At 44.0% G+C, this 102910-nt stretch overlaps 1 pseudogene; it reads right to left on the reverse strand.

Annotated features, from left to right (window-relative positions):
* Positions 1-27746: 27746 nt before the first annotated feature.
* LOC139223584 (gamma-aminobutyric acid receptor subunit gamma-3-like) lies at positions 27747-99535 on the reverse strand (annotated as a pseudogene).
* Between the last annotated feature and the right edge of the window lie 3375 nt (positions 99536-102910).

Consider the following 102910-nt stretch of genomic DNA (forward strand, 5'->3'; position numbering starts at 1 on the left):
CTATGAACAACCACTTTTGCATACACATAGTGGTTGGATCCATTGTTGATCCATTGTTGATATAAAAAAAAAAAAAAGCAAACAGTTTGAACTAATTACAAATTCCACCTTTCACCTGTTGAGGACATACGCCACACGTAAGATACACATAAACCTAAGAGCGTATAAACCCTGCTCGCTCACCAGGTTTTGAAGAGTTTGGTATAAAAGCATATAAGCCCTAACAAAGCCTTTCCCTGGATAAATGGAAAGCTGAAATGAATGTATACGTTGCTCTCTTTAAGAGAAGGATGCTGTTTGGGGCGTGAGCTCTCCAAGGTGCTGCTTTGTGACACCAATAAGGCAGACTGTTCCTCCGTAATGAGCTGAGAAACTGCATCCCACTCTTTGGTTCTCTGGTGGCCGGAGTGTAACAGGCCCCGTGCTATTTTTGACAAGGACTGAAAATACTTGTCTGTTCTGCTCAGGCAGGAAGGGAAGTGTAGTAGCAGCCGGAGGACGTGCTCTGGCACTGGGTCAGCTAACAAGCTCATAGCTTGGGTTCATGTTTTCTCAGTGAGCATTATATTTACTTCTTTCTTTACTTACGCACGTTTCACACATGACAAACACAGCCTGCAGTTTACTGTCTTGTCTTTTCAATAATGTATTACTGTCTAGAGGGTTCAGCAGCACCAGTCAATTATCTTCAAGTGGACTTGACAGTGTGCCTTTATATTTATAGCATATACTTCAATATTACCCATGAAGGGGGGGGTGTTTAATTGTTCGAACACTTTTCCACTTTTGTGGAGTGTGGCATTTATTTTCTACGCTGGTCACGTTCTGTGTGGAACCTGGCATCTATACAAAATTAATTGTTTCCTGAGTGTCAACCAGGATGTTTTTTCTCCTTTTTCTTATTTGAAAAGTGAGTGGGTACTCACTTTTTGGACATTTTGCCATTTGTTGTGTATGGTTTGGCTTGCTTTCAGGGTTAAACGGGGGTTTCGGTTTCAGCGCTGCGTGCACAACGGCAAGTGTTTGGGAGACTCATTCCTGCTGAAGTGAGGCTCTGTGTGCGAGTCATAACTGCAATCTGTCTTTTCAGTCTCGTTCGCTGGCTACAGATCAGCAGCTCGTGGCGGCTGGTGGAATCCTGTGGGCGAATGAAACGCAACAGCTGATGTTTTCATGATGCAATCCCAGCATAAAGTGGGTAAGCACATCATCAGCTGCTCAACAGTCTCTTTTATTTAGTTGTTATTTACTCAGCAGTTCAGCCTGTGGGCGCTTGTGTATGACTCCACAGCATGGACGGGGAATGTTGTACAAATGTGATGTGCACAGGCGTTGTTGACAGCTATGACCTGTCATCTCCAGTAGAGGAAAAGTTTTCAAACGGCTTAAAAAAGTCTTTTTTTTTCTTTTAGAAATTCTCGCCGATATGAATGGAAACCTAAAGACAGATGGTGAATTTTCTCGTCTGTTTGCTTTCATTCACTGGTGGCAGTTGCTGTTCAAACAAATTTAAAACACATAACTTGCTGCAACCTACCGAGGAAAAACTGTCCAGAATTTCAAACACTCACTGCAAAAGCTTTAATGACCTGGATCCATATCATTATTGTTTCATACAGAAGGCACAAAAGAAAGAGGCTAAATGAAAAGGTTTGCTGCATTTATCAATATTTTACATAAAAAATAGATCAAATGACTACAAATCATGTGAAAGTGGTTGGTTGTAGTGATGAACCCTCAGTAAGTGACTACATGATGCTGCAGTTCCTCTCATCTTTATCCAGCATTTTAGAGCCTTTTGGCCATTTGTTGTGGTTTTAAATCCTGCAGCTTTGCTCTTCTCACAGCTCTCATTAGCGTTTCTCCACCAGCAGCAACAGGAAGCTGTTTTTTAGTGAAAATCCTCTGTTAACTGCACTGTACCCCACCTTCCCTGCAAACAGACGGGCAAAGTTACTGACTAGCTCCAGCTATAGTGCCAGATGTTTCACCAAGGAGATGGTGAAAAAGCAGGTGGTGTAAATGAACACCAGCGTTGCTCTGTATCTGCTGGCTGCATCAATAAGCAACAATTTGCTTAGTGAAAAAACATCTTTTTAAAGTAACTATATTCTAGTATTTAGAACTTGACATGACTATTATCTCAATGTTTTTACCTCAGAATATATAAATACTTGATTTGAGTGTAACACCGTCAAATCCAAAGTGGTGGTGTTCTTTTTAAACATTCTAGGTCAGTGCTGCAAACATACAAAAACAAGCTTTAGTAAAGCAAGCAGACTGACACTGCAAACTAAATTAATTGGCATTTACGTTTCCCCAAGCACCAAAGCAGCATATGACAGAAACATGGAGTGCACCCAGTCATTGCACCGTATTCCAAAGGTTTCCAAATGGCATTCTGATTTGCATGTTTCCTCCTGCCAACAAGAATGAGCAATTAAGGCATGTTGCACTCAAAGAAGACAGGCGGCGCTTGGCAAAAAATCACTCACTGTAGCTCAACCCTCAGAAAATAAGCAATTAACACCTGCTCTCCTACCCTCGCTCACCTCGCCTGGCTCCAAATAATTAATTTCCAAGCTCTCTGTTTAAGCCAAAAATATAAGCGTGTGTATGTGCATTATGTGTTTCTCTGGCGGACTAATTTTTAGCACGTAAACACACGAGCAGAATCACACACACTGAAAAAAAACAAAAAATTCTGCTCATGTTCTGTCACAGTATAACAAGCCACCAACACAGAACATGTTCAAGCTATATGTTCTGTCCTGAGTATTTATTTATACTGCAGAATCATCTAGCTCTGCTCCACACACACACACACACAAACGCAGTGTAGGAAGGCCTCTTAGCTATTCCTGCTCCTGCTCCTTCCATTACAGAGCAGCAACACAGTGCATTTGCTGATGCACTACACTTAGTGGCAGAAAGGTATACGCTCACTCTGTCTGAGGAAGAAGTTTGGCGAAGGCGAAGGCGTAGACTCAGAGTTCACAGAATGGACCATATGGAGAGTCTGGACTGTGACTCATGTCTGATGTTGCTGTCTTATGATGGAAATGCATTAGAATCTGAAATTTCACAGGACCAAGGTAACCCATCAGCTCAGACTATAATGTACTCTACAGCACTAATGCTGTCTAAATATAGCCCTCTCTTTTTTAGTAGGAATGTATGTATTCGTGCCGTAGAATTTAAACCTCTACAATAAATGCAAAACCTCAGCAGACTTTGGACTGATGGGAGTAAATGAAAGCTTTAAGCATACGTTGTTTTTTTTAAAGAAATAGGCATTTTGGAACATATGCTTATTTGCTTTGTAGAACAGAATTAGAAGATCAATATTGTTTTTATATCTAGCTACAGCTGCCTAGAATGGAAGCATCATCTAAACGAAAGCAGGTAAGGAATAGTTCTCAAACTATTCCTTTAACATTTTTCATTTTGCAAAACTTCCTTTTCTGACAACCTCCAGTTTTACTTACTTGCAGCGTCGGCTGAGCCCCACAAATCAAACAAGTCTTTTGTGGATTCCCGGCCTGAAAGCTGGTGTTATGCAGTTGGTTTAACAACATCCTTTTACACAGCAGACTTAAGTGTCCGGTATGAAACTTTCATAAGGAACATGAAAACTGTCCTCCAGTCGGCCTCAGCTATTAACTTTGAGTTAGCTGTGTTCGTTTTGTTTCTGCGATGCTTTGGGCAGCTTGTTTGCTGGTGCTCTATTGAATAATTCCTTTTTTTGTCCTCCACTGGGAGAGAGAGACACCAATAAGGCAGTCAGAAAAGTTAGGAGGGAAGGGAGGACTGTCCCACACTTTTGTCTCTGCTGGTAGGCACTGACACATGGATACAGAGAGGAGAGGAGACAGACAGACACAGACAGGCAGACAGACAGACAGACCTTTCTGTCTCTGCCCAGCTGAAGCTTGGGTAACAGCGTCAAGCCTTTCAGACAAGACATGATTTATTTAAACCAGTTTACATGAGGGAGCAACATCACGCAGTTTGCCACTCTTCTAATTCCTCCCCCTCTTTTTAAAACCAGGGATACCTCCTCCCGAAACCTCTCAAAATAAAGACGTACAAGCCCTACTTTTTATAACTGCTCTGTGCTGCTTCTGCTGCTGGAGCATCACTTTGCTCCACAGAAAGTTAGTTCTCTTGTCATGCATGATTGCATGAAACCAGCCTACCACGGGGAGAATCAAAACAAAAAGAAAAACATGCAGAACGAATTGGAAAACGACAAAAACATAGCAGGTGAACAGCAAGAAACACAAGAAGAAATGTAACAAGAAGGTGTCAAATGGTTAACCAAGCAAATTCCAGACAAACACAGGTGTTTGCGTGGCTCTCAAAGTATAGTTTCCTGTTATCTCATCATCCATTGTAGATTTTTTTTCTTCCAAATTACAAAACTAACATGTTGAATAGCAGATGCCAGCCTCAGACTTGGCAAGTATACATCCATTTGCTTATGAAGTTTGCTTCTCCACATCAAAATTGCACTCCAGATTAAAACAGCACCCTGATTATTTTACACATAGAGGTCAGTTCACGGGTGTTACCGCTGAGCCTGTGAAAACAGCTGGATTGAGTCTTTTGTGCTCCTGAAGGGAGCTTTCTGAAAAATATGTCTTTAAAGTCTGAAAAAAAGGTTCAGAAAATGACCCGACGATGCAATCAGCGCTATCTTGAGTTATCCTTGAGAGCTCATTTGACAAAAAACCTTTACAACAAACTGGGAGCATGGAGTTTGAAAGATGAGGGCATTTATCAGGCAGGGAAGGTCTAATGAAAGATTCTATTCAGTTGCATTATTGGATTTGTAGCATGGCTCATAATAGAGACTAAGACAGTTTCTCTTGTCTGATTTTGACCATTCTTTTCAAATCCCACTCGTACGGAAGTGCAATTCTACATCGTTGGAGTAGCTCTTCAATGAATTAAGTAAAACTATTGGCTGTTGGTGATTTCGCTTGTTCTCCAAGTCTATTTTACGCTCATGTGGTGTAAGTTATTTCCGACACAGCTGAAAACATCTGCAGTAAAAGCGTCAGGTTTGGGTGTCAGTCCCCGGACCAGGCGGGCCAACCAATTTATCTACTGTCAGCTTCAATTGACCAGAACGCACCGCACTGAACTGCACAGCCACAAGAAGACTGGTGGTTTCCATACGGGCACTTTTTCCGTGCCAAAAGCTCCCTCCTCTTGACATAACCTTCTCTCCATACCCATGTAAAAGTCACTAATTATATCTATATAAGGGAGCAGTTAGTTGGTGTAAAAAGCAGTTTGATGCGAAGTAGGCAGGATGTCAACACTTTACACAAATTCTTCCTGGAATCCAGCAAATATGGCGATATGCGATACGCTGCGTTGTCACACTGACACACTGTCCTCCGCTCTAACACGCCCACAAACAGCAGACTGACACAAGCGTAAACACTCTGAACAGGCTTTCCCACTAATTATCCTCTTTTTGTATCAACCACTTAGGAGCTAAGCCTGATTGCACTTCTACATGATAAACGCTCCTGTCTAAACTGCTCCTCTCTTAACTGCTCCTGCCGCCTTATCTGTGTTCCTCGATGAAGTAGCTTAAACAAAAACTGGTTGTGCAACATTAGTGGCTTAGTATTAAAGCTGCTATAATTGCTAAGCTTATATTAAGAATGGACCCAATGACTATGTGTAACGTAAAGGGGTCGCTCAAAGTGATGAACACAGAGAATTGCCACCCGACTCTGCAGATGCCCTCAGTTCTATGCAGTGTAGTAGTAGTAGTCTTGTCTTGTCTTCTGGTCTGCAATTTACTGTTTAGCTTCAGTTTCAGCGAAAAGAAACCCACTGTACACTTCCTGTCCAGCACCAAACAGCAGGCAGACAAAGTCAGTGGCTAGCTGGTGAGCATAACAGAGCATTTAGCAGCAAAATAGTTAAACTGCTAAAAACAGAATGAATATAAATGAATGCAAATGTTCTTCAACATCAGCAGAGGTGACTGTATGCTAACAAGTATGCCACAGCAATAACCAACTGATCGGGCTTTTGCAGATTTAAAATCTCCTGCGAAGAGCAGACTTGGTTCCGATTCATGTTAAAATTTCAAGAACGTTTAACTAAAGTACCAGAGAGCCGTCGGCTCCACCAATCAGCCTTTTGCCACGAAACAGTAAAACGTCTCAGTAGCGGTTTACCTTTGCATGTCCCACAGGCAATGAGTCAAAGTGAATTCAAAAAGCAATTATAACACATCTGGGGGAAAAGCACCGCTTTTGCTGCTGAGTGATCCGGCTGTCTTGTGTCTTTTTTAGCTAACTTTTCCATCTCAGCCAAGCGTGAAACATTTATTTTCATCAGCGAGCAAGTTATTAGGACTTTCTGAATTCTGACTGTTTGGTTTTATTCTCAATGTCAAACTTGTCAGGCAAGTTGTTTTCATATTTCAATTTCAATTTAGGCAACTTTGTGTGCAAATTCACAATAAGCTTAAAAAAGGGGCAGATGGAAATGTTTTGGGTGTCACGACTTAACAAATGGGCCCCTGCTGGGTTAAAGGGCTAGTCAAGCTGCCTCAAACACATAAGTCTGTCAGATGAACAGCGGGGAGGGGATAACATCTTTTATCTTTTAGTGGCTAGATTTGAAATCACATGGGGAAAAGAGTCCATCTCCGAAAGGCTTTTATTTGTTGCTAAAAAAGCAATGTAAAGCTATCTGTTTTGAGAAGAGAAAGTCGGCGCAGCCACTTTTTTTTTTGGACCTTTCTCGCTATGGTTACCGCTGCAGGATAGATGAGTTTTTTTCCCCAAGCAGGGGTGTTGCTGTGTTTAGGCGTGCTGTCCCCAAGATATCCACATCAGCCAGCTGCCCCTGTTAACTGCCAGCCCTTATCTCTCTTTTTCTGTCCCTCCTTCCCTCTCCATCTCTTCCCCCCACTCCTTCGCCTCTCTCCCTCCCTTATCTCCCGCCAAGACTTTTCCCTCTCCGCCATCCGCACTATATCAGTTTCCTTGCTTACACCCCCCCCCCCCCCACACACACACACACACACACACACACACACACACAATGTATCTTCATTGTGTCATCTGTCAGTCTGTTTGATACAACTAGCTATTCACTCCAAAACATTCAGACACCCAACTTTCAATGATAGGGTAGGAATGATTCTTGATAAATATAACTAAAAAAATCTTAATTTTTCATGCAAACTACTGTAAGTAATTAATTACTGAAGCATCATGCTGTGTCCGTCAATCAAAGGGAAAAATGGCTTTCATTGTATATTTGAAGTTTTTAATAGACTATCAGGCCTTGAGCTCTCTGTTTGGTGCTTTGTAGATTTAAGACTTATTTACGGCATCAAAATAAAGAATTTATCAAACAGTGTAAACAATAGCTTCAGTAGGCTATCAGTCCAAAACAGTTTGTAAAAGTATGGTCCTAGAAGCTGTAAAAAAAAATCTCTACACTTACAGAAATCTGCTTGTTTGCATTCTTGCCAAGAAAAAAATGCTACCACTACTGTATGCTAAATATGAAGCAACAGCCAACAGCAGCTTAGCTTAGCATAAAGACTGGAAACAGGTTGAAACACCTAGCCCTGCTCTTTCTAAAGCTAACGGAATCTGCCTCTTAAACACATAATTAACGTGTGAGGTATGCTCAAAAATAATGATGCCCTGTGACCAAGTTGGAAGGCAGAAGTGATTATCGCTGCTCTAAACAGCTACAGGGTGAAAGGTAATGCAAAGGGCTGGATGTGATAATTGTTTCAATGCCAGAATAGCTGCACACTGTCAGACAGTCTTTCCTGGGAGACACTCACAGTGTAGCACATGAAAGGTGACAGAGTTTACTTTTTTGGCTGCACCCCTCTGCGTGTGTGTGTGTGGCTGTCGAATTGTTGGTGTCAGAAAGTTACAGCAATTGCGTGATGCAGCCCCCCAACAGCGTTTCAAATTCTTTGTGACCACTTGACAATCCCCTGTGATGCTTTCATCGTTAGGACAGGACAGAAAAGTGCTACTCATTCATCTTCCCTTCTCTGTTTTCCAGGGGATCTGAAAAGTGGCCTTCCAGGCACTGTAACCTCTGGGCTACTCCTGCCCCATTTTACCCTGCCTGCACAGGAAATGAATAAATGAAAAGTTAACACTTTTGGATATTCTGTATTGAGCTGGTGTAGACCAGACCAGCCAGTAACACCTCGCAGATGAACACTGCTTCACATTCTTGAGTACAAGAAACACTGCAGGTTTCATGGTCTCCACCTCTGCCTGTTCCACTATAGCTTGAATCCACAGCTTACAGCCTAGTCAAAGACAGACCATGCAGCCACAGTTTGTGTCACATTTTGAATGTGATGCCGCTTTTTCCCAGGTCTCCTCTGAGAGGTTGTTGTTTGGGCGTTCTGGGAAAAACATCAGAAATTGATCATGAGTAACTAGATTTTTAGAGGCTCATGTCCTCTATACTGGCTACGTTTTGCGGACAACCTTGAGTAAAAAGGCTTTATCCCCTTGAGGTTTCCATCTAACCACAAAGAAATCTTAACTAAAAGGCATCTCTTGCCACAGCCCCATTCATGGGCAGGAGTCAATTCTACTATCGACCAAGAAAAATGAGATGAGAGCGAAGAGGAGGAGTACCACTGAAGATTAAACTGCAAGTCCTGTGAGGGTAATCAGCCTCCAGAAGGGCTCAATCTGCACAGCTCTCTTGTTGCAAAGTAAAGCTGCCGAGGCCTTGACGCTAAAGAAAATGGGGCCATAGAAGATATGGAATGATGTTACATGACGTTCAGCCTTGCAGTGGGTCTGAGGCTGTGCCGGTAAACACCGAACGACCCCTCTGACACCATTCTAAGCTTGTTTACGTGTCCACTAAACGTCCCCATATTGAATTCATCAATATGTTTGTTGCAGAGACAAATCAACACAGAAGTCGTCTAACGCCCTATTCAAAGTTAAATGTTAAAACACATCTTTCCCAGGGTAACTAGGCCACCATGCATCCTTTATGCTGTTATATTCATAATTGAAAGGATGGAAATATCATTCAGGGTCTCCTGTTGGTGAAATGTACCGTGTACGAGGAAGGTTTGAGGTTTCTGTCGGACCCCAAACCTGCGCAACACACAGTATACAGGCGCTTTGTAACGTCAGGTGTGTAACAGCACTGGGCTCCAGAATTGTCAAAGCAGGCAGGCAGTGACTGGAATTATACAGTAGATCATATGAATTATGGATTGAGGAGCCTGATGGGAACAAGGAAGCATGTTTTTCTGTGTTTGTTTGTCAAAGGTTCAGCGAGTTGTTGCAGAGGTGGTAGGAGTCCTACAGAGCTTGAATTGGTTTTACATTAAGTTTTGTGTCTTTCACGTTGAAATCACAGGAAAACAGACCAGTCTCTGCGCCATACATTACGAATAATATTTGCCTGCAATGTGATAGATTCGCTGTAGAAAATAATCAACCTTTAAATCCAAGCATCTCAGATTCAAAGGACACTAACTATTGCTCATACCACTGATTTGACATTGCAATTATGACAATTGCTGGAGTCACCCATTTGTAAGACAAAGAACGAGTTGTTTCTTCTCTCAAAAGTCACATAGCAACACTTATTTAAAGTATTTAAAATGACCTCCACTGGGAAACGAGAAAGGAGTAGCCATTATATCGCTCGATTTAATGTCATTTTACACGGTAGTTGCTGGTCTACCAATGTCTCGAACAGTTGGTTTGTTTGTGTTATTGTGTTAGTTTAGTGTTTTAAAGGGGTTAGTTTGAAGGCGCAGGTTTAAAAGTACTGGAGTTATCCTTGAAGTTATTAAAGTAAAAAGATGAATCAGTTTGGTTAAAAAGAACATCAAACACTAAAGCTGTAACATATAATGACTAAACACATTAAGTAAGTAACTGAAAAATATCAGTCAGGAACAATTTCACCATGAGGCAAAGATATTCTGCAAACAGTTCTTCTTTAGCAGCTCTGTAGTGAAAAGTTTAGCGCTGATAATTGACTGCAAACATTTTTTCTTGTCCCTGACCTTTCCCATATCTCATCTGTTTCATCTCCCATCTTGTCTCTTAAAACCCATTTTGAATATCAAGTAGGTAGAAAGGGACTCCTTGAAGTTGTTTTTAATTTTAATTTTTCATAATTTATTGTTCACACTCGCTGCTGCACATTTTCATAGACTGTTGTTTGTCAAGTACAGTACAACCAATTTCAGCCGGTGCTCCGTTTTCCTGCACGTCCTCCTCTCAATATTCCTGTCTCATTCACTTTTAATTACAGCTCCATGCTAGACTCTGTACCTCAGAGCAGCCATAACCACCTTGTTTACGACCACGTTTTTAGATGTTGCGCTGAAGACTGGATCAAAATTATGACGAAGTAGCAAAGAGCAATCTGTCATGTAATTGGAACAATTTACCGGCCAGAAATGTGAACTCTCTCTCTCACACAGAACAAGGCGAGATAGGTAATCACGTGGATATCACACACCTCCCAACTCTTAGATGCATGTGCACGCCGTCCCATTCTCCATGCGGTGTTCTGGTACATTCCTCACAGGGGTGTCCACGCTAAGTGAAACTCGAAAATCAGCATGTGATTGATGCGTGATGTGGCTGTGCAGGAAGTGCTTGATTGATGCTGCATGCCAAAGAGGAAATAGCAGGGTGTTGATGAGGTGTGTCTACAACATCGAATTCTGTTGCCTTAAAACAGAGAGCTGATTCTGATCAGTTGTTTCTTTTGTAGTTCAGGACCTCAACTTTGTAAAAAAAAAAGTGGGAGAAAACAGCTTAAATTTGAATCTGTTTAGGGTATTTTTTCATCCCCGTAGGCTTTGACAGCTGTATGACAGAGCCAATAGCCAGCGCCGATGACAGTGGTCAACCTTTATGTTAAACCCACTTTCCTCCCCCTCTCTTGCACACACATTGGCTTTTTCCTGATATTGATATCATCTGGCGATGCAGCAGATTCGAGGAGAGGCAAGCTATTTGCCCTCCCCCCCTCCACCACCACCACTCTCCCTACCAGCCCCACGATTTGTAATTCATGGATGATCACAGATCGGAGCAGAACAACTCTTCAGTGAAGAGAGATGTTTTTTTGTGTTGCAGGTGCACACTTGGCCAGCAGCAGGCCCTCGTGACCCTAAAGCTCATTTACACGGCCAAGTCATGAGATGTACATGACAGGAAGTCATCGTTTTGGTTTGAGTGTAAGAGCGCTCTCCTCCTCCTCCTCTCCTCAGTCCTTCTCCCCCCTGAGTGATCACAGACAAATTGTCAAAAAAAATTGTCTTGTTTCTTACAATTCAAAGTGTTCCTTAAATGAAAGAATAAGAATGAAATAATCTAGCTAACAAATGTCACAGATCAGACTCCAAAATATAAACCAAAATTGTCAATTAATGATGTTTTACTGGCAGGGCACTGCTTTTATCCACCAGCCTGAGGCATTGGACACAGTTGTCCTCCATTACCGTTAAACCGTGGAGAAACCTGTAGTGTACAGGCTGTGTGTTGTGTTATTTTTCTTTATAGTTTCTGCAATTTACTGTTAATAATAGGTTATTGAAAATTTGATGTAGCTTTCATGCAGCTCTGTAATATATTTGGACGCTCGAAATACCCTTGAATCACTCATGTGTCTTTTCACTTACAATACTTTCCTTTCCTTCTCTCTCTAACTCTGTCATTCCAGTTACTGTTAGTTCCATCAATTTAAATCAAAACCCCAATAAACTGTATATACATATATCCTTGGAACACATGTGAGGCATGACTGTGTCAGCAGCCAATTTCCGTGAACACAAATGCGATCCAAGAACGTAAGAACATGCCCGGTCGTCGCCGTGTGTTTATTTCCACTACTAAAATCAGCAGCAGCGTAGGGATATAACTTGTCAGTTCTGGCGAGATTTCACCAAAGGTGTGATGGTAACATCACTGATTCCGCACACACACTCACACCTGCTTGTTCCAGTCACCTAGCACTGACAAAATAAATAGCACCAAGGCAGCACAGCTCCCTGGGTAATGACATGCAGCTAACAAGACGTCACCTCAAAGTCTGCCATCTGGAGTTCCACATCTCGACTTGACAAGTGTGATTATTGGCTGAAAGAGCCGCCGAGAGGCACGTGCACGCATGTACACGCATAGCTTGTTTGCCCTCCACGCGCGCATGTTTGTGTGTTTGCAGTTAACCAAGTGAGTTAGTTTTGGGGTATGCAGTGATGACTTTTGATTCAACTTTTTTTTTTTTAGGATTACCACCTGCTGACACATGCACATACAGGATATGCACACACACACACACAGACTAGGCTAATGTGGATCTCACGTTGATATGATGATTTAGTGGCTTTAACTTTCTCACAGAAGCAAGGGCAGAAACAGTGGAAAGAGGAGAAAAGGCTGAATATGTGTCTGATTGGGTTATAAGTACTCTCAATGGGGTCTCTGCCTCATAAAGATTATCTGTAGCACACAGAGCACAGCAAACAGTGTATGTCTCTGGCATTGGAAGGGGGGGCGGGGGGGTTGAGAGTGTGTGTGTGTGTGTGTATGTATGTGAGACGGAGATATAGAGAGAAAGAGAAAGGCAGAGTGTGCATTCAGAAAAATTCCATCCGGAGTGTCTTCAGCTTGCAGGGATGAAGCCTGAATATTTTATTTGACTCGAGCGAGCTCAAAAGAAGACACGCAAAAAAAAAAAAAGCACCAGCTTCTAAACGAGTCGGTGCGTTTAAAGGTTCTCTACTTGACATGATTGCATCCCTCACACGTCTTATATAGGGGTTTTGTGGTGTCAGTCCAATTATGCAATTATGTGTCTGTAATGGGGGCTTTAAAAGAGCACTCCAATCAATGCAGTGGGCATCTTAGGCCAAACCTTCCTGCAGGAGAAGTGTGAGTCAAAGATCATTCACAAGACTTTGGTGTAACAATCAACGTACCAACGAGTGCATATGACAAATGTTGTCATGGAGATGTTGGTGTTTTTTCCAGTGAGTAGAAGGGTAGGATCTGTGTCTACTGGTTCACATATAGGAGCATTGTATTTCTGTGTGGAGTTCACTTTTTACACCTGACCCCCTACCTATCTAAGCCCCTAAGACATTTATGCCTGAATTTGAGTGTCCATGAAATGCGATTGTCCTGTCAGCTGTAAGTATACCTGCTTTTAGCTACAACAGTAAGCCATCCGTCAACTCTTCTGTTCAACAGTTCTGTCTGTGTCCTCTCTGTCTGCTGTTGCCCTGTCCGAGCAGCATGGATTTATCACAAGAACTGGATTTTATGATGCGTCCAAGAGGCAAATACGGCGTCTGTTCTCTCCAATGAGAATCCCCAAAAAAGTGTGTAGCTTCTGGATAAGGTTCCAGAGTATGCAGCTCACTGAACATGTGTAGCAGTGTTAATCCCATCATGCTTCTGGCCCAGATGGGCCGGTGAGTGGGGACCACAGTGGGGATGTCATTCAGGTAGTGTAATATAAGCTGCAGATAGCTGTCTTGATCCATATACACCCCCATTTTCTACTGTATCAGCTCCTCCCAGTGAATGCTGGAGCTCCCAGGACCCCGACACCATAAAAATGAGTCAGTCAAATGAAAACCTGCAATCACACTCCAAAGACTGAAAACTACTGTCCTGAAAACTTGACTGCAATTAGATGAAACAATGCAAGAATTTAAAAAGTATCTTTGTATTAAATCAAAAGGGGAGAATCCAGGTGCATTTTACAAACTGCCACCCTCTGGCCCAGTCGCTGCTCCTCTAGTCTGAGGCCTCTCCTCTGGCATCTGGCCTCGTCCTTTCCTGAATCCGGAGAGAGCACTCTTCAAGGTAGCAGCTGCCAGAAGATGGATTCTGCCTCAGGTTTACTTTTTGCAGTTTGCTGTTTCAAATGCAAATAAAAACCTCAGCAGGGCGAGAAACATCACAGCGTGGATCTGCCTTCCACCTGACTAGGTATGCTAAACTTTAAAAGGCATTTCTGGGAAAGCACGGCAGAGACGGGCAATGGCATGCAACAGAGGTCAGGCGAAGAGACTGAAAACATTTAGTTTTTTGCCTCACATTGCCAATCCATTAAGACACCCACTGGACTAACTTGTGTGGTGTTTCTTCAAGGTCTGCTGTAGGATTCAGATGAAAGACAAACAACACGTACACTTAAAATCCTTTCATTCCAGTGCCATAAAAAAAGAAACGGATAGCAGTTCAATCCAAAGTAGAACCATGACCATAGTTTGTTCTTTGGCAGGGCTGATTTTGAATCCGCCTTTGAAGCCAATTCGTCTTGTTTTGAATCCTGACTTTGTAGAAGCCAATAGGATCGCGTTGTTATTATTCTACAACATGGTTGCAGTTCAGTCAATTTGGGTTTAAACTGTGAGCCAAAGGCATCAGTGCTTTAAAATGAATATCACAAAATCAAATATGAAAGCATCCTAATACGAGGCTAGCATCCGAAGTGTTTGTATGAACTTGAGGTACAGAAACTAATAGCAGAAATATCCCAGTAGCCAACCTCAGGAGTGTGTGTGCCCGGTGGTGACAGCTGGTAGACATGATGACTTTGACTCAGGTTCCCCCTCACAGGATCCAAAAAAGCTAACAGAGCTGTCACAGATGTTTGGACGACGGCTGCTCATTTCTCTTAATCACTCCCCTGTAATGACTGTGATGGTCAAAGGATTTCCCCTGAGCTGCAGTTTTGTGTGCACAATGAAACAGGAGATCTGACTGAGGAGCTGCCAATACGATATGATATGAAATATCTGGACACTTGCGGATATTTTCCCATGCAGTAAGCCTGCTGTTGTTTGAACAAAGTATTTTTATATGTATGTTTCATGTATGTCTGAGAGATCAGACCTACACAGCAGGAAAAATGGGAAAACTAAAAAGTAAAAGGCACCAAAAAAATACTTAAAATAGATACAACTACCATTAAAACACTGGTATTTGTGTTCAGTTTGTCTACACATTACTTAAAGATGCCCTGTGGAATTTCTGTTTACATTCAGTGTTTGTCATCAAAACACACTTGGCCTCACAAGAATGTGAAATGAATGTACGTCCTCATAGAAACATTTGGAAAGCTGATAAAGAAAAGAAAAGCACTGTATTTTCTCGCTAGATTTCTTCTCTGTGCCACGTTGACTTCTTGTGTGTCTCGGTGCTCATACTGACGTGGGAAGTGGAATAGTATGAAATAGTGGGAAATGTATACGCTTGCGTAATGGGAACAGTTAGAGGGGACTGCTGACGGCCCATTATTCTGAAACACCAGCGGTCTGAAAAATGTCTCGTTATCCCGAAAACAAACGGCCATTGTTCTGAAAATACCCACTCTCCCTGCAGTTGTTAGTTCAGCGACTGCAGCCCTGTCCATGGTGCTGAGTCAGCACCATAACAGGCGATGTTTCTGGTCCGAAACGAAACATTTCAAGCAATTTTACTGTAAGGCTACATTGCTGTTTTGTTGTTGTTAATGGTTAGGGTTAGGTTAAGCTGTTGGACAAATGGCCTTTCCATCCAACGGGACAAGTTTTGGACTATTGGGGCTCCAGAATAATGTGCTGTGAGTACAAGGTTCCCCTAATACACATTCCTCCCACTAGAGAACAAACTCGTGAAAACGTTGCTCCACAGTGCTACTAGTGGTCAAAAACACCATTTGGTACCTTAAAGCTTTGTACTTAAATGAAATTGATCCTTGTCATTCAGAAAGTTCACGAACAATCCCCACATTAAGTCTTTCATTGCAGAATTACAGCAGGTGGAATCTTCCAAAGAAACCCCCCCACACTTTATTGCCAGCTTGTCACATCTGTCGTCGTAATAACAGCAGTGGGTTTGCAGATGATCCCGTCGCATTTCTGTTTTGAAAGATTGAACATACATCTCCATGAAAGCGACACATGAAGCTATTTTGGTCAGATTTCCCCAGGGCTGCTATTTGTTACGTTCGGCACCCAGACAGAAACAGGATGCATCTTTAATGAAGTAGTCAGTTGTGGGCATAGTGAAGATGAGGCCCCCCCCCCGCCTCTACTCTACTGCTGAGTTGTAAACATTTCTGCATATGGCTGAAAGTCAGCCGAACCTAGCCAACAGGCAGATTTCCCTCGAGTTTCCATTAATGAAAACCCTCAGATGAGGCCCAAATGTTTGGCGGGTTTTCGGGGTGTCGGAGATACGTTTGCGCACGCGGTCCAATTTGCAGCTGTAATGAAACTGGCATACTCAGAGTCCTTGGAATATCAGATAGCTTTATTTAGACAGGCAGTGTTTGTTGATCCCTAATCACAAACACAAGAAACGCTCAACATGATGATAGTATTTCACTGAAGCCAAGCAGTTAGGGGTTAACAGCCCTGACCTACTCTCATTAACGGTACCTTCTTAAAGTGGCGTCTTTTACTTTGACTTTCACATTTACCCTCTATTAACAATTAAATCTTTCTCTGCCCACTTCAGTCGAGTCTTTGAAGCAACAATTTTCTGTCTGTAGCCCTCAGGCTGTTACCACTCAACCATCCAACTTTGATTGTTTTGTTTTTTTCAGGACTTTTACAGAGACAGAGACAGTGTCGACGATTCACAATCAGCATCTGTGCCCATACAAAGAATACAGTGGGTTTGATAACTGACAATATTCCTGATGCCGTCATCTAAATCCTTTTAACAATGTTAACCCTGGCCGACCATGTCGTGCCTCAAGTCATTCAAAACACTGACATTCATCCTTGAAAAGCTATTTCACGAACGTCAGGCCTCATATTGTTACGAAATTGCTGCGAAGCGTCCATTAACGCCGGCAGGCCTAAAAGAGTGCGACAACAACCATCCATGCGGCAAAATACGCAGACACACAGTAATTTACGACATCAATTATGGATATAGATGAGTATATTGAAGAGCAGATGGTTTTCAGGAACATGAAATCCTGAAATGATTGTTTTATTATGTGTTGGAAATGCACTCTTTTACTCTTCTTTTGGCATTGAGTGCTGCAGCGACTTCATATCTGTACAGTACTGTACATTATCACTCACTCAGCATATTGAAATGGCACAAATGAACAAAGCAATTTGTTACTAATAAATGATCAAAGCTAGAGATAGATGCACTGGTTAAAGAAATAACTGTAGAGTGATTTATTTTGCTATGCAATCGTGGCATAGGATATGTTCTGTATAGGAGGACAGTAGCCTGGCCTATATTTGGCAATGTATGGACTCTTCATCATCACTTATGACCCACTAGAAGTGCGTGCAGGGCTGTGTGTCTGCAGGACTCTGCTCTCTGCCTGTATTCTGTTATCTTGCTGCTTTTCTGGGTGTCAACATTGGAGCAGTGGGTGCGTAGCCACCCCCTCCTGCTCCGCCTCTTTTCCCCGGGGCTCTGTTCTGCCCCGCTGACACTGTAATCGGCGTTGTATCAGTCGGGAATTCTCTTGTCTGTGGGGGTGGGGGGGGCGTGTGTTTCTAATTTTCTTGAGATGGGGAGGAGGGAACAACTTTGTGTTTACAAACCGCAACCATCAGATCCTACTAATTCTGCTTTTAACTATTCAGTTACATTTTATGGAAATGTTACTGCCCACAACCTGGTTTCAAAGCCCTCTTTGGTAAACAAGCATTCATTTATTTATTCGTCTAAACGTGTCAAATGTAGATATAGTCTATCAGTATGGATTGCTTTGAATCAGTGTCCTTGTTTTGTTAGTTGTAGAATGTAACTTCCCTCAGGTTGCTGAAACCCCCAAATTGTCACCAAAAACACAGGATCCACGAGCTCTGTGTCAGTATTAGCTACGGCTCTGTATGAATGAATATATTTCTTGCTACAAAAGGAACATTTTTTGTTTAAGTGATTTGCTGTCTTGCTGAAAGTTAGACGAGAGGATCGATACCACACTCGTGACTCGACACTAAATTTGAAGCCAGAGCCAGCGGGCCATGAGCTTGGACTTTGTTATCTTTGGACTGAGCCTGGCAGGCTGTTTCCAGTCTATCTACGGACACCTATGAAGCTCATTTTATATATTTTGTGTTTGATCTGCACAAAAACCAAAGTGTAAAACTGTATGACCGTTGTATGGAGGGAGGTCATCTGCTGGACTGCTTCTTGTTCTTCACTGACTTCCTGTAGGCTGGATATATTTGTCTGACAACTTATTTACATTTCAGATGACAGTTTTTCATATGCTTCCTTTCCAGTGAAACTCTCTTATCTCCAAATGTGGTTACTGTGAATGTTTGAAGGATTGAGTGCTCTTTTACGGGCTGAGAAAATGCTCCTCTTTCTAAAGCTAAGCAAACTAGTTAACACCCTGCTTTTCTGAGCTCATGGAAATGGACTTTTTGGAGATGTGTGATGTGATGTGGTGATTTTACAGACTATGATGCTCCAGATTAAATTTGCCAACTGTATATAAAGTAGTTTAAATTAGCACAACTACAATCTACAACAGCTAATTGCAACATGCACATGAATGCAGCAGTAATGGGAAAACAGTGACTGTGGAAGGGAGTATTTTCACTGTGTAGTATTAGGACTTTTCCTTAAGTAAAAGATCTGAATCGTCTTCCACCACTGATGTTAGAGGTGTTGTAAGCGGATTTTCCTTGTTCCAAGCTCAAGGTCCTTACCTTGCTTCTTTACTGTTCCCATCTTAAGTGAATAAGCACACATCTCCAAAATGTCAAACTATTCCTCTAAGACATGTGAGTACAGGAAGTTACAATGACAACTTTCCAAAAATCAGATATTACAACTTGTACAATTTTGAAGCCCTTCAAATACAGATTGTTCTTTTGATCTACGGTACGACTAAAGTCTTATTTCTGTTCTGCTGAGCAGATCTCATCACAGTCTTTTACTTGCTGTAGCTGATGAACAAATGTCTTTCTGAATTCACTCGATACTGTCACCGATCAAGACTCAATCACAATTCAGCGTAGCATGACTGTAGTGATTTAATCCCTCTTGGTTCTGACAAAGGGGGTTACTAACACAGATATGTTTTTCACTGCCTGTTCTTCATAAATCATCTGGATATTGAGACACATTAATTTAGACTATTTATCATTTAGGAATTGAGCAGCAGTAGCCAATTACTGGCGGCATGATTTTCACATATTGCTCCCTAAAAACAGCGAATGTATTAACAATCCAAAATACTTTTTTTTGGTTCTATTTTTTGGTCTTTTTGCGTTATCCTGCTGTTCCTGCTGTTGGGGACATGAAATCAGATGGTTAAGAGAGATTTAAAACCAATAATGACCCCTGCCCAACTCTTTCCATTATCATGCGGAGGGATCATATCACCACATCAGGAGTCTGGGCAGCCAGCAGACATTTGGTAGTGACAAGCGTGAGTCCTATCTCACCCAATTTTCCAGTTTTTGAACTTCCTTTTTAGAAAATAATGATAAGAAACTAGTGTGTCTTTGTAGTTACCACTAAGAACACAAACAGTATTTAGATTTTGAGTATGCACTATTAAAAAGGGGACATGATATAAGATTACATACTGTACAGTTGCCATTTACTTTCCAGAGAAGATTAGGATTAGAAAAAATATACATCAATTTGACCTGGGAGGGAAAATCTGCAGAACTTTGCAGCCATCAGTTTATGTTGTAATGGAAAAATATGATGACTCGTGCCTGGCTTTGTAAATGTAGTTGAACTTTCCGAAAAGTGGAGTCAGTGAAAGTAAAGAATAAAAAATGAGGGTAAGAAAGTCAACAACAGGCTGCTCGCAGACACAGATAAATAGTTTAGTTGTCTTAAATCCAACCAAGATCTCTCAGCTGGTACTTCATCAAAGTTAGATGTGAGGTCTTTTGTACTGAGCGTATTGTATATACATCAAACACTGGCTGCCATATTAGCCAAGGTCTTCTGTTTTAGAAGACGATACAAGCGCAGCAGTTTAATTTTGATAAAAGGCAAAGCAAATTGATCTTTTCCAAGTTTGACTACTGCGTTGACAGTAATCCATCATCCAAATTAGTTTATGTGAACAAAGACTACTGTCTGCCAATGTATACTTGGTCAGCAACTAGTTAGCAACTAAACCTAGTGGAGAATTTAGCAGTTAAAGAGCCAGACGTTTCCCTCTGGAGTTGGTAGAGCCCGAAACAGAGCTAAAAGAGAGTGAATATAGGAGTTACATTCATCCAGAAAGAGGACTTGAAATGATTGTTCATTTTGCTTCTTCTTTAAATTCAATCCATCATAGAAGTATTGTTGGTTTGTCTGAGGAAGCATGACTACACCTGCAATCATCAAAGTTTCTCAGCTCAAACAGGGACTGAAATGCCACTAAACACAAATGGCCAAAAGTGAGTATGTTTTCACAGATGGTTGTACTAGGCTTAGTCTGCCATCTATATTGATAGAAATTGACATTTGAAGTTCCATCCTGCTTTAACATGCAATATGGATTAATGTGTGTGAAGGCAACACGCACACACACGCAACCCTGTAATATTTATTGTTATGCATATATCTGTCAGACCTGCTCACATCTAAAGGTCATTAATAGTTCATAGTCCAATGTACATTGCAAAAGCACAAATAGACACAAAAGTGTTTACAGCTGTGGTAAAATTGACGTGGAGCTCGCATCATGTGCTCTCACTTTTCACAGTCTTTTGTTTGTTGGCCACTCACTTCTAAATAGACCTTTACCTGTCAAGCCTTTACCTGTAGGGTTAAACACTGCTGTAATATGTTACAACAGGAGTCAGAGCCGAAAAAATAGCGCAAGCTATACGACTACATAAATCAGATAATTCTGCTGTTGTTTTATGATGCTCATACAGCAAAACATAAATTCTGCAGACGTACATGTATTGCAGTTTTCCCACAGCAGTTTGAAATGTTATGTGGAGGTTACAGTCGAAATATAGGAAAAACCAGTGATTCTTAAGCGAAAGGACAGTGAGGCCCGCTCAGGTTCAGACCCCTCTCAAGATGGTACATAGGCCTAATACCTTGCTTATTGCGAGAGATGTTAATATTTTATGAATGACATAGATAAAGATCAGGCAGGCTTTATTAAGATAACACAAGCGGAGGTGAACACGTTAAACAGTACAGCCTCAATAACCCTGGTGCCGACGAGGCATTTATCAGGTACTTGTGAAAATGAGAAAAAAAAAATGACTTGAGTAAATGACAAGACCATCCAATGTATTAAAACGCTAGCAAAACCCAACGGCAAGGATGAATAAGAGGCTGAGGTATAATATTAATATATGAATATAAAGAATGGATTACCAGGCAGGGATATTGTATTTGTCAACCTTAATTCACATTTTATACGGAGCCTCTGGCACAAGCAATTAGGCAGAATAAAGGAAGACCACATCATTTGGCTTTTTGTCGATGATGTGAGAGGTTAGATGTTTACTCTGGATGTAAATTAAACTTAGCTTAACGCACACTTGTTGAAGTCAGTGTACTGCCAGTCCAAAATGATATGACAAAAATATAACTTGAATTTGGAATTGATAAACTATACAAAGCCTGCTGTATCAGAGAGGATGAAGACATTAGGAATGCTACTGAGAGGTGGGCTGTCCCACCCCACTTCACGCGTATAGTATGAAAATGAATAATACTTCCACGAATCCTGCACTTATTCCAGTCTGTACCAATTGAGATGCCTGAGAATCAATTCAGAGCCGGGGATGAATTTATTTGAAGGTTAATGCGGAATGGTCAAAGGCCAGGAGTCATATTTGAAAGTGATTGGAAAACATAAAGGGGTACGATGTTGCCAAACGTCAGGTAACACGGCCACGCAGCAGAAATTAGATCAGTAATTTATGGCTGTGCTAAGGGCCATGAGGCAAAATGGAAAAATCTAGAGCGATATGTGCAAGGAAGGGAAAGTCAAAGCCTCATTAGAGACAGAGATATAGCAAAGGATTGACTTGAACTTTACTCTACTGTCACGGTTACTGATCACGATCGATTTATTTTAGAATCGTGTTTTAATTTACGAAGAAAACACAGAGACAGAGCTCAGACTATAAGAGACATTTTATCCAGAAAACCCTCGACCACAATGGATTCCAAGTGGTCTAACTAAATAAAGGCCAATTTAAATGTAGCTACAATTGAATAGTTGGCACTATAATTGGAGTTTACAAGTCAAAGAATATCTACTAAGCATGGAGAGGAGAGGAAACAAAACATTATATGTAAAGCTGAAATGGGGAAAAAGAACAATGTGAGAACATTACAGAGGATGAACGATTGTATATTTGGAGCAAACAACAGTCAACAACATCCTCACGTCGTTGGAGAGAACGCCATGACAGGAAATGTGGGCCAATAAATGAGAAACCATTCTGTGTATTCTGGCAGAGAATTGCTGAAAGTATTGTTGGCAGCTTGTAAAAAGGCCATTATGAAGAGATGGTACAAGACAAAAGCACCAACATAAGACAGATGGCTGAAAATTGTGAATGAGATCTATGATATGGAATAAAAGAGAATGAACCGCTGAATATGTCACAGGAATAAATAGGGTTTTTTGGTTGTTTTGCGAATCTGTCTATAATGGAAAAGCAATAGAAACAAAGTACTAAAAAGAAAACATAAAGGAAATATCATTTCGACCCGTATACACACTGGTATATTTATACACTCAGACTTGCGTGACCCTCGCGTTGCTGCAGAAAAACCCTCGTTCTGTAGGAAGAGCGGATTCCAAAACACTCGCACACACACACCTTTAAACACCAAACACCACCACACACACAGCAACCTGTACACACTGCTAACAGGAGTGCATCCACGCACCCACACTTACACAAAATGACTGTCACTGAGCCAAACATGCCGTCATGCATGAACACTTACTGTATGAATGTATGCGCGCACACACGCACACACATTGATTTCTTACAGAAGAGGCGTCCTTGTCCAGGTGTCACTCTACAGGCACGATCAGGTTCATGAGTTGAAATACAAACACACACACACAGACAGCTCAGTTTTCTACTGCATAAGCGCTTCTCTCCCCACATCCACTGTGTTTGCGTTCCATCCTGCTTTTGCCTCGCGTAGGTGGCAGGAGCTTCTTCCACTTTCGGCGGCGGTGCAGCTCCACGCTGTAACATCCACCCTTTGACTCCACTTATTTGTCTGTCTCTCGCTTGTACTCTGTTCGTGCCGCCTGCTTCAAACTAGGTCAACAAACTCGGGGTAAAGCAATGACGTGCTCGTGCATCTGTCACCGGATATTAGTGGTATCATTGATATTAGGCAGGCAGACTGCCTAAGGACAATTGTAACTCATTCTATTGTACATTCAATTGTAAATTTGTCAACTTGCTCATCAGAACGTTGAATTAGGGCTCTTGTTTTTGGACTGGCAAAGTCTTAACAGGCGATATCACCTGGGGCTGAAACGACAGAAGATGACTCTGATCATTTAAGGTCCCTTCCTAGAGTAATAAATGCTCAGTCTGTGCACTTAGTCTGCGAGGCGTTCCTTTCAGTCAATAGCAGCAGCCTGCATGTCACGTTTGCAACATTAATTTATTGCTTTTGACTGACCTCCACGGTGCAATGTTAGCTTTGTGTGTATTTTGCAGTCAGTACTTGCTAGACTAGAATTAATGACTGTTTTTATGTGGATTTCCAAGTGAGATGACACTGCCGTCATTGTAGCTTCTGCATACAACCTGGATCAGTTTCTAAGTAACAAATGTAATCTAGGTGGTAATGTTTCCTGCAAATGTGCTCCTACCGCTCAGGCAACAAAGCTGTTAACGTCGGTTCATTAGGTGACGTCTTTGCTAATAATCCAGCAACTGACACACCAGCACGTCCAATCCAAGCAGATGTAGCTAGCTCCTCCTTTTTTTCTCGCATTGTCGTCTTAATCGTATCGCAATCACGTCGTCAAAGCGGCTTTGAGAGAGAGAGACGCTCGTAGGGTCTCTGTGTCAAAGCATGTGTGATTCACGAGGATCAGAGCTAAGCGGGCCTTGGCGTCGAAGTCAAAGAAGGATATCATTATGAAGGATATCAAGCGGATACACTTGTGGACACAAGTGGAAAACCCCAATTTCTTTTGGAGTAATAGTGTTGCTTTTCCTCCACACGTGCCAGATGCTTTGACATCTATCAGCTCTCTGCACTCGTAAACAACACAGGGAGTAACACTCTCGGAGGTGTTCATTCTCGCAGAAAAAGACTTCACAGTAGCACTTGACCAAAACGTTATTTATTAATATAAGCAATGTACCACGCACTAGAAAAAAGATACCTATTTTCACTTTAGATCCTGTTTTCATAAAATATCCCCCCCTAGGAGTGCTGATCCAAGATCAGAGTGGCTTTTTTTCTTGCGTACAGCCCCGCCCTCCAGAGACCTCAGCGACAATCCAAACCAAATTGGGTAAAGCAGAAGTAATAGATGATTTGGTGACACGTCGGTGCGACCGACGCGTCTGTTTTCAGGGGAAGCTGGGAAAGTTTAAAGCGAACGACGAGGTCTCCGGAAGAGGCTCTCGAGCGAGTTCACGACGCTCGCCGGCGCTGATCCTGGGTTAGTACTCCGATTCCATAGAGGCTTTATAAATACAGGTCCCAGTCAGTTGAAACACACAGGTGATTTTCATTAAAGACGTAGAAAATAGTGATTTTGCTTTATTGAAGTATCTCAACGGACTAAGACACTTATAAAGTGTAGTAGAAATATCAGAGGTGAGGAGAGTTTACTGCGGTGCGGGCCAAGCTTTGTTCAATTCAGTCAGTTCATAGATAGTTAGACAGACAGATAGGATAGATAGCTCTAATGTGGAATACTAATGCAGTTTCACGGTCTCCTATTAGCTAACGTATTAAATCAGCAGACTAAGTAACGGCCCACAGGGTGACAGCTATTCTGCTGTTTCTCTAGCATCACTTGAGGCAATTTGATTTGTAATTACAAACCTCTGGACAGGACACAAATGTGTCTGGAGGCCTCATGAATATGTAGGACCCCTAAGCTCATTTAGGCCACTTGAACTGACTGAACTGGAACCAGATTGACTCCGGCCTCGCTATTGGCCTAACTTACATTCCATATATAACTGTATGAAAATAGAAACATTAATTAGATACATCTTACATAAAAGCTTTTCTCTGAACATACAAATACTGGGGGAAAAAGTGTATGTGCGTGTGTGTGTGTGTGTTGGGGGAAGAGGAGGAGGAGGGAAAAGGGGGTCGATTGTTCTACAAAGCCAAACAACTGCAAAAAACACCATCGAACAGTAAACAAAACCAAAATGTTTCAAATGCCGTCCGTACCGTCCATCCCTCGCGGGTTTGTTTTTTTAAACTCGTCAGTCCATACGCCTCCATATATGGCATCAATTTTACATGTTTGAGGAAAGGATGCGAGACTCCATCACGAGTGCGGATCATCCATTTTTCAACACCCCTGTGTGGTATGCGAGTGAATGGAGTGTCACAATATATGGAACTTGTACAGCACCTGGAATCATTACCAGCCGGGCACTAGAGGATGTGCCTTTAGGCCCCGCATATGGCAGGATATCAGAAAAATGGATGCTTTCATCAAGACTCCAATTTTATGTAGTCAAGCTCTACTTGTAAAACTGGATGGAATGACTGTAATGCAAACTAAACAGGCCATCGACAGTATATGTGTGTGTGTGTGTGTGTGTGTGTGCTTTAGGATGTGAGTGACTTGTGGCCAAAACTAATATTTCTGCAGCTCATGTTGTGCCGGTTATATACAGTCTAAATACTGAACAGTTTTTATGCCAAAGCAATTGTTTTGTGTTTATTCAGAATTACATCATGCACAGCTGAAACCATGCTGATGAAATGTCTTTAGGGTTGTAAACTCCTTGGAATAGTTGAGCACTCTGAGAAATATGCTTAGTTGCTTTCTTGCAGAGTCGGATGAAAAGATTGACATCACCCTCAGGTCTGTAGGCTGAATATGAATCTACAGCAAGCGGGCAGATAACTTAGCTTAGCACAGAGCGAAATAAAGGGAAACAGCTAGCCTGGCCGCGTTCATAGATACGAAGCGTGTGTAACAGCGCCCCTAAAGCTCCCTCATTAACACATTCTATCTTGTTTTTTTTAATCCGTACAAAAACTCATCCCGGCAAAGACCAGTTGCCAGGCAACCGGCAGAAGTTCGAGGCCCTCAGCAAATAAGCCCCCTCCCCATAAGATGGTGAAACAGGTGCTGGTACTGTAGGGTGGATTGTTGTTACCTTTGGACAGAACCAGTCTAGTCTTGTCCTCATTCCCAGTCTTTGTGCCAAGCTAAGTTAGCATACAGACGTGCGAGTGGCATCTTCTCAACTGCCAACAATAAAGTGAAGACCGTCTAAACGGATGTTATGGTGAAAATTGCTACCGATGGAGTTAGCGCTTTGGAAATGAACACGGAGGAAGCGTTGAGTTCTGGAAAAGCCTGTTTCTAATCTAAGTGCGTCCCCAATGAAACAAAAAGGCTTCAGCTATTTGAACACTTGTGAAGTATATTTCCCGAAATGTCAAGTTTTTCCTTTACACCAAGATAATCCACTATGAACGATGACAAAATCTATCTAAATAATAACGTGCGAAACTGTCTCCATCCAGCTGTTGTCGAGAAAAGAACCAGCAGCGCTTTGACCCTAATCTGTTCATTCACGCACTGGAACATACCTATTATGCCAGCAGATGGGATTAGCACGTTTAGCATTAGATTGGTATGTATTTATGCAGTTTGTCTAGATTTTGCGTGTAAGAACGTAAGTCGGCATTCATTCTAAAAAAACCAACCCAAATGGTCTCGGCATCTACCGTAAACCGCACGGCTCGGTCATAAAGCATCATGAACAAAAGCTCACTGACTTAATCAACAAGATTTTACCAGACAATCACTGCCCCCGACACTAACTCCTACTCAACAATTAACATCTGACGTGCGAGCTAGTCGACTTGCGGTGAAAATACAACTAATTCTAATAATAATATTAAGAAGAATAAGAAAACTTTACTACTGTTTGAAAGTAGCGAGTACTAACTCTAGGGTCCAAGTCAAACTAACGCGCTCCAAAATGAATGGCGAATGTTAGTTTGAAACATCTCCAGCGGCGGCGTTCCGGGTGGGTTTCATCAAAGAATAAACAGCTCAGCATGCAGCGGAGTGGCGGATGAGGTAATAAAGATAACGGAGGGACCTTTGAAGCCGTGTCTTTCTGTGCCGCACCCTTTCTAAAGAAGGCACTATGGGTGCTTTGCCATCTCGACAACCAAGATTCAGCAACGCAACCCCGTCCCCGAACGTCTCCGAAGTCAAAGCTGTGGGTCGTTTGGTGTCCGAGAGAGTCACAAATGGGACGTATCCATTCAAGGTAACGCCGGCGGCTCGCCGTCGTGCCGCCGAGCATTTTCTTCCGCTTAGAGCGCCGCCGCTCAAAGCGTCACGGCCTTTACAGTACGCCGCGCACCACGGCACACGTGCAGTTTGTACTCGTACCGCTCCGGAAGCGGCACACCTTTGACAATTCCCATCGAGCCGATCCACGTCATTTGTTCCTCCACGCCTAGTTTTGACCTTAAATGGCAAGGCGCCGCGCCACGCGGCGGGGACCGCGGCCGTTTGAGCGGGGCCCACGGATCGGAGCCCGAGACCGACTAGAGGTAGAGGTAGCTGACCCAGTAGACTATGTTGAAGAGCAAGAAGGAGGTGGGGAAGAAAACCCGGGAGTAGGCGTCCAACTCGCGGATGTTGACGTGGATCCGTCCTTTCTTCCAGCCGCCTTCTTTACACTCCTCGTAGCAGCAGAAGAAACTCTTGCAGTCTTTGCCGTCCAGGCACTCGTACAGGCAGTTGTCGTCGTAGTCGTGCCAGAAGAGGGAGTTGCCCATCGGCATCACGGGCCGAGGGGCGCGACCCACGTTGAAAGACGAGTAGGCCTGTACGGGACGACAGAGAGTTACTGCGCAGGAACTGAATGCAAAGGAAGCGTACAGTAACTTGGCACGGCAGCTGCGTCGAGCTTTGATTTTGTCAACGCGTTGAAGCGGCGCGCACGGGGCTGTCTTAAGAGCACACGAGCACAAACGCGCAGATAACCCGCCACCGTTAGCGCGTCAGATGAAGCCGAATAACACGTAACGCAGAAAGAGTTACTTCCAAGGCCAAGGAGCACATCATTAGCATTAGTTTGTCTCTCTAATAGTCTGATGTTGTTTTTCGTAATCACGATAATTGAAACAACTCCACTTTTCTACTGTTCCTACGCCAACTTGCGCACTGCAGTACATGAGCTAGTGCCTGGGACGTGTAGCTTTGGCCTCAGTCTTTTCTAATGATATCAAGTATGCGTGTGCATATTTAAGGCCCCAGTACATGATTTTTTTTTCAACAAGGGTTTTAAAATGAATTCAAACCCATGGGGCTAATTAGCTAGCCACAGCTGATCAAATCAGCCAGTGACAGTTGCCGCCTGGAAATGAGAAGCCTGCTTTTGTCTACCTCTGTCTGTAATCAGGGCCCAGTTGTTTGTACTAAGAATTTAGAGTGGTAAATGTGCAGATGTGCAGCGTGAGCATGGAAAGCTTGCGTAGCAACACTCAGAAAAGGTGAGGATAGGTTAGTGGCGGTGTGTTATGGATGTCATGCAGAAGTTAAGTACCATTCCTTTCGAAAAATGTACCTAAAAAGAAGTAAAAGGCTAGTTTGTAAAGATTAGGGCGTTCATTGTGAAAATGCAAAATGCCTTTTTGCTGTATTGCATTGCGGTCCATCGGTGCTGCAGTGGAGAAATTGTGCCATTTCCAGTGGCTTCCACTCAGTGCGATTGATCACGAGTGCAAAATGGCAAGTCTCTAAAGACACAAAGCCCTGACATATATGCATCGATGCGTTAGATAGCTGAAAAACTCCATCAAACTCCACTATCGATGCGCCGAATCAAAGCGACGAACCATTCCGTCCGTTTGTCAGTCGTATCAGCCGGAATCCAAAATACACCGGCAAGCCCTGCAATCGATATGCTTTGGTAACAGCATAGTGGGGTCTAAACTTTACATTCAGCGTTTGAAATAGATTTCTGACTAAAAGTCCAAAACTTCAATACTCACGTTTAAACATATTCAATTGAAGGTAAAGGTACTGACAAGAATTGTTGGTATTCATTATTTGTCTCCTTTTTATAGTCACACAACGCAGCTCCAGTCTGACTTTTTAAGACTAGAATGCTGAATAAGTGCCTCCTGGGAAAATGCGTTACGTGACTTGCGTGACCTCCCTGATGTTTAGAGAAGCGTGTGGGACAACCTAATTGGGGTAAAATGTCCACACATTTCTCCAGTCCTCTACGCCGCCGTTAGAGGAAGAGCGGGAGGCGAGGGAGAGGAAGCGAAAGGCGTCTCGCGGAGTAAGAGAATCGACCGAGTAGGCGGCTCAAAGGGGCCACGCGGATCGGGGGGGCGAGGGAAATACGAGGCTTCCCCACAGACAGACTGGGCCAAAATCCAGCAGAAATGCAGAGGAGGGGACCAAACGTAACCCAGCTTAATTGTTCAGGCTGAGCCGACGGCGTTTTTAGCCTCGAGACAGATGGAGCAGAGCTCTACACTGGGAGGCAATAATAAAGAGGGAGGGGACGCGGAGAGAGGGAAACGACAGCAGCGACGGCTGACTCAGTCTTAGCGTATATGCGCTGCTGCCATTAAAGCATTTGCAGCAGGTGCAGCCCCGAGAACGCCCACACAGTGCATTAGGCTCTCGCACGGGAGAGAATGGTAGAAAAGAAATGTTTTCAGCCGCACACGTCGTTCCCGCGTCTTTTCACCTTCACCGAGCGGGCCGAAAAAGCCGAAGCGACACTCGGTCGTAGAACACAAAGACTTAAAGTGGAACCAGGCCTGGACACAAAGGAGCAGATTCCCACGTCCATCACACACTCAGTTTTCAGTCATTTTCAATGGGCTCACGGGGCGGCACGAGAGCGACTTGACCCAGATGTTCCAGAATGTGTTCATTTTGTTTTTGCTTTGTTTTTCTTTGTCTAGACAGCTACATCATCACGTGGGTGCCCGGGGGTATAGAGGTCCCCCAGTGTTGCTATGGCACCCGGGAACCTAGCGTCCTTAAACTAATGAGATATTTGTCCGGCAGGTTTTTATTTTGGTTTGCTCAGGGGAAAAGCATGCCAGGTTTCGATTATCATTAGCAATACACTCGCGATACGCACGGATGGAGTATGAGGTAACGGGCCTGGACACCTGTTTTGTCTAGGTGCAAGACATCCACTCCAGTAGATGTAGTATGTGTGTTTGCTTCTGTTTGTACTAGTTTAGTGTCTCTGCAGTCTTTTTCTGCCTTTTTGTAATCGCTTGTCTCTGTTTGATTAACTTTCCACAAGCACTTTTAACAATCACTTCAAACAGAGGTCCGTTTCTTTCACGCCGATACATTACCGAGAGCGTCCAAAAGACAGCGATGAAAGACGCATGCCTGACAGACCGTCGTACGCGGCTGTGCTCAAAGAAGCTCGATGCCGTAGCGGAGGCGAATGTTAACATGACTAAATGTTAATAAATGATCTTGAGTTCATGTGAAATCCCACACATTCAGGCTTACCATTCGCTGCGTCTTGGGCGGGGGCCTGCGTACACTGTAGGAGTAGTAGTTGAGCATGGCATACTCAATCATGGCGGCGAAGACGAACAGGAAGCAGACGGTGACAAACAGGTCCATGGCCGTCACGTAGGACACTCTAGGCAGCGAGTTCCTGGCCACGGTGCTCAGGGTGGTCATGGTCAGCACGGTGGTGATACCTGGGAAGGCACGAGGGGTAATATTCACTGCGAGCGCATGACAAATAGCTGGTCAGCCGTGGGGCGACCCATACAGAAGTTGGTGTATTATCTAACATGCGGGCAGAGCTTTACGAGTCAGCATTAATAATGCATACGGGGTATTCTGGGTAGACGTCCCCATTTTTGCATCAATCCGGTCGTCTGTTAAACAGCTGCAGCGGTACTTTGTTTTGAGTGTGGTTAAGTAGCAATCAGATTATGTTTTTTCCTATTCCCCGCCATTTAAATGGGTCAGGAATGGATAGTTATACACCGGAGCCACACGAGAATGACGAACGACATCCCGACACCTCGTCACGACTGAAACATGACTCGTCTGTGAAGTATCTGTGACGGTAATGACTTCAGTGACGTTTTACTATCTCAGCCACGGCGGAAACTTTCCAGACATGGCTAGAAAGTAATTGTTTGAAATTGCATTGTAAACTGCAAGAGGCTAAAGCCCCTCAAAAGTGGTAGCTGCTGATTGATTTTCTAATGTTATTATTGAAAACCTTTTTTTCTGGTCATCTCAAACCGCCATCAGCGCAGAGCGAAAGAGCAGCCATCGCTCTTAACCTTAGTGTTATTGTCCTCTTCAGCTGAAAGTCCCCCAGAAAACCGACCATTTCATACTATTTGACAACGTAAAGAAAAGTGGCATCACTGTCCAAATGTAAGTTTAACTGGACTTTTCACAACCTGAGTGACTTTAATTGTTTTAGATCTTGTGCACAGATAAAGTTTCCATCCAAACTGACAGCAATCTTACTGAAATAGTTGGCGGAGATAACGTCACATGCTGAGCTGTAGGCTCGTCTTATGTTATGCGTCCATAAGAGAATGACAGCACTCGGTCGATGACTTATTGCATTGCGCAGAGGCTGAGTCTGTGTGTGTGTTTTTCACAAACAGAGGATTCGGTCAAAGCGACCACTGCAGTCGATGCAACTATTCCTCAGTAGCATTGTTGTTTTCTCAGAACGAGACGCTCCACAGAGTAGCTGCTCCAACGCCGCATCTACAATGAGTTGCGAAGTTGTCGTGAAACTTTCCGGTGTCTTCATTTAAATAGAAGCCTTTAATTCATTCTTTGATGAGGAAGAAAAACTCTTTGTGCAGAGAACAACCCAACAGCGTGAAGTGTTTGAATGCTTCAGTGTCGATGTGCTGCAAAACACACAAAGCAGAGTTGGTAAAGATGTAGACTAGTACAGTTGATGTAGACTCCATTTTCACAGCAATAGTCTTAAATTGTACTCTGTTTAATCACGTTTAAGCAGCGTTAATACAGCAGCACTGCTGTTCATATCAGAAATTGGTCTCTATACTTAAATGACGGACAGACGAGACACAGATTTCTTTCGGACTTGTCAGATGACGCCGACAGCTCCGTCCTGAGTGACGCACAGACTGCGGTCATTAAGCAGCCTGTGGAGAGGCGAAGCGCTCATCAGCCCACTTGTCTTTTAACAATGGCGGTGAGTGATGGAAATGAGGCTGTAACACTTGCATTAGCTTGACCACGACAGCGTAAATGTGTCAACGCTAGGTCGGGACGGTCCTGCCAATCACCTGTGACACGTGATCAATGCAACTAGCGAGTGGGCCACTTTGGGAGGTAACTAGCCTTGACTCGAATCGTTGGTCAGTTGTAAAAGCAGCTGTTGTCAGCATCAGTAATGACCCGTCACACTGGTAAATAAGTCCTCCAGTTGGAGGTGACTTTTAATTGTGTGTCATTGTGTCATCAGTGGCATTGTGTGAGAAATTACTCCCCATGGTGTCTTAAAGTGGAATATTGTCTTTGCTTGGTGAAATGAAATCAATTCTTTCAAAGAGAGATGAACCCAGTGACACGAATGCCCACCGGGGGCATCGATACGTACCGCTGGGACACACACACGGTTCTCGTCAGATCGCCATCTCTCCCTCTCCTCTTTCTCTTGACGCCGCGCCTCCCCCCTCCTCTGCCTCTCCGTCCCTCCCTCCCTCCCTCTCTCTCCCGCTCTCTTCTCTGTCTCTTTCATCCTCATCTCCCACATGTCTTTCACAGCAGAGCGTGCCACTGTTTTTGCCTGTGGTTTCCATAGAGACGAGTTGCTCCCATCTATTTCAAGCTACCTCCTCTGGTCTAGGGCTCGTCTAGACTTTCTCTTTTCCTCTGCTCATTAGATTTGGGCGGCAAACGAGCGGAATGAAGTCCCTGCTTGTAATCCCCTCCACCTTACCACGCGTTGAAATGTCAGTGTACTGTAAACGGCGCGATCTCAGGCAAAGTGCAAAAAGGGATGCCATTGATTTGTGTCTTTGACGGTTCAACACGAGCTACCCAGCGGCTGCTCCCAGTTTGGGCTGCTATTTTCAATCAAGGTCACAGGTTTTCTTTGTACAGTTTAATTCATTCTGTGGGAACGGGTGCTCCACAATGCCATGGCAACCGGGCGATTCCCGTCTGCGCAGGCGATCCGAACGACACAGAAACAGGGGCTGTCACACGGAAGCGAGAAAAGCTCAAGCGCACACGCCACGTGCACAGCAAACGTGGTGCAGACGAGAACAGATTTCCAGTTTATGTTTCTGTCTTTCTCTTTTTTTTTTTTTACACGCAAGTCAATTTCCAAACCCAGATTTTCCAGACGCGGTAGTTGGCACGAAACAGTGGCGACGGGGCGTTGCCACAATCTGTTAACAAATCTGAGACGTTGACCTTTGTTCTGCGTCCAGGGGTAAAGCAGGTGGAACAGAGCCCAGCTTGCGTCCACGGAGCTTCTATAAATAGCTGTGAGAAGCAGCAGTCAAGGATCAGCGGCCAGGTCACAAGACTGCACGGGTTTCATCGTGACTCCAGAGTTAATACGAGAGCAGAGTTTTTGTCCATTCTAAGTGAAAAGCTGCAACGGTGTGTCACGTGTCACTTTTCAACAAGCATTTAGTGCTGCGTTTGTGTCATTGTAGTCAGTTTGAGTTGTGTGAATTTCCAAATATCATGTGTGGTTTGTTGAGCCATTCGCACAGATGTGCTGAGCGTTTGCTCCACTTGGACAAGCAGGAAAGTCCTGTTATTTTTTTCTGTAATCACTCGGATTAGGAATGGGGGGGTTATTGCGCAGCGAAGTCATCTCCAAACGTGTTTGTAATCGCTCAATTCATTTTTAAGTCAAACTGCCCAACACGTACTGGCTCCAGCTCCTAAAATGAGTGCATTTGCTGGTCTTCTATCCTATCTTTGGATGAGGGGTAAGGTTCTATTTGATGAGCAATGTATGGATGTGAAAATAATCAGCGGATTGCGGGTCACGAAAATAACGGTTCATCGGTAGCTGAAAAATGGGACGAGTGCGGACGAGATGAATGTCAAAGTTGATTTTGAGACAGCCACGTCTTGGAAAAAGCTTAGCGGGAGCACTGCTTAGTCAGTAACACGCAGCCATCATTCTTATTCGTTTCACCATCCAAACATCGAGAAAATAGTTTAGCGTTTGATCAAAAAAGAATTTTAATCCTGCATTCTCCACGAAGCCATTTGCTTCCTGTCCTAAAATGTATCACCACTGTTTGTCACTCTGTTTGTTTTGTAGAGCAAGATGAACCCCAACTAATGGTGAATCTACACGTTGTGACAAAGTAGGCTACCGTGAAGTTGAAACGATGCCGTGAGAATAGTTGAAGTGGACTAAAAATGTGTATTATTTGCAGGAGTGAAGGCGTTCTCCAGTTTGAAGCGCTAAGCACTCCAGCTGAATTTCCACCACGAGCACCAGGCAAAATGCAGCGTCCACGGGAGCCGACAGCGTCGTCTGTGAGAGCTCGTTTGTTGACGGTAATTGTGCTGATGTTTTCAAATTAACGTGCTAGCGATTGAGGTTAAAACGCTCCACGTGGCAATTTGAATCCAATGCGATTCAAGGTGTTTCACGCACATCGTAGCGGCGTTGAGTCGAAGCCACATCCTCCCCGCACGTAATCAGTCCGACGGCCTCCCATCAGTCCCGTCTCACCGAGCAGACACTTTGAACTAAACAGCCTGCGGTGAGCCTACTGTCCTCTCTAATGTATTGAGTCAGCCACGTATTCTCTGACAGACAGCTCGGTATAGATCACGACGTATATATACGGGGGCAGAAGTTCCTTGAAGTGATGCTTTAATTGCAGTATAGGAACACAATTGCGACCTCGCGGCGTCCTTCATTTTATTTAGCCATAAGTAACGACAACTCCCACGAGATGGTACGAGGTGCGAAGCGCTCGGGGAGGAAAAGATAGCGGATCATCTAGCCACTTTGTCCCTGTGGCGAACGGAGCATCCGATTTCCATTCCAGTGTTGACGGCACAGCGCGAGGGACCGATGCGTCTCTACCACCTGTGTTTAAGTCACCGCCTTGTTGCCAGGGCTCCCACGAGGAACATCGTCAGCTCTTACACCCAATGCAAGAGTTTGTGTGAATGACAGCTCTGACAGAGGAAAGACTTGGTTTCGAAACGGTATCTCAGTCCCCCCTGCACCTGGGAGATGGATCAATGCAACCAAGGAGGGTCGTGGATGGTTGCGTTTGTTTAAAAATAGTTCCAGTGGCAACTGTGGAAAAGTAGCATAGTCCTTCCAAGACCAACTGAATCAGTTGTTTGAAAAACTGCATCCAAGGACACATATTAGATGTCTGTTAAGGATCAAGCGATGCAATGTTGTACAGGCAAAAAGGAGAAGGTGAGGGTGGCCAGCAAGGCTGAAAATGTAGTGTTTTGAGCGAACACTATGCAAAGCGACCGTGGGTAACTGCTGTACGGCGTAACGATAGATGTTACCGCCCAGTCTAATTAAGTTCCACGTCACACTTGTCCGTTACCCTCTCGAGCTCTACATCCTCAACTTGTGGCTTCCGATAGGTTTATTTCTCCATCAACCACCCTCTGCATCACTGTCAAGACCCATTTGAGGTGCAGAGATGGAGGTCTAATGGGAATCATCGCGTGCTCCTTTCTCTTCCTTCCACCCCACCGCTGTTGTGTCGCTGAAGGAGTAGCAGACGAGCGACAGCTCTTAGGAAATACCACCTGAAAGACGTTAGCAGCTTGTCAAGATGCACCGGCTTGAGGTGGGGGCAGCGGCATCACCTGCCTTTTTGTTGGACTTGCAACTAACCCCCCCATATTTGTGACATTTCTCCCCGCCGCTCCACGCCAGAGGCCTTCACTTTGCTTTCCAGTGCGGTTTTGTCCCTCTGTTGCACCCAGCTTTTCTTCCTCTTATCTCTCCTGTCCCCTTTGAGCCTCGGGATTCAATCCCAGGCCGACCTGAAAAGGGGTGCGAGGTCCTAGAGAAGAAAGGCTAAACGACTTTGAGTCGTCGAGCCGAACGCGGATGTTTATCGGGAGCGAGACAGCCCGCTCGTCTGCGCTCCCCGTTGTCCGAGGGAGATCCCAGGCTTTTCATCGACCGTGGTTGTTTTTTGCGGGTCGACCTCCACATGAAATAAGAGCCGCAGTCGTTGCGAGCGTGTGTAACGTCCCTCCATTTTTCTGACAGTGGTGTAAAAGTGTGTAGTCAAGGCTCTTGTATGTATGTTAAAAGGGACATAACACGGACAAGCACTTTTGAATGCAATCTTCTTCATCAGCTTTTAGTAAAGAGCAAGAGAGCCGTTGTATTTCAGCACAGTCTGAAAATAACGTGTGCCGTCGTCTCTCTCGATGTCATCTGCTTCACACCGTTTTGATGTTCAACTCTCATCAGCCGAAGAGCATAAAGCGGGAGGAGGTCAACACAATGCGTTGCGATCAGCTTTCACGAGTGAGACGAGAGGAAAGGCTCCATTTGGCCCAGTAACGCTAGCTTGTTATTGAATTTGATGTAAGACGAGCCAACTGTATTGTTCAAGTAAGAGCAAAGTTTTGTCTTTGGGTTTGATAAGGAATAAGGACGGACAGAAGTCCACTGAAAAACGTGTTTATTACCACAGAGACGGCCCAGTAGACCTGGCGCGATACGAGGCGGGCGGCAGGCAGGAATTCAAGTCCTTCAGAGTTGCGGCTCGATGCAGCGACACGGATCGAGGTCGAGTTGTCGGGTCAAGCGAGGAGATTTGGGCGGTGGAGGCGAACGAGCCGGAGCGTCACCTCCTTCCCCCAAAAGCCAGCGAGCAAGGCACCGAGTCCCAAGCGCTGCGGCGGGTGCGACTGTGGAATTGGCGGGCTCCCTGGGTTAAATGTGCGTGTGGTTTGCGAAACCTGTAGTTAGCTGTTGCGATGTGTCATTTGGCCAGTTCAATCCCTAGTCCTATATCGATCCGATGCACGCGAGAGAGCGGGATGCTGCCGAACACACCCATTTGACGCAGGCGAGCATAGAATCGTTCCATGTCGACGAGGCTCGACCGTGTCAAATGTGCACGTCATCACGAGCTGCCAATGTTAACCACTTGACTGTCTGAAATGAATGAAGAAGATTCAATTAAGTTAAAGCAGCTGTGGAACAATGAGCTCGTCAATGTAATTAGGATTATCTAGCGAACGATCCAATGTGTCGGCGAGGACCGGGTGTCACGTATTGTTGTGGAGACGATTGGAAAGACACTGCGGTTGTGTGGAGCTGGGTCCAGGGATACTTTAGCAGGCACGTGTGAAAAGTGTCTACCTTTAAGATTTGGCTAAAAACCTTCCTTTTTGCTAAAGCTTCTAGTTTAGGGCTGGCTCCTTGACTGCCGGGGAACTCCCTCGTGTCTCAGGTTCCTGCGGCTCTTAGTCCCGGTTGTCCGACTTGACGGCCGCCGCCCCTTTTTCCCGATAGTAGTTGCGCTCTTATGACGGTGTTTGTCATCTGTCCAAAGACCTTTGTTCTTCCCTTCAGGTTTTGAGGTGCCTGCCGATGTCCAACGATGTTGTTTTTGCCAAATCCCTTGAGATGCAGCGTGACTTTCCTTTGGGATTGTCGTCCGAAGATCTCGTCCATATGCGTAACAGGAGTCGGGGTACGTATGAGGCCACCTTCATGAGTGGATGTGACACGATTGCGATCTTCTGTCCTCAGTCTTGCGGTGCCGTCATCACGACCAAGTTTGGACAGACACCGTGCCTGGCTTGTGTGTCGACGAGTCAGCTGAAGACTTTAGTACGTGTAGTATGTTTTTTACTCAGGTAAGTAAACTTCCTTCCCGTTACGGTAAGCGCCATTTCCGGCTATCTGAGTTTCCGCGTACTGCGCTATCAACAGCGTCTGTCATTCCTTTTTCTCCACTGGATCTATTTTCACGCTTTACTGTCTTAACCACCAGCTGTCCATTTAAATGTACAAACCCGCACACATATTTCTCACTTCTTGTGGCGATAATGTCGTTATTTCTGTAGTCTTTACCTAAATCACTAGCTAGCTTCTAAAAAACTAAAACCACTGAAATGGCTTCTCTCTCTCCCTCTCAGTCTCCCGCTGTCTCCTGCTCAGTGTGCCATATGTTTAGTGACTCCTTGGCCTCCTTTAGCGAAAGCGGTACCTGTAATAAATGTAGTTTATTTGCTGTACTGGAGGCGAGGCTTAGTGAGTTGGAGACACGGTTCCGCACCATGGAGCACAAGTCAGCTGTAGCTAGCCAGCCCCCAGTAGCCGGTGCGGGCCGACCTAGCTTAGCTCGTACTCCCCCGGCGGTTCCCGCGCAGCCGGGAAACCAGGGCGGCTGGGTGACTGTCTGGAGGAAACATAGTCCCAAGGAGAAGCCCACGGTGCACCACCACCTTCAGGTTTCCAACCGATTTTCCCCACTCAGTGACACACCCGCTGAGAAACAGACTCTGGTCATCGGAAGCTCCATAGTCAGGAACGTGAAGCTAGCGGCACCAGCGAACATAGTTAAGTGCATCCCGGGGGCCAGAGCGGGCGACATTGAGTCAAACTTAAAACTGCTGGCGAAGGCTAAATGTAGATTTGGTCAAATTGTAATTCACATCGGCGTTAATGACACCCGATGACGCCAATCGGAGGTCACTAAAATTAATGTGGAGTCGGTGTGCAACTTTGCCAAAACAATGTCGGACTCCGTAGTTTTCTCTAGTCCCCTGCCCAACCTGATCAGCGATGACACGTACAGCCCATGTCATCATTTAACCGCTGGCTGTTGAGGTAACAGCTAACAATGTGGGCTTCATAGACAATTGGCAGTCTTTCTGGGGCAAACCTGGTCTCATTAGAAGAGACGGCATCCATCCCACTTTGGACGGAGCTGCGCTCTTATCTGGAAATATGGCGAAGTTTATTAGTCCTAAAACCTGACAATCCAGAGTCAAGACCAGGAGGCAGAGCTGCAGTCTTCCACACTTCTCTGCTCCTCCATTCGAACAGTCACCCACCCAACATCCCACAGAGACTGTGTCTGTCCCCCGACCACTCAGATCATTTAGATCTATTAAGTCCAACAGGAGAGGAGTTCAACATCAACATTGAATCAGAGTTAATACCACCATTGATACTATGAAACAGGACAGGAGAGTGAAATGTGGACTTTTAAACATCAGATCTGTGCCATCCAAAGCTGTTTTAGTAAACGATCTGATATCTGACCATCCTATTGATTTATTGTGTCTGACAGAAACCTGGCTACGTCCCGAGGAGTACGTTAGCCTTAATGAGGCCACTCCTCCCAGTCATACTAATACTCCTATTCCCAGAGATTGTGGACGTGGAGGTGGAGTTGCAGCAATCTTCAACTCTAGTTTAATAGTCCAACCTAGACCCAAACTCAATTCTAACTCCTTTGAAAGTCTTACTCTTAGTTTTTCACAGCCAACCTGGAAAACTGTAAAACCAGTGTCGGTCGTCACAGCGTACCGCTCTCCTGGTCCGTACTCTGAATTCTTAACTGAGTTTTCAGAGTTTTTATCTTGACTCACTGACTTAGTCCTCAGTGTGGACAAAGTGATTCTAGTAGGTGACTTTAATCTTCATGTGGATAATGATAATGATAGTGTTAGCACTGCCTTTGTCTCACTACTGGACTCAATTGGCTTCTCCCAGAGTGTCAATGAACCCACTCACTGTTTTAACCACACTCTTGACCTTGTTTTGGCTTCTGGTGTTGAAATGGAACAGTTAACAGTCTTTCCACATAACTCTATTCTATCAGACCATTACCTGTTAACATTTGATTTCTCGCTACAGGACTATGGTCTATATGACAGAGAGGTCCTCACTAGATCCTTATCTGATAGCGCTGTTGCCAAATTTAAGGAGGCGATTCCTTCAGTATTTCAGCCAGCGTGTCCCCGTGCTGCGGACGACCCCCATGCTAATGTCAGCCCCTCCCAAATGGATTATCTGGTCGACAGTGCTGCAGGTTCACTGCGAATGGCACTAGACTCTATGGCCCCTCTAAAAAAGAAGTGAATTAAAGAAAAGAGACAAGCTCCCCGGTATAACTCCCAGACACGTGAGCTTAAGCAACACTCACGAAGGCTAGAAAGGACACGGCGGGCCACCAAAGCGGAAGAATCCCGTTTAATCTGGCAAGATAGTCTTAAAACCTATAGAAAGGCCCTCTGTAACACCAGAGCCGCCTACTAGTCCTCATTAATCGAAGAAAATCAAAGCAACCCTAGATTCCTTTTTAGCACAATAGCCAGGCTGACAAGGAGCCAGAACTCCATTGATCCTCGTGTTCCTTTAGAGCTCAGCAGTAACGACTTGATGAGCTTCTTTAATGATCAAATCCTAACTATTAGGGACAAAATTCAGCACCTCCTGCCCTCAACAGGGTCTGGTCCAACCTCAAACCTAGGAATCATAGAAACAGCTGTTAGACCTGATGTGTACTTGGACTGTTTTTCTCCAATTGATCTGGCCGAATTGACCTCAATAATGTCCTCATCTAGATCGTCAACACGTCTTCTAGACCCCATTCCTACTGGACTCCTTAAAGAGGTCCTGCCCCTAATGAACACGTCCTTACTGGATATGACAAATCAGTCTGTACTAACAGGCTATGTACCGCAGTCCTTTAAAGTAGCAGTAATTAAACCTGTCCTGAAAAAGCCTACTCTTGATTCAGGTGTGTTAGCTAACTGTAGACCTCTATCCAACCTTCCCTTTCTCTCCAAGATCGTGGAGAAAGCTGTAGCTCATGAGCTGTGTCATTTTCTAAACTCTAATCGTCTATTTGAGGATTTTCAGTCAGGTTTTACAGCGAACCACAGCACAGAGACAGCACTGGCGAAGGTTCCAAATGACCTCCTCGTGGCATCAGACAGAGGACTTCTCTCCGTCCTGGTCTCGTTCGACCCGAGCGCCGCTTTCGACACCATCGACCATCACATCCTGTTACAGAGACTGGAACAGTTCATCGGTATAAAAGGAACCGCATTAAGCTGGTTTAAGTTGTATTTATTAGATCGATTTCATTTTGTACATATTAATAAGGAATCCTCTGTCCACACTAAGGTTAGACATGGAGTTCCACAAGGCTCAGTGCTTGGACCAATAGTCTTTATCTTATATATGCTTCCTCTGGGTAATATTATGAGGAAGCACTCCATTCATTTCCACTGTTATGCAGATGATACACAATTGTATTTATCAATAAAGCCAGATGAACCCAATCAGTTGGTTAAACTTCAAATGTGCCTTAAGGACATAAAGTCCTGGATGAGCAGCAACTTTGTGCTGCTAAATTCAGATCAAAGTGAAGTTCTTTTGCTGGGCCCCAGACACCTCAGAGACAGCTTTTCCACTACCTTAACTGCTCTGGACGGCATTACTCTGGCCTCCAGCTCCACTGTGAGGAATGTGGGAGTCTTATTTGATCAGGATTTGTCCTTTAACTCCCACATTAAACAGATTTCTAGAACTGCGTAATATTGCTAAAATCAGGCCCATCATATCCACTGATGATGCAGAAAAATTAGTCTGTGCATTAGTCACTTCTAGGTTGGACTATTGTAAGTCCTTACTATCAGGCCGCCCCAATAAGTGGTTAAAGACTCTCCAGTTGGTCCAGAATGCCGCTGCTCGTGTTGTGACGAGAACTAAAAGAAGAGACCACATTTGTCCTGTACTGGCTTCTCTTCACTGGCTTCCAGTCAAATCTAGAATAGAGTTTCAAATCCTTCTCCTCACCTACAAGGCTCTTGAGGGTCGGGCCCCATCATATCTTAAAGATCTTATAGTACCGTACTACCCCACTAGAGCACTGCGCTCCCAGAATGCAGGTCTACTGGTGGTTCCCAAAGTCTCCAAAAGTAGTTGAGGAGGCAGAGCTTTCAGCTATCAGGCTCCTCTCCTGTGGAATCTCCTTCCAGTTTGGGTTCGGGCGGCAGACACCCTCTGTACATTTAAGAGTCGACTAAAAACCTTCCTTTTTGACAAAGCATATATTTAAGGGCTGGCTCAGGCCTCAGACCAGCCCCTAGTTCCGCTGCTATAGGCTCAGACTGCTGGGGGACTCCTACGGTGCACTGAGCTCCTCTATTCTCTCTCCTCCTCTTCCTCTCCATCATTATGTCTCATGTCAGCCTAATGTCTGCCTCTAACTTGCTACCTTCCCCGGAGCGTTTCTGTGCTTTCTCATCTCCCAGGTTCCTGTGGATCCTGGTCCTGGCCCTGGCCCTGCTGATGTGGTTCTGTGGTTCCTGTGGGTCCTGGTCCCGGTCCCGCTGATGTGGTTCCCTGGTTCCTATGGATCCTGGTCCTGGCCCTGCTGATGTGGTTCTCCAGCAGCCAATGGATGTGCGTCTGTCCAAGGCTCCAGCCTGTCCGTCCCTTCACTGTGGTGCTCCCACTGGGTTTTTGGAGTTTTTCCTTCCCGAAGAAGGAGGATCATAAAGGGCAGGTGACGCCTGGGACTGATCCACTGGCCTCATCGACTGCTGGAGTCTTTATTAGCTTCCACTTGTTTATTTCAGTGAACTTTGTAAAGCACTATAAATAAATAAAGTTGAATAGTCAAAGTGTCACGTGTGAGAGTGAGTGTGAGTATGAGTATGCTCTTGGTCTTAGTCGTGGGCGCGGGTGCGGGTGCGGGTGCGGGTGCGGTCGACCGTCACAGTACAAAAAAAAAGATTCTTACCCCTTGAAACTTCTGGATCACTTTATTCACACTAAATGACATTTACATTCAACCTCAAGCACACTATCAAACTAAGCATTGATTACAAAACACCATCTCTTACCTTCACTGCCATCTCAAACATCCACACGACAGCAAATTCACTCGTGGGAAGCATGCACTGGGACAGGAAAACAATTCACAAGTCATGCAAACAAAACTAACGCCGCAACAAAGAAAAACAAGGACCGCTAACGGGACACGACAGTATGACACGCTCGCTAACAATGATCAGTAGTAGGAACATTTGGAGCCACATTATCAGAGGACCAAGTGTGCGTGTCGCTGTGTGTACCTAGAGCGGTCCTCGCTGGTGTGGCGTCGCTTTTGATCCAGAACGACACCCACGAGAGGACCACGGTCAGGATGCACGGGATGTACGTCTGGATGGTGAAGTAGCCCATCCGTCTGCTCAGGTCAAAGTACACCGTCATCACCACATAGTCGCCTGTTGACACAACCGCAACATTACAGCTATTAGACGGTCTGGCATTTTCAAAATTGCACACAAACCACACACTGGGCGGCTGCGCCGCTTTGCTTGGTCACAACAAGCCACATTTCACTCAAACACACTTACATTCTCCTCAACACTTGGAAAGGGCCTTGGAAGCTGCTCCACTCACAAAACTCTTCTTTTTACCTTACCTCCATACAATGTCAACACGTGGACTGGACGGGCCTTGACTCCAATTAAACCAATACTCAACCGCTTCAACTCGGAGTACAAGTGCAAACACAAAGGAAAACAACATGTCTCAAATAGAACGCCATTTTTATTGAAGCGCCATCCTTTGGGTTAGCCTGGATTTGGAAGGGGAAAACAAAATATTGCTCACATGCTAGGCTCATCTTCTCCATACAGACAACCTTCAACTGACACCGCTCCAGGTTGCCAACGACTTTGGCACCACACTCAAAAGCACATTTCACATTTAACGCCTTCAGGTTCTTCTCTGATACTTTGGAATGACCAGGCAGCCAGGCACACAGGTAACAAAGGAGCTGGCTGGAAACAAGCAACACCGATACAATCTGCACAAGACAAACACCATCGTGGAGCCCGACGCACTTCTCCGGTGACGCTGGCTGTGTGAGGGGAAGGAAAACAAGGAGAGCGACGCTAAGTGGGACGCTTCTTATTGCAACACTTCATTTACAGCACCAGCTACGTATGGACCGCAAAAACACATTGTTCAGTAACCCCTGACAAACTTCCACACGTCACATCACTTTAAATACGACTGAAAAATACTGCTGGACCGTCCGCTGCCACTCAGGCATTTGGCTTGAAAAACAGGTCAGATTGAAGAAAACATCTGGAGAGGAACACCTTTTGTCCTCCGCTCGCAGCTCTATCTCGCCTCACGCTCTGCGCACATTTCAAATCACCATTTTGAATCACCAGGTGCACACCAGTGTTTACCACTAACACGGTGGCTCATGTGGACCGCAGCACAACACGGACCCGTGAGCTGCTTTGCACTTTGCATTCGCACACCCTTTCTACATTGTCCGCCGCGCTGTTTGGAGTGGAACATCGGATGACGTCTATTGTGCAACGCTCATTCTGAGAGGAGTCTCCAGGTACAAAAGCATTGCCAAACGGCTCGCTGGAGATCACAAACACAACTGCAAATGACCCACTTCGTTTACCTTCCTCCCCTAAGCAATGCAACCGCAAAGGCTATCTTAATCGCACGAGGCTAAACGCCCACAAAAAATACACACTGACAACTTCGTCGACAAACATCATTTTAGCCACCCCGTTAGGTCCGACATGGAGTGGAAGCGGTCCAAAAGCTTCATTTTGGACACCAACGGGGGGACGTCAAACAACGCTTCATTGGAGCTTCTGTTACTTTCGCCACACGCTGCCACGGCTCACGTCCGCGCTCTTCTGCTCGCGCAATGGTTCGCTTGACGCTTTCGTGCACGGAAGGTCGGCCTCATTCTTGCGCATACCGTTTACCTTGCATTCGCGACTGCGTGGAGGCTGCAAACATTCACATTCCCACGTCCACTGTCTACAGTGCTGGGGACACGTCTGTGCATTGGAGCAAACGAGCCCTGTCTTTACATTCTGTTACCGCAGTCAAAACCCCTCTGTTTACACACTCCTAAGGAATACTTAAGAGCCCCGCTCGCCTGCTTGTCGACGCGCTGGCGTGCTGTGCGCTCGGGTCCACTCGCTGTTTGGAGGGGGCAGGGAAAATCTTAGTCATACACATGGATGACACAACATTATTGTTGCGGTCATCGCTCCACTTTTCTTCCTTTAACTCATCGCCACAGGACCAGATTCAACACATGGACTTAGCATTTACTTCAATGCTGGAAATCTCCTCACGATCCACATCTCCGGTGCACACGCTGCCTCCTACGTCGCTGGCTGCCCAAACATCGGTAACAGAGACGTCGTCTGCTTGCCGCTCGCCGCGGCCCCGAACGCCCCTACGACCCATTTTTCACTCCGCAGCCGTGGCGCGCTACTCCTGTTGTGCCCCTTCCTGGGAAAAACCTCACACGTGGGACACATTTTACTTGGAACAACATCACGCTATACAGTCAAAAGCCTGTGCCAATCGCTCGCTATTCTTTACTGTCAAATCACTTTTCCCAAATCTTCACCGACACCAATGGCTCGCGGCTTGCTTGGCGCTCCGCCGCTGGAGCTTGGCTGCACAGGAAAACGACAACAAAACCACCTTGCTGGCTCCTCGCACCTGCTGACACCTCATTTAGGGCCAAACAAGCTCAAACCACCTCCGACGCTGTTGCTTTACCGTCGATGATCTTGTGATATCGCATACAATAATACAACGGGGACCAAAGCACCGCTTTCACTGTCACACTTTTCAAGGACGTCACAATGACAACTGTGGCGCATAGCCATCTGGTTTCCAGTGTCCCCACCCCATATTGGTCACAGTGCTCGACTGCTTACCGACCCCACGCATTAGCGCTCAGTGGGAATGTCTGTGGAGAGAACTAGCTCTCAAACAGAGCCAGTGGTCGCTCGCCTAAAGGAACGAGCTGCTCGGGAGAGCTCACCTAAACGCAAACGCACGTGTCAGCCAGCTGTAGATGACCCCAATTGGCTCCTGCCAACGGCATTGCTGGAGGTATGGCCCACAGGAAATAAGCAGCAACATTCTTTTAAAGCGCTTTTTCAGGAGGACGATGTCCCCTTCAGGAATGGCTCTTCAATCATTCAATCAATCCATCTTTATTTAGAAACCACCAATTCAGAACAGTCAGCATCACATATTACATGAGGCAACAGTGGCAGGAAGACACCTCAAACACAACCGGGCTCAGAGGTGGCCGTCTTTCTGTTGGGTGGAGGTTGGACAGACACACACACACACACACACACACACACACACACACACACACACAGAGAGAGAGAAAACAAACAGCAACTACAGCACTGACAAGAGGAATGGGACTAATACATTAGCGATAGGGTAGCATTTCAAAAACATCACCACACATTTCGACATTTAGCATCCCCCCTCAACAGTAACATACAACATTCATGACAGTCAAGTGGAAAAAGGACCATTTCAGTCAAAACACTTAGCAGCTCTCAATTCCACCTCGTCTCAACAACGCATTATGCATTAAAGATACTTCTTGCCGGTCCAACTCGCATTCTGCTACTCCGCACTTGCGCTCCACAGAGGAACGCAGTTTGGCCTCTCTTGTACTTTGGCTCGGGAGACAGCTACGAGCCCTTCGCGCCCCCCTGTTCTCTCGACAAGTCGACGCGTCCAAAGCTGTGGCTTTCGTGTCATCTGCTGCAGCTGCAGCTTAGCGAGTGCGCTTCGAGGATGGATCGAGGATCTCGTACGGCGCGTACAGGGGGAACGTCAAATAGAACGTCGCTATTGGGATCCGTGATGCAATCAGAGGACGTGGCGTGGGATTGTCAGCTATTTCGCTGCACGTGTTTTACAAAAACCCGCTTCAAACATTGCCGGGGTGGACGCGACGTCCGCGTTTCTTCAATGGACCCGCCGACAAAAAAGCGTCGTGGGAGCTTGGGGGGAATTTCTGCCAGGAGAGATACAACAAAGTGTTTGGGATTCCACATTGGGGCCTTTTCAACGGGACGCCGCTCAATTGACAAGAACGGTGGATTGGCGCCAGAGGTCCCCGGTGGCGCTGTGGCCGGGGATCTGGCCGCTCTGCCCTCGTGAAAACAGCCCCGTACCTCCTGTGTTTATGCGACATGAGGGATGAGGCGCGCGCAGGGAAATAAGGGACAAAGAGGAACACAGACGCAGCGCTTTCCAACTTTGTCAATTCATGACAGGTATTTTGAGCCGGGGATCTCATCGTCACACGTGTGGAGATGGAGCTCCTGCAAGTCAAACCCGGAACAACAAACCAGGTAAGAAACCAGGTGATAAATGACAAAACGCCTCATTTTCGGGAGCGGCGTGAGGTACGTGTGTAGGTTTGCTGTTGCTTTTCAGCATCTCGGCACTAAATTACTTCGGCTGGGTTTTCGTCACACGGCGGGAGTCCGGGAAAACAGACAATTTACATGGCCGTCGCTGTGTCTGCGGATGAAGGCGCTCGTCGCTCGCCAACAAACGTACCTTCGTGGCCGTTTACGTACAAAGACCGTGCTTCCTCAGTCTTCTCGGTGGCTCGCGCAGTTCAACGACATCATTTCACTCAAAAACAAACATTTCATTGAGCTGTCGCCTTTCGCTGTCCGAGCAAACGCTACCGTGCTCTGCGCAATTAAGCTCCACTCGTTGCCGCTGACCTCCTTCGTCGTTCGCTGCCGCTCCCCGTTAGCCCTCTCCTCATCGTGCCGACTGCTCCTCTTCCTGCAATATTCACGAGCGCAGGTTGAGCTTTTACAAAGCCAAATGAGGTCACGTTGGGCGCACCTCGAGCGCGTCTCTCCAAACACAAAAGACTGCACGGTGCCGGGACGCAACTCGTAAACAAGGTTAACGGGGGTCCACGCTCCCGGCGTCGTCTCCCTCGTACGTAATGCTGCCCTTATTAAGCCCTTACAATCTCTCTTTATCTTGGAGGGTCGCGTGAAGGCGTTACAAATGGATTAGGAACCGGTTGGGGGTACGATGACTGGCACCTGTTGTTGGACCGGCGCCGTTTCTCCACCTACCGCTGCATCCAAAACAACAAGCCTAAATCTAATCGCACAACGCCAGGCCTAATGACAGCGCCGACGGCGTGGGAAGACAGACGGAAAAGGACTGAATCATTAAACTTCCTTTTTAATCTTTCAGCTTCATCGTTAATGTCACTGGAAAAACCTATTTGCCCTTACGCCCGAGGGGAATACTTAGGACCTTTCAGCTTGGAGTTACACAATTACATTTATGGCTATGGACAATTTTGACATGATTGGAGGTCGGAACGGCGCCAAATACAACCGTTTGCCTTGCTTTTTTGGGACCGGGGCCACAGTTCTTCACCTTTTTCTTCGCCTTTCGTCGCCCGCTCTCTTACCTGCCGTCGTCGTCAGCACGTCCGTGGTGTTCCTGAGCCCCATGAAATCAAACTGGTAAAGCCTCCAGTATTTCTGGTCCGAAGTCTCCACCGAGTTTCGACTCCACTTGTACACGATCTCGTCTCGGGGGTAGCCATCTGGAAAGCGCACACGGGCCACAGTTAGTCGTGTGGGACGACCACAGAATGCAGTTTCCATTCCAGGCATCGTTTACATACATTTACAGGTTTCCGTCGCCACTTCGGTGGACCGCAGACCAAATCGGTGACAACGCTTCGCTTGTGGGCTTGGAATCTGCTCTAGTGCGCCTATGGTGAACAAATATTAACTCTCGTCATGCCGTGCATTCTTTAGTCTTCAAATCTCTATTTCTGGAGAATTATTTCACCTACAACTCAACGATGCTCTTGAATCTCTGCTTTATTACAATACACTGATCTTTGGCGGGAAAATGAAAGGCCACTTTAAACGCAAAACAAATGTAACAGATACAATAGCTTAGGCATCCACAAAGAAGAGGAAGCGGGGAGGCTCGTCGGGAAGTAAAACATTGTTCTTTAGAGGACTCAATGGGATTCATTGCCATAGGGTGCTTACGGGAGCTGCTACAGGTGAATACAGTCAAAACTTTGGCTGCAACATATCGCGATGACACTTCCCCAGAGGATTACCTCACTATTTTGGATTGCAACTTGGACATTTTAGGTTTCAATATTCAAATCATGCATTGCGTGATCAAATACACACACGCTCATTTACATACTTTTCCACAAGACAAATCTCAACATTGGATCAACCACGTTCGAAATTCTTGGTTCATTTCGTTGACATATTGGACCTTTAACAGAGGACAATCGCAAAACACTGTTTTCTGCATGTTTTTACAAAGCTAATATGAGATCCATCGTGTAAGGGACTGTGATCTGTTGTACGTGCTGCTGAATTGGACATTTCAGCCTCACAGTGTGACAAAAACTCTTTGGTTATTTGCATCGGGCGATGAAGGACTTTTCTCCCAAAGTGCGGGAAAATAAACACCCAAATGTGCATTTCCAACATTGTCTGACTCGTGTGAAAAAACACCTGACCGGTGCGTGAAAACCACTACGTTTTGGCCTGGAATGTCTCGCCTACATCGACTTAGGACTCATTCTATGCGCACGGTAAACGGGCCAGAGGTTTCATTCTTAGTCTACAACAATGGTTGACAGGTTCTTGACAAATACTCAATACAATGGCCACATCACTACAACAAACCATCAGTCATTCCCCTGAACAACAATTGCATTTTTTAAACCACCTTAACAAAAGCATCACATTCAACCGCACTCAAAATTAGGGTGCTTTTGGAGATTCCCAGGGGAGTGGTAATAGGAACGTCATTAAGTCTCAAATCTTGAGCTGCGCATTGGAACGCTTCTGCTGCCACGCCAAATATGTGTATGCCAGCAGTGGGCGAGGCTGCGGTGGTATATGTACAACAGTACTTCGCGTGGAAGCGCCGACGACCGCAATCGCTGCAGTTGTGCTGCACTGACTGCAATTTACCACGTCGGGATCGTTTGCAGACGTTTCTCTTTTTCTAAACCTCGGAAGCTTGCTAAGCTTGTCTTAAATGTGGCGCCCGTGCTTTTTAACCTCCTGTATGAGTGCATGTGGCTGTGAGAGGACTTTTTCAAATGACACTTTGGTCTGAAATACAGAACACTGTGCTTGCTGAACATCGCTTATCGGAAAGTGAGGGGAAAGAAAACGGCAGACTCTAAGCACATTTTTCGCCACCTATTGCAAAACGCACACTCTTTTCAACAGCTATACCTCGACAGAAGGTCAGTAACGGTTTCTTTCCAGCGTCAGCTGCTTGGGGAGTACGTTTCGACTGAAACCATTCGCCGTTATTTCTCTCGGTCTACACGCCCAAAAGTAGACCATTTTTAGATGACTTTGTCAAAGTGAAAACAAAAGAGCTGGAAAGTGCACAAAATCACAGTGGCAACTTGTGAACGCTGATCCTTCCAGAACCCCTGCGGTCGGGTTTCAAAAAACGAAACGAGCTCTGTGGCGGTCGTGATGGAGGTCCTTAGCTTTTGCTTTTTTCGGCCTGGAGTGACTGAGAACTACTGATTACATCTTTAAATGGATGACTCAGATGCTTCCACGCCACTGGGATGTACTTTATTCTGCGCTTCGCTTGACACAAAATGGCTCAGTTACAACAATTATAGAGGGAGCAAATCATTGCATCAGGTTTGCTATGATGATCATCTTTTCAACACAGCTCATTGCTTTTAGCCCGTATGCCACGCACAATAAGGCTTGAATACATATGCGTTACTTTAACAAGCTGCCAGCATGGCTTTAGGAATAAAAACAGTCCGTCGGTCCACCGCTTGCGTCCAAAATCTTGACGACGACTGAAAGGACGGGCTGAGTAGCAGCTTTGTGTCACCTTTGCTTGGTGTGAAATATCTAAACTAACTGTGGATGGACAGTCGTCACATTTCATTGCAGACGTTCGCGTTCTCGGGTTCAATTGTAAATACTTCCCCCCTTTTCATCTAGTGGCTGGTTTGGTGCCGGAAAGGACTTAAAGCCTGCTCCAAAAGTCACTCTGTGCCAATGTTAACGTGCAGATCTGCGATGTCCAGGCAAGTCTGCCGAAACTTCACCGATTCGCCGTTTTTAATACCGCCGTCGTCGACTAAATCTACCTCTCATTTCAAAAACCTTCTATCAAGTCAGATTTACAGTCTGTGGAAAGGAAGGCTCGTGACTATACAGAGGATCCGCACGCAGAAATAAACTCACTCCTGAAATACAAGCATAGGAACACAAATCAAACCTTCTCTCCGTCTATCAAACCGTAGACATATGCATATGTAATGGTATGTAAATGATATGTGTGGCGGAAACGCACCAATTTAACACCGCGGGGGGGGGGGGGGTTCTTTAGGAAGTGCTTGCCTGTGATGTGGATAACTGCACTGGTCCAAAGTGCTTGTGATCAGACTTGAGGCTTTTCGTGGCTTTTACACAGAGCTCAATTCTACACTGAATAAAACTGAACAAGAAAGATACAGCTGCTTGAAAGCGTCTCTGTGATAAAAACCAAGCCATTCGTGCTAAATACAACATGAAAAAATGCTTGTCAGGGTGCCAGATTGCTTGCGTAACATCTGTCAGGAATACATGTGCCATCAAAACATTTTCACGATTCAGAACAAAGATTAATGAGGTCGTCCGGGCCTTTGGAATGTTTTAGCTCACTCAATGAATGGAGAGGCTCCTCATTTACTTCAGACCGCTTTAAATGCCCGCTACGGCGTTAGACGCGAGCGGCCGCGCTCCCGGAGTGCCAAGAGTGGTTGATAGCGGGGCGTGTTACGGCATAGGAGGGACGGTGCGTTTGGACGCCGGAGGGAAGCGGGAGAGGAGCCCAGTGTGGCTTCCTTATCGGATGTCATCGCCGTGACCTGAGCCAACCTCAGAGTAGACGCTGCTCGCGTTCTCCGTTACGTGGAGATGGATGCATGGATGGATACTGTCGTTGATCAGATTCGTAGGAAAAACTGGAGAGCAGCTTTGCATTTTCCCAGACAGCTGTCTGGGCTGCTGTCTAAACAAATGCGCAACAAGAAAAAAAAGCTCTCCACATTTTAAAGCACACGCAGACCCTATGTTACCAAAGTTTTACTTTTATCCAGAGGCCTCCGTTAGGCTCCGAGAGGTCATTAAGCCTCTTAAACGCGGCCATTTTGAACCTCCCCGTGTCATTTCCGTTGGTCCTCAATTATCGAGGGCTCTTGGATCACAAAAACCTCAATAAAGCACAGTTATGCTGGTTTGGAATGGAGGGGATTAGTATTTACCCTTTCAAATTCATTGAAAAGATGGAAGTTTGCCGCTTCCTCAACTTGCATTTGGATTTAGCGCTACTGAATAAAGTCGCTTGTGCCGAGAGGCCGACTTATGTTTTACGTAGACCTTGAAATTATGCAGCCGTTTTTTTATCAATACACGGTGGAAAAATTAGCGAGTTGCCGTCATGACGGTATTCTGCTTCGGCAAATACAAACCCAGCCTTCTAGGTTGACATTTGCTGGAGCTCAATACTGCTGGAGCGTCATGGGACACGTTAGCTGCTCAACCGTTGCGGCCGCACACTCTTCTAATTCACGCGGTCGGGAACTGGGACCGGAAAAAAGGGTTAGCGCTGTGCTCTCCGTGAAAGGATTTGCAGACGTAATGGAAACCCATTTGTGGTGAATTGCGCTTTAACTATGTACAGTACTGTCGCATCCGGTCTCGTCGCGACGTCAACAAACTGTATGTATCCAAACTCCATGTTTGGAGGAGGGTTTAAAAATGAGCTGGAACAAATACTGCCGTCTGTAGTGGCATCGGGTCATGATTATTTCCGAAATTAAATCACATCTGGTCGTGGAGGATGTCTGGTCCGACGCAATGACCTGTCCTGTCAAGTCAGATGTGATTTCCCTGCTTTTTTGCGGGTGGGTCACTTAATAAGGCACTGCTTAATGGAACAATAAACCAATGTCTGTCTGAATGTGTCAGTGTTTAAATGGGATAGAAAATCTTAATATGACCATGCAGATGACTCAAAAACTCTCCAATAAAACCTACACAAATCTCAAGACTCACTTCAAGGTCTGATGTTTTCACTGTCAGCAGACATTTACTGAGGATTTACTGCGTTTGTCTAGATTCACTGCAGCAAAGTTTCGCTTTCTCTTCAGTGGCGCAAAATACGGAAGGAGGGAAAGGAAGTTTAAAGCTCCCATATTATGCTAAATGCTATTTTAATTCTCTCACATCAATCTGTGTCTCCGATGTGTCTAGAGACCTTCCGTCTATGAGAAAACTCCATCCTGTTTACACTCCTGCTCCATCTTTCCGTTCATGTGTGTGAAAACACACCATTTACATTTGGCTCCCCTTATGATGTCATAAGGGAACGCGTTGCTCGTGTCACCTCCAGCCAAGCCGCCCCGCTGTCTGCCGTTATTTTTTCTCACCGACACCTGCTCCCGCTAACGTTAAGATGGCGAAGGCGAGAGAAAAGCAGCACATTGCTCTGTTCCTCGAAAACGGAGCGTTCAGACAGAGGCTGAAAACAGCTGCAGCGGCCGCTTCTGGTATAACAACAACAACAACAACACCACATTTTTCAGCATTAAACCATGTCAACCTGTTCAAGTAGGGCCTCCAAATACAAGTATGAATATGGGACCTTTCAACTAAATTACTGCAGAGGGAACTGGATCTGAAACATGTCAGCGCAGCAGCCTGTCATTTTTCACTTCCTGCCCGTTTTCCCGGATTTTTTTGTATTATTGGCTCATTGCAGCTCCCGTCTGGTGTAATGCGATAGAAGAAGCCAGCGATAGCTGTTAAGTTATATCTGGAAAATCTCCCATTGATTTTTCTGAACTCACTCCGATCTTTTTGTTGAACAACTTCAGGCTATTTAACTCGTGTTTTCTCACATACAGCCTTCCTCTTGTGAGATGAATACACGCTTGCCGTTCCAAAGACGCCTCCTCCTCTCCGCATTTAAAGCGCCGGCATCGGGTCTCGTAGAGCGGCGGCTGGAATGATTTATCTATGGAGCCTTAGTGAAAGCCTCGCTAAAAAATAAATAAATGCATCATTTGCGTCAGCCTGGTAAATATCCTCCTCTACGCATTCCAGATGCCCTGATCGATGATTCCTACTAAAACTGTAACACCTTCATTAAGGAGGCCCTAAAAGCCTTTTCAATGTCAGGATCTCTCAGTAAATAAAAGGCATTTCGGGACTGAGGACCTTTTGCGGTATTGGCGAGTAAGCAGCCGGGGTCGTGTCAACATTTACGTGGCGGGACTCGCATTTGGCACTCCCCTGGCAGAAATGGCTCTCTTATTGCAAAGGAAAAGGGTGGTTTTTTGGTGTCTATCTGCCGTTAAGCACGTCCCTCCTGCCATTTCCTGCAGCTTTAAATGTCGCCTTTAAAACTTTCAGCCTTTTCCTCATTGTTGGCTTCGTGAAGCCCTACCTCCGCTTGGAAACTTCTTTTTGCAGGAGTTACACTTTCAGTATGTACTGCGTACACAGGCATCAGTACGCATGACTATGGACATATTTGTTTGTGTGCGTCATTGCCAATACTCACAGCTGGAGAAGACGAGAGGACAGGAGTGTTCGTCCATTGGGAAATTATGGAGTTGCAGCTGGCATTCGGCGTTGATGGTCATCCTGGAGGGGAATGAAACGCAGAAAAATAAATACTCACGCAAACACATTCAAGCCACCAAAAAGGCTTCAGATCCTTCATTTCCCAGTCTGCAAAGCGCATGGTGTGAACGTGCCGTACTCGTCGTTGCTTACGTCCCATAATGCCCTTTTTTTGCACTAGAGTATAGGAAGCACTGGCTTCAAAGCAGATGGTGCGGGATCACACTCTGTTGCCTGCTTCATGTGTGAAATCCCTCAGAATGACAGAACTGTTTCATCGTCGACGTCAATTGTGGTTTGCGCAAAAGACGCCATTAACTTATAGGTCAGCCGCATCGCTATCTGACACATAAAACAAATGCTAAAGTCTCTTTTGGCACGTTATCCATTGGATCCGAGCTCCCCTGACGCAGCGGGATCTGTGCGTCTGGACCTCCGCGGGGCTGAAAACAAACACTCGCAGGGGGGTTTGCTATTTGACCAAGGTCTACTTTCAAATCCCGGATCCTCGGGTGAAATTGGATCCCCGAGACAGAAAAAGCTCATGGCAGAGCTCGAGGGTTCGTAAACCCAGGTGCCACTCCACTCTAAAAGAACCTGTCAAGTGAAATCCTGAATGTTTTTTTTGGTACTGTAGACAGACGCAGTGAGGGTTATTTTGTCATAAGGCCACACACACGCACACGCTCCCCCGTGTGTCATTACTCTACCACTGAGAAGCTGTCAGAAAGAACAGAACAAAATGAGCAGAAAAACATGACATGTTGTGAAAGAAGTTTCTAAGTTTCTGTCCTTTGCTGCTCCAGGTAAAGAAACGCTTTGTAGCGAAAACACAGATATTCAGATGTCAGTTTTGAAAACGTGCGGGGGGAACTGTCTAATGAATTTATGGGAGTACAAGTGATAATAAGCCACGCCGGCAGAACGGGAGTCGTAACAATTCTCTTAAAGGGTACGCTGTGTGTGCAGGACCCATTCTGGCCTCTCTGTTAAATACTGATTTCACAGTAACAGTGACAAGGACGTTCAAGGCTGGCCACTCAGTGAGCCTGCATAGAGGGACTGCTTGGCATTTTTCTCTCGTAGCATGATTGCAAATGTTGGAACAGTTCAACTTATTTGACACGACAATGTTTCTTGTTCTTCGCCGTCACTGACATATGTACAGAAACGCTCCATTGGCCACCTTAATGTTGCCGCCATTTTGCCAAGCCCGGTGTGTTCGCTGTAAAGGGGGGAGCTGCAGTTTTTCTGGATAAAAAGCCCTGTAACATTTCCATCTCAGCAGATTTCAATGACTCACTTTTCTTTTTTCCCCCATTTTCTGTCCAAGGGTTTATGATCTATGTGGAGTAGAAAACAACCGGCAGAGAAATGTTAATGTTATAGTGCTTCTTTATCCACATAAATCACAGCCATATTTGGATTTTTAGACATTTGACGATGCAATTGTGGACAGGAAGCGTGACAAGTTTCCTGTATTTTCTGATTTCCCTGAGATCTTCACACGTGTTTGCGGTACACTGGGCTCATTTAGAAAAGAGCGATGTCACATATTCTTTGCACCAATCGGGATTTGAATCGAGCGGTCGTTAATAACGGGGCTGTTTGCTTGTGTTCCCGGTCCGCTTTCAATCAAATCTGATCAAACCACGCGCTCCGTCCTGATGAAGCTAATTAGCTGAGCATTAAACTCTTGATGAATCATCATTAAGGATGTTTTTTTCCCCCCCTAACTTTGATTGTTGCTCATTTACTGATTAATATGACGTGTTACGGAGAAATACTTCAAGGGTAACTACGCCCTCAAACTCTGCCGGAACCTTCTCTTCCAGTGTGTTTGAAAAGCACACCAGAGGAGTGAGGAGGCACAAACTGGGGCTACAATTAACTAATGTTCTGCTTTTTGTTCCTGGAGCGGCTGCAGATATCACAGTCAGGGGGGTCAACAAACAGAACAGACCTGGGAGTCTTGCCCATCTCATCTTAGTTAGGAAGGGCTGAGAAAATTCGGTTGAACTGAAATTTCAAGTCAAAGCAAAGATCCGTGCCGACAACAACCTATGTGACGTGTAAAAACTGCACGCAAAGCTTTCAGGGACAGCAGGTGGGTGCTCTGACGTGCACAAACCGACTCGTGCGCCTAACTGATGTCATTAATCTGCATTTTACTGTTCATTCCGGCTGCAGTTTGTTTAAACTGAGTGTGGAGGTCGTACGTTGCTGCTTGCAACTTTCCTCCTTTTGCCCAAATTTGAATTATGAATACAGGACAACAACAAGCTTTAAAGTGAAATTGACGCTTAAGGTTGTTGAAAATGTGAGGGAACACAATTAGAGCCCTCTGTTCAATCCTCTCTCAACACTTACTTTTACTGTGTGGCCCTTTCTCACTCATTTTATCATCTTGTATCTTATCTTACATTATGTGTTACTTTTACCTGTTATCTTTACGTAAATGGTAAACGGTCTGTAGTTGTACACAATCGCTTTTACAATACATCCTCATTCAGGAGGAATCTAACTTGGGGGACGACACTACTTTCACACACTGAAGCGGCTTTGATGGATGGACGACCCACTCCGCCGCCATTATCTGTTCTTTCGCTCTGCTGACTCGGACTCGGTATCGCCATCGTTTTCCTGCTTCCTTTTGTTTGTCCTTATTTCTGAAGCGCTTGGTAACAATTTCATTAAAAGTTGTTAAACAAAGTTATCATCATCATTATCGTCATCTTCGTTATTATCAATCTCATCATCATCATCATCCTTATCACCGTTACACTGATTACAGTGAACGTGGGTGTAGTCGCCATCAGTGTTGGCGCTCCGGGTCACTTATTATAATTGGCTGAGGTGCAGTGAGAGCTACCTGTCAGGGATTTGCTGTGTGCGCTTCTTTGTTGGATCCCCCCCACACAAACACCCCTGTTGCTTTGGTCATACCACACTCTGTTTTCATGCGTTATGAAGGCTGTTACCTCAGTGTGTAAAGTATTTTTCCATTGTTCCTGATCCGGAGCAGCTGATTGGGCGTCGTTATCCAGTGAGAGTCGGCGTTCTTGGAATTCCTAAAGATGGTGTCGGGCAGCCAGATTAAGCCGACCATATTGCTGGTGGAACGAGAGGCACACAAAGAGGCAGAGGGGCGGAAGGTAAGAGACGAGCGCTGCTGAAATCCTTCAGACTTCTCTGAAATGCATGAAGCGGCTCCGCTCCCCGATAAGAGGATCATAAAATACCCGGGAAAACAAAGCACATCAATCAATTTGTTCCATTAATTACAGGGCTCTTCCCGAGAGACAGAGGACAATATTGTTCTCAAATGAGATATTCACAGTGAAACAATAGTTGCTACAGTGAAAGGAAAGAAAGGCTCACAGCATCAACACTTCATTAAAAAAAAACAGTTCAATAAAAATTGCTGGAATTATCCATACAGGTATCGATGTTTAGCTGAAATATTCACTCATTTATGTATTTGCATCCAGTCTACCTGTTGAGGGTGAGAAGCGGCATGCTGCTGCTGTTGTACCGCAGCCGGGTGTCCACCCAGGTCTGGGCAAAGATAATATCGATCTGGTACTCCTGGGGAGAGAAAACTACAGTCAATACACTGATCCCGCAACCCTCTTCAAAGCGGGACGGACCGACAGACGTCCGGTCCTCCTGGAGGAGCGCGTCGTGTGTTTGTTTGAGCGCAAATGTGTCCACATCAAAGAAAATACTAAAGCAGCGTGGCGCTCACTGGAAACGCTCAAATACACATTATGCTTTTGATATGGAAATTCAATCACAGCATCTGCACAAATTGTTTACTTCAGCACATTTTTTCACCTCAGCAATGACCCCCTCTTCTGATTGTGGGAAGTTGGAATCACATTTTTCTTACATAGCAGATAAAATAAGTCAAACTTTTCGTCTAGTTGGCATTGTTCGATGAACCTCTGTGTCTCTAGTGGTGGAAAAATGTCTTCTCTTCTCTTTTCATTGCACAGTATATGAAAGCCTTGAAAAGGTGGATTCTAATACACCTTATTTCCCCACAGTGTTAAAAGTGGAATAGACTCTTTTAATCCAGCAACCTTGGTGGATGGGTGAAAATAAAGCGATAAGATGGGCCTGGAAATAAATCATTTTTAATTGTGGAGATGAAGCTGTGCTCGCTTGGAGGTGGATCTGGTTCTTCTGCAGCTGACTGGCAAGGTATTAATGCAACCGCCCGATTCAGAGACCTTGAAGTTTAGGCACAAACGTCGGATCGACCGCGACTGGAGCCGGCGCGTTCCCCTAGAGAACCTGCATCCAAATAATGGCTAAATATAACCTGGCAAAATATAGCTGACAAAGACTGTCGTTCACTGATCTTTGCTTGATCTGGAATTATTAGCATTTCTCTTACATTTGGATAGAAGTGGGTTCTGCTGACAGCCGGCTACTCAGCTGTCCTCGCTCGCTCAGATCTCAGCAAACGCTCCGAATAGCACGCTGCTGCTCAAATGTTAGCGGCGTTACAGTTTGTGCTTAATGTGCAAGCAATATGGCTGCAGTTGCATCTCAAATTTCAACTTTGGCCAGTATATGTAAATGCTACTAGAAACATGAAAACCAGGTTACTGTACTGTTACAAACAGGGGCGGGGTGGAACTCACTATGACTTGAGGTGAAGGTGGTGATACAGCCGATGGAACGGCACAGCTCTAAAGGTGAATGCAGCCAAAAGCGCTGAATAAAAGTCTTATCAAAAGACAGAACAGGGTGCAGTCGTAGCCTGCAGTGATTTCACAACACAATCATCATCAAGTTCCTCTTCATGCTCAGTGAACACAAACTGAAACTTGCCACCGTGTTCGGTACAATCTAATCAAATGAGCGAATGTACAGTCCACCTGCAGGCTCAGACTCTACGCTCCAGTGTGTGTGTGTGTGTGTGTGGGGGGGTCCTCATCTTGTGTGGATTCTCTCCCACAGTCCAAATATATACAGGTTACGTTAATGGGTGACTCAGATAAGTGGTATGGATGAATGGATGTTATACCATTTATTATGTAAGATAACTGACTGAAGTGTTGTATGGTGAATCCTGGTCTGGACCATAAACGCCCCAGAGATCAAACATTTTTAAGACCTTTCGTCAGACAGTCAGGGAGCGCAACGGGCTATTCGCAGCTTCGGGTTGCCCGGGAGCCGAGGACCTCCGATATGGCCGGCAGAAGGTCAGCGCGCTGGCTGGAGGTCCTGTATAGAATGTAAACACGGCGGTCGGTAAGGTCAGGAGGTAAGAACGCTTTGGAGATCATTCGCAATCCTTCGCTCGTATGAAAAAAGAACAAAAGAATACTGGAATTCCAGAGTCTATTATGTGAGACAGACAGAGTGATCCTGTTTGGGAAAAAGCTGATCCAGGTTTAAGGGGAAAATGTGCAATTATGGCAGGATTTTCTCCACAGGCTTTCATTTGTAAACTTTGTCACATCTGTCTTTGGCAAAACTTTGTAAGGTGACTCAACAAAAGATACAGCGCAGGGTTTTAATATCCTGTGTCTTTCATTCACAGCACATACATGTCAGCGCAAACAGCTCTTCGTTTCACACAGTGTCACTGCCTCTCTGACCTTTTCCAAAAACAGACGGGTGAGACGTGACCTTCCTCTTGCATCTGTCACCGGCGCCCCCATTGTTACTGTGGGCCTGCGTGACCTTTGGAGGATAATGATAGGGAGACGCAGACGCTGGCAGTGAGCGCGTGGCTCGGTGTTACGTGTCACGCCTGGCACAGGTGAACTCTCACGGTGATCTCAAAATGGGATTTCCTGCTTCCACCGGGCGCTTTTGGGGACTACGCCTACAAGACGAGACGCCGAAGCGGGGCCGTTGTTCACGGACATTATGCAAAACGTGGAAGCTGAGTCTTGTGAGATATCGGACTCAAATTAAGCAAAGAGGCTTGCGTTATTCCCGTGGGGATCCGTTTCAGAGGCAGAAAACGAAGGTGCCGAGAGAGACCGTTACTCACAGCTACTGACAAAAACAATGAATCAAAGGCCTGTAGGTGAGATAATCAGGGGTGACTTGTGTTGTGTATTGTCTGCTGGGAAAATCCAACAGAAAAAGCCACAGACTGGGAGCTGCGAGTTCATTATTTAGGGTATAAATATTTGATTTTACGTCTTTAAATATTTACAATGTGATAAACTATTTCCATCCTGTCCACAGCAGGTGATAGGTACAGGAAGTGCTAGGAAACGCTCCCATGATCAAACGGTCATCTCTCACACGTGCTGTGAAGCCGATTCACCGTTGTGGAAGAAGGTGAGGACGCAGGCGACCGTCCTGCATTAACATGCTGGAAGACTTTCACATAATGTGAGCAACGCACCCTCAAAGATGTCATTTTCCTTCAGTACACGCTGGATATGAACACATTTACTCGCCGCTCCAAAAGGTGGGTAAAAATCAACACATTTGGCCTCGCCGTCTTTGGGAATGCAAATACTCTGAATCTGATAATACGAAATCCATTATTAAAGCCAAAGCACGTCTGACTGAAATTAATTAGCTTGACTTGAAGAGTCAGTACAAATAGCTTCCTCCTTATCCGGCCTCATCTTTGCGCGCAGGCCGATCGCTCCTTGCCAATTACAGACGTCGCTCAGCCACGCTCCTCATCCGTGTACCAAAACATGCCCCCCCCCCAAGAGGGCAGACGCGCTGTCTTTATAAGTTGGCGTTTGGTGGGAGCTCCATTGAAATCTTTCCACTCGCTGAGGCAGAAATGTTGTTCTTGCCTGAAAGTTTGAGACTTCATTAATAATGTGCCTCAATGGATGAAAGGCTTTTCTGGTATCAACATTTTAAAATCAGTAATCAGAATGAGTCACCCGTTGTTTACGGCCGATTCCTCCGGTCATGACGTGATGTGGGGTCTGCTCATGAAAATTAGAGCGGAAAACTAAAAAGGGAGAGAAAAAAAAAGCCTGAATGAGATGTTTGACACACAGTAACTTTCAGTTGAGGAAACAGAGTGTGAATGTAGGAGCTCCAGTACATTCACTCAAGGACTGCACCAGTTTTGTGGTGCTTTCAGGGTGCCTGTGGTTCGAGGCATTTCTACAAAGTCATGGGATTGAGAAAAGTCTGTTAGACACTTTTCATTCAGTAATTATTTCCATTTCACATTAAGATTCTTTTTTTTTTTTTTTTTTTATAAACATACTCTTGGCATTTTCTCTCCCTCTTCTCTTAATGAAATGACCAAAAAAAGTCAGTTCAGCCTGCCATAAATCTTTACCATTACCGCTCACTCATAATGGACACTCCTCTGCTTCATTGCTGATCAAGTAGGTTCCAATGAGCTCTAAAAGTGCAGTTTATTAGATTCTGCTTTGCAGTGAAGGGAATCTCACACTTAAGCAGAGATCACTGACTAATGTATTTCTTCAGGCAAAACCGATGCCGCATAGTTCGTATAAATATTTATAAGTGAAATATTTATATCTCCCAGACTGAGCAAATTTGGTGGCTGGACTACATTTCCAATCCCTCAAGAAGAAAAAAGATAAACATGGGTTCAATATCTGCAAGTCGTATGTCACAAGTCGTAGGTTTATTCTCAGCCCTCGCTTCCACGCTGCCGCCACCCCCCCCCCATCGTCTCCAAATAAACACATTCACCCAGAATGCATTGCTGTTGCTTTGTCCCACGGGCAGCCTCAGGGGGATGCTCCTTGTGTGCGACGGGCAGAAATAACGGTAAACACGACCATTCAACCGCCGCTTAGGGGTGACGATGAACTTCTGTCACATGTGTAATAAACAAAACTGCAGTACCTGCGGATATGAGTGGCATTTTAGAGATCGCTTTGGTGTGTGTGTGTGTTGGTCAAGTTAATTTCATAAACATGCTTTTGTCTTGTTCATCCCTGAGAATCAAACAAAGACCTTTGAAAGGAACAAAAGGGAATGATTTGCATACCTGCCTGTTCACCTGAAGTCCGTTTGTGTCGGCTGTGCTTCGCTGAGCAACTGGCTCGAGGTACAATCGACACCTGCGCTCTTTGTCTAATTCGAAGACAAATCATCTACTTTTGTTGGTACTGGAGGTAAAAGGCAGCAGTATTAGACGCAGCACAGTCTGCATCTGCTACTAGAGCTAGTACTGATAGTAGGAGCAGCAGAGACACGTTCACTTATGGACAAACTGTTCTGACAGAGTGTCACACCTTGCAAAGTCAAACCTTATACCTACACTAGAGTGGAAGCGTTATTGACATTGGGGCAAACTCGGTCACTGTCCACCATTGTCTGCTATGTTGCTGTTGTCACTACTGTATTGCATTGTGGGATATTTACGCTGGCGTAGTATGCAGTGTTTACAAACTACAATATTTCCACTTTGCGTATATTGGTTTCATACATACTAAAAGAATCATACATACCGTTTTAGGCCATTAAACAACAAGCTAGTCTGGAATTTCAAACACAGAATTTAATCTAAAACCAGATGCCACCGTTGATCCAAAGGATCTACGGTGATCTGAGGCAATTTGTCATCTTTAAAAACTTATACTGCAGCAGAAGATTGAGCATTACAGGTTAATTATTTACCAAGCTGAATTCTTAAGGAGGCAGACAACTAAATAAGCAAAATGAAATGGCAAAAGAAATGCCCCCCCCCCCAAAAAAAACAAAAAACTGCACCAATAAAATTGCCAAGAGGTGATATATTAATCCAAGTCGCCACGCCCTCACTTGATGATTTAACAACCCTCAGAGCACTGCTGTGTTTACTGCATCCTTTTCCTCTCTTGAACCAAGCAGCCAAAATCAGACAGAGACACCTTCAGGTGAGGCTATGGCTTACAGCAGAGCTACATAAATATAGAATCCTACTAGTTTTCTTGGAATATTCATTTTGAGAACCTATCAAAGTTTCAATGTCATTTCACTCTCAGATTTACAGTGCATTATATTAAAACTGAATCCTTGAACGAAAGTAAAACTAAAGCAGTGATTCCTCCCATCAGCACTGGCAGGATTTTCAAGTTCTGTGCCTTAATGCATAAAGTCTTCCTTTTCTCATTTGTCTCACACTATTTTTAAGGGCATGTTGCTTGTTTGATACCTGCAGCCCCCCCCCCCCAGTGTCTTTGAACAGGTGATCTTTTTTAGGATGAGTCCATCAAACACATACTGCTCATAATTAATTTATATGCCGAGTTTCACTTCAAACACTAAATTTCTGTATACGTTGAGTCTGAGGGGAAAAGAAGCGGAGGAGGAGAAGGCGAAAGCGGAGGAACCGACTCAGAGAGGAAACAGTCGAAGGTAATGGAATCTAATAAGGAAAAGGGAGGTGATGAGGGCCAATAATGAGAACTGAAAGACTGAAGAAAGTACAAACGGAGTTTTGTCATCTCGCTGTTACCGCTATATCGGCTAATCGATACGGGCCGACTCTCAAAATAATTTTTAAACAAGTCAGTGCCGGGCTTCCGTAGGGTTAACGCTGCAGCTGCTGGTTGTGCTTTGTTCCACCTGCCACAGGATGTAGACTGATGATGGATATCCACCTCCACCACCCAGCTCCACCTGCTCTACTTCCTTATTTCCAGTCTCACAAATGGCATCTCTTGCCTTGTTGCGTTGTCAGTTGTTGTTCTGTGCTGTATTGCCCCGGAGGGTTTTTATCACTTTCACAGCTCTCTCCAGCTTGGATTCGCTGGGGAGCTTCCTACCTACTCCATAAGTGCAGACAAGTAAGTCAATATTGGACGATACTGCAAAAACCTGGATTATGTTCAATGACTTTCCTTTACAGAGAGCAGAAAGCCTCCTTTTTCCAGCAGCCTGGCTGTCATCGTTTAGTCCGCAAACAATTCGATGGACAGTGTTCACAACATCTCTAAAGAGCAACTACATAAAGACCCGACAATATACACGCACATCCACAGGGTTGGGTTACTTTGAAATGTAATCAGTTACTGAAAGCAAATAACACGGCAATCTTAGTCATTATAGTAATGTAATTACTAGTAATGTCATTACTGTAACTGGGTTACAAAACATGCAACAGCCACAAAATCCACAAATATTCTTTTTCCTCTCCAAACATGTTCAATGCAAGTCAAATGCATTTTGCATGTTCAGTATTTACAGATGGTCAAATCAGAACAAATCTATACGGCCACAAACTGCAGGTTTAGTGTGTTGATTCTATGTGTGATGCCATTGCTGCTGTAACTAACCAACTAAGGAAGTTCTGTGTAAGTGATGGTGATACTGCCAGGAAGTGAAGGCAGTTGTGGAGGGCCGCTGCTGCGAGAACCCTCCGCCTTCTTTTCAACAATTAACATTAGTGGGATGCTTGTTTAACAAACTATGTCAGAAAAACTTTCATGAGCGTTAGCATTGGCTATCATGAAAAAAGCTAAGTCATAAAAAATGTGATCAGGTGATCTTTGATAATGTAACTATGAATGCACATCTGGGCTGATTAGTTATTTTTGGTAATCTGATTACATAATCCTGACATGTCCATTACTACCAAACCTGTTTCTCATGCACTTCTGTTGTGTGAATGGCTGAATGGAAATATAGTATTAAAGACCAGGAAGGCTCTACACAAGTACACTCCAACTACCTTTTACCTGCTCATTACATAAGTGGAAGACAACCTTCTGCCCTGCTCCTGATCGTAAATAGTGAAGTGAAGACTTCTACAGGACAGAGGGCAGCTCTTCCACTAACATGTTGCTGTCATGTCTGGATAAGCACCCTGGTCACAAAGTCAATCTTACGAGGACGGACCTGTAGCGCTTCGTTTCACTTTCAACTGAACACCATCAGATTAACGTAAAGGCTGCAGCAGGTTATTATAGAAAAAACACAAGTAGATTAGATTTTAGATCTGAAGTTCCCACTATTAGACACTGGTTTTGCAAAAACAACTTTAGATATTTGATTTCAGTAGGTTTGCAAGCACAACACTACGTAACAAGAGGGGCCGTATTGGTGGAGGTGAGCAACGTCTGAGTGCCGTCTACGTTCAACAGGTGTCGCCGTTTTCCAAAAAGGTCACATATGACAGTTATGTAAGGAAAAATCATTTTTAATCTTATTACTTGTGTTGCCAGGCGACAGAGGTTTCTCATCCACCTCAGACTATGTGATTAAGCACATTGAATGCCATTTCGTTTTCCCGAATTAACTTAAGAGGCCGTTTTAATGCTGTCTTGGAGCAAGAGGTAAGGAACAGCGACCTTCTGCACTGCAATCAGATAACCTTTTCTTGTGCGTTTTTTCAGTCTCACTCTCCCAGCACCTAAATGAGTCACATCATTGAAGGTCAAGCCTGGAAAAGCTAGAAAAAACACAAATGCTGCACACACACCAAGACCGCATTAAAATGCACTTTAAAGTGACGTCTGACATCTGGAACAAGCACGTCCTCTCAGCTGGAGCCGTTATTTTTTTAGTGAATTCCATCAAAAGGCACGCTTTGGACTGTTGTGGCCCTTTTCGTTGTTAAACCCCATCAAAGCCGAGGTGACGCGGCACAGCAACTGTCGTCTTTGCTGTCGTGTAAAACCAATTCTCGTAGTGGAAGATTGTAAATTCATGTCCTCTAAACGAGTCCTTTATTTTCCTCAGAGAGACACAGTAAGATCCTAAAGAGCAGAAGAATTGAAGGACCCTCGCTAGCACTGTATTCAAAGAATAAGTGAGCTCCAAGTGCATCACATAGTTCTTCAGCGTGTGGAGTATCATCAAACAAACACACCGATATCACACACACACACACCTTCACACTGGATGCGTTTCATGTCCTGAATTGATTAGTGCTCTCAGTGGCACCAAGATGATCTTCAGACGGACTAAGAAGTGTTTTGTTTAGCTTGGCCTTGCTTGTTTTACACATTTCTCACCTTTAATTGAATTAGAGTACTCAGGTAAAATCTCACCCAAGTATACTCAACATATTAGGAATCTGCTACAAGTGTGCCATTTGTGATGTGCTAACAATGTGTGTAGCACATAATGGTATGTCATTAGTGCTACTAAACAAACTAAAATATAATAAAGTGCACTTGGCTGCAACATTTTGAGACACCATTAACTCAAGCGCAACTTTACTAACGCTGTACTTTTGGAATTCCACTTTATTCCAAATGCGTTCCAACGGGAAGCACGTTTTGAATTATACTTTAATTACTCTTGAACACAAGAAGAATTCAAATAAATTATACATTTTGCTTAACATTTAAAAAGTACTGTGTTAGTAAAAGATGGTGTGCTTACGTATATTCAAGTGCATCGTAATTGTGTTTCAAAATAGAAAACCCAAGTACATCTTATTTTATTAAAGCATGTGTTTAGTAGCGCTCATCACATCATTAGCACATTAAGTGCATTCTAAATAGCACACTTATCATGCATAAATATATGCAAAGATGAAATACCAAGTAATTAATGTCAACCTGAATCAACCCCCTTCTTGAGCAGCACACACTGCATGAACATAAGCAGAACATACTGTATCTGTGTTTACATTTAGTTTACTGTCTAGTCTGACCGGAGCATCCTAAAGTTCTTAAAATTATCTGAAATGTTTGTACAAGGTTTGCTGAAATTAGTGGTGGTGGTTCCAGAAGTGGTACCTGGTTCTGATTGTAATTGCAAAGATTTCATAGCCCACTGTATCTAAACTCTCAGCAGCATTTACTCTTGAATTTCTTCAGATGAAGAAAAGTCCAATATTCACTCTTTTAGCTCCATTTTTGTTCTCCAACTCCTGAGGGAAATGCCTCCCTTTAGCTGTGAAATGCTCCACTGTTTTGACCGACGAGCTGCCAAATGTGTCTGAGTTGGTACTGGACAGTTAGTGTACAGTACATTTATCAGAGTTTTTTTTCTTTGTTGTAAACAGTTCCCTGCTGTGGCCGAAAAGGATGCTAATGAGAGCCATGAGAGTCAATCGAAAAAGAAAAGTTGACTATAAACTATATAGTCGGCTATAAAACTGGTTCAAATAGCTGAAACACAAACGTCTCAAAGAGCTGATGGAAACTCCAGTCCAGTGATAACTGCGTCTGTCTTTCACGCACACTGTATTAATACCCACATATTGTAAATATAAAATTGATTATCGAGGCTTTAAACAAAAACGTGACATCTACCAAGCTACTGCGACAACTTAGACACTATCAAATTGTCAGGTGAGGTATTTTCTGAATCCAGGTAAGTGTGCCACATTATCCAAGTATCTGTATGCGTTATTACTGCATTATTGGAACTGTTTGTCATTATTAACCTTATCCATCAACTCAGATATGTGACACTTCCTTTGCCATTCAGGGGAAAAATGAAGGTTCTGCCCATTGCACAGTTTTGCATCCAGACTAAATTGTGCAATATTTATCTGAAACATCCATTGTAGGCACAGCGACAAAAAAAAGTCGACTTGGATACTGGAAAATATCTGTCCCCTAGAATCAAACTGGTTCTTAAACATTAAGCACGCTAGCCAAGTAAGCCATGACAGATTTACAAACATTATCAGTAGTGCATAAAGCCAAAATGGGCTGAGAATATTGAACAGAAATGAAAGGAGACGCAGAGGGAGGGAAACACAATGTTCCTTTTAAGTCCAAGAGCCTCTTCTGAGGAGGGTCGAAGCCTTTGATGTATGTTTCCCATGTGTGTGTGCATGCGTGTGTCTTTATCTCTCCATCCATCTCTATCATGTGTAAAGATAGAGAGAGAGATAGATAGATAGATAGAGAGCGCTCGTCTTAGTCTGTGTTGTTGTTTGTATACTTTGTAAGTATGTGTTCCTGCCACAAAAATAGCTTCATCTGTCTTTTCAGAGTGGAGGTTCAGGGTGTCCTTCAATCTCAGAGGACTCAATTATTCAGTGAGTTCGACTCCCTGTTGCATCGAAAGGTGCGCGCTTTCTTTCGTTCGGACAAGGTTTAAGTGCCTGTGCAGGTTGAGTCTGCTTTTTGGGACAGCAAAATCACAGGGGATGAATGAAACGAGAATAAACATGAGAATCCCTGAGTCAAGACTCCAGCGTGTACTTTTCCCTTCCCGTTCGCCCCATTCATATTTACAACCACGGCTTAAAGGGGTAGCGGTGTGATTTATGCATACGTTTAAAGTCTATGAAGTCTGCCGTAAAGTACTCTTTTATGCAAAAGCACACCTGCTTTATCAACCTTCATCGCATAAGTGGAGCTGCAGGATACACGGCGTCCCACCACCGCTGATTGAAATGCCAGGAATTCAACCTGTCTGCGGAAATTAGATTCAAGCAACATCTCCATTCAGAGGAAGTGAAGACTTGAAACTTAAAAGTGAGACATGATAAAATAAATTCATTAACAGCTGCTTTGTTCTCAGGCCAAGAACAGTAGGAGAAAGCATTTCTAGAATCATAGTACTTTACACTGATACATTTTTGCTTTCATTGGGAGATAGCACCTTTTTTATCAAGCCGGTGAAGTGACCAGATGTGCTCGGGGTCCTGCGTTTACAGATGACATTACAAGTTATGATATTATGACTGAATGTACATTGAAAAGAAAGCCATGTGTCCGCACCACATGCTTTGTTGAGCAGCCACCTGAAAATAGTCTTTCCCCCAAAGCCCCCTCCCCAGCACACAAAAACACTGCCCAACTAGCGTTGAAATGGTCGTCGTAAACATTATGTAAGCCCAGTGGGTGTGTTTCTTTTTAGTGCTTTCTAATGTAGAGCCAATGGTAATGCCCCAACGTGTAACATCAAGTAGAGCAGGTGCCTACAGCAGGAGTTAAATTTCACTTTCCATCAAAACCCAAAACAGAAACAACCTAGGCAAGTTCAAACCTATGCATACATATTAGGATATATCCTCTGGGGACCGTGAATTCCAATCCATCCAATAGCAGTAGAAATGTCTCCAAACTGGAGGACCAGTCAACAGACTGACATTGCCATCCCTCAACTATTCTGCAGTCTGACTGAAGAAAAACCGTATTTTCTAATTATCGAGATGGAAAAAAAGGTTACATTTTGCAGCAATACAGAATCCAACCGGCTCCCGTGCTGCTGTTGATCCTCCACAATAGCCACAAAAAGAGTCAAAATAATTACAGTGCTGATTGCGCGCTCACTGTTTGGAGACGGCTGTAAACAAAATGAAAATGCACCTTGAACTGACAGCGCTCAATCGCAGCAGAATAAAAGCCTGGCTGTGCTGTCCCGCCGTGGCCTGCTTTGTGTTTTGGGTCAGTAATAACATCTTAATCTGCATGCTGACTAATAGATGGAGAATCTTTGTGTCAAAAAGACTGAGGGCTGTGCTAGATTGATGCCTCTTCAATGAGAATCATCATTTGTCCTCTCCGTCTCTGACTCTCTTTAAATTATGGAATGATAAATGTGTTCATCGTCGAGTGTCGGCTAATTTCGTTAGCTCGCCTTTGCGAAGAGTGCCCTTGATCTTAAACCTGAATGAGAAAGGATTCGCGAGAACCATAAATGAAAATGAGTTTCTATTCATCAGCCGAGCCTCCGCCAACAGTGCAAATTAAAAGTAGAACAAAAAATAAATAAATTAAGGATCTCATGAGGAGAGGTGATCAAAGACGATGAGAAAAAAAAAAAGCGTTTGGAATCGTTCACACACACAACTTGTACTTCAGTGGATTCATCAATCCAAACAGTAGAAAGCAAAGGAAAGCTGTTCACACAGACAGAGCGAGCATGTACAGACTGCTGCTTTGTCTCGGACTTCATGTACAGAAAGACAAAAAGGATAAAACCACACAACCCACACACACACACACACGTACGTAGCTGCTTTGAATTATTGCATCTGTCAAACGGGGACGTTTTCTCTTGGCTCGGTTTGACATCTCTTCAAAGATTATTCGTGTAAACACATTTGACTGGACTACTGTAGATGGCTGTCTGTACTGGATGTATCAATCCCTCTCCACTCACTCAGAGAGAAACTCAGACTATGAAAAATATGAGTAATATGGCACAAACAATATCATGAATTTGGGAATAATAGAATCTTAAACTGGTTCGTAATTAGCAAAACAACATGGCTCATCAAATTTGTATAGAGGGATGACTGTTGACATCACTACTCAATTATAAAAGAAAATAGATGTAAAAGAAGCAGTTGCACCCGTTTGACAGTGAAAGCAGAAATTCAGTCGTGACTAGCAGAGGACTACAGCTCGACGTGGCACTACATTCTGCATAATTAGTTTGGTTGTCTCCTTGCATTCACATGAGCTTTTTGACATGTGTGTCCGCAAACGCTGTCTGCTATTTTTCAACTAGAAAACATCGATATGGGATCTCCATAGCAAGATCGAGCCTTGAGCGATTTCCAGAAAACATGTATATTTATAAAATGATATAGTACGTTTTCACTGCGAATGTGATAAAAAGCTACGCTGTGGCACAACTGTCACACGGCCACAAATAGCAGCCTGACACTTCCACATAGGTGGAAATTATCTGCTTTGACACCTCAGTCCCTCACTGATGCTTAAAAGAAGTGTTTCCTCTCTGGCTCAAGGCAACAAGTGATGTCTAGTGGCTGCAGTGCAGATAATGCTGTAGATGTGTTCATTTCTATTTTGTGTAACTTGCTCCTGTTAATTGCCTGCTGAAGACAGTAGATCATTAAAAATCAATCGTGAAAATTTTGTTTCACTTCTTTGAAAAAAAATAGAATACAAATAATTTCCAGAAATAGTTGGTCACTGTAGTCTCTAGTAAACATCGCTCAAACAGCCGTAAGTAGTGTGTTTGATGGGGACTATTTTTATCTGCAGATTGATCCACATTTGTCTGTCTAGTGGGCAACTAGGAAACCTGACAACTTAACAGAGTTCATGTGCTCAGTATTGTTTCTGGGGATGAGTGGATTTTAAGACTTGAGGAGTTGCACACAAATGACTAGAGCCAAAACGATTAGCAGGTTAAATAGTCAATCGTTAAAAAAAATAAATAAATCGATGTCAATTCTGGTAATGTGAAGATTTGCTGCTTTTCACCGTTTTGATATATAGTTAGATCAAGCCTTGAAGCAAGGAAATGCATCTCAAACAAAGGTGGTTTTATCTCCATGGATGAACATATTGAAGGTGTTGCTTCCATTTGATTTCTCAGGCGGTATCAGGATTGGGGATATCAATGGGTAGTCACGGCCTCAGCTTGACTTCACGTAATCGGTCTACTTCATGGACAGAGCAGGTGGCTCTAATCATTTTACATTCTATTCATTACACAGTAGAGCGGCAAATTCCAGACTCCGCCCACTCACCAGCTAAGACGACAGCGTCGACGACAAGGACGTAGTGCCGATGTCTAAGCGCATCCGTCTTTGTCAGTTTACCGGCTGTGTTATCCGACTCGCCCAGCAGCAGCTATAAAAGCCCAGCACTTTCCCTTGACTTTAATGCCGCTAATGCCGTTTAATCACTCAACCATTCATCACAGTACGTCTGAAATTACTATCAGCTTCATTTGGCATTGCTTCATCCCTGCTCGTGCCCATTACCGTTGGAGCAAATGAGGAAAGATAATGTGTTTTGTTCAAAGGCAGATGAGAAGCTTCCTGGAGTTCGGTCACTGACTGCGCTGTAACGCTGGAGACCCTCGCTGAGCGTATCATCAGTATGGATCATGATTCTAATAAACCTTGGAGACTTGACCTGGTTTTTCACGTGGAAGTTAAGCACACAAACACTGGGATCTACAGCCGTGAAGTCCAGAGGGAGCAAACGCGCTGAATGGAGGTTTCAGGCCAAATGAGGGATTGGACTCAAGCGAGAGGAAGAGTGTAGCACAGTGGGAGTGTGAAAGAAAAGAAAAAAAAAAAAAAAAAAGCCAAGGCCAAGCCATGCTGACGGAATCCGTTGTTTACTCTGACATTAAAACATCTCCACAGAGAGAGGAGGACGGATATAAGGGGAAGACACACTGAGGCGGACGGAGAGAACGAGATAAGAGTTGTGACTTTGCACTAATTCCAGTCCAGTCGACCCCTAGGGCGGCTGGGGATTCACGTTCCACTGCCCAGCGTCCATCGGCCCTGACAGGGTGAAGCCAATCAGCGCTTACGCAGGAGGAAAATCACTGGAATGACACAGTGGGATCCTGTTCCCCTCTGAAACAAAGTTTGGGCTCCCACAGCGATGCCCAGCCCAGCCATGCCTCGCCTCACTGACCCACTGCAGGCTGCAGGACTTTTAAATTCACAACAACTTCATTACTCCCAGTGGTCTGTGTGTGTGCCTGTGTATTTGTCCTACATTGTAGAAGAGATGCACCGTCTTCAAAATAACAAAGTTAATATAGACAGAGTCTACATGCTTTGTAAAAATGGACCTTTGCAGTACAAAAAGTACAATATAAAATGATTAGTTTGAAAATAAATGCTAGAATCAACATTGTTTGCATAGTTATAAATAAAGACAATGAGATCCTGAAACAGCTCAACTCTGAAAAACAGTTTACAAAAGGTGTCAATTTAGAAATTAACACTTCAATCGCTTATAGTCAGAGGATGATTGAGAAAATGTGTTCAGCTCCTTTAAACCACTGAAGGAAACAATTAATCCAACCCTGCCCCTCTAAACTAAGCAGGACCCCATGGCTTAGTGCTCTGACCCGTTTTTTCACTATACATACTTCCCTTGGCTCCCATTATCAGGTGTCATGAACTCAGCGATCATTTCTTCTGCAGTGATACGTGACTGTACCTTCACATCCAACCCGTCACCCACAGGAGAGAAGTTTGCCTGTCCCTTTAGTGTCATGAAGACATATTACAGTTGGCAATAATTCACTGAATTGTTTGGCTACACTGGAAACAGATCCACCACTTCTTCATCAATTATATTTCTCATTAAGTAGCTGCTCAAGAAATGTTTGCTGCCTCAACAATACTTTCATATTAAGGATTACAACTTTTAGTGTCAAATACCACAGTTGGTATTCAATTCAGTCAAGTCAGTTTTATTTATATATCACATTACAATCTGCAGGATATGATACCCTCGATCATTAGACCCCCAATTTGAAAACTCCCAGAAAAACCCTTGACAGGAAATAAAAAAAGGAAGAAACCTCAGGAAGAGCAACAGAATGGGGATCCTTCTAGCAGGGTGTAGGTCACAATTTGGTAATTTTGCTGCCTCTCTGTGAATGAATTAATGATAGCTTAGGAAAAAATACAACCAATTACAGTGACTACAAAGTTCACAGTATTTTTCAAAGTAACTGCATTTCCTGGTGGCTCCTCAGAGTCCAGAGTGCAAAAAACAACTGCATTCCAAATTAAATTTAGCCAGTTGCACTGAAGGAGGAATCCTAAAAGTCCTCTGCTAAATGACTGCATAGTAATGCTCTGGCACAAAATTAATAGGGTTAATTTGGGGCAACTATGTTCAGTTACACTCATTTAAAATGTATTCCACTATGCCAAGCCTTTATTTGAATTACACGATAAACAGCCGTGCTTTCCCACTTGCATTAGTTTTTAAACAGATTAGATTAATTAATTTCTGCCGTAATCTCAAATGGCAACGAACTGCAGGAAAATGTACAGGTATGCAGCACATTGTTCCATACAAGACTTGCTTTTTTGTAATTAAACTCTGAATGTGCAGATGTAGTATTAATATGATTTAAGGTTTTAAAATACTACAAGTTGCACGCTACTGCAGACCGTAAGAGAGGCTAAACTGCTTTTATATCTAGACATTTATTGTTGCCAGGCAACAGTCACGACTCAACATCTGGTTATCTGTTATGTGTTCAGAGATAAAGCTTTCATTATCACATCTAGCTCATTTAATATTTGAAAAGCAATACATTTATGATGTTTTGAGAGAGAATTTTCAAGCAGAAACATTTATTTTATATTTGACTGTATTGAGAGACATTGCACGGAAGCGTTGCATGATACATAATGAAAGGCTGCATTTATTTAGTCTACTGCTCTCAATTCAAGGCCAACAGACTGCTAATACTTTCAATTTTCTGAAAAATGGCTATTTTCTTATTATCAAGCTTTCACTTTCAGCATTTCATAGGTTTTATGGCATCTGATCAAGCCTTCCATAATGAAATATGCATTGATGTCTTGGTCTTTTTCCAAAAACACTTTTCCCTTCTAGTCAAACGTTCTGGGAATTTCCATTCTGGTGCAAAAGCTCCAGTTACTAAAAAAGAAAAAGCTAAAAAGCATAATAACTAGAAGAATAAGACTTTGTTATACCCGAGCCTGAGAGGAGGTCTTCTCCCCTCCACAGAGACACTAACTGCTGTCTAACTCGATAGGGTTGAGCTTTCATAGCATCATTTCTTTGCCTCTTCTGGGTTTTTAAACTCTCTCGTTTGCTTAATCCGAGCTGATCCAAAGGACGTGAACAAAGCACCCGCACCTTCTCCCCTGGCTTTCTTCTACACAGAAACAGACGTGGTGGCCAGCACGACCTCCAAATACAGCGTGAGAAACGGCAGCGTTCATGTATGATGATGCTAATGTCAGACAAATGTGTGTGTGTGACTGGGGGAGAGAGAATAGCTTTAACTCACCATATCGATGGATGACACCGGCCCGATGCTGTTGACATATATGCCCACGTCGATGACTGTTGGTTTCACTGCAAGAGCCAGAAGGGAGCAGAGTGAGTGATGGTAGCACATATTGTAGGTGGGACACATGTGATTTATACATGCAATCGTTCCATTTTATTTGTCATTTGTTAGTGTTGTCATCCTGCAGTAAGGTGCGACTGTGTCCACGGCCTAAAAATCAATCCATAATCACATTTAAAGCAACATCTATCAACATTCAGTGTCACCTTGATAAAAAAAGGAGATGAAGGCAGAGACATGCATCCATCCAGAGAAAAAAAGATTTACTTCTGAAATCAGAAAAGCGCCACTGTGCTTCCTGGAGCAGTTGCTGTGTTACCATGGCAATTAATAGCATTTCCAGTAAGTATCTAGGATCCTGGCTAATTTTGCAGGGGAACAACAACATTTATGTTGGTTCGAGGAAGCAAAAATTGGAGCATCAGAAATGTGGAATGGTACCAGCGGTAAAGCATTTTAGCAATCTTTGTTTCATTTCTGTAAAGCAGAGAAAAAGAGGCCTTTCCCAGTGCCTCCTCGAAACCTCCAAGAAACGCACCCACACGCAGACACAAACACATCCACTCAAACCGATTAGGTGGTGGTTAGCGTGACGCGAGACCTCTAGGACCACATTACTTGTGATCATTTCTATGCCACTTTGGTCCATACTGAGCCAGCTCACTAACTATTCAATGGATTGCGAGTACATTTTGTACAGATATTTAGACTGTATAAATCATGGACATGATGTCACCCAAAGTGGGCAGCTCCCAACATCGCCATCTTGTTCATCCAACTACCTGTTGGGAACGAGCAACGAATGAACTACAATATATTTCATTAACATTATACTTCTTGCCTTTTCCCTGATGGTCCGGATCTGAATAAGTCACTATGTGAAAACTAGTGGCCAGCAGAAACACTAGCCACCCCACGTCACTCAAAGCAGCCACCTCCCAAATTTTGCATAACTTGAAACGCAGCACATACACTGCACACACATGCACAGTTTTGTCCCTTTGGAGTGCTACAGAATACAACAATTGCAGAGCCGCTTTCAGACAAGAGCGTAAATGCAGGTTGAGCCGCTTGGTTACAACACATTACAAGGTTAAGCACAGTGCATGTGTGAGAGCTCTTGTACTTCTACCCTTGTGAGTGTAATATTTGGTTTGTATTATTTTGCAGGATTGTACCCAGCAGATCAGACGTGCCTGGAATCTGTGGCCTGGCTGGGTTAGCCGTTCTGCCAAGTGGTGTGTTGTCTCAAGTCTCTGTGGGACATGGAGTCTTTTTGACAAATGCCAAAAATACATTAAAGGGATGGTTTGGATTTTTTGAAGTGGGGTTGTTCGAGGCACTCGTGAGGATCCGTAGTCAGTGGTGGCTAAAATACCTTTTGCCGCTGCCTCTGACCGCAGCGGCTAAGCAGTCCTTAGCGTCTGTGACGGTAATCCTGCCTGCTTGTCCAACAGGGTTGTGAAAACCACCATTTACTGTAGGTATCACAGTGACGATGAATAAGCATCTAATACAATCCTCCTTCAAAAAACCCAAACAATGCCTTTAACTCAAAGATGTTGAGTTGTATGCACACAAGGAATTTTAATCACAGCACTTTTGTGAAATTCTAAAAGACTGGGGAAATCTTCGTTTGACTTTCTTTGGCTCAGTTTTATCTGCATTGTACAGTTAAATTCCTTTTTCCATAGTTACACTGAGGCGTTGTAGCTGTCAGCCAACATCACCACCTCATTGTAGCACAACATTGGGAAATAAAAGCATTATGTTCAACTTTGTTTGTACTCCTTCATCCACAAAGAAAAAGGTGCCTTAGAGCAGTGCGCTTAACCGCTGACCTTGCTCAGTCAAGCTTCTCACCACCCTGCAAGAAGAGTCTGGTGTGTCACAGAGCAGCTTCCAGGTGTGAACGTCTGCACCGCAGTGAGTATGGTGCAGACCGATGCTGAGAAAGTGCAAATATTCTCAAGTAGCCAGCTCAGATACAGGCTGATAAGATGGTGACAAGATGGAAAAAAGAACACTGCAGTCGCTAAATGAATGAAGATACTAGTGTTACTATTTGGATATCTTCAGACAGCAGCCTAACAGCACTAAACAGATGGCACTGCTCGCATCATGTTGGTTGTCACATGTTGGGGAAAGGGCTACTTAGTGAATCCATGACCCGTGTTACATTCAATTCAATTGTTCTTTATGGTTCACTGACATTCAAGACTTTCTATATTGTTAAATTGCCTTCTCAGTCATGTAATTTGAATGCTCTGTGACGCTGATATCGCTGAAAATGAAGTGCACGCGGGTGTGCACATCTGCGCGTTATGTCCCCGCGGACCTGCTGTGCTGGGCCACTGATGCAAATGGTTTTGGTTAGTGAAGGCCTGCTGGGAGGCGTTGATTCAATTCCAACATTATGTTCTGCTCTACCAACTGGACAATGAGGGACAACAATACTGTCACACTTCTGATTATCTTTTTGCACACAATTCAGCTTGTACCATGCCTATAAACAATAAAGACGTGTTCTGTGATCTTTAGGTTAAAAGCTGCCATCATTCAAAAAATATAGCAGCCAGTATATGGCATTTTTGGACTAGACTGAAATATCTCAATCAATCCTAATAACGTGATTACTTTTCCTCCAACACCATCAGCAAGTTGAGATTTTTACTCATTTAGTAACATATCACAATATTTACTAGATGAATTGGCACAAATTTCAATTTGGTTTATGGCAAAATACCATCCAAAACTAATGACATTAGACAAAGTTAACATGCTGACGTGAAACTAAGATAAAGAACACGGTAAACGTTATAGCTGCTAATCATCAGCGTGTAAATATTGCCAGGTTGCGAGGCTGTAGAGCTTGTAGACCTGATCCCTCACTGGCTTCCCATCTGTAAACACTGCCAGCTATATGAGCACACTACTCAGAATTGAACCCCCTTACACCCAGAAGAGGAATATTCGTGTCAATTTTTGCTTAAAATTATTTTCAACTTACGTTTCCTCTTAGCATCATTGTGGTCACTGCCTAGCATCTCCAACCCTCTTTGTCTGGTGCCATTACTGGGCATCAAGCCCATGTTCGGGCTCCGAATCAAATCTTTATCGTCCATTTGGGGAAAATCTGGCAGTGAAGGCATGCGGGACAATACATAGTCACAAAATAGAGAAATACATAAGACACATTCATTGTTCATTGAGGGACTGGAGCGAATTCTAGCATGCACAGGGAAACCCCAGGACTGACTGCCAGTGTGTTACAAATCAGACAAAGACAGACAAAGGTTCACAATATTCACACCGTTAGGCAATGTAGACCAGTCCAGCTCATCTGCATGTCTGCAGATTATGGGGCAGAAACACCTGGTGGAAACCTAGGTGACAGAGAGTGCGAGTGATTACAGTGGAAATGGAGAGAACTGAAAGACGAGAGAAGTGAAAGCATGCGGCGAAATGCTGATCTGTTACAGCTTAACAGGTCTGCAGCATCTGGAAACTGGGACAACCTGAAGGGAATTGTCCTTAATTTACACCACACTGGATAATCTACATAGAAGATGACACCCTGAATCTCCATAAGATAGGTCTTAGACAGACTTCAGTCAGCTTGGTCTACTGAGCTACAGTAATCACCATTTCTTTTTTCAGTTAGATTTATTTCCAAGTGCAAACCAGAGGGAAACTACAGTCCAGTGTTCTCAGCCTCCATTTTTCTCCCCTCTGGAAATGAGGGTGAATCTATGAGAAAACCATCACAAAAGCTGAGCAGACCTGACACATGTCCAAATAACACATGGCAGATTCATGTGGGATGGTGCACAGGTAATGATGACGATGCTGCAAAAGGGAATTTTCAGGACACATTTTCCCTTCTGTTTCGTTTTCTATTTTTTGCTCCGTCTTATCTCTCCGAGAGAAAAATAGAGATGGAAAACAAAAAAAACCACTTGCAATCAATATGGGAAGAAAACATAACATCCATCTACCCATCTATGTATCGGCCCAATTTTCTACGTCTAATGGAGAAGCTGATCTACAGAGGCCAGATCAATCCTTCTTCCTCCTCCTCGTGTTGCTCATCTTCCTCCTCCTCGTACTCATCTTGCTTTTCAGAAAAGCATGACAGGCCCCATCTGTATTACTGAATTACCCTGTGGGCCTCAATTAAGAACAAAGGGCTTTTATGCCTGCTTGGCCTGGCTGGCATGACAAATGCGTTACGAATCGTCTGCCCCAGCAAACAGGCACGCACACGCACGTGCAGATGCACATATCCCAGCTGACCGTTCAACTCCCATATGTTCAATGTCTAAGGAGCAACTGTACTGGGAGTTCTGCAGGCCTCAGTGGGCTGTCAGACTCTGCCCCTGGGGTTAGCCTCACATCTTCAGTCTCACTTTCAAAATAAATGTGCTGTAAAATAATTTCACATCCTGTTAAGTAAAAGTTGCCTACAGTACTTTAGTGGTTTGGCCCCCACACATCAGCCCTCAGTACAAGTGTCTGTAGAGGGAAGAGGCTCAGTGGTGGCTGACCTCCAGTAGCTACTTTGAAGAGGTCAACAAAAACAAAAAGGTGTCAGACATTTTCTGTCTTCTAGTGAAGCTGGCAGGAGTTTCAGCAGGAGGTGGGGCAGCCTGCGGGTTGTGCACTGATCGCACTCATATCGACGTCTAGAAATGTCACCGAATCCCAAATTGTCTGACCAGTGCATCAGAGTGCGAGTGTGCACATGAATGAGTGGCAAAACCCTCGTAAGGCTACAGTGACTACATCAGAAAAACATGTGCCAAAGACAGCCTAATATTCTCTGAACTACTCTGTCCTGCAAGCCAGAATGCACTTAGACCTAAAACTGATTTTGGCATTTACCGCAGAATTTCTGTAAGCACAGCGTGGTACATTTACAGTAAAACTGAGCCAAAATCCAAACTGCAGTAACTGCAAACAGGCCAGAGTTACAATGTTATCTAAACATATCTTCAATGCACCATTGAAATATGGGACTCAATTTAACAAGGTTTACATCATCACCACCAGTTTTATTAAGCTCCAAGTTTCTCAGTTCACCAGAAACTTTTTTTTGCATGTCTGTCATACACCTCTAAATATTACAATATGCATGAGCCGTGGCTGCTGTTGCTATGGAGAAGAAGATTAGTCAAAAGCTTGGCCCTGCTAAGCTAACAAACTGATTTACCAAGGTGTTGATTACAGTAGAATAAGCTACAAGAGAATGTGACTTTATTGCCCAGCCAAGGCCACAAAAGCACATTTGGTCTCAGCAGATTCAGTAAAAACGTCACCTTTGAATACAGCAAATCTCATCACAACAGTTGCACAACAATTAAGGTGGCATACAGTGTGCGCAGAACATATTCAAGGTAAAGGCGTGCAGATTAGTGCAGTCTGTTCATGGATGGACTGTATTGCATAAGTAACAAAAGATGCCAGGGGTAGAGCTGCCCTGAGGGGAGAGACTCAAACTCAGTATGAGGGGGTGTTTAGCATCTCCACAGCTTTCTTTGTACAGCTGTACTGTATAGGTCATCCAATGACTTTGGTTGGCTGCCTACTATCAGCTCATGCTCCGTCAGGCTAACATACATTTTTCCCCCATAGTGATCTGACCGTCTCCAGACCCCTTCAGTTTCCTACCTAAAATAGTCTGACAGGCTCTCACATATAGAATCAGCACTGACCGTGAAACTCAATTTGTCATCCATGTTTGTTCCTTGATACTTAAAGCAAATGACACCTTCCACAGATTGCTCACAAAGCAAAAGTGATGGGGAGTTCAGTGAAAGAGTTGTTGAAGAGTCCAGATGTCATTGCATGTATCTGCTTCATATTAAAAGCTGAGCTAAAATCAGTACATGGAATCTGTATATATGCCTTGAAAGCAAACTAATGGGTCGAATTGTTCTTTGGGTACTGGCACAGGACGGCTGTGCAGTAAAAACCGGAATAGCTGAGTAAAACGACCCTTTGACAACACATCCATGCAGGCTGTCAAGACCGGGTGCTTTGAGGCTCTTAATCCAGGAGGCAGTTGCCTACGTCCTCCTCTGACAACTGAATTGTAGGGTTTCTGGGTACGTAGGCACAAATGCCGTTGCTCTTGTCTTTGAAATCTGTGGTGTCAAATCTTCCTAAAAACTGGTTATGGTCATTCACAAAGGCGGGGCTGTCCAGGAAACTGTCATCTTGTCTTTTGGACATCCTACACATCATTGTGTTAAGTAAAAAAAAAAAAAGGATTCTCTGCCTTATTCTTAAAAGGCAGGCAAAATAATAAAACCACTAAAAACATGGACTCTAGCACTATTTTGTGTGGTTAAGTTACATTTTGGACTGTAAATAATCGTAATAAAGTTTAATTTCTTAAAATAAACTAGCTTAAATCGAGAAGGCTGAAAGAGCACATTTTGTTCATACATAGTGTATTTGGCTCACATTCCCTGGAGATGGTTGAAAAGCAGAGTGCAGTGCATACATTTTTTCAGGTGTTATGTGATTATGAAGGCATAGAAATCAAGGCATTATGCAGTTAGCTGGTCAACCTGAAAAGACTTCACCACCTTCACTGCTCCGCTCTCTCCAATTTGTAGGGCAGTACTATAGAGAAACACATTATTCATATGAAACATGGGACTACACGCTCGTTCAGTTTTTGGTGTAAACCCCCAAAAGGAGAATTTTAGTCTCTACAGTATAGCATGTACACCACCTCCTGTCTTTGCTTGGAATAAGTATCCCTGCACATGTTGATTTATTTAGTTAAGGTAACCAAGTTCTCTATGAAGGTCTTTCTTTTTTTAGTTCAAACCTTGTGGGATCATTTTGTGGGACAAATACAGTTCCCCCGTAACTACATCCTGTCAGCTATCCTTTTAAGTCACCATTAATGGGTCACATAGTTCAAGTCACTTATGGATCAACAAGAGAGTAGTCTGCACACTGTAAACCATCACTCCATACTCTGCTGCACTGGTACAGTCCATGTCATCCACTGTAATCACACATCATGCCATGCATGACCTCTCTGCTCTCTTGTTAGTGTGCGTAAAAGCCCTGCAGCCCACATTGCCTTTGGTTAGGGTTTGCATGGAAAAGCTGTTACTGCTGCTGCTGCTACACTCCACCGTGGATGAGCAGTGGTATCTCCCTCTCATTTAGCTCCTTGCAAGAGAAAAAGTAAAGAAATTCCAAAAATGTTGAACTACTCCTTGGTGGTCCGTGGTACAATAATGGGAAAAAGTCATTGTTGGGCTGAGAGGAAACAGTGTCACACCTACTGTTAGGACTGTTAATGCTTTAACATGGACCTGATCCCTCACTAGCTTCCCACAAATTAGAAATGTTAGTTGTATTTGGCTGATGGATGCAGCCAAGAACTGGTGGGCCATTTGAGTGTGTCAATGAGTAACTGGACCTTTCGCTCAGACTAAAGGTACAAAACTGTAGCCTCACGGCAGATCAAACGGTACACGTATAGAGGGCTGAAAGCAAACGCACTGCTGCCGCTTCTTGTTTGATTGTGTAACAGCTCCAGGGGTCTGTTACTGTTGTAATTTATAGCCACATCATAAGAGAACTCATGTAAATATGAGCTGACAACAGGAATATTTGTGTCAGCCCTCTGGTGTCGGCCCCCTAGTGGTAATCACAAGTAGGCCACGCAACCCTTTTTTGTAAGCTCCCAAATCTCCCCTTTGGCATTGCAGATTGATTGAAGCGTGTCAACACAAGTGCAGACTTGACAGTGAGTAGAGTGATGCAAGTTTCTTTTTCTCCTCAAAGTCTTTAGAAGGTGGGAAACATTTCTAGCTGATTACAAAATACAACACAAAGAGAAACCCCCAATTACTGACCTTAAAACTGCTATGTTTGGTGCAAATATAAGTATATAATATAATGTATATATAATTTACAAATGACCAGAAATGATCTATAAATAATGTCTTCGAAATGTGAAGAAATAAATAATGAATAGACAGCAGGTGAGCAGAGTTATCATAAATGTCATGTCATAGGTATCCATGTGATGAGGGGGTTTGCAGTGTGACACCTGATCTTTATGCATGTGCTTGCACCAGCTCCACTTTGGAAGAAACCTCTCTGCAGTCTTTCCCAGCAGCTCTCAGCCCGCATGACGCTGCATCACACTGGCAAAACAACACATTTCCAAGACATGCACAAATAGTTGATTACTGAAAAATGTCAAAACTGTTGATGAGCACCAGAATACACAGATAGCTAAAAGGGACTTGACTGATTTGCATAAGACCTCTAAACAAAAGCTTAAATACAATCGATCCTATGAATTTGCTAGATAAGAGATTTATTTACTCTACATTTGAGCAAAATGTCAGGACACACCTCAGCTCACTCCAGGGTTTCTCACATTGGCTGGAAACTACTTGATTAAGTGGAGATGCAGATGATTTATAGTCTTCATAAATGTGTGCACAAAGAGCTGCCTGTGAAATATACAAATGTTTTACCAACGTACGTAAAACTAATTGATGAAAACTGATTAACTGATGAAAAGTTCCTGAGGATGAACCTTCCTGATTCACTTATCAAATCCTTCAGTCGACTACAATCAAATCCTGTTCACACGGTACAGACAGGCAATCACCTGAATCGCTCTGATACTAAAGCAAAAAGTGATGATCACCAGCCAAGATCTTGTAAGGAGCACCTTTTTGATGATTTCTGAACCGATTAATGGACATTTATCTTGGATTGTGCCGCCACTGGAAACTTTCCACAGATTGCAGCAGGGTGCGTATGATACATGTGTGCTTAGGCTTCACTGAAGTACGACACATGGTGCAACATATGTGGCAAATCAGGAGACTGGGAAAGAGACAGCCTGATACAAAACTGTAGAAATGAAGATACTATTCAAATGTGTTCAGCCTGTAAGGATGGAAATGAATACAAATACATTATTTGGATATGAACAGATAATGTACTCTGATGAGCCCTATAACTCAGAGGATCCATATCATTTGTTCAAGAACGCAAAACTATTATTACCATTAGAACGCGCATGACACAGAATAATGAATGCAAATATAAATAGCAGTGACTTTCTCCTCTATCATTTTCGGTCTAATGGCACTGCCAGAAAAATGCAGTTCTTTCGTTCCTCCTGCTGGGATTTAACTCGACCAATGGAAGTATTTCTGCCTCCAAGAAATGTTTAAATAACTAAAACTCCATACTACATGTGGGGGACACAAGCCATCTGGTTCTCCCAAGCTGGAAGAAGCAAAGGCTGAAAATTATTTGAAAATGCTGTTTGACCCACATCTGTGCATTTCAGCAGCCACACACTCCAAGGACAAGCTGCAGTCGGCCATCTGCACCGCTGAGAGGGACATCAGCTGTTCTCACCGACTGCTGGGGAAACTGAGTCCTTCATGCGCAGGTGATGTTTACTGCTGAACTCCTCCGCCCAAGAAAGCTGTATCATTCGACAGCGTTTCCTCTGGCAAATTCTACAGGTCAGGTCGAGCAGAATCAGAGCAGCTAATTATAATTCTTATAAAGTTGGCTGAGATGATGTATATTTCTGAGAACACAAGGGAGGTGAGCGCTGCCTAATTTGATTAATGCCGTGCTACACAGCAAAGAGAAACCAGGAGAAGTCTTTGTAGAGGGGATCAGAGGGTCTGTGCCTAAACCTGTACAGCAAGTTACTGATTTAAGTCTCATTTTATAAATTACAATCATTTTTAGAAATCAGATGCACACACAGCTTGACAAATCATTACAAAATCCTACATCTACAAACCCTCAGTGCTTTAAATGTCCCCATGCCAAACTTTTGTTGAAAAAAAAAAAAAAAAGTTGGAAAATGGTTTGCATTTTTAGTTGCTAAACTTTCCACTACATTATCCAGCTAGCTGCCAACTGGGTCCGACACCATGACAGCAGAGAGACTCGACCAAAACAGTATAAAAGTTGTGGGCGCGACAGCTAAACAAAGAGCAGAGAGACTACAGCCACATTAAGGAGACGCAAAGCAGCTTGCTCAGCAAATCATCCCTGTATAAACAAATGTTATTTAAACTGATGAGTGCAGCTTCACCAGGTGACCCTGCAGAGTGCGTTTTATTAGACCAAGCTAGCAAACATGTTATAGAAGCATTAGTCTAGCTCATTTCAGTGGACAGAGATAAAAGATGACATCAGGAGCGTCAGATTTGGTAAAAACTCATATTCTCTTCATGAACGCATTAAAAAAAAAAAGTCATGCAAGTCTTAATGAAAAGACTTTCCCATCAGACAGATATTGACCGTCTGTGTAGGTGTGTATACACCGCTCGTGTATTTGTGGTTTGTGCATGTAGGTGTGTGTGGGACTGAGTGGGCACATATTGTACTGTACCAGATTGTATTCAGCTCTCTGAATCCAATATAATAGATCTGGGAAGGGAAGGTATTTTTCTCTTCCCTCTGAGGTTTAATGAGAACGAGGCGAAGGGAAAGGTCTCACTGCTTATGAATCGCCACCAGGCAATCACACAGCTAACACCGAGCAATAACTCAGCAACATGGGGGAGGCTTGTTACACACCAACACACACATTTATGTACGCAATGAGGAGGGCGTTATATGAATTAGCTCTCAGTTCAATTTCCAATACTATAATACTTAAAGAAAAATGAAATAATCACAACGACCTCTCACACCTCCTATGAGTAGCACATCATACATTTATTGTATTCATTAAATCTGTCAATTGACTGAATTGAAACTGAATGAGAGTCACAAGCTGCTCTGTGATGGCATTAAATTCAACTTTAAGACTTTGTTCACACACTGTTGAAGATTATGGTGCAAATGTAAAGCTTTTTGGGCCAGCTTATGCTAATCCCAAGATACTGTGTTAAGAATCAAGTCGGAATATATTTACAATAACGCTAATAGGCGCTGGACGTCTGCCATGACAGAGGTTAATGCGATAATCTCTCTGATGGGGGAAGAGACAGAATATTAGGTGCCTTACACGCACACACACACACCCAACCATATTGTTAGACAGATGCTGGATGGGTGACGTGAAATCTCTACAGATATGGCACAGATTCTCCAGAGTGGCAAAAACATTACACTTACTGTCCCTGACGACAGCCATGACAGGCGGCAAACAGAGAAAACTAGCTCCAAGCTTTTCAGCTTACAGTCACATTCATGTAGTACTACAGGTGTCCAGTTAACCCTTGTATGGGGTTTGGGTTTGTGGACCTGATTTCATGATCTTTATCAAAAGAACAACTATACGATTAATCATTTTTTCAAACTCAGACTCATCAATATGAGCCAAGGCCAATGAGTCTGAAAAAATAATTAATCTTATCATTTTGCTCTTGATAAAAAAAATGAAAATGCCATACAAGCGTTAAACTTCCTGGTTACTAGAAATGACTCTACACCATCCATTCAGTCAGAATCTGGAATTTTCAGAAACACCTCTTCACGTTTGTTTCTGTTGTGATTTGATTTTAATGTGGCAAAGGAAATTTGTCACAATGCAAGCTAATAATTTCCCAAAACTGTAATCTTACAAATGCATTTTACTGTTTCTCAAGTTTGTTTTTATTTAGGCATCTTAAATCTTCCATAAAATCGACTGCAATTAGAAAAAAATCTTATCGCCAGAGAAGCATGAGACACACACAGAAAACAAACAGCTCTATCAAAATGGTACCTCCGATTTGTTCTCTGCAGCAGCTCCACTATGTGTATCAACGCCCAACCCCCAGAATCCATGGCTAACCACTGATGCTTTGGCTGGAGTGGAGTGGACATGGGAGACACAGATGGAAATCGATTAAATGGTTAGAGCTCACAGGGATGGGAAAAGTGTCAGCCATGATCCAGACCCAGCTTGGTCTTATTACCACCTAATGCACTTCACTTTGGTATCAGCGCCCCGCTTTAAAGCTCTACACAACTGCTCGGCCATTCCTTTGTGGTTTCTCATTAACTTGGGGAAGCTGAAGGAATGAAGGCTCTGCAGCCTCTCTTTGGAGATGAATTAAACACTTAAAGAGAAGCTAAATCTCTGGTCAAGGCCTGCCATTTGCCTACTCAGACAGTGTGTGTGTTTATTAAAGAAAAGAATTGCAGAAGAAACTGCATTCATTTGCAAATATTTCTGTCAGCATTCTTGAGTGCGAATGGCAGGTAACTCCATATTTTAAGAAGGCATTAAATAGGTATAGAAGTTAGAGAAAAATCCTCATGCATTTGTTAATTCATGCAGTAAGGGTTTACAGAATATAATGAGATCATCTCATCCGTCAGTAAGTAAGTGCTATTATGATCGCTGTGGCTGTCAGCACGCAGGCAGATGTCACCACAGCGACCTGGTGTAATGTCCCACATGCCATGTACCACGCTGGCTGATGACAATACATTGACATGATACGGATATCAACGTGAAAAGCCCATCCACCCTTTAACTTGTAGCTTGTTTTAAAAAAAAAAAAAAGCCCAGTCATTGGCTGAGGAGGCGAGTGTTGTGGCATCTGATTGGCCGAAAAGTGGATTTGGTAAAGTTGTCGTCATCTATACGAGCACTAGTTACTGAGAAATGCATTTAAACTTTTACTGTACTTAAACTTCTCCTGTAACCCCCGACCGTACTGTCATTGCATTGTGGGTAAAGTAAGCACCCGATTATGGCAAGGATCAAAATGTGGAATAAAAAAAACATGGCATCTCTGGTTCTGCTGCATTAATTTTGCATCGTTTCTATTCAAAGCTGAGAGTTGGTCAATGTTAAAGGAGTGAAATGCCAAATATCAGGGGACTATCTTTAAAGGTAAATGTAAACAAGCTATGAATAAATGATAAAGCTATGTTTATCCCGAGACATTAAGCCTCTCCATCACATCCTTCCCAAACAAAGCGGAAGAGACATTTGCATCATAGAGCTCATAAAAGGTTACTGCATCCGCCAGATTGTGTGTGTGCGCCTCCAAGTGTGTATCCGTCAATGTCTGCTGCACCCGTGTGACGAGCTCCTGCTCCTCCTTCCCGCAGGTGATTGTCAGCTCGGCTAACCTGGCTACCTAAGATGTGAGGAGAAGCATTTGCCAGGATCTAAACTCCTCTTCATCTAATGAAATGTCAGTGGACTTGAAATATTGAGGAGGCTCGTCAGAGAATTGTCCTTTCAGCTGGTGAGGTGTCACCGCTGTGCCAAATGTCAGCTCTGCGAGGATCAAGGAGAAGAGGCCTGCCAGGACTGAGCCAGCCTCAAAGCCACCAAGATCTGAGCCAGGGGTGGGAAGAGCAGCCATTTTCCTCAAGTGGAAACACTCTACTTTTGCATGAAGATAAAATGTTGCCCAAGTGAAGGTCTGGCAGTGGGGTTCAACTCCACTCTCCAAGCAGGAAGTCATGAATCAAAATCTAAAAGTGGCACACAAACTGTCACCGTCATGTGGAGAAGGCTGAATTCAGCAACATTTAAGGTCTATACATACTCCGCAAGAACAGAGAAATTTCAACAAAGAACAAGAACAAAGTTCGTTCTGGCCAGGACAGGTCATTCTTCACGAGAAACTCAAGTGCAAAACTCCTGGGAAGTCCTCAGAAGGCCCACTGCAGCACATGTCAAGCGGGAATTAACCACTTCAAATTTCTGACCAATCACACAATAGTTGTTGACACCACATGAGAAAAAAAATTCTGCCCAGATGATGTGACGAGAACAAGCTGCAAGAACTCCCAAACCAGGGCTGCGAGAAAATAATTATTTTTTATATTTTTATATTAGAATCATTTTTTGCATCAAATTTCTCTGTTCTTGCGGAGTATGTACAGATCTATAAACCAACTATTCTTTTCAGGTCAGTCCAGTTCAAATTCAGCCGTTTAATTCAAACGCAAAACGAAAGCAAGGCGAATAAACAAGTAAGGATCTTTCTCACGGAGTTTTCCGAAGTCCAGTCTGTGTCTGTGTCGCACAGCAAGAAACCTCCGGCCCGCCGAACCTCCCTCATCCCTAACACTGCGCTTTCAGCAGCAGAAGCGCCTGAAAACGTGTCAAACACAAATTTTGTTTTCGAAAATGTGTCTGATTTGAAAACAGCTGATCAAGGTGATTGCTTTATTAACAGGTGTGTCTGTGACGTCGCTCTATGTAACGAGTGGGCGTGGCCACGGACCGCCGTTTCGGCTTCACGTACGTCGCCTGCTTGTTTCTCCGGAGCCAGAAGTGAAGTTGTTTCCAAAGACCACCGCTAATTTTTCTAAAGCAAGGTCGCCCCACCTTATCCTGGCAAGCATACCCTGCTTTATTGCCTCGTTTACCATAAATTGGACCATACATTTCTAAATGAACACCATCCTGTATTAAAGAAGAATTGAAACCACCGACTGAGACCATACATCCATTAGTAAAGTGTTTATTGAGGTAATAAAAGTGAGAAGTTGGCTCATTTCTCATAGACTTCCACACATCAGATTTCTTTGAAGGGCTGGTGCAGTCCTCCCCTGGTTAGAAAGTATACAGGTTAAAGGCATTTCCGCTTTGCAGACCTGGAAGCTGCAATCACCTCTTAAATATATAATGTGTGAGATATAATAACCCGTGGTAGACATAGCAGATGACTACAGTATGTAGTCTAGTTCTATCTAGTTGTTTTATTTTGTAAATTGGTTAAAAATGGCTAATTTACAAAATAAAATGTATCCTTTTGTGGGAACTGTTCAGCAGGTTTGTCTGCAAAGAGTCCTTTTTAAGCTGCAATGATTGCTGCATAATGGTCACTTTAACTTCACTGGGGGCAGCTGAGTTGGGTGCATCACTAATTCATTTCCCACACTTAAATGTAAACATGTACGCTGGCATTCCTCTGGTCGGAAGACACCTACGTTTCATTAAAATGATTAAATATTGTATTTTTTAAGCACAGAAATACCATCACATAACTGACTATAATTTAGATCCAGCTGGGTATTTACAATGATGACAATTATGTCCTGTTAAAAAAATGTTAAAGCAATTAATTAACTGTATCTAATGATCTGAATGTCACGCAGTTTAGAATAAATTCAATTCAATCGCAAAACTGACAGTTAACGACAAGGCTCGCACATGGTTTTTCAGAACGAGCCCACATGTAAGTTGTGGTTATTTAAATACGTCTTTTCAGCGTCTTTGATCGTGCCTCTGTTTCAAAAACCCAAATGCAAACCAGACAACTAAATAAAAGCACAGTGAGTTTGAAATGAGGGGGCTAGCGCACCCTCATTCCAATTATATTGTGATCGTTTGAAGAAGCCTCTGTTCATTACTGTAGGACAGTTGGTTTGATTTAAAACATCCACCTTAGTTTGTGAAAGTACGATAAACGTCACAGTCTAAAACAATCCATTGAGCCAAGACTCACGGGATGTCAGCCTGACCCAAAGATCACCTTGGTGATCCTTAACATTACTGGGATACAGAATATTCTATCCAGTTATTATCCAGCTGTTGTTGAGATATTTCAGTCTCATCTGACAGATGTTCGTATGCCCAACTCCTCCTCACATTTACTTCTCTTTTCACTCGAGCACCTCAACACCTTCCATTGATTTCAAGCTAAAGCTCCACACCAAGTCCTGGAATCACAGCATTTTACTCCAAGACAAACTCTTCTTGTCTATTTGACTATTACCGGCACTGGGATGCAGAATAGAGTTCTTAAACTCAGTTTGAACCTTCTCGGTAAACAATGTTAAGATTCCTCAAACTGGTTTTACGCTTTAATAAAACAAAGGATGCGTCTAAATCTTTCATTAAACAAGGGGAAAGTAAGATTGCTGACGTATAGTGTAGAAGGAGCTGAGTAGAATTCACTGAGACCAAATGTTGCGGTGCCTACATCTCATCCTCGGCTCTCGTGCTTCGCCCTAGAGTGATTGAATCTGACGTGACTTCCGAATCAGATCCATGAGGTTTTAATAAAGGATGCAAAGTGGGTCAAACTTTTCCTTGGGATTCCAAAAAGCCTCAAATCAGGACCGCAGATACTGGCATGAATTATGTAGCAACATGCAGTAATTGAGAGTAAGTAGGGGGAGGGTTAAAGGGGAAATGAAGGGAGGATCACCAAGGAGGGGAGGGAGTGAGAGAGGGAGAGAAACAGATGGAAAGAGGGGGAGAGAGAGACAGGAAACAGCTGCAAAACCAATGATGTCTGAGCTGCTTTGGTTTCTATTTCTGACACACACCTGGCTTTTATCTGAATCAAAGACCTTCTCTTCAGACACGCACACACACACCCACAGACACACACACATTTAAATCATGCACATATGATTTGGAGAAGGAAAACCAAACCGGTGACCACAAATCTTCTAAATGTAAAAAAGCACATGAATAAATATAGATAGATAAAAGTATAGCACAACTACACACACACACACACACACACTATCACCTGCAGCCTTAATTGTAAGCAGTAGAGGCAGTAATGGCGGATATGATTGCAGCGACCTGGTCAGTCAGTGTGGATCAATGGCGTGTTAGCTATGGACAATTGCAGCCTTCAGTCACCGCCGCTGGCTGCGATCACACACAAGCTGCCACTGGATTAGCTATGTGGATATATTGAAAAGCTGTCAGGTTGACTGTATTTGCATGCAGGCTGACAATGAACCGTGCCACACAATCAGAGAGAAAAAGAGCGGCTGAGCAGCTTAACTTTTTGAAAGAAAAAGCAGGATTTCAGTCGACTTTCAGTCTGATAAGGTCCAGTTACTTTATTCTGGTGTGTTTCAGTTGTTTCTGAAAAAGTCAAGGGATTTAAAATAAGGACATTTTCTTAAAGTGGTAACAGCTTAATCAGATGATTTGTCGCCATAGTCTGTGCTAAGCAGTTATTTCTCCCAGATCAGCACTGTGACTCAGGGTTGTTGTTGCATCTCTGTCAATGCAGCTAATTTCCTTTGCAGCCACAGCGTCTATTCCTGCTTATATCGAACTGCACGTTCTTCTTTTGTTCATGGCAAAACAAACAGCTGTTGCTCTCGTAGCTTTTTTTCCTGGAAAGAACTAGAAGTGTGCAGAGAGAAAGATGAGGCAGTGATACAGCATGAGGTGAAAAGGACAGATGCACGTTGATGATCTAGAGGCTACAGGAAGTCTTGGTCTTGGGTTAGTGTTGAATACTTACAGACATACAGGGATGATCCACGTGGTTTTAGACTCAGTGGGACCTTCTGACAGCAGTATCTCAGAACTTTAAGTTTTCTGCAGGATCAAGTTAATCCAGTGATAGTTGTCTGTACATACAGTACATAGGCACACAGCAAACAGGAGCAGCTAATTGCTAATTAGTCATACAGTCACACATTAGTGTGTCAATAATTTAGAACACAGCTCGGCGCAGTTCCTCAAACAGGAGTAAATATGGCATTTGTTGGGGATTAACCTTGGTGCTGTAGTGAGTATTTACAGTAGCATTATGGTGTATGTGGGATTGAATGAAAATAAGCTGTATGTGTGTTCATGGTAACGTAGGAACATGTCACCCTGTGTGAGAGTGTGACTCATGGAAGTGTTTTTAATAGTCCTGGTCAACAGTGGAGTGGATACACACACAGTATTAATCAATAGTTGATCAGTCCACATGTATGGAAGGTTTAAGGCTCAGTTCTCAAGGGCACAAAGGCTTGAACCTTTCGGAAATGAAAACGTTAAATTAGTGGGAGAGCTGGTGTAACTTTAGGCCTGACTTTAATCGAACTCCCTGAATCATCCCTGGATCCCAGCCTCTAAATTTACATGCCTGCAGAGCCACAGCATACAAAGTCCTCTACACCAACCCGCTCTGTCCCCGATTCCCCAGTGAGGGACGCTGACACACTCGCAAATGCTTCAGCACACACACACACACACACACACGTGCACGTCTTCGCACAGTACACGAGGATCACGCAGATCGCACACACTGATCACACTCTGCATCCGAAAGGAATGTGACACAATAGGGACACAAAAGCATCTCATCTTCATCTGAGGCGAACTGCTTCTTATCGGTTGAGGTGAGGCTCAACACTTGTTCTGCTCGGGGGAAATGTGGGTTCCTTTTTCTTTTTTTTTTTCCAAGTGGACCAGTCACCCACTTTATATGAAGATTAGGCTCACTGCTGACTGCACAAGACTGGAAGAGACAGGAGGAAAGCAAACAAGGGAACTAAGATAATAACCCTGTTATGTTTTTTCTGTGATTTCTACTGTTTTTTTCTTTAGTTTCACTTCACTGCTGTGGACTGAAATGTCCCTTGGACAATTTTAAAGATTCCTCACTAACATGGCTGAGGGATCTTCTTGCCGGAACAAATGGACAAACAACTGGTCACACAAAATGTAAAGATTATAGTGGATTGAGGAATGGTTGTAACAACGATAGCAGTGAACTGACGATAAAACATGTGATCAGTCAACACCTGAAAAAAGCTAAACTTAATTAAAGCAGTTTTCTTTTTGTTTTTTTGGGGGGGGTTGTGCTTTTTTCCTTAATTTTGACATACCGAAATATAGTCAGACAGAATTACATGTTATCTATTTAACACCCACACACACACAATTCATATTCAGAACTGACATCAGCAAAGTGCACTAATTTGGGAGGAAATTACTCATTTATACATAATCCTACATTTATTTGTGGCTAATTCTGCTCTTTAAAGGAACAGGTCTACACGGTGGGAAGTACACTTTTGTGTTCTTGATAAGACGATCAATCTGACATGTTAATATGAAGCTAGAGCCAGATAATGAGCTTAGCTTAGCATACAGGCTGGAAGCAGGCCATAGGTAACAAAACTCTGCCTACCACCAGCTCTAAAGCTCACTCACCAACACATGGTCTTTTATTTGTTTAATCACCCGGAAAAACTAAATATAAATGGCAAAATTATTGAGAGTTATTAAGGGACTATTTCTTGGCCAGGTGCAGTGATGCTTTCGTAACCAGGCAACCTCCAGGGGGGGGGGGGGCTGGCTCCAGCTTCAGATTTAGCGTACAGCAGCATCGATCCTCCGCATTTCTCCAAAAATCTTACTCAACTAATTGTGTTTGATTTCAATTCAAATGGCATGATTTGGATCCAGTGGCGTCCCCTGAGCGCAAGACATCACCCTCTGCCGCTTACTAGTGCTTAAAGATTCAGAGAAGTCTAAGACAAACTATGTAATAGAAATGTAGAACCAGTGGTACAGCTATCCCCAGCTGTCCCCTATTTTAGCTTCAAGAGGTTGTTTTCAGTAAAGAAGTAAAGAAGTGAGGCACAAACACACGTCTGAGCTTTAAATTAATGGCCAATTAATACAGAGATCTCAACTACAGCAGTACTGTATGTACTCTGGCTCCTCAGCCAGCAGCTTACAAACATGCAGGATTACAGGGGAGAAGTTGCTCGCATTCAAAAAAGAGGCAGACAGAAAAGCATTGTTTGATACTGTGTGTGTGTGTGTGTGTGTATAAAGACGATGACTTTGATTTAGACAAAATCCAGGTATATCTCAGAAATGAGTCACACTGTTCTGACTTCAGTAGCTAGCTGTTTATGCAAGTGTACTTGTTGTGTGTGTGTGTGTGTGTGTGTGTGTGTGAGAGAGAGAGAGAGAGAGAGAATCATTGCAGCAGTTCTCAGCTGAACCCACTCTTTTTTACAATGACTTAAATGTCCCAGATCTGTCTTTGACTCAGTGTCATTGTCGAGTGTGTTCTGTTGATTGTGTGTGTGTGTGTGTGTGTGTGTGTGTGTCCCATACGCACATGCCCATGTGTTTCTGCAGCCTCACATTATCCTGCACAGACATTAACATTTCATGGACAACACAGAGGTTTGTCAACTGGATCTCATCAAAATTTCATCATTAATTATAGAAGCAGGGCTGGGGGAGATTCCCCCTCCGCGGGGCGAGGCACCAGACTGAACCGAGCCCGGCAAAAAAAAAAAAAAATAATTCCCACCAGGTTATTGACTGTGAAAGCTGGGTACTTGGTCATTTTAAAAAGCGTAAGAACACAAATAAACACCCTTAATTATGTGGAGATAAGTGTTCCCACCAGAGTCTTTCCACAAAGTCTTTTGAAACTTCATCTGGAGCGTAACGCTACTAAAACTCCCAACTGAAACCATCACAAATGAGAGTCTCTCAGGCTTGGCGGAGGCAACTTCAAGGTACAGAGTGTCGTCTTAATAAACCTTAAAATGACTTCACACCCAGGAGTCCTGCAGCTGACAGACACGCACCCCCACCAAACATGCTGTTTAAAAAGCACACTTTTGACTGTTTTTATTACAAGAAAGCCACGTCTCGTCGGGGCCCCTTGTCACGTTTCAGATGAGCTGTAAGCAGCGCCCCCCCCCCCGAAACTTCTCACATGGTTTCATTTAGATAACTGCATGAGAGGTAAAATGATGCAGTGTTTCACAGAAAACAAAGCTAACATTTGAAAAATGTCCAAAAAATGAATACAGATTGGTGCAGCAGAACTTTTTCTCTCAGCCACTTAACTATTACCTCAGTATTAACAACATTCTTGTGAAGAACACCCAAAATAGCTTTTATTGATTTATGTTGTCAACACAACTGTAGGGGAAATATCTTATGGAAGCTTTTCTCTCTAGGTACAATAAATGATAGTTAGTCTTAATCAGGACAAAGTGTCCATGCTGCTGCGATGACTGATGACTAGGATGATAATTGACCTTTAGAGGCTTGCTATTGGCTGATTCAGTGCTGGAGGGAGGGCATTTTGGGTAGACATGTGTGTTGTCATCACTTAGGAGTCAGCAGCCAGCGCACTGGAAACACATCCTCTCCTGTAACTCCACTAATTTCCAAAGAATTCTTGGACTCATAAGTCAAAGTTAAGACCATTTCTTCTAAGTCTGGCCACAGGTCTTCTTCAGTGTGGCTTTATGGACGTGTGTAGCAGCATCTGTGCATGGACTGAGGTAAGAAGAGGGCGAGAAAATGTCACAAAATAGCAACTACAGCATCTAAAAAGCCAGGAAACAACATAGTGTTTATTCTAAAATATTTTCCACACGTCAGATCAGCTGTTCCTCTGATTGCTGATTGTAGATGCAAAATCCCAATCCAGGGGAAAGAAACAGAGGATGTATGTAACAAACCCAGACTGGCTTGATTTCTCCAAATGACTCTCGTGCAGCAGCAGTGACAATAAATAGAACTTTGGTAACGACTGCGCACTTAACTCAGGCAACTTTTCCAGTCAGCGGCCCACCGGTGGGAACACTCCGGGGATCAAACCAGTAAGCATTTGATTAGCAGCCAGCCTCCCCGTCTCTCTGAGGATGAATATTCCTCTCCAAGAAGCTTGGAGTTGTGATTGCAGCATACACTAAGTATAGCAGGAATAAAGTATATCACTACTCACTAATAGTACTTCACTTCACTGATATTTTCAACACAGAGCTTGGACTAATCATGGAACATTTTTTACTTTGTCCACCACTGAAAGGATTTAAAATAGCCTATTTAAATGACAGACTTTTAAAATAATGTTATTATACTGACTGTGAATGAGAAATCAGTGTCAAAACACGTGCTCCCATTATGTAAATGGGCCTGCTCCAGATTGGGGGCCTAACAACTATATTGAGTTTTCTACCACCACATTACTCTTACAACTGTAACGCTAACAGCAGTTAGTCCATCGGCAGAGAAAGACTCAGCAGCTAATCGTTTCAGACACTTTTCAGGCTGATTTTTCTCTGATCATTACTATGCTGATGATGTCCTGCTCTACATATTCATGCAACCTGGTGAACTTTCAGATTTGAGATTGTCCAGTCTCTGGGTGTCTCGTTGTTTTTTCTCATTTAAATCACAGCAAAAGTGAGGCTCTGGTCTTTTTTTTTTTCATATCAGACCTCTGTCATTTTCGGTAGCACTCCCTGGGTCTTTTTTCATTGTCAGGTCACACATCTTATGTCACTCATACAGCCTTGTTGTTTTAATCTAAAATCTGCCAATCTGTGTCCCCTCTTAACTGTCCAACAGCTTGAATAAATCAACGCCTATTTGGTCTCTTTGCGCATCGAGTTCAAAACTCTGCTGAAAGATGTCAAGACGTTCCCGTGTCACACTGGCTTTCTGTTAAATTCAGATTTAAGTGTACAACTCCTCTCATCACTTCTTTTTATATCAGTGTTCTATATCAAATTCATGGCTTGTAGTGACTGAGCTCCTAGACTATGGACAGGTCTTCTGTCAGTAAAACCTACTTATTCCCAACGGATTGTTATAGGTGTTTATTTGCCCCCCACAGTTCTCTCTTATTATTTTATTTATTAATTCATATGTTTGAACCTGGAGTCTTTCTGTGTGGAGTTTGCATGTTCTCCTGGTTACTCTGGCTTCTCCACAGACCAAAGACATGCAGTTTAGGTTAACTGGTGAATCTAAATTGCTCGTAGGTGTGACTGTGAATGGTTGTCTGTCTCTATGTGTCAGCACTGTGATTGGTTGGCAACTGAAGTCAGCTGGGCCTGATAAGTGGTACAGAGGATGGATGGATGGATGGATGGATGGATGGATGGATGGAAATGCTTTTAAGGCCTGTTTGTGACTGTGGTTTTGAAAACATACCATGCCTTTAAAAACGCCAAACACTCTCAGCTGCCAGGTTGCTAAATGTGAGGATTTTCTCTTTGTCAAGCACGCTAGTGGAGTGAAGATCTTTGGGTTTATTTCTGAATACCTGGCACAATTTCAAAGAGCAGTTTTCTCCATTTCCTGACATTTTATAGAAAAAACAATCTCTTGATCGAGAGAGCTTTCCGCAGATGAACCGATGATGAAGACGACTGTCAGTTGTGGATAGTGAAGCCACATTCAAACAGCTTCCTCAGAAAAGACGCAATGTTGTTAACAAGCTGCAGCCTGAGATCACTATTACAGACTCACGCTGTGCAGCCAAACATTGTCTGACTGGAGCTGCACAGCTAGTGGACATCCCAAAGACGTTTTATGGAAATGCTTGTATAACGACAGACAACAGATGCAGAATATTTCCTTTAGATGTAGCCATTAAAAAAACACATGAATATTCCCCTCTGTGTAAACACCACAAAGCTTCAATGGAAATCTGGTATATAAAATGACATATTGATTAATAGCAAATGCTGCAAATACACAAGAGGCTTCCAGCAGCCTCAGAGGTGCTCAGGGAGAATCATCCAGCATCCAATATTGCAGCGTCACTGGTTTCAGCACCACGGACAGCTCCACTCCAACCCAATATCAATCAGCACCTTGGACAGCGCCAGTAATACAGAACTCCACTAAGTTTTTAGGCAATTTAAGCTTTAAACAAATCAGCATGATCCAGCCTTACTTCCAATGTCCGGCCGCAGCGTCTTGTCGTATTCCTTGAGCAAATTGTTGAGTATGAGCGTGGCGTCCTCCTGGTGCGACCTGGGAACCAGCATTTGATTGACAGTGGCATCGCGGTGATCCTCATATTCGTCGCCATATTCCAGTAGATCAGAACTGGGGAGGGAGGGAGGAGGGGGGGGGTCATGAAAACATTAATCATGTTGCTACCTGCGCTCCCTTTCAATCTAAAATCAGGAAAAACTTTGTCGCAGCAGGAAAACATGAGCAGCAGTGATGTATGTGCTTACATTGGAGGCTGCCAGAGCTGCGTGCATGTTGCCTGTGTGTGTGTGTGTGTGTGTGTGTGTGTGTGTGTGTGTGCGGGGAAAGCCCTTATACACAAAAAAAATTAAAAAATAAATGCATCACCAGCCAGACTCATTCACATAAAACACGCAGTTGCAATCGCACCCCACAATAGTCACACCTGAACTTTTGAAGCTTCAGACCGACACCTCTCAGCTGTTGATCGAGCCAATTACAGGTACTCACCGAGCACCTTGAACGAGCAGAAGTATGAAGAGGATGAGCACAAACTTGATTGTCATTTTCCCATCCGCGGATCAGCCCTGATCACAGAAATCGGTGGACGGAGGATCCCGGTGGCGTCGCGCTGCTGCTGCCCGCTGCTGCGCTAAAGTGCCAGTACAGTAGGTGTGTGACCATCAATCCGCGCTCTGAACTTCCTCATCCGCCCACACACACTTTCCCCTGCGTGTCATCCGCGACCACACAGCGGGCTTTCCCCCCCCCAAAAAAACAAGACCCCTTAAACCTCCGTGCTTCCTCGCGGGGGGGCTTCCTCCGGCGATCAATCAGCTTGATCAGTCCGGCGGAGGGGAGTCGAATGCGCTTGATCCAGCGGCGCCCTCCTCCCTCTCTCCAGCGCCTGTGTGGGCAGCAGAGTGGCTGGGTGACGCTGTCTGCTGCTGCTGCTGCTGCTGGTGCTGCTGGTGAACCTTTGGCGATGAGCTTCTTGCGTGACTCATCCACGGTGCACGGGCTCCACGCAGCACCTGCACAACAATTGCATTATCCAGATGAAAAACACCTTTAAAAAAAATGGGGTGCAGGCTACGTCATGCAACACCTTTATTTATTTCATTACACATTGGAGCATGTTTCTGGAATTATTCCAGTGAATCAGAGCATTAGATGAGGGTTAATAGTGCTGGAGCAAAAGGTGGATTTGGGTTTTACAGACCTAGAAACTCAATCCTGTGTTCTGATTTCCTCAAGATTTCAATTTCACAGTCTGCTGCGCTGCGCAGATTATAGAGGAGTGTCAAATATGAGCATAAAGTCATAAAAATAAAACAGTGGGGCTGCCGTTTGCTGAATGTGCACTTGATTTTTGTTTATATTGATGTTTGCTGTTTGCCTGATGATGGTCGCCGCTGGAAGTCACATTCAGGCATTACGCGCCCGTTTTACGCACCGCGGAGTCACAGCCAGCTCTACAGATAAGTCATTTGTGAACAAGCGCGCAATTCGGCCCCAGTGTTCAGGATGCTAACTCTGGAGGCTTTTCCATCCACGCACACACTCGCTCACACACACTCACACACACTCGCACACACAGCAGCAGCAGCAGCACTGAGGCCGCCTGAGAGGCTTCGCTGCCCCCTGGTGGCTGAACATGGCAGAGACAAGCAGGCAGCGGTGTCACATTTGGACTGCAGAGCTGCGGATTAACCTCTTGACCAGCACTGACCTCCATAAATAACCAACTATTTCTGGTTATTAATGCCGAGCTTTGCTGAAAACTCCCATGCAGCCTTGACTTGTCACACTGCTGGTTATATTACACTGGTGATTCTTTACTTTTTTCTTGTTAAATAGCAATAAAACAGGCTGAAACATAAATCTGAGCAGCGCTGAGATGATGTTTATGGTAAAATGAGGGAAATGTTTGCCAGAGTTTTGGCCTTTTCTCTCATTTTTCAAATTTTTGTTTGGTTTGCAAACCAATGAGAATGTGTTTGTGGAAGTGGTGGAGTAGAAATATAAAGTGCATAAAATGGGAATACAAATACATCAGAATTGTACATTAGTGCAGTACTTGAGCAAGTGTTGCATTCCACGTCTGCCCACATCAGCTCCCTGTTTGGCCATAAAACTGATGAGTGTATTCATGGTTTCCCTCTCTCATGAATGACACCATGTCTAATGTTCTCATTATCTGTTTGCTCAATAAAATCTGAGGAGCGAATCATCTGGGAAAAGCTGATAAAAAGCTGCTCAGAGCTGACAGTAATCATGGCTTCAGATGATGCCTCTAAGGGACATGAGAAACAGGGATTGGGGCTGTAATAATAACTTCTGAATGACGTCTTTGTTCGTCCTTTTTATTTGATCATTTGAAGTATAATACATAAAACAAATACAGTACAGAAAACAGAGGAATGAGTAACACAAATACTTTAAGCTCAGCTACAGCTAAAATGGTTTTCTCTGCAAAATTTAAGCAAAAGTCTCAGTTAAGTTTTTCCTCCAAAAAAATAATTTAAAGTTCTTTATTGAGGCTGAGAAAGAAGAGGAACTTCATGCATGTGTGGTGGCTGTCTGTAGCCTTCCTGGGACAGACAACTGTTGCAGTCGCAGCCTCTGCTTAAGTCTCCTTAAGCTGAGCGTGCGCGCTCCGTTCCCCAGCTGAGAGACCCGAGTTCAGGCCTGCAGTCTGCCTCGCTGCCCACGGGCTAGCTTTGGATAAAGTACATATAATCAATCCTAAATTTGTCCCTAACACGCGCCAGCCACAGCTGTCCAGACACGGCGGAGAGAAAAACAAGCATTTGTCATCGGCTGGGCCAGTCGGGGCTTAAATTGGAGTGAAGCGCTTTGCTGTAAGGAGCCCCCCTGAATGGGTGAAAGTAACCTAAGCGGAACTAAATCCCTTTTCTAACAGATGTATGGCAGATGAGTCTGTCACAGTGGCTGAGGGACGGGAGAGAGGACAGGGATGGTTAAAGGGGTGGATGGATAGATAGGGGCACTACATTTCTTGGATGGGAAGATGTATGTATGGATGGAGGGTGGTCAGGGGAGCCTCAGCTCAGGGGAGGACGTGTGACATGACGGCTGCTGGAATAATTGTGATGGAAATGTTCAGAGAGGACTGAGGGTCTGACGGCAGGGGTCAGTGGTTCGGTTCAGCAGGAGCCTTCTTTTTACATTGTTAACCACAGCAGGTTCATTTCAAAGGGACAGTTTCAGCTTTAGTTAGGAGGCTAAACTTTATTGTTGGAAGGCCAGATTGGGGCCACAGGCCTCCATTTGCCCACCACTGGTCCACAGGAGCCTTGTGTGCTTTGAGCCTTTCACAGAGAAACTAATGGAGGCTAAACAGACTTCCACAATTCTTACAGTTTCATTTCCTTTGGTAGTACAACTCACAATAAGGCTCGAACAAAGCAGCGGTGGAGCAGTTCAGTTCAGCTCTGACAGAACAGAGGGCTCGGCCACGGCGGGAGTGACAAAGTGGAAAATATGCACTCAACATGTGCTCGCCGAGAACGCAAATCGGCAGCAGAGACAGAAGCAAACAGGGTGAGGAGGAGAGGATGCAGGGGGTTGGAGGTTACTACCGGGCAAAAGGATGTCTGGTCTGCTCATCTGGTCTCGCTGCCATGGCGACGACAGACAGACAGACAGACAGACAGACAGACGTATAGATCGCCTTTTCAGCTGCATTTCATTGGGCTTCCTTGAACAAGCACTGAAGCATAGCCTGAGCTTTGCTGACACAAAGCAACACCTTAGATTTACATAAAAGTCAGATTCAACGTCGACCCAAAGCAGCACAAAAACACTACAGGATATAATGGCACAGAACTTCAAAATAAAAGCGCTTTGGAGAGAGTTTTAAGCTGATAGGGTGAAGATATTAAGCATAGGTCCCAATTTCACAAAGCAAAGCAGGTACAGTAGCAGCTGATGTCTTTATTCATAAGGTTTATCGCCAGCATCTATCCAGCGCCAAAAAGTTATCAGAGACAATGCTCCCAGCAGCAGGAGACAGGATGAGCCCCACCGTCTCCG

The sequence above is a fragment of the Pempheris klunzingeri genome, chromosome 24, assembly GCF_042242105.1.
Source record: "Pempheris klunzingeri isolate RE-2024b chromosome 24, fPemKlu1.hap1, whole genome shotgun sequence".
Classification (NCBI taxonomy): Eukaryota; Metazoa; Chordata; class Actinopteri; order Acropomatiformes; family Pempheridae; genus Pempheris; species Pempheris klunzingeri.